This window comes from Polypterus senegalus, chromosome 2, assembly GCF_016835505.1.
Source record: "Polypterus senegalus isolate Bchr_013 chromosome 2, ASM1683550v1, whole genome shotgun sequence".
Taxonomy (NCBI): domain Eukaryota; kingdom Metazoa; phylum Chordata; class Cladistia; order Polypteriformes; family Polypteridae; genus Polypterus; species Polypterus senegalus.
In genome coordinates, this window is record NC_053155.1 from 50,070,024 (window position 1) to 50,176,385 (window position 106,362).

The 106,362-nt window shown below is 36.8% G+C and overlaps 3 protein-coding genes and 1 long non-coding RNA gene across 8 annotated transcripts; all 4 read left to right on the plus strand.

The window, feature by feature from the left end:
* The first annotated feature begins 3,520 nt into the window (after positions 1–3,520).
* Positions 3,521–23,048, plus strand: LOC120524208. The gene is made up of 5 exons (XM_039746078.1): positions 3,521–3,614; positions 5,615–5,905; positions 11,500–11,814; positions 15,646–15,748; positions 21,054–23,048. The coding sequence occupies exons 1-5, from the start codon at positions 3,557–3,559 to the stop codon at positions 21,106–21,108; spliced, it is 822 nt and encodes a 273-aa protein (XP_039602012.1). The 5' UTR covers positions 3,521–3,556; the 3' UTR covers positions 21,109–23,048.
* Positions 23,049–38,794: 15,746 nt separating this feature from the next.
* LOC120522890 lies at positions 38,795–69,852 on the plus strand. Of its 5 annotated transcripts, none has more exons than XM_039743649.1 (6): positions 38,795–38,920; positions 44,458–44,754; positions 52,018–52,323; positions 59,629–59,710; positions 68,131–68,176; positions 68,591–68,639. In XM_039743649.1, the coding sequence occupies exons 1-6, from the start codon at positions 38,863–38,865 to the stop codon at positions 68,621–68,623; spliced, it is 822 nt and encodes a 273-aa protein (XP_039599583.1). In that variant the 5' UTR covers positions 38,795–38,862; the 3' UTR covers positions 68,624–68,639. The 5 variants fall into 5 exon arrangements, with proteins under 5 accessions (XP_039599583.1, XP_039599586.1, XP_039599585.1 ...); XM_039743652.1 differs by having other exon boundaries at positions 44,692–44,754; XM_039743651.1 differs by having other exon boundaries at positions 38,795–38,916.
* Positions 69,853–71,043: 1,191 nt separating this feature from the next.
* On the plus strand, positions 71,044–83,962 carry LOC120524209. The gene is made up of 3 exons (XR_005632768.1): positions 71,044–71,206; positions 79,516–79,581; positions 82,971–83,962. It is a non-coding gene; the product is annotated as an uncharacterized LOC120524209 (long non-coding RNA).
* A 191-nt stretch (positions 83,963–84,153) lies between these two features.
* LOC120522891 (cell surface glycoprotein CD200 receptor 2-like) lies at positions 84,154–90,279 on the plus strand. The gene is made up of 3 exons (XM_039743655.1): positions 84,154–86,324; positions 88,098–88,379; positions 89,849–90,279. The coding sequence occupies exons 1-3, from the start codon at positions 86,012–86,014 to the stop codon at positions 89,920–89,922; spliced, it is 669 nt and encodes a 222-aa protein (XP_039599589.1). The 5' UTR covers positions 84,154–86,011; the 3' UTR covers positions 89,923–90,279.
* The last annotated feature ends 16,083 nt before the right edge of the window (positions 90,280–106,362 follow it).

Sequence of the window (106,362 nt, forward strand, 5' to 3'; positions counted from 1 at the left end):
GTGTTCCTAGTCACGTGGACAGAGAGGGCAAAACACTTCCGGGTCAAGGACTATAAGAGAACTGTGGGAACTCCCAGACGAGGAGCTGAGCTGGGTGGAAGGGTGGCAACGTGTCTGAGAGTGGTGGATTGTTTATTGTATTGATTATTGAATGAGTATTGTAGATAGGACACTGTTACTTATTAATAAAGTCAACATATGGACTTTTATCTGGTGTCTGGAGTCTTGGACAAGGGTTTAAGGGAGCGATAGCACCCCCTACCTGTCACAATGGCTACACGGTATTTCAAATGACTACATTTTTGGATAAAGTCTCAATTTGAGATTCTTGAAAGCTACTTAGGGAAAGGATTATTAGGCAGTCGGGGCCTTTTTGTTTTGTTCTAAGAGACCTGATGTAAAGTGTAGGACCATTTCCCTCAGCTTAATTTACCCATCCATATCTCAAATCTCTGTGTCCATTGGTACAAGCCTTTTAGCTTAGAACAACCAGAAGGAGGTTAAAGCTAATTTCACTACAATTTTACCTAGAGAAGTTAACCTCCTCAAAAATAAATTATGAGAAAGGGAACAGAGATTAAAAAAAGTAGAAATAGATGAGGTTGAGGAGGGATTTTAGTGGATGCTAAAAGTTAGGAAGTTAGTACACTAAGGTTCAAGAGGTGAGTACAGAGTTAAGCCTTTTTGTTTTACAGACCAGCCTTTGTTCTTTGGGGGGCCAAGGTTTTCTCATCTTCTGGATCAAGAACTTCTTGTCTCGTCTCATCATCCCTGAGGGGTCAAGATCTTCTTTTTCCATCCTTCCAAAATCAGGGTCTTCTCCTCTCTTTATCCTTCCAAGGTCAAGGTCTTTATATTTAATCATCGCAGCTGTGAAAATTACTTTTGTTTTGTGGAAGTTTTGGTATGTATTCAGGTGTCTGGAAACCAACCCTTAGAAGGGTTATATAAATAAATGATTTCATATTGTGTTATTAATTCTTTTTTGGACATGCTCTTTCTGTGTATTTTTTGGGTGTTGTTTGTTAAATATTGTATAATTTTGTATTATATTAACATTGTACATATTAGTTTTCTTTGTTACTGTCAAGATGCCCTGTCTCCTTTATGTAAAGTCCAAGGAAGCAGGGTTACCTGATTATGCCGCTTAGGTTCTGAACCTGTAATATAAATGGAGTAGCTATAAATGGAGATGGTTTTGACTCTTGATTTTTCATTTGTGATTCTTTTTTGGATATCCTGGTTTTGACCCTACTTCTTCTATAAGGGGATAAAATATGGATTTGCTGATTTATTTTTTTTAGGTTTTCCTTCAAAGAACACACACCACCAATCCAATCTCAATACACCCAGATAACCATAATTAATTTATGTAATAACACAGGTTGATACTACACTGACAATTTACAGCTTAAAAGCATGTGTATACATTTTATACATACATAAATTACATATACCTTATATATATATATATATAAAGTACAGGCCAAAAGTTTGGACACACCTCCTCATTCAATGTGTTTTCTTTATTTTCATGACCATTTACATTGGTAGATTCTCACTGAAGGCATCAAAACTATGAATGAACACATGTGGAGTTATGTACTTAACAAAAAAAGGTGAAAAAACTGAAAACATGTTTTATATTCTAGTTTCTTCAAAATAGCCACCCTTTGCTCTGATTACTGCTTTGCACACTCTTGGCATTCTCTCGATGAGCTTCAACAGGTAGTCACCTGAAATAAAACCATTTCTACGCTGCGGGTATTTTGCTAGTGCCCTATAAAACTCACACCTGTCATCTTGAAGTTCATTTGGAGGCTAGTCTTGGGCCACTTGAATGATGGACTTCCCACATCACATGACCCTCTCCAGCTTTCCTATTGCCCAAACTGTTCTACTGAGGATATCATATCATCTGATTTTCATCTAGCCCTGTTCCATCTGGACAAAAGAGACATTTATGCTAGAATGCTGTTCATAGCCTACAGTTTAATATTCAACAACTGAAAACATGTTTTATATTCTAGTTTCTTCAAAATAGCCACCCTTTGCTCTGATTACTGCTTTGCACACTCTTGGCATTCTCTCGATGAGCTTCAACAGGTAGCCACCTGAAATGGTTTTCACTTCACAGGTGTGTGGAATTTCTTGCTTTATCAATGGGGTTGGGACCAGCAGTTGTGTTGTGCAGAAGTCAGGTTAGTTGGACGATCATTTATTTTTCAAAAGGACAATGACCCCAAACACACCTCCAGACTGTGTAAGGGCTATTTGACCAAGAAGGAGAGTGATGGAGTGCTGTAAATGGTCATGAAAATAAAGAAAACACATTGAATGAGGTGGTGTGTCAAAACTTTTGGCCTGTACTGTATATTATATAAGATATATATATATAGATATATATATATATATATATATATATATATATATATATATATATATATATATATATATATATATATATATAGTCAGGTCCATAATGATTGGGACAGTGACATAATTTCCATAATTTTGATTCTGTACATCACCACAATGGATTTGAAATAAAGCATTCATGTGATTGTAGCATAGAGTTTCAGCTTTAAATTAAGGGGTTTACAAAAAATATCGTATGAGCTGTTAAGGAATGACAGACATTTTTCTGTATAGCCCTCCATTCCCAAGGGCTCAACGTTTGACTGACAATTCTGTTTCATCCATATTGTCATTATTTAATTAAAAATGTACTTGCTATAAATCTTTCCATGTACAAAATAAGTTATATAATATGGCAGTCAAAGAAATTTCAGTAAAAGAAAGCTACAAGATTAAAAGAAGTCACTCAATTAATATGATATATCACAGAAACTGCACTAAAACTGTCATGCCTACACATACCCACAATCACCCCTAACACGGAGCTAATTAGTAATTTAAAAGACCCTCTGCGTTATATAACCTGTTATTTATAAAAAAAAAACATAGATAACAAAGGCATAAGATCAGCAAACTTATTTTAAAACAACATTAAAGAAAAATTGCCAAATTCTAAAAAATACATGTCACACAAATGTTAGAAAACTGAGCATGTCTTCAGACAGAGGACTGCAGATGAAAGGAAGAAGTGCCCAAGCACAGTAGTTGACGCAGTGGTAGGAGTTTAACAGATTTTTACTTGAGTTTTTGGAAAAATTAAATGAACAGAAATTTATCATATGTTTTCTTTTGGTAGCAAAACTGAGTTTTGATGATCAAGTAACAATAGTTCTCCTTAAAATAACATTTGGTTAAGAGACATAAAGTTTTCATGTCTGTAGCGGTAAAATTGTTCATTCTATACTGCAAAATGAGGTCTCTAGTCAGGTTTCATCACTCAGGATGCATTAACCGCTTTTGAGTTCTGTCTTCAGTTAACAAGAATGGAAAACCACACCTTTTTAAATAACTATGATGCTGTTCAGAGAAATACCTAATACAATAACTTGACAATACCATAAAGTCTTCATTGTTGTTTCTTCATAGGAGTGATAGGATTAATTTAATTTTTTTATACCTATCCTACATAAAATCCATAATGCTACTCTTTCTTTATGTCACTGTCATTGTATGGAAAACATCACATCTAAAAAAAGGTATGTTAAACTAGCATAGTTAATGAAACAGTACAATTTGCTTCTACTTATTGTATATAGAACGTAAAAATGTTTAGTTTATAAGCAATTTTTGACACTCTCTAAACCGAAATTGAATTAATCAGATATATTTAATATAAGTAAACATTTTTGAAGGTGATATTACTATTAATTTGTAACAAGTTACAAATGTTACATCTATTGTAGAAAAGAAATACAATGTCATTTAAGTGTTTGTCTTGGACATATACAGCATTTTTGGATTTAATTAGCTATAGCATAAAATTAACATATTTTACTTGTATTATAAATAACAAAGTATATAACGGTGGATAACAGTTCAAGGCCTCTCATCAAATGTGTCATCTTTTAATATGACCATTTTGGGTCCTTCTCTCACTAATTTGTACATTGTATGCATCTGATCATGAATTACAACAATCTTATGTATTATATTATATTTGAGTTGTAAAGTCTCTAACCATATTTTTTTTTTTTTATTTCTTATCAGTGAACTGCAATCTAAGTCACTCCTTTCGCTGTTTCCTTTTCTATTAAACTAGCATCAAGTTAGGCAGTCAATCATACAGCATTCTGCAGAGGTTTATATCATTTAGCTTTCAGCACAAAAGAAAAATGTGCTTAAAACACTGAGATAAAATCAAAATATTTACATTAGTATGGTTTAGGTATAATTTTCTCTTTGTTATTAGCATTTGTTAGGTCAATCTGTGAGTATAACATTAATCAAATTTCTGGATTTTAGAGTTTTGATACATTTTTCTTCACCTGTTTCCTTTTTTTTTCTTTTTAAATAAATGCCCAAAATTCAGCTTCTTTGTATAGCTAGGCCCTGCTAATGGTGGGTGGCATATATCTTTGTGCTGATGTTTGTGCGTAGGTGGCAGAGGTTCATTGTTATGATTTTTGCAAATTGACCTCATATTACATAATAAATTGTACCTGATACCTTTTTTTTTCACTAAACACCAAACCTTCCTTTAGCTGTGATTTTTCTAAGAGTAACTTTCAGGTCCCCACACTTTTATTTTAAAGATAGTATTTCCTCATATACTTATGGATATAACTGAATACAACACACACAAACAAATTTATGAAAACCTCTGTCCCTTAACCAGTAAATGTACTGCATAAAAGGATCATAGCCTCTGAGATCCAAACTACAACTCAGAGCCCAGAATATGGACTGCGTGAGCCTGGACTGGGCTAGCACTGTGACTTCTGCTTTTGTACCCCACATTTCTGTAATTAATGAGCAGTAAATAACAAAGCTCTGTAAATACATGCTCAAAATCACTTTAGAAATGACCCTTTTTTGAATTGCAGATAGAGACACTCTAGGCAGATGCATGTCCAAATCCCTGACCAAACATGGCCTTCAATGAAGAATGTTAAAAGCTGTAAATGTTTTAAAAGTAGTAGAAAGTAATGTTCTGTTTCTCTGAAAAGTGTGAACTTTACTGCAATGCACAGATGCCATCTAATGCAATCCAATGCAACATACGTTCTGCCACTCTGATACAACCTCCAAGTTACATATTTTAGTGATATGAATTTTCAGTAATACTTGGTGTATTGTTGACATTATATATTGCATACTATATATATATATTTAGTTTTTTAAAAAAACATTTGTATGTTATAAAGACAAAATTTTATTATAAAATATTATTGGCACTCATATCATTTATGTTTAGTAGTAATTTATTAACATATAGTAATTAGATTTGAAAAAAGTAAGTTTCAAGCCTTCTTGTCAAAAATAGTTATCTTTATTGATACTGGTCACAAGCATAAGATAATATTTAACGTTTATTATTTTACATTTACTGAATTGTTAGTACAGTAACTTTACAGAAACGTTTCAAATGTTTTTTTATCACATAATAGAGGAGTTTGGACAGAAAATGTATCTCATTTTCATGATTAACACTCTTATTTCCTCTGTGTGTTTTAAATGTTTTTTTCCTGACTTTTAGAAACCATTCAAATGGAGTTTGGGAAGAACATTTCTCTGATTTGCTCAAACCACACATGGAGTGAACTAGTCTTTCAAAAATGGTCCATTTGGAAGTTAGGCATAGGGAAGTGTGATATTGAGGTACTCTATAATGGGACTATAAAAGACAACTGTACAAACAACCCAGTTTATGTAAACTCCACTAATCCACATCTTTCTATATCTAACTTTGAATCTAATTATGTTGGAAAATATTCCTGTGAATATACTTTCAATGGAGGAACAGATAAGAGAGACTACTATTTATGGGGTAAGTTAAATATTCTCATAGCTTGATCCCTTTTATGTATACATTTACAAAGGATTATGCATAAATTAATTTATGTTTACTAAAAAAATCACAGAATAAGTTAAGCTACCAGCCCTAAAACATTATGTTCCAACTTAAAAAAAGACATTTTCATAAAATTGTCATAGAGTGCTATAAATAACATTGGGTTTGGCAACTCACTATGCTTTTTTGAATTGTTTTTATGGTATTATGTATAGTATGGGAGAGTAATGCGTTACTGCTGTTGTCTAACAGCTCCAGGAGACCACTTGTGTAGAATTTACATGTTTTCCCAATTTCCACTTAGGTTTGTCTTTTACTGTTTCAGTTTTTAAGTGAAGGAATATGTAGAATTGGTGTACACTATAATGAGACTACGGTAAGCAACTGTAGAAACAACAAAACGTTTTGAAAATCAGTTGGTCCTCCTGTTGACAGCTGGAAAGTAGTGTCCATATGTAATTCATGGCTAAAGTTACTTTTTCACTTTCTATGTTTTCTAGTTCCACTAGTAAAGAAGTAAATTTTGAAGACCACAAATCTTTGCTTTTCAAGTCTGTTAGTTGTAGTTCAAACTGAGCTCTGTTGGAAATGGCAAAAAATGTATTTTATTGGCAAGAACAAAAGAGTGGACTTTTCATCTCTGAAAGCTTTGAGGTGACCAGTAAATGAATAATGCATTTTTGCAATAGCTGCCAGAAAGAACTTTTTATCAGTGACACTTTCAGTAGTTTCCAGATGTTTTTTAAAGCTTCAAAATTAAACAGATTTCCACGTTTCAAGTCTTCTGCAAACAAAGTAGTTTTCTTTGAAGAGGGTAACAAAGCCTTTATTTTTACCCATCATTACTGACTGCTCCATTTGTAGCGATAGATACCAATTTATTGATGCCAATTTTCCTAAAAGTTGAAATTTCCAAAATTGCTGCATAGATATCTTCACCTCGAGTTAGTCTCTTAAGAGGTATAAAAGCCAGTCAATCTTCATGTAGACCTTTATTGGAAACATACCATCCCATAATGCTAATTTGTGCAATTTCCTTCATGTCATGACTCGTCACATGCCAAAGAAAATACAGATGCCAATTTTATTTCATTAAGCTATTGATCTGTCATATTTTTACCCATTTTATTGATTCTGTTGTGAACAGAATTTCGTGGATAGTGGAGATTCTTTAATTTTTTAATAATATCTTTTTTTATTTTTGAAGTCAGAGTAGTGCTGTTAGGCCAAATTTAAAAAGCACTTTTTTATAAATTCTCCACCTGTGAAATGATTTCTATGCTTTGCAATATAACGAGAAACAGCAAAACTTGCTGATTGTTGCATATTTTGCTTTAATTCTATCATCCTCTTTTTTCTTCCTTTTTGGATGATTTTATGGTTTTTTTTCTAAATTCATCATTGCTTTGTTAAAAATTGATGTTCGAGATAGATTTTTTGTTATTGGGTAACTTTTCATTGCAAATTAGACATGTTCAAAGGCCCATAGAGTTTCAAATTTCAGTTTTAAATTTCTCGGATGCATAACAGCTCAAAGGTGATTACTATTACAATGTTGTTCAGTTCTGTAGTGATAGTCTTTATCTTCACCCCCACTTTCTTCAGCTCAGCAGTTGTCTGCTCCACCTTCCACTACACTACTTTAACTTTGCTGAGCGAGTAGTGTACTCTCCACTACAAACTCAGCTGGCTATAATATGTAAACAGGAGAAAATATAATGTTTACGAAGACCTGGGAAGGCATAATGATGATTAACCACAAAAAGTAAATGAAAGAATTAAACATTGAAGTGTACATCCTATCTCGAGTACTGAAAAAAATTCTGGAGAGCATATGATTTGACCTAAGACATAATTTCATTGAACGGAATGACTTTGAGGAAGATGTAGATGATGCAGTTAAGAGGTTAAACACAACAGAGGCGTGTAACAGACCGTCTGATTCACATATAGCTAAAGAAATATCTAAATGAAAAATAATGATATTAACCCATAAATAAATTATTTACCTTTAAGAAAGTATTATCAAATAATATGTTAAGACATGAAAATGTGAATGTGTCTATCGTTCTGGGAAGAGCCGCAGCCATGCAGTCAAAGAGCAGCTTGAGGCTCACAAGTCGTAGGCTGCTGACCCCTGGCCTAGATCAACGTGATGATGGATTAAAAAATGATACAAGCCAATTTCCTGTGCTTGACAAATAATGTAAACACAGGGTAAACAAAAACAATTGTTGGCATCTATCAAGGATTACACATATTGCTGATTGGAAACCAATGTCCCCAGATATGTTAATTTTCAAGCCAGGTAAATTGAAACACTTTCCAAATAAGCAGACAACTCTGTTATCAAAATATTGTATTGTATGCATGTTTAAGTAGTTCAAACATCAAAGCAGGTGACTCTTTTGCAAGACAGGCAAATATCTGTGTCCTGTAGATAGCCATCACAACAATCAATAACAGGATTATTCAGGAAAATGCCTTTCCACTTATCACCCAGTCCCAATAATGAGTGTCTATTGCCCCTTCATCTACTGGCTTTTACATTTAATATTTGCATGTTTCTTTGCCTAAGAGAAAAAAAGAAAGCCATCTAGTATATAAAAATGTTCCTTTCCAACACCCAAATGTTCCACTCTGATATGTGTACCCTAAACTGTGCAATTACTGCCACCATTATCCATTCAACACAGAAGCTAACTGTTGTTACTTTTCTCCTTCTTCACTTCATTCTACCTACATTTCACTATTTCTCAAGATATAAAGTATGTTATTTCACATTAGTGGTGCACTGCTCTGTTTAGATCTATATGATCTAATATATGATGGTTGATGTACTGACTGATCTTTATCTGAAGTATGAATCTGTTACAACTGTGCGGTAGATTAATGATACTCTAATGCATTGCAAGGTGGTTTAAAGAACTCAGTCCATTTGACAGCTGTTTTGTAACCATAGTGCTTTGTTACATCCAGGATTCAGACAAATAGTTAATTTAAAACGAGTGAAACATTTCTGAGAATAAAAAACAAATGTGAGTTTCAGTTACATTAGCTTGAGGGGGAAAATAAAAAAACAAATTTGAGTGTCAGTTGCATTAACTCAACGGGGACATGCTTGAAAAATAAAGTAATCCTATGAAAGTTCTGCAGAGACATATAAATATTATCTGTCCTGAACAAATTTCAGTTTAATACAAAATGACACTGTAAAACAAATTTAAGCTTTTTTTTTAGTTTATACATGAAACTATAAAAAAGCAACGTTTTACTTAGGTATGATGATACCATTTTGAATGTTTTTTTTTTCTTAAGAAGTACTTCATTGTATTATATGTACCATGTGATTTTAGTTTTAAGTTCACTCCTATCAGGAAATTCTTGACCTTATCTCTAATTTGTTGAACAACATCATAATGTTGTGCAGTAATGTGACAGAGCTCATAGAAAATTAATAGTTTATCTCCTAAACTTAATTTTCTCCATTAGGTGGTTTAAACCTACTGACCTTCAGCCAAGAATTTTAGGTGTTAAGTATATCTTTAAATATTCTACGTTTTCTTGTTCTAAAGTGATTCTGTAGGGATGTTTGAGAATGTCTGTTCTATTCTTCCATCCATTTATACAAACTGTTGCCCCCATGGACTTACTCAGTGATTAGTCAGTACGTAATTAGTAAGCTAGCTCAATAAGTCTTCTTGTCTTTACAGCGTTCTTTAGGTATTGTATGTCACATTGCATTTTTTGCCAACTTTTTTGGATTTAGTTAATATTTATATATTTTCCATTTTAATCTCACCTTCCTTTATTTATTTTTTCTGCATTGACAACATCAATTAGTACAAGAAAATCATTAAACTATGCAGTTTTTCTCTATAGTTATTAAAACTTTTTTAAGGATAACTTGGTGTTGTACTTATGAGGATCACAATATTTTTCTACACAACACTATATGTGAAACACTTTCTATTTATTGTACATTACAGAAAACTCTGTTAAAATAAGATAGAAAAAACATGGGTGTGATAGTCTGGGTCAGCTCCATGCTCCCTGGTTCCTTCCCGGAGTCTCTTGAAACCGATAGTCGTTAACCAAGATGAGCTGAGTGAATGAGGACACACACACAGTCAACATGGGGTGGGTGCAGAAGTGCTAAGTGCTTTTAGTAAAAATTCAAACAAACAAACAAAAAAAAACAGTGTCCACAAGTGCAGTGCAAGACCTTCCATAAATAAATAAATCCCTCTATTATATAAAAAAAATCCTGGGATGAGACAAGACTTTTTAGCCTGGGATGAGACGTGACTTTTTCAGAGAGATACTTTCAAGTCCCATGAGACAAGACTTTGTGCCAAGAGATTTAACCACGCCCTGAGCTGGAAATAAAAGACAAAGAGTAAATAACAAAATAGAAGGTCGTAAAGAATTCAAAAACGTTGGCACTATACACATGGAGAACAGGTTAGAGATAATGAAGATAATAAAATTCAAAAGTCTCAAAAATAATGATAGTAATGATCGCATTAGTGCAAAACAATGGAAACTATTACTCGGTGAGATAACAGAACAGCGAAAAGCTATTGAATATATTGTTTGGATTTAAACTTTAAGTCAGAGACTTGTAGATTGTCTAATCTGTGTTGCCATCAGGGAAAAGTAGTGTTTCTTTCCAATGAAGAGGCGTATCCGCAAGAATTAAAATATTTATTGTTTGGTGAAAGTGAAATCCACATACGCGAGCGGCAGAGACGTGGAGTGGCTTGGACATAGCACAGGCCAGGGTGTTGGCGAGTGAAGGGAGCAGAGGGTGAAGCCCCCTAGTGATCCAAAAAATCAAGGGTGTCAGATCAAGGTTAAAAACAAGTAATAAATATATTCCATAGAACAAGGTTAAAATCCTAGGCAGGTTATTTTTTCTAAAATAGTCATGAGCCCCATTGCCTCTCTCTAAAATCTGGCACCATCAGAACCTTGCAGCATGAGGAGACACCTTCTGACAGGTGCAGTCATCCTTTAAATCCCGGGTTCGGGATCCTACTGCTAGTCCATCATCGTCCATAGGACTCCCCTTTCAACTCCACACACGTCAACATCAGAAGGAAGATACTGCACACCAGGGCCTCTCCCTTTCTCCAGGTCCATACTCAATACCACGCCTGCCGCTTGTTTCCTTGGGGGCATACTGTTGACCACCTGCACCTACTTTGAGGTGTGAATGAGGCACCTGACTGATTGGCTCACATTTGCACATGAATACGTGATCAATCAAACACCCCAATCAACTCCAGAGTGGTGCCGGTATGTACACCTGCACCTTTTCTTAGCCTGCATGCCCTTGGACCCAAATTATTTGGTCAAAAATTGCTCTTCACTACGGACCTCTTATCACTTTGGGTTATTACATTTATTTTTTCCCCCCAGCTGTTTGTTATACATGCTTATGTTGCCTGCATTGATGATCATAGAAAATATGACAACTCTTCCTCCATAGTTTTACTCTTCATTTTAGTAAAAAATGTACATTCAATAAAATATTTTTATTAATTTATTTTTTGCTTTTTTATTAGGTGTTCATTATATAAACCATACATTTGGTGAAAACGTTTCTCTCACCTGCTTCCATCAAATGGCAAGCAATGATATGGTTACAAAAGTGATCACAAAGCTCAAATATGAAGAATGTGTTTATACTGTTGGAAAAAATCAAATACTCAATCAAACAATCAAAAGCACTTGTGAAGATCGAAAGGACTTTGTGATAGACATTAAAGATGGTTGGCTACACCTTGACATACCCGGTTTTCAACTCAAAGATGTAGGAAATTACACCTGTGAGACAAGATACAATGAAGAAATATTCAAACTCTGTTATGTTTTATCAGGCAAGTATAACAATAAAGAAAACTTTTAATTTCAGAAGTTTTAAAAAGCATGCATGGTTAATAAAACTTCATGTGAAACTTTTGATTTTTTAGATTGTTCAATGTGTAAGATATAGACAAGCTAATAGATATGAGGACAACAGAGAAAGAGTCTGCCCTCCATGGTAATCTACCACAGCCAAATAAACACCAAAGTAAGAAAATGCAGTAGAAGCTTTATTGCACTCCACTACAAGGAGGGATGATCAGTAGGGGAATACAAACTACAAATAAAAAACAATCAAAGTGACAAACTTATAACCTTTGTAGACCTGAATATATATTGTATGCCACTGTTCCTTTTCTATGAACTGGGGTAGATCACCCAGTTGCCTACCACAGAACCACCAAGCACTCTCTTTGCCACCTGCCTTACTCTCTTGACCATGATCTCTTTTTCTTGTGCCAATTGAGTCTTTACTGTGCCTAAAGACACAAGACAGCTTTTTAGCAGTTAATCAATACATTGCGAAAATATGTGAAATAAAATGCTTTCAATTTTTGGAAAGTTGTCAGAAAATCTTGAAACTGGCTGTAAAAAAATGTGAATATTGTCACTGGACACTCAGCTGATGTTTTGGTTTAACACTTCTTCATTTGCAATCAGCCATGTCTTCTTTTCTTTTTCTTAGCTTAATCTTATTTTAGCTTTTACCTTTTGAAAATTTATGTATATTCATTTTACTTCCCTTCATTGAGTCAAATTATTTCACACTTCTAGGACTAGAGCCTTGATGTGGTGGGAAGGCTATTGTGCTTCAATTATCCTTAGAGCTGCATTTTCCAAAAGTACAGTATGTGCTCTTGAAAAGGTTACCTTTGGTAAACACAGTAAGTCTAAAGGTAGGGGTCATACAAAGAGAATCCATAAATACATTCCATGAGAATTCCAATTAAAATCTAAAAGAACCTACCTTAAACAGGGATACTGGCACCCCTCATTAGAAGCCAGACAGGGATTGGTGGTGAACATAAATTGGCTGGACTTTAGCCAAAAATACGCTTTAAATCATCATATGGGTAAACTACCCATAAGAGAGTTAAATGAGGAAAAGGGAAAGACTCAGGTATAATGCCATTTAGCTGACAGGCAAAGGTGGTACATATCCCAGGCATAACAAACCCTAGCAATGTAAAGTTGAATGTGGATGTGGACCACAAGTTCTGTACTTAGGAAGGATCTTGAGGTTGAAAATGTTTGGCTAGGTATATTCAGACTCTCCAGTGTGCACAGTATGGTTTCTTGTACCAGTATTCTACAGCAGATTAACACTGGAGAGGAACACTTATTATTTGCAGGCATGCACCAAAATACTTTTTATAAAATTTAGCATTTTGATGACATTGTAGATCTGCTGGAAGGCTTTAATACTCATGTAGAATAATTATAGCAATGGGTGCCTGGGTGTCATTAAGAGCTACAACATGTCTGATCTGAGTGGTAAATTATTATTGTATGTCTGTGCTAATAACTGAAGATCCATAATGTGCACCATGTTCAGGTACAAGGTTGTTAGTTGTTAGTACAAGTTGTTGTTGGTATCCGGAGTATCTTAGGCATGGGGTCAATGACTTAACTTGTACAATATTATATACTGTATATTGTATTGTATCAACATCATGAGGCTATCCAGGTAAACAGAAGTGCTGAATTGGGATTATACAGCGCATTTGGAAAGTATTCACAGCGCATCACTTTTTCCACATTTTGTTATGTTACAGCCTTATTCCAAAATGGATTAAATTCTTTTTTTTTTTCAGAATTCTACACACAACACCCCATAATGACAACGTGAAAAAAGTTTACTTCAGGTTTTTGCAAATTTATTCAAAATAAAAAAACTGAGAAATCACATGTACATAAGTATTCACAGCCTTTGCTCAATACTTTGTCGATGCATTTTTGGCAGCAATTACAGCCTCAAGTCTTTCTGAATATGATGCCTCAAGCTTGGCACACCTATCCTTGGCCAGTTTCGCCCATTCCTCTTTGCAGCACCTCTCAAGCTCCATCAGGTTGGATGGGATGTGTCGCTGCACAGCCATTTTAAGATCTCTCCAGAGATGTTCAATCGGATTCAAGTCTGGGCTCTGGCTGGGCCACTCAAGGACATTCACAGAGTTGTCCTGAAGCCACTCCTTTGATATCTTGGCTGTGTGCTTAGGGTCGTTGTCCTGCTGAAAGATGAACCGTCACCCCAGTCTGAGGTCAAGAGCGCTCTGGAGCAGGTTTTCATCCAGGATGTCTCTGTACATTGCTGCAGTCATCTTTCCCTTTATCCTGACTAGTCTCCCAGTCCCTGCCACTAAAAAACATCCCCACAGCATGATGCTGCCACCACCATGCTTCACTGTAGGGATGGTATTGGCCTGGTGATGAGCGGTGCCTGGTTTCTTCTAAACGTGACACCTGGCATTCACACCAGAGTTCAATCTTTGTCTCATCAGTCCAGAGAATTTTGTTTCTCATGGTCTGTGAGTCCTTCAGGTGCCTTTTGGAAAACTCCGGGTGGGCTGCCATGTGCCTTTTACTAAGGAGTGGCTTCCATCTGGCCAGTCTACCATACAGGCCTGATTGGTGGATTGCTGCATAGATGGTTGTCCTTCTGGAAGGTTCTCCTCTCTCCACAGAGGACCTCTGGAGCTCTGACAGAGTGAGCACCGGGTTCTTAGTCACCTCCCTGACTAAGGCCCTTATCCCCCGATCGCTCAGTTTAGATGGCCGGCCATCTCTAGGAAGAGTCCTGGTGGTTTCAAACTTCTTCCACTTATGGATGATGGAGGCCACTGTGCTCATTGGGACCTTCAAAGCAGCAGACATTTTTCTGTAACCTTCCCCAGATTTGTGCCTCGAGACAATCCTGTCTCGGAGGTCTACAGACAATTCCTTTGACTTCATGCTTGGTTTGTGCTCTGACATGAACTGTCAACTGTGGGACCTTATATAGACAGGTGTGTGCCTTTCCAAATCATGTCTAATCAACTGAATTTACCAAAGGTGGACTCCAATTAAGCTGCAGAAACATCTCCAGGATGATCAGGGGAAACAGGATGCACCTGAGCTTAATTTTGAGCTTCATGGCAAAGGCTGTGAATACTTATGTACATGTGCTTTCTCAGTTTTTTTATTTTTAATACATTTGCAAAAACCTCAAGTAAACTTTTTTCATGTTGTCATTATGGGGTGTTGTGTGTAGAATTCTGAGGAAAAAATTGAATTTAATCCATTTTGGAATAAGACTGTAACATAACATAATGTGGAAAAAGTGATGCGCTGTGAATACTTTCCGGATGCACTATATCTTTTGGTTTACACGAAACTTCTGGTAAATCCCCAGGAGCAGGAAATGTTTTGATAGTGTGGGAAAATTGGACTGAACATGATTGAATGAATGAATGAATATATTGAAATAATTCATAAAAAATAATCTTAAAAAAATCACTTTTCAATTACATGAATATGTTTTATGAACCTTTTGCATGAATGGAAATAATTCATAAAAAATATCGTTAAAAATGTACTTTTTATTTTTCAATTACATTAATATGTTTTATGAACATTTTGATTGTTTTATATTTTCTGTAAATATTTTATATTTCTAATTTTGTGCATGTAATCTGATCATGCGTTATAAGAATATCACTGTATATAAACTGAGATGCATATTTTTAGATATCACATGATTTTGAAGAAATATTAAATGTTGACTATTGTTCTTTATGGGTATGCATGGTGCAGCCATAAAATCACATTCATATATTTTTTCATTGTTTCACCAATTTTTATTTTAGGGTATCCTGCTATTACCACGTTTCTCACAGCTGATACACTTAGATATTGTGTTGTTCCTGCTGCCATTGTCATTCTAATTCTAATTTCTTTAGCTGCTTACAGGTGAGACGTTCATCCCTTTGAATGAATTAGCTTTTACTATTTGTCATATTTCATGTTTTCCATTTTAAATGAATTATTATACATGAGGTGGGTCCAAATGTATTTTTTTCTTGTCCTAATGTTTGCTATCATCATGTGTCTTCTTCTCCTCTCCACACTGTTTCTATACCTAATATCTTACACTACAGGTACATATTTAGGAGGGTTGCTAGATTATTTTTTAATACTAAATAGACTTAAAAAAAACTACACATAAAAATTAAAAATGATAAAAGATTTAACAAAGGTTATACAGTGTGTTTTACACACACTCACACACACACTCTTGTCCTGACAAACAACTATTAACATAAAGTGCACACAGATTTACCTGTTTACATGCCTGCATAATGCTATTTATTCACCAAGAGCACTTGGACCTTCATTTCTTGGCTTTGGAAGCCAAGAATATTGTTTTGACATTTGCTTTTGTTAACACTGTGCTATATTAAAAATTACAAGTTATATTAGATATTTATTTTCAAAACCAACAAAGATAAGAAATGGTGTTTTTAATGTTATGGAGGCAAGCAATACTTTTTTCACATATAATGCGATGACTACATACCTGGGCAGGGCTTGGCTTTACTTTAACATCAATCAAGGAAAGCATATGCAATATGCATGTTTTAAAGGCTGTGGTGGGCTGGCGCCCTGCCTGGGGTTTGTTTCCTGCCTTGTGCCCTGTGTTGGCTGAGATTGGCTCCAGCAGACCCCGTGACCCTGTACAGTAGTTAGGATATAGCGGGTTGGATAATGGATGAATGGATGTTTTTCCAGGTTTGTTTTTGCCTTTTGCATTTCTCCAGCCCAGTTACTCTTCAGAAAAAGATTTATCAGCAGTGATAAAGTAGAGGCTGAAGTTCTTGTCTTATTGGACAGCATAGACTTTCATTTACATGTTATTTTTTGTCACAACCTGTAGATAAAGACTGAAATGTTGAGCTAATGACTTCAAGCAGTGTAAATTAGGATTTATCTGTCATAGCAGGGATGGTGCAATATGAGTATTGTGGGGTACAGCCCAGACACAGACAGGTAGACATGCTGGTTTCACCAAACACACATTTATTTACAAATATTAAGTACAAAGTACAATAAAGTGCACGAACCCAGTGCCTCAGCACCAATCACCCCTTTAAGTCCTGGCCACACAACAATGCCTTTTCAGTCTTTAGACCGCCTCCACTCCTCTCCTCCGAGCTCCATCCACTTCCACCCGACTCTCGCCATCAAATGGAGGGAGGCGGCCCCTTTTATACACCCCAGGATGGGCTCCAGGTGCTTCCTGAGGAGCCTCCACCGACACACCCCCGTGTGGCGGAAGTACTAGCTCTGTAGCCAGAAGCCCTCCGGGTGTCCCTGATCCTCTTCCCCCCAGCACTTCCTGGTGCGGTGGAAGTGCTGAGGTCCAGGGCTCCCAAGGCATTGGGGCGGCCCCTGGCGGTGACCACGGGCCCCTACAGAGTTGGGCTTTCAAGCCCTCTACCTGTGGCCCCAAACACAACCAGGGCGGTTGCCCCCTCGTGGTTGCACAAGCCTTCCTCCGGTCCTCCTGGGCGTCCTGGCTGGGTACCACCCACAGCCACGTGCCACAGTATCTTGTAAATACTGAGAGAATTTCGAAATCTTGCACTACATGATGTAAGAATTATTTCTTTACTTGGGAATCTTTCAAGAGAAGTTGGAGAAAAGTAAATCATCTAGGCTGTACTACATGTTGCCAGTCTGACTATGACTCGGATACTGTATACAGTAGATGAATAAATGAACTGGTATCTTCTGTATATGGAGAGATTAATAATGTCAATTATTATTTATCGCCAATGAATTATTTATTCAATGTTAAAGATCAAAACTTTTGTGACTTTAAAACTCTGCTTAACAGTCAATCTGTTGTTGGTGCTGGCTTAATAATTTCAGGGTCTTGGGGGTCAAAGCCTATCCCAGTGCAATCCTTAGCCAGACAAGAGCTGACTGTGGGTAGGACTCCAGTCAGCATCCATTCTTTAATCCATTTGTCTTTCCATTATCTGAAATTATTCAGCCATGACACAGACCTTAACAATGCAAATGTAGAAAGTATCACTATAAACCAAATGTATAATTGTCCTATAAAACTATTACCATCTATTTACTTTTTGTTAACACCAACAATCTCTAAATTAATCAATTTGTGTTATCTAAACCTACTTTTCTATTTCAAGAGCCATAAAATGTGAAAGCTCTTTAATTAGTGTACTCATAATGAATGACTTTGAACATAATGTGTATGTAGAATTGGAAAGAAACTGAAATGCCACACTAGAAAATCTATCCATCCATTATCCAACCCGCTGAATCTGAACACAGGGTCACGGGGGTCAGCTGGAGCCAATCCCAGCCAACACAGGGCAGTAACCAATCCCAGGCAGGGTGCCAACCCACTGCAGGACACACACAAACACATCCACACAATCGCCAATCCACCTAACCTGCATGTCTTTAGACTGTGGGAGGAAACCCACGCAGACATGGGGAGAACATACAAACTCCACGCAGGGAGGACCCAGGAAGCGAACCTGGGCCTCCTAACTGCGAGGCAGCAGCGCTACCCACTGCACAACCGTGCCGCCCCACTAGAAAATGGAAAAGTTTATTATGTAATTAATTTTTGTCATCTCTTTTTGAATCAATGGCATGCCTGGTATGACTGCAAATATGTAGTGTACTCCTCATTTAACTTTATTCTGTGGATTTGATTTTCTGTTTTCAAACCTAAATCATGTAAGCTGTACAAATTTTAAGAATACAATGGAGTGATAAAATATTAAAATTATGTATAAAGAAATTCCTCATAAATGGAAAAATACAAAAAATTAGATGAAGGAAAGAGAATGCTGACCATAATAGAGAAATGTCTATCCTTTATTCTTTTAATTGTTTTCAGATTATACCAGTTCAACAGAAGAGTTTACTTTGTAACTGAGTTTGCACTTTTTTATGTCTATAGTAGGAAATTAACATTTTTTTGCTCTTCAGGAGTAAATATAAATTTGAAATCCAAGTCTTAACTTTCTTGACTTGGAAACCTACCTTTGCAAATTAAATTCAAAAATCTAAATTTAGTGATTTTGGTCAACACACTTATTTCAAACATTTGTTATATTGTAACCATTTACCAGAAATAGCAGTATGCAAATGTACTTTGACAGGCTCTTTATTAACTTCAAAGGTCCACCTGTAGGATGTATTGGAAGTAAAACAAGTCAGATAATGGAGTTTTTAGTTAGATGTCTGTTATTCTGAGTACTGAAGATGTCACTTTCTGTTCTGATCCCAGTGAAGGCCTTTAACTGAAGTGGTAACACTAGCATTAATATTTCACTTCACAAGGGCTCTTTGCTCTTAACACAATACTGCATAACTATTTTAGGACTATTTTTGACTTAGTTTGTTACTTGATTTGGTGTCGTTTGCCGTGTATTCTGTAGCTTCTTAGCAAAAATCCTGACTCATTCTATAGCACCTTCTTAATATGTACAGTATAATGCGATAACTTCCACATTGAAGTGGGCCTGAGCTAAAATTCTCCACTTATGGGTATCTTTGCTACATCTTCATCTTGTTAAGATTGCATTGTTGGTACAAAACCTAATCTTGAGAGCACACAAGAACACCACATATATATATCACTTGGCAGGAAATGGGTTTTCAGAAAAACGTGGTATTTTCTTCTTATTGGAAGAATACTCTGTGGTTGGCTGGCACCCTGCACGGGATTTGTTCCTGCCTTGCACCCTGTGCTGGCTGGGATTAGCTCCAGCAGACCCCTGTGACCCTGTGTTAGGATATAATGGGTGGGACAATGACTGACTGGAAGAAAACCTGCTCTTTGAAATGAACTGGTATTTGGAGTTTCTCAGTATACTAGGAAAAGGGTTGGTTGTCAGTCACAATTAGTGACTCATTAAATCAACCTTAAAGTTGATCTTTAACCTGCTTATATTCTGTTCACAGTGGTTAATGATCCAGAGCCCTGAGGGCAAACCCTGTCCTAAGCACTGTGTGTGTGGAATTTGTAAATTCTCCCCATGTCTGTGTGGAGTTTCCACCAGGTACACCACTAACAACCCAAAAGACTTGCAGGTTTGGTTCAGCAGCAGATCCAAATTGGCCCCTTTGTGAATGTGTGCATGAGTGGGCCCTACAATGGATTGTTGTTCTCTCCTGGGCTGTTTCTTGTCTTGGTCCACTTCATCCATATCACTGAGCCCATCTCCATGACCAAGAGCTAGATTAAGCTAAATTGAGAATGTATGCTATTGTTTATAAATCAAGTTATCATCAAGTGTTGATGTTCAAAGAGTATTAGACATTTAAACTGAACTATAAAAATTAAAATAGAAATAGGGAAAACTTCAATGTAAACAGCAACCATAAAATTTCAAATTGAAAATAAGGAGTAATCATATGGAGATAAGTAAAAAATATTTTTCAAAAAATGAACCACCAGATTTTATTGACTAGTTTGATAAGACACATTTGGGTCCGTGGCAATATGCAGTTTTATAAATAGAAGCAGTGTGTTCAGGCTCAGAGGGATGTAGGTGAAAGCGTTAGCATGGCGGAGGGCAGTTGATGGGCAGTTGGCTGTCCAGGCATTCACGTGCGGATGGTCACATTTGGTGGCAGAGGTGGGCTGAGCCAGTGGCAATGGGGAATGATGATGAGTGGAAGATGAACAAGAGGATTTAGTGACTCATTTATACAAAGGACCCAGTTACCCAAGCCTAAATAATAATTATACTTTTAACTGATTATATATTATTTTTTTAATTGTTTTTTTAAATGTTCTTATTCTTTTAAATGTTCTACTTTTACAAGGGGGCTTGGGATTTGGTTTTAGTATTGAGTTTTTAGTGCCCTTATTGTGTTAGATTTTAGGTGCAGATGAGTGTGATAAGATGCATTTGGGTCCATGTTGACGATGTTATAATGAAAATTATGCGCTCAGGCTCAGAGAGTTGTAGGTGTCAAGCAGGAACATGGCAAAGTGGCTCTAGGGGGTTGATGGGCAGTTGGCTGGCCAGGCTTTCACATGTGGACCATCACAAGTAGATTCTGCTAACCCCATATACTGGAAGCTACCATGATTTGGCTTTAACTTCTACTTCAAAAGTTGAGTCCATTTCTCTTGCCTATGATCACTTCATCACTGCATCAAATTGTTTCAACACCACTTCTTAACTATTAATACTGTACTGTTTGTTTTTTTTTTTTTTAGATATGCAGATCATCTCCGACGTGCCAAACTTTCTCGCAGCTCCCAAAATTGCTAAAAATCTGGGTCTCATTCTGACTTACAATCTCACCAGTGAATTGCTGTATATGGCATAAAAAATAAGCCATATGAAGATTTTAATGATCAAAATTCACAAAACTGAACTTTGAATTAAACAATATATAAAATAAGAGCTTGAACTGCACAAACAAGCCAAAAAGTGAACCGTGTGAACTGACAATGATTAACCTGCCAGCTATAAGACAGCTCAGTAAAGAGCCAGCAATTAGAAAACCTGGTCCTTTTGACTTTATTTAAACTGAGTCTTCTTAAACTTTTAAACTCTGTACTCTAGATCACATTTTAAACATAATCTTGTGTATCTTTTTAAATGACTGATATTGACTGATTTTAAAATCTGTATTCTTTCTGACTTGAACTTTTTTTTTAGAATCTTAAAAGGAAAACAGATTGTTACAAATACTTTCTGTAATTTATTAGACCATGGGTAATTAATATCCGAAATGACAAATATCCTGACAATTTGGGACCGAATTTACAAATATCTTGTAACTAATCTTCATTAGATGAGAATTGAGGCCTTCAAGTTTGAGATGCATGCTGAACAGAGAAAGGAAGAGCAGAGCAGGAGAACAAAATAACCAAGGGCCTCATGTACAGGTATAACGTGGTGCATAGAATTCACACTAAATCATGGACAAAAGTGGAAATATGCATATGGACAAAAAATCCAGATGCATAAATCTGTGCATACAACAAGTTCCCTGCACTTCCCCTTTCCAAATGCAAATGAACATGAAATTTAACCCACATGCATATGCCTACAACCGCACCCCAAATCCTCTCAGAATTTTACATATTTTAATATACAATCAATACAAATATCACATTCCATTCAGTGTTTTGTTAAAAGACAAAGGTAAGGGCACGTGAAAAAAGAAGAATGTCAGCGAATGCGAAGTGTTGGCAAGGAAAAACATACTATTTGTTGGCTTACACAGTGGTATAAGCAACAAAAGCGTGGTGGAAACACTCAAATGTTCAAATTCAGAAAGTCAGATAGTGCCTGAAATAAAAAAGAAGTGTTCAGATATTACAGTCGACATGAAAATGCAAGTCGCAGCCCATACTGATGATACAATGGTGCTGCTGGGCTGAGCACGTCTTCATGCGCTGGCTGTGCACACACACCTCAGCCTTGGAAACCTCTGGGTGGCCATCTGACTATGTGCTGACGGATGCTGTTCTGGAGTCACAAAATGCATTAGTGGATGCTGTAAGAGATGTGGCCAATAAACTAAGGAGTATAAGGGCTGTAGTGTGTGATATTGACCACAAATTAAATGCATTGGTCAAAAAATAAATGCTACAGCTGATTACCTGTTTTTACATTCTGCTAATTACATTCAAAGGAAGTTGTAATGCTGTCCGATTTGGCTGATCATTTGGTGGGTCATGGTCAGATTCATCATACCGCATTCCTTCAGGTTATGGGCAAGCCAAAATTGTGTGTCACATTATGCAGCAATCACTTTCTGTGCACTATAGAGCAGCACATTAATAGAGTGGAAATGCTTTCTATTTACATAAGCTATTCATTCTCTGAAGGCGCTTTTATAGTGTAGTGTCGGCACTGAGCGCCACAACGGATCGATTCTCTGCTCTTTATCTTTAAAAGGACTGTTTGCCTTTTGCAGCACTAGTTGGAAAAGGCACCTGCAACTGTGCAGAGCTGCTATTTATATAAGTTCTCCAGCTATAGATGATGTAATGCCAGCTCATTCTTTTGGGAATTCATCCCTGGTTGATGTAACTTGTCCGGTGCCATTGCAATAGCAATGTACGTGCAGTGGACCACTCTGATTACATTTGAAAAACTGGATGTTGCTGTGAGTTGCACTTTCATGTTTCCCAGTTCAACCACAGTTTAAGGAAATTTTACATATCTGGATGACAAGTGGATAACACCATACTATACAGCTGGCATGGAGCGACTCAGTGATGACTGAGAAATACCCGATCAGTCAGCAAGTTCACATTGAAAAGCTCTTGTGGCTAAAAACCCGAGAGTGGACAGAACTTGCAAAGGAGCAGGTAAAGTACCATTCCTCAAAGTCTGCTTTTGTAAATCTGGTACCAGTTCAGCACACAGCTCCAAGAGGATAGCTCTTTAAAATCGAAATCAACTTAGAAGCTAGCCATCATTATCTATAAATACAAGCTCTTTTCTAATTCTTCCATTTGCGATGTCTTCTAACAACGCTAAAGCAGCCATGGTAGTTGGAATAGTTTTGCCATTCTATGTACCATTATATTGTTACAGAGTAGTTACAAGTGAATTAAATTTGTAAACGATATGAAATTAATTTCAGTGTATTTGATAAAGCCTGCATCATAGATGTGAATCTAAAAAAGAATAGCAGACTGCAGAAACAGTAGCCTGCTTTGATGCTGGGTGTTGCCAGTTTTCAAAACCGAGCACAAATTTACGTACTCAAGGGTGAAAATGTATGTGGCTTTAAGGCAAGTTTAGTTTTTTACATCTCGAAGTGAGCATGAAAACAGGCGTACGCAACATTTTTGTGTACACACCGTTTATACATGAGGCCCCAGGACAGCAAAGAAGGGAACAACAAAAAAGAAGAAACCAAAGGAATGGACATGACCTTGATGGAGTAAACAACAATCTGATGCAACTCTGTACCCAGACTTGAAAAGACTCATCTTCCATTCCCTGTATTTTCTGTATATGTATTTTTTATAAGACTCTTTTTCAACTTTTTATGTCTCTTTTCAAATATATTTCCTACTTTTATTACCATCTGTTTTACTGTGATTTTATTACTTTTACTTTATAATAATATTTGAGTTATTCTGTACTGTTTGATTCAGTCAAAGTACAGTATATTGATAAGAGCACCTAGTGTGGGTGATTGCCATATTCCTACAGGGGTTTGCAGCTCAGAAGTGACGTCTTCAAAAGAAAGCAGAGCGGTGAGTGGGCACCTGCTTAGGTGATTGGCACAGATGTAGCTCAGATGTAGCTTTGGTCTGCTTGTGTAGATGTACTATTATTTTCTTGAGGGAACTAAGGCTGTATGCATAAAGCACTATAAAGTAAATACCTAACACTCATATAAACATTACAGTTAACAATTACTATAACATAGGCAAACCAAAATAACAAATATAGGAAGCTCCATGATAATATTTTCAAGGTACAGTGTTAAGAGCAACTGGTGTGGGTCAATGCCATATTTCCACAGGGGTTAGCAGTTGAGGGGGGACTCCACCAATAATAAAAGCAGTGAGGTAAGTGGGTACTGCTTTGGTGATTGGCACAGGTGTTGCTTAACTGTTTGGTCTGCTTATGCTGAACTGGTAAGTCTCTTTGATTAAAACAACGTGGGGTGCTATAAAGAAGCTTTATTAAGGCAAAATTTCAAAAACAATACACTGCTAACACAGCTTTCTCATCTAAAACATCTACATGATCAATTTATATCTGAAAATATCCTCTGTTTAGATACTTGCTGTAAGTAGTGGCTGTCTTCACTTGGACTTTTGCAACCCACTTTTGCCATGGCTCCTTAATTACACCATCAGCCTACTAAAGCTTAATCTGAATGAAATAACCTGATCAAAAGTTCCATTTGGCTTGCCATACAACCTAATCACCTTTCACCTGCAACTAACTGCAGCCCGCTTTGGAGTCAGCAGGCCTGGTGATGGCTTATTGGACTGTCAGAATATCTGGCTGTCTCAGATATTTTTTGTGTGTTCGACTAGAAAACAGCAACCATAAAATCAATTTGAGTCAAAACATTATGTCCGACAAGCTTTTACAAAGTTAGTCAAATCTTAGGTATCAGTCAGGGCTTCATGGTCTGCCTTCAGTGGTTGTCTGATGATGCCTCTACAGAGGAACAACAGATCTACAGCTTTTTTTGGTATCATTGCATAAGAAGTTGAGGGATCTTTGTGTGAAAAGTTGTGGTAAGCTATGATCAGAGATACTGAAGTTTGTATGGATATTAAGCCTGCTATCTTCATACATATCATGTGAAATTTTGTAGTTTCCTGACTCTGTGCCTTAACTAATTACTTTCCCTTTTTCGCAATTTTTTTAATTGAAAGAGGTGGCTGCAGTGGCTCAAGACATTGCCCTTATCACCTCATTGGACCAAGTGCCCACTCCTCCAGTTAGAACCTAATTGATCTCTTCTGAGCACAAGGGTACACCTCCTTTTGTATTGTAAGACATGGACAAAAAGTAGCAATGAGCAATGTGATTTGTTAAGATGGGTTGGCTACTGTTTACTATCCCATAAGGAAATAAAATATGAAAAACCTCTGCCAGTCATTTGATGGAAACCAGGTCAAAAGAATCGTGGCTGTTTGGTATCATCTGCAAAATGTTCAGGAAGTTCATAAAACAAAAATTTTGTCTGTTTGAGCTGGGCAGCCAAGACTAAAAATACGTGTACCATGAACATAAGACAAAATAATGTGTTTTTATTTAATTTATAGTATAGTTATCAATTAAATTATAGATTATAATTGAACCTATTCTTTTTGGAATTTTCACTATATTAATATCTTTACATCGTCATTTGTTATCTTTATTGGTGTGAGACAGTACAATATTTAACTTAATGTTGAATGTAACTGGCTACCAGTGGATGCTAGGTTGAGCCCATCCATCCATTTTTAAAACCAATTAATCCATTTCATTATCATAGAACTGGAGGGTATTAAGCCAGAGCGCAACCCAATGTGGGGTGCCAGTTCATCACAAGGCACACTCACCCAGACACCCGCACTCTCTCAAATGGGGCTGAACTAAATTTACCAAGAAACCGTTTGTCTTTAGAATGTATAAGTAAAAAACTTTTAACACACATGGAAAGAATATGCAAATTCCTTGCAAACTTAAACAGCCAAGATTTGAATTGCAGGACTCTACACCAAAAATATATCACTAGTATTTGTAGGCACTTCACTGTCATGTATGACAGAATTTTCTGTAAATGGATTATTTAACAATATTTTAGCAAAATATGGACAATTTGAATAACCCAGCCACAGGGGATGCACAAACCAGTCTGTTTCTTTGTGTCAGTTCCAAGCCGGGATAAATGGGGAGGGTTACTTCAAGAAGGGCATCCGGTGCAAAATTTTGCCAAATCAATATGCGGACAACAATACAAATTTCTATACTGGATTGGTCGAGCCCCAGGTTAACAACAACCACCACCAGTACTGTTAGCCAATAGGGTGCTGCCGGAAATTGGGCTACTTTTGGCCGAAGAAGAAGAAGGAGAAGAAAAGGGGGGAGACGTGTCTGGAGGCAGGAGGAGAGGAGGAAGGTAAAAAGAGTGGGACTGTGGGTAGGAACTTTGAATGGTGGCAGTATGGCTGGCAAGGGGAGAGGGTTAGCACATATGATGGGGAAAAGGAAGGTTGATATATTGTGTGTGCAAGAGACTAAATGGAAGGGGAGTAAGTCCAGGTGGATGAGAGGTGGATTCAAATTGTTCTATCATGGTGTGGATAGCTCACAGGGGAGCTTTGTCCATCCTGCACACCAGACTCCAACTTGCCTGGACCAGGTTGAGCAACTTCTGTTATTTATGAGCCAGGAGTAGATCTGGGATAGGGCATAGCACACTGAAAGGTGAAATGGAATTCCATAAATGCAGGCACTTCTAATCCCAGCAGCTCCCCTTGTCAGCTCCCACGGAACGCAACAGGGCTGCTCCACTGAACTATAGGTCCCAGCATGCTCTTCTGGTGTCCACACAGGTAGCGTCACTCAGAGAGGCTGACACCTAGCATGTAGCACTTTTGGGTTGTCTTCCCTTGTCCTTCCAGCCCCCTGGCCTCCTGGCCAGGTATGAATCTTCAGTCCATTCTTGACGGGAAACCAATGTGCTCACCTGCAAATTGACAAGGGCAGGGAACATCTTGCCCTTCTTTGTGCCCACTTACTGCCTTGGCCTCCTGGCCAGATGAGGGTTTAGAGCCCATCCTAACAGGGACTCCAGCGCACGTGTGCCGTCCATCACACAATATCAAATTATAAATTACATTTTTTTAACCAATAATGTCTGTTTATACAAGCATGTGTGTGTTTTATTTTTATGTGCATTTATCATTTTTACTGTTTCTAATTTTATGTTTTTGGAAAGCAATTTGAGCTGCATTGAATCCATGTACCATATTATGATGTAAGGTACAATGACAATCAATTAAATACAATTTAAGTATGCTACATGAATCAATAAGTATTACCATATTAAACATGTAGTGCAATAAGATTCACAAGTTTACTTCGTATTAACAGGTTATACAAGTTCCACATCTGTAGCCAGTGCTGTCCAGTGTATGATGAATTAAATCCATCCATCCATTTTCCAACCCGTTGAATCCGAACACAGGGTCACAGGGGTCTGCTGGAGCCAATCCCAGCCAACACAGGGTGCAAGGCAGGAACCAATCCCGGGCAGGGTGCCAACCCACCGCAGGACATACACATCCACACCCTCACCTAACATTATGTTTAATTTTTAAAACTTGCGTTGCTATTACACAGACAAATTTTCAAATTTCATTTGTAATTTAGACCATAACTGTAATAAGCCATTATTCAGGGAACACTTTACAGTTTACCACCTTTAATACTGTATATCAAATAATAAACATTGTCACATCTTTCTAGATCGAGTCATCTAAAGCTTGGATTTGCAGGTGTAAAATGTAATGTTGTACAAACACAAAATGCAATGGTAAGGATTATGCTCAAGTCTGGATAAATGAACGAGAGATTATAAAGAAAGAAGCAGACCAAAAGCAAAAAGAGAAACTAGTAATGTTAATAGAAGACAGCTGGGAAAAGTGATACATGCAAGAAATTCAGCAGCAACTGAACTGAAGAAAACACAGTAGAGATAAAAAGAGCCAGAGGGGATTAAAAAGTAGCGTGACGGAATCAACTGTCTGTTGTTTCAGTGGTAGCAGGGGGCCCTTGAAATGTGTGTAACAGAAGGTATCTAAAAATAAAAACTAACTTTAGCATTCATCTGATTAGAAGAGTGGACATATACAGTAGTGCTTTGCCTGCATTAGCAAGAAATCTTCAGAATAACATCTTTAAGAAGAAGTTCTAAAACTAAGTCTAAGACTTTTTAATACACAGTCAGAGTATCTTAGTGGCTAAAGCTTTATTTTTACTATTAACCAAAAGGCTGCCAGTTCAACCATAGTCCTGATTATGTTAAACTGCCTGTTCTTCAAATTTAAAAAAGGTTTGTAAACAGTTATACAAGATAATACACTTGCCTGGAGATGTTATTTGCTATTGAAAGTACTGAATTAAAAAGAGATAAGTTGTTTGTCATTTATGGTTCAGTCTTTCTCATAAAATTAATGGTGCAAATCCTTGCATGGCCAGTTACTGATGCCTTTTAATACCTGTGCATCACCTGCATGCAGTTTAAGTTGCAGCCAGTCATTTACCATAAACTGAAGGAAGGCAAGTGAGAAACACAAACTTATTATCATTAAAAAATGTACATTTGCATTGATCAACAATTCTATTAGCACTTGCAGCTACAGCTTATCGAGGTTTTTTTTGGTGCAAGCTTTTGAGGGTAGTCTGATTCTTTCATTGTTTTAAACAAAAAGCTGTAAGCTTGTACAGGAAACATCATCAAAAACCACATAGAGGGCCCTTCTAAATATACACCACTGGGTCGTAAAAAAAAACATTCAGACAGCTACCCATGTTTATATAAAAGTAGGCAGATCTGTGGAAAGACTTACTTGGAAATCATATATAGAATTTTTTTTCAGGTACAGAGCAGGCAGTGTTTCCAATAAATAGCTTGTTATGGTTGGGTGCCTTCAGAAAGTATTCAAATTCCTTCACTTTTTTACATTTTGCTATGTTGCAGCCTTGTGCTAAAATTGTTTAAGTAATTTTTTCCCCTCATCAAACAACACTCAATACCCCTAAATGACAAAGCAAAAACAGAACTTTACAATTTAATAAAAACCTAAAATATCACATCGACACAAGTATTCAGACCTTTTACTAAGACTAAGGTGTGTCCTATTCTATTGATCATCATGAAGATATTTCTTCATATTGTTAAAAGCCCAGCTATACTCAATTCAATTGATTTTACATGATTAGGAAAGACACACACCTCTCTATAGAAGGCCACAGTTGACAATGTGAATCTGAGCACAAACCAAGCAATGAGGGTGAAGAAGCTGCCTTCATACCTAAGAGACAGGATTGTGTGAGCCACAGATCCGGGAAGGCTGTGAAAAATTTTCTGCAGCATTGATGGTCCTAGAGTTGGCTGTCTTGCCAAACTGAGTAATTAGGGAAAAATGACAAGGTAAAAGAGGTGACCAAGAATCAGATAGTTACTCTCGCTGACCTCGAAACCTGTGTGGAAATGGAAGAAACGTCCAGAAAAGCAACCACAACTTTAGCACTCTACTAATGTGGATTTTATGGCAGAGTGGCCAGATGATACCTGAAAGCCCACTTGGAATTTGCAAAATGACACCTGAGACTGAGAAACAAGATTCTATAATAAACAATACTTTAAGGTTAAACCGCTGTTTATTTGAAAAGTGTCACAATATCAATTTATGAGTTTAATTTACACCTACCATAGTGGTGTAATCTGGTGGTTCATCGCTGGTTACAGTTATTTACGGCCTGTACAGCTGGAAGTTTTACGTTAAAATTGGTTTACAGAAGTTTTACGTTAAAATTGGTTTACAACAACTTACAATAGATCTGTGTGGATGTCAGTGCTCCAGATTTCCCTGTTATTTAATTACTGAGCACTTTACTGAATGTGTAAGAATTAAAAGCATGTTTTCAGACAAGATATGCTTCTAACCACATTTACTTAGCTAGTTAAAAATTGACTCAAGTATCTCAATGAGAAAGATTTGGAAATTGGTCTTAACTAGAAACTGATGTCAAAACTTATGAACAGGAGTTGTTATATACCTTTCAGTTTTAGTAAAAATCCATTTGGAAATTTGAAGTTCTGGAAAACTAAGTAAAATGAATTATCTGACTGTGAATTTACCACTGAATTGTTTGAAATAAGTGTATAAATGTTCTGTATCTTGCATGATTAAATAAAGCACTAATGTAATAACTAATCAGATCAGTATCAGATGTTGAAGTGTTAAGATACAATGTTCTGGGTTTGGGTCTATTGCCAAATGTTGTCTATGTGGAATTTGCTTGTTCTCACCACACCTATGTAGGTTTTCTTCCAGGTACTCTTTTTTTCCCCTACATCATCAAAAATTGCTTACTCTAAATTGGCCATGCAGGAAGGTTCCTAAGTGGGTCCCTCGATAAAGTGGAGATCCGTTCAGGGTTGGTTTTTGCTTTGTGCCTGATCCTGCTGGGAAAGGCTCCAACTCTTTGCAACCCTTAAATAAATTAAGAGGGCCTGAGAATGTTATAAGGTCAGCAGAAAATACAAATCTTAAGGTCCCCCTTCGTAATGTAAGGATAGTAACCATTTTTTCTAGTTGTTTGACAGGTTTAGGTTTCATGGTCCTAGCTTCTTTTGTCTTTACCATGATACATCTCTTCTGTGTACACAGTCATTCAATAAATTTTTTGGCTAGGATCCTCCAACAAACACAATCATCAGACTATTTCTTACACTCAATGCCTTCTCTTTTGATAAAAATCCTTTTTCTCCAGGACAGTGACATTGCAACGGTAACTAGAATGGGACCTAGCTATGCCAGCACCTTCGGCAGCTGGATAGAAGAGCATTTTTTTCTTGTACCTAGGCTTTGTACCAAACCTGGACAACAGCTGTATTAATGATTGTGTTGGTGCAGCCTCTTGTTCTAGAAGCCAGCTACAGGAATTCATTAATGATTTTAGTTTCAATCCATCTGTCTGGTTTACAGTCAAAGCTTCTACCACATCTTCTCCCATTTTATAGACATCAGTCTTTCGATCAGCTTTCCAGGACTTAAGCCCTTGTTCTATTACTAGCCAACTAATTCATGCAATTACCTTCTCTTCAGCTCCTTCCATCCCTAGCATTCCAAAAAATGCTCTCTCTTATACCATTACTTAGTCTTTGGTGCCTCTACAGTCAAGCGAGTGACTTCTGTAATGAAGTCCTCCAAATAATGAGTATCTTCATTGGTTTGGAAAGTGTCCTTATGTTTCCTGAAGAGGCATTAGCTCTCTTGGAAATGTGTTCTTTTGAAATTGCGGCATATTAAGTAACTAAACAATATAGTAATATACCAGAAAAGGCGATATCCCTCCCATCGTGATTACGGCGGTGCAAGAAATACATGAGAAAAAATATACTTTAGCTTACATTTACTGAAAGGTTAACGCGGTTACAGACGGGAGGCATATGACAGACTTTATCCAGGTGGGAATCTGGATCAACACAGTCAGCCATTTCTCGTCCCCATGCTGGGAGGTTTTTCGGAACTTTGCCGACTCGTGCCTCAAAGGGTCTGGCTGTTGTCCAAGCCTTTTATACTGTTCTTCTTCAACTTGCTGGTCCTCTCTGTCTCCAAACAAGGGCAGAAAAGGGCTGAACTCCTCCTCCACAAAATACAAAAATATCATAGTGATTACATGCTGGTTCTCATTCTCCCAACAAGGAATGAAGATTTTGTGCTGACAGAGGACAGAAATACACTATTCTGTGTTTAAGATGACTATACAATCCTCCAGTTGTCTTTGGCTATCTAATCCAATGCTTGGCTAGCAATTCTAACTGCTGAGCCCCTGTGTGCCAAATTTAACATGCACATGTGAATAAATCCATACCAGTGAGCATAGAGACAGTGACATTAATATTAAAGGAAAATGTAGCATAACGCTCTGTAACACCATGTTAAATGTAACTGTTTGTCCATGTTTACGCTGGTTTTACATGAATGGTACAGAAGCTATAGTGGTACTACATCTCACATTTCCACAAATGATCTTGAAATGTCTACACTGTGATGGGGGATCAAGTACCTTTTGCTTTGTGGATATAACTTCAAGTATTGTTTTTGTCACAGATCCAGTGACAAAGGGTGGCTTGTTATGCTACATTTTCCTTTAATATTAATGTCACTGTCTCTGTGCTCACTGGTATGGATTTATTCACATGTGCATGTTAAATTTGGCACACAGGGGCTCAGCAGTTAGAATTGCTAGCCAAGCATTGGATTAGATAGCCAAAGACAACTGGAGGATTGTATAGTCAGCTTAAAAACAAAATAGTGTATTTCTGTCCTCTGTCAGCACAAAATCTTCTTTCCTTGTTGAGAGACTGAGAACCGGCATGTAATCACTATGATATTTCTGTATTTTGTGGAGGAGGAGTTCAGCCCTTTCCTGCCCTTGTTTGGAGACAGAGAGGACCAGCAAGTTGAAGAAGAACAGTATAAAAGGCTTGGACAACAGCCAGACCCTTTGAGGCACAAGTTGGCAAAGTTCCGAAAAACCTCCCAGCGTGGGGACGAGAAATGGCTGACTGTGTTGATCCAGATTCCTACCTGGATAAAGTCTGTCATATGCCTCCCGTCTGTAACCTCGTTAACCATCAGTAAATGTAAGCTAAAGTATATTTTTTCTCATGTGATTCTTGTACCACCGTAATCACGATGAGAGGGATATTGCCTTTTCTGGTATATTACTATATTGTTTAGTTACTTAATATGCCACAATTTTAAAAGAACACATTTCCAAGAGAGCTAATGCCTCTTCAGGAAACACCTTAATCAAAGCAGCAGAAGACCTTGTAACATCCTCTCTAAGAGGAACCCCAATAACGAAACCTGCTTTCCTCTGGTCCACCCATTCCACCCTAAAACTCTTATCTCTTCCAAAGGTCATTAAACAAAATTTTCACAGGAGCTTTTATTCCTAACCGTCCCTTGATATCCTCCTGTTGACCAACTAACCTATGCAAACCTCTCCTCCACAGGTCACTTCACAGTGGAGAGCAACATTCCCCACTAGGTTCTTTGAGGAGTAACAGGAGCCACTGTGTCACATGCAAATATATGTGGTAGAAATTCAATTCAAGAATCATCCTCTTACAGGAGAAATCAGTAATCAGGCAGGACAAAAGCTGTTCGTTGTATCTTTTAATTACACATCGGCAAAAAAAAAAAAGAAAACAAAGAATAGAGGTTTGTTTTATATTATATATATTTATTTTATGATTAGATTATTAGATTATTTATTTATAAAAGCACATTTAAAACAACAGAGGTTGCACCAAAGTGCTGTACAAAAAGCATTAAAATAAACACAATACAAACAAAATGCAAAAGCAAATTAATAAAACAACCAATTGTTACATCCACCACAATGAAAGAGAGAAGAAAACAAGTAGGTCTTAAGCCAACTTAAAAACCTTGATCAAGGATGTAGACCTGATGTGCAGAGGCAAGTCATTCCAAAGCCTAGGAGCAACAACTGTGAAAGCTCTGTCTCCCCTTGACTTCAGCCAAGATCTTGGCACTACAAGGAGCAGTCGTCCTGAAGACCTCAGTGCTCTTGGTGGCACATAGGGGTGAAGGAGGTCACACATATGCTTTGGAGCAAGACCATGCAAGGCTTTAAAAACAAACAACAAGATTTTAAAATCAATGCGACACCTCACCGGTAGCCAGTGGAGAGAGGCTAAAATGGTGGAGATGTGATCCCGTTTTCTCGACATAATCAAAAATCTAGCTGCCGCGTTCTGAACCAGCTAAAGGTGCGAGAGAGCAGATTTTGGCAGACCCACATATAAGGAATTACAATAATCTAGTTGAGATGTAATCAAGGCATGAATGACTGTTTCCAAGTCTTTCTATGATAGAAAGGATTTTAATTTAGATTTTTGCCTCAGTTGGTAAAAACTGGACTTTACTATCGTGGAGATTTGTTTTTCAAAATTTAGTGATGACTCAAAGATGATACCTAGGTTTCTGACATCATTATGTATCATTGCTGCCAAAGGTCCTAAGTGCATGCCAATTTCAACTGCAGATGTGGTAGGACCAAAAATAATGACTTCTGTTTTATTTTTTTTTTAATTGCAAGAAATTTTGTACCATCCAATATTTAATATCCTCAAAGCATTTCAACAGCTTTTTTACAGATGAAGTGATGTCAGAACTAACTTTGAGGTACAGCTGTATATCATCAGCATAACAATGATACGCAACATCATGTTTGTAAAAGATGGCCCTCAAGGGAAGCAGATAAAGGGAAAATAGAAGGGGAGCCAGGATAGAACCTTGGGGGGCGTCTTGTGTGAGAGGAGCTGGCTGAGAGAAATTCTCATCTATGTTAACAGACATAGATCTGCCTTTCAGGTAGGACATGAACCAATTCAGTGCACAGCCTTGAATGCCTACTTCATCCTCAAGCCGTTTTAACAGAACTCCATGGTCCACTGTGTCAAATGCCGCACTGATATCCAGCAAGACCAAGATTGCAGAAGAGCCAGAGTCCAAAGTTAATAGAATATCATTTGTTACCTTCAGCAGAGCCGATTCAGTACCATGAAGTTTTTTAAAACCTGACTGAAACACATCAAATATATTGTTATCCTCCAGATATGAAATTAAGTGAAAATAAACCATTTTCTCCATAATTTTGGACAGAACTTGGAGCTTAGAAATAGACATATAGTTTGAAAGAGCGGCAGGATCAAATGTGGGCTTCTTCAGCAAAGGCTGAACAATTGCATGTTTAAAGTTGTCTGGCATTATACAGGATTTTAGACAGTTGTTAATAATAGCAAACACAATTGGACTAAACACTCTGAAAGTATCTTTAAATAGGCGTGCATGTAAGATATCTACTGGATAATTGGAACGTTTCATATGCAGCATTATATCAGCTAGCTGAAAAGAAGAAATAGGTTGAAAGGAAGTAAACTGGTTGTGCACTGGCCTTAGAGTGACTGTTCTCTTCCCACAGTAATCAACACTTGGAAGAGTAATGCTGGAATGAATGGCTTGAATTTTATTTATAAAATAATTAGGATAAAGCTCACAGGTCTCAGATGTACTCTCAGAGAAGCCACTGACAGGTGGGTTTAAGAGAGTGTTTATGGTGCTAAACAGCACCCTAGGTCTCAAGGTAGCATTTGCAATTAAACACGAAAAAAATGTGATTTTCCTGATTTCACAGCCTCTTGATAGGACTTCCAACGAGTTCTAAGAATTTCATAAGAGACCTGCAGTTTGTCCTTTTTCCAGCTCCATTCAGCCTGCCTGCATTCCTGTCTGAGCACACGAGTGGCCTCATTTAGCCAGGGCTGAGCACTGGCTTTTTCCTTGGCTCTCGTTAACTTTAAGGGTGCAACCAAATCCAGAGTATCTGTACAAGTGAGATCAAGAAGCTTAACTATATCGGTAATATCCTGACACACAGAGAGGGCTTCTAACACCAAGGGTAAATGACTGTCAGAAAAAATATCACAGAATTTTCACGCTGTGTCAGCATTTACACAGTGCGAAAAGTGCCGTGGTTTAGTGAAATTCCCAGAATCAGAATAATATAATAATTATATTAAATATTTATTGAATTTACATACTGTGTCAATCAATGCATACCATATACCTTTCATTTGAGCCAAAACCCTTGACATTTCTGTGCACATAAGCAACTGGTTCTTGACAGGGCATCTGCTGATCTCTTAGTCATCTTTCAGTACATTTTGTTGTTTACTTGACCATTATCTGGTTTCCTGATATGCCCGCAAGGGTTTCTGACATTTACTAACCCTTTATGCTATGTCTTTAAGATGAAAGCTATGTTACCCTAAAATTATTCTTCCACATGTGTCACTAAAAATTCCTACTATCTGTTGTCTCTGACAAATTCAATATGAAACAACAGACCTATTGCCAGTCTAAACATCATATTTATTGCATTATTTGTAGGAATTGTCCAGCTATCTACATAGGTGAAACAGAAAGATGGTTAGCATTTCTGTCAGCACATATCAGCTGTTAAAACCAAAGACTTTACACAACCTATTGTAGAACACTCCTCATCCCTTGATCATAGCCACGTTAATTTCTTTGTGTGCATCCTTTCAGAAGATTTCATTGGACACTCCTTAATACTAGACTCCCTGAAGCCTATAAAAAACTCATAATCCTGGGCCACCTTAAATTCTTTCACACCTCTCCATTGGCATCTTTTGTTTTGCAAATGTGTCGAACAGCCCAAGCTGCAAGTAGTCTGCTATCCCATCCCCTCATCGCTGCAGCTCAAGTCAGACAAAAAGTTCTTCCAGCTCAAGTCTGTTTATCTGGGTGTGAGGTCCTGGAGTTGTATAGGGTAAATAATATATCATTATTTGGAATACATTCAATTCATAAGTCTGCAACGATCTGTGTAAATGTTGACAGGAAATGCGAGAAATGGAGAAAATGATGAACACATACCTAAAATAGAAACGTTTTTCATGTTATAGTACTAACAACAAAATTTTGACATGAAGTGTATAGTGTGTGAAGACTGAAGTCCAAATATCAAATAAACACTTTCACAAAAGATATGCGTATAACAAAAAAATTGGGTTAAGGTAAGACGCTGGCACAACCGCTTGGGTGAGAACTGCTGACTCATAATCAAGAGGTCCCTGGTTCGACTCTGGGTGCTTCCCAGAATTACCATTTTGAGTAGTGAGCTGCTCTTGTTGTTACTATGGTACAATAAAAAAATACATTTGATTTGAGTCTGTAATAGCCGGTGTAAATTTATGTTACTTGTAAAGGTTAGCATTTTTTTTTTTTATTCAGTTTTATTCTCTCAGTTACATTCACGCTCCCCCCGATTTGACACTGCTGTTTTCAAATAAAGACGTGCTATGACAGAGGTGAACTCAGATAAGTGTGAGTGTTCTACATCGGAGAAAGAGAACAGAAGCCCTCCCTCCAAGAAATGTCCACTCACACATAAGAACAACGCAGCTGCACCAGGCATAAAGATGGCACCATTTGAATGCAGCAAGAGGTCGGGAGTCATCCTGCCAATCAGTCTGCCCCACACGTGTCCTTTAACGAAACAGCAGGGCTTACAGAGCTCACCGAGGTATCGTGCAAAGTTCTGTTTATGATTGTGTTTTGTGATAAACATGTCACTTATAAAAAAGCCATATTGAATGTTGTTTACCTATATTTATTTACTTATCTTCCTACAACGTAAAGTCACAAGTAGACTGCAGAGCTTTCTGTGTTTGATTGATGCCCGATGAAAACTGAAGAAGCTAAGCTCATTCTCACATATTCCTCAAGGTCTTAATGGCCAACTAACTTTTTAATCTTTCCGTTCATCATGTATAATTGTACCCTTTTCTCACCTCTTCTCCTTTCGTCTGCATTGTCTTTGTTCCTTCTATATATGTTATCTGCTTTTCCTTTTTACTTGCCTGAATAAAGGCTTTACTGCCAAAATGTTGCACCTTTTACCTTCTTTTCCTTTCAGCAAGAAAATATTCCCTTTATCCCTGAAAATCCTAAATGACATAATTTGACAAAACAATCATTAAGTTCTTGTAAGATTTAAGCTGACAAAATGTTTACTCTGTTCAGAATTTCCATTCTCTATAAAGTGCTTTGCATTATCTCCTAATACTCACATACAGTATGTGTGGTCAGATCTTTCAGGATAGACTTTGGACTCTGCATCCCCATACTATATGTCATAGGATTGATTATTGATGGATGTATGGATCTCAGTCATATAAATGATTGGCCAACAGTTAACATATACTGCTAAACTAAAAGCACAATGATTGTATCATCTTGAATTAAATTATACAAAAATATTGCTGGCCACACAGATACAAAGTACTGCAAAGAGGCAAAAGCCAAACTTCTGAAACCTCCTAAAAATACTACTGCATTTAGGATGAGAATGAAATCATGAAGCTTCTATTTTAAGAAGTTAGAAAGAAAGTACTGTTTTAATCTAATAGTTATTTTCAGCACACCAAAATTTTACAAAACATTCTATCACAGATTCAGTTTAGTTGCTTATTTCTAGAGTTGTTGAAAAAAACTGCAGATGCTTTCATGATCTTGTTTGCCCAAAGCATTCTAATTATTATTAAATGTGGCCACCATTGTTTACACATAGATTGTTAATCCTCGAGTGCAAATTGTCTTTGTGCATGTCCTTTAGGGGTCAGAGTGCAGGATCAGCCATTGTACAGCACCCCAGGTATTTTCATATATTAATTGTTGTGTACAATACCTTATTACTTATCTGGTAATGCTAAGCGTACCTGTGAGCCATTATCTCTGACTCACGTTAAAATTTTAATTTGTCGAAGAATTGAAGCAAATGTTCTGTCAAGATTTGAAAATCATCTTTAAGAAAGCATCTAATGATTTAAAATACATGCAAAAGTAGATTAATATATAACATCTCTTTCAAACATGTTCATAAAAAATACAATAAATTCCAGTTATTTTATTGTGTCTATAATAATGAAAAAGTAATTTGTTTTGTTTCCAAAATAATGTTTCTAATTGTGGCTTCTTCACTGAAGGCGTCTGTCTTAAATTAAAAGCAATGAAATCTAAAAACCACAGTTTCCTTCCAGTACACATTGAGTCCTTTAAATAACTACTGCCGCTAAAATAACACACTGATAATAGTATAAAATCAGTAGTCTTTGAAAAAAAAAACACCAGTTTAACAGCTGAAACAAGATAATCTTTTATTCATTGTATAGAAATGAAGTGAAAAATGCTTTTGCTATTCTGTTTGAGTGGCCTTATATGGAAAACAGCACATCTAAAAGTAGGTAAGTTAAATGGACATTTTTAATAATAAAACAGTTCAAGTGTCTATGCAATTTAGACACCATGTATAATATCTAACAGTTTTTGTTTGTGAATTTTCAAGCAATAGCAGCTGATTTTTGTTGTTTGGATGAGATCAATCCCAATGTCATTGTAGAAATTACCTTAAATCTCAGGTAAAATATGATTGTGTACAAGTTTGGCATTTGTAGAGTTGTCCTTAAATCTTAGGCAAAATATCACTGTACACAAAATTAGCATTTGAATGCTCAAACTAGCAGCCATCCATGAGTCCTTTTTTTCTGAATCACTATAATACAGGATTGCAGGGACCTTTACCCTACACTTACAGCTATCAGCTTTCAATGAGACACCAGTCTTCAAATGATCGTCATTTACTGGTACACCCGGTCATTGAATAATATAACTCAGTCATCACTGAAAAATCTAGGAATCATATACTTTAGAGGGAGGTCTGATAACATGGTAGTTAGTATGGCTGCTTGACATCTTCAGAGTCCTAAGTTAGAATCCCAGACAAAGGCAAAGCCTGTGTGAAGTTTGTACATTTGTTTATGTTTTTATGTTTTTTTTCTTGGTGGTCTTCCTTCTCATCCAAATCTAGAAGATGTGTAGGGTAACTGGCAACTCTAAATTATGTAAGGAATTTTAGTGTATGTCAAATTATGCATTTTGACGAAATGTCACCTCATCCAGGGTTAGCTCTAGCCTTGAGCCCTGTGCTGCTGGAATAAGGCCGGGTCACCCTGCAACCCTGGACTGGAAAAAAAATGTATGAATGGATGGATGGACAAACATTTCTTAAGAAATGACTAAAAACGTGGCCACTTAATGCAGTATGCATATTAAGGAAATATATTGCCAGTGAGTGAAAGTAGTTCTGCCATTCTACCTAAAGGAAAATGGAAAACAAAGTAAAATGATAGATAGATAGATAGATAGATAGATAGATAGATAGATAGATAGATAGATAGATAGATAGATAGATAGATAGATAGATAGATAGATAGATAGATAGATAGATAGGATAGATCCATTATACTGTAACTTTCTCTATGCTTTTCCTCATCATGGTAATACTATGTACTGTGACCTTGGAGTGCCTAAGAGAATTAGCAGTTGTTAAGTTACTGAACTTCTGATAGAGATGTCCTTACTAAATGGAATTAAGATGAAGGAAGACAAAAGGCATTTTTGAAAATAAACTGCCATCCACATCTGTCTGCCAGAACTGTGATTCAGTCTAAAGAATCCTAGATAGAACTTTATTTGTACCAAGAGGGAAATTTGGCAATGTCTGTTTGGACTTATGATTGTCAAGGTGAAGGTTGGTGGTTGCAATGAATGTCTAAAAAGAACAGATTGAGTGGCCTATCCCTTTTCAATGGGAACTGTTCTGTAAGATAGTGAATGATAATTATTAACATGGTGGAACAGTGCTTGTACAGGAGGATGGCAAGTAAAATCTAGATGCACTTAACATTAGTGCAGGGTAATGGCTGAGGGATCTTGATAGAGCCAGGTTCTTCTCTGCAGCTCTGAAGACACAAAATTCTCAGATGCGTACTAGATCATAAACACATAACTATGAATGAAACAATTGTTGATTAGATGGAGAAATAATAATATATAGTGAGATATTTTAGTGGGGACTCTCTATAAGATATCCCCATTCCTGGATACTGAAGAGGCCTTGACAGGACAACCAGCATCCACAAATTAAAAAAAAAAATACATCAGTCTTGACAAAAGAGACTGCTATTAATATTTATATATATATATTTTTTTTCATTTTGGAATGTTAGCAAAAAATTATATTTGCCAGATATTTCTGCAGCATGCAGTGACAGCTAAATAGGCAAAAATGTACATGTTTTTACATTATTCTAGGGATTATCAGCATAATCATGATTGTTCATAATGTATGTATGGATTATGTGATTTAGGATAAGCATGTAGACATTGAACAGTGAAGTCCTACAAGCTGAGCTCAGTGGTACATCACTGGTAATAGGGACCATAGGGTACTTATCTATTGCAACAATTACTGTACTTGTCTTCTGTATGGAAAACACAGAAACCAGTCCTGAACAGTGCCAGTGATAGAGAGAATTCATTAAAAGCACTCAAGCCATACAGTGGAACAGACCATATTGAATGTAGCAGCGAAGTCCAAAATTAAATGCATGGCTGATTCTAGCACCAAACACATTTTTGTCACATTTATTATTATACTGTTAGTGCTAGTGGGGAGAAAACAAGTCAAGAATGAGATATGAATACTTAAGATGCACATTCACCCACAGTTGGTCTTCCACAAACATTGAGGGGGCTTCAGATGTTCTTTGTAACATTTTGTTGAGAAACAGCCAAACAATCTGATGCATACTGTAATCAGGATGAAGGTCTATTTTCTTTTAAGGTGTAATTGTCTGAAATTTTTAGCAAAAAAAAAGAAATAATAATAATACAAACAATACAGTAACAAAGCATTGATATGCAGCAATTTAAAGTATTAAAATAGTAATGTAAAGCATTTTAATAAATAATGTAGAAATTAGTGGGATGGTGTCAAAGTCATCTTACATCAACAAAATGGGGATTGAATGACTAGAAGGAGATCGAGCCTAATAAAACCTTATAGACATAAACTGAACAAGTAAGTGTTTATATTCTTTTGTTTGTATTTGTTGAAGATTTTCCTCCTTTTAAATGACAAACATTTTGAAATAATTCTTGATTAATATAATGAATAGAGTTATCATGGTCATGGAGACATTTATCAATAACAAAATAGCTGAAAATTAAATCTTAAAATTTGTATTTCTAGATGCAATTATTTTAGAAATCTGTCAAGTTAATTTTCTCTGTATGACTGCCAACATAGTATAATAATCTACAAACCTATATTTTGCTTACATATTGTACTTGACATAATGCAGTTTTGTAAAATCAAACAACTAAAGTGTACCAAGGAGTGGCGTGAGTAAATGTAACAATGCAGACTTCATTGGGAATCAACATCTGGAAGGTAAGATGTGGTACAGTATTTTGTAACCATCTTAGGAATTACATTTGTAACGTAATCCTGGAAGAATATTAAAAAATATCAAACCTCAAACTATTGTTTCATAAGATTGTTCTTTATTATTCCTTTTTAATAGAAAATGACATCTGTTCTTGTACCACTGTTTTCTTTTGAAAGTTAATTATGAAAGTAAAAACATCAGTATGTTGGCACCTAAGGTAATACATTTTTCTCATGTCTGATATAGAATATGATAATGTAAGGTGCAATTTAATGTTTTTCTTTCTAAAATGAATTTTGTTTATGATAATCTAGAGAGCGCACAAATTCTTTATATTTAAATTAATAATAATAATAATAATAATAATAATACATTTTATTTATATAGCCCCTTTCCCATGCTCAAGGCACTTACAGAATATAAGAAAGAACGGCAGGGTATACAGTATATAGCATAGTACAAACCAAATAAATAAATAAAGAAGATTAAGACAGTAAATTCAGAGAAAAAGCCTAACAGACAACAGAATTGATGGTCTAGCACACACACACAGGTTACATGAGCATCTTGACAGAGAGGTAAACTGAGAGAAAGGGAATGAAGTCAAGTAGAGCTAAAAGCCTTCCTGAACAGATGAGTTTCGAGTTGTTTTTTAAAAGAATTCATCGAGTCAGCTGACATGATTAATTTCGGTAGGTCATTCCAGAGTCTGGGCACTATACTGCTGAAGGCCCTGCTGTCACCCATGGAGTGTAGATTAGTGTGGGACACAACAAGATTACCAGAATCAGAGGACCTTAGTGGGCAGACAGGCACATAGTGATGGAGAAGGTCACTGATGTAGTTTGGCACAAGGTTATTTAACACTTTGTAGGTTATTAGTAGGATTTTATATTTGATTCTGTAAGACACAGGGAGTCAGTGAAGATGGAGCAGGATGGGTGTGATGTGCTCGTTGCTGCTGGTTTGAGTGAGGACTCTTACAGCTGAGTTTTGAATAAGCTGGAGCTGTGATATAAGATTAGAAGGGGCACCTGCCAACAGCGAGTTACAATAATCTATGCAGGATGTGATAAAAGCATGGACAAGTTTCTCAGCATTAGAGAAGGAGAGGAAGGAGCGAACACGGGATATGTTACGGAGGTGAAAGTAAGAAAGTTTCTTAATGTGATTTATTAGGGCAGAATAAGAGAGGGATGAATCAAAAATGACACCAAGATTCTTTGCAGTAGAGGCAGGTCTGATGAGATCACCGCCAAGATGGACTGGGAAAGAGCTCATTTTATTAAGTTGCATTTTAGTCCCAATTTGCAGGAGTTCAGTTTTGTTGCAATTTAATTTTAAAGAGTTCTGCTCCATCCAGGTTTTAATTTCACTAAGGCAGGTTGTGAGCTGAGAAAGCTCTGATGAAGTTCCACTTTTAACATTGAAGTAGAGTTGAGTATCATCTGCATAAAAATGATAGCCCAGTCCATAGCTACAAATAATATGGCCAAGGGGAAGCATATAATACAGAAGAGAAGAGGTCCGTGGACAGAGCCCTGAGGAACTCCTTGTGTGACTGGCGCCGAGCTGGATCTGCTGTTGCCAAGACTAACAAACTCTTGCCTATCAGTCAGATAGGACTTGAACCACTGGAGGGCAGTGCCAGAGATACCCAGCATGTTCTCCATTCTGGACAGTAGAATGTAATGTCTGACCTGAGTGTCAAATGCTGCACTGAGGTCTAACAGAATTAATATGCTGGTTTGTCCAGAGTCTGCTGCCATAAGCAAATCATTGGTTACCCGTAGCAGAGCAGTTTCACAGCTGTGTCACGCCCTGAAATCAGACTGAAAGGGCTCCATCAAGTTATTAGACGTTAAGTAATTGATGAGCTGGGAGGCTACAACACGCTCAAGAGCTTTTCACAGGAAAGGAAAGTGGGAAATAGGCCAGAAAATGTTAAGATTGTCAGCATCAAGACCAGACTTTTTTAACATTGGGGTTACAGAAGCGTTTTTAAAAGTGAGCGGCACAGAGCCAGTGTCAAGGGAAGAGTTTATTATTGTTGTAACAGTCGGGATTATGGCATGAAGGCAGCATTTAAGTAGTGTGCTGGGGATGGGGTCCAGTACACAAGTAGTCAGTCTCATCTTTCAAAGCAGGTCATTAACAAAATTACAGTTAGAGTCCAGTCATGGCCAGTCTTTGTGAAGAGTTTCAGCACTATTTCCATATTCATGTTAGATTTCTTCAGTTAACTGGTCTTAAATAAGTATGTACGGATGTATTAGTGAATGCATTCTTAGATGGGGTGGATTCCCATGCTGAATGGTTCCTGCCTCTGTCTCCATGCTGTTTTGGAATGGGTTCAGTTCCTCAAGACCATAGAGTAACCAACTTCAAAAAATGATGGATGAATGGAGTTTTTATTATGGATTGAGTACATTAGTATTATTAGCTAATAAAAATCTCAATTTCTTGATTTTTTTCCCCTTGTAACGCAGTCCAACAAGAAATGATAAATGACTTTGGCAAGCGTGTGACTCTGATTTGCACAAACCTTACTTGGCATCAACTTTTAATGGAAAAATGGACCATTTCAAATATGAATGAAGAAAAGTGTTACATTAATGTGACTCATAAAGGAAGAATGTCAAATAACTGTACTACCATAAGAATAAATACCTCAAAATTGACTCCATATCTTTATATACCTTCTTTCCAACCAAATGATGTAGGAAGTTATTCATGTGAAACACATTACAGTGGTGGAAAGGCTGCGATACAGTACTATTTATGGGGTAAGTTAAATTTCTAATTTTGTTCATATATCCAGAATTATATTCCATTAAATTCACTGTGATTTCTTTAAATTAGCATTGGTATATGTTGCATGTAAATGATGCAGCGGTAGTGATGTTGCCTTACAATTATGGAGAGCATAGTGCATTGGACTTCTGTAACTTGGGCCTCACGTATAAATGGTGCATATGCACAGAAATGTTGCATATGCCTGTTTTCCACACACACTTTGAGATGTATAAAAACTAAACTTGGCATAATGTCACACACATTTTCACGGCAGCCTCACACTGTGCGTATGCAAATTTCTGCTCGGTTTTGCAAATTGGTGGCACCCAGCATCAAAGCAGTGCTACTGTTTCTGTGTGACCTCCATCACAATCTAGGATGTGGGATTTATGAAATTAACTGAAATTTATTGCATATCGTTTACAAATTTAACTCGCTTGATTATAATAATTCTGTAACAATATAATGGTGCACGGAATGGACAAACTATTCCACCTACCATGACTGCTTTAGCATTGTTAGAAGACATTGCAAATGGAAGAATTAGAAGAGAGTGTATATTTATAGATGATGATAACTAGCTTATAAGTCAATTTTGATTTCCAAGAACTATCCTATTGGAGCTGTGTGCTGAACCAGTGCTGGCTTTACAAAGGCAGACTGAGGAATTGTGCTCTACCTGCTCCTTTACAAGTTCTGTTCACCCTTAGGTTTTTCTGCCTCAGGAGCTTTTCAATGTGAACTTGCTGACCAATCGGGTATTTCACAAACATTACTGTCATGCCATGCCAGCTGTTTAGGATGGTATTATCCGCTTGTCATCCAGATATTTCAGATTTCCTTACGCTGTGCTTGAACTGGCAAATATAAAAATGCAATTCTCAGCAATGTCTGGTTTTCCAATTGTAATTGGTGCAATCAGCTGTCCACTCTCAGGTTTTTAACCACAGGAGTTTTTCAATGTGAACTTGCTTACTGATTGGTGAGTCACACAATGCCAGCTATATGGAATAGTATTATCTATTTGTCCTCCAGATATATAAGATTTCCTTAAACTGTGGTAGAACAGGCAAACATCAAAGTTTCCCATATGTAACCAGAGCGGTCAACTGCATGCACATTTCAGTTGCAACAGTGCTGGACAAGTTACATCAGTCAGGGATGAATCACCAAAGAATAAGCTGACATTACATCATCTATAGCGGGACAGCCTACAAAAACGGCAACTCTGCACAGTTGCAGGTGCTTTTTCCAACTAGTGAGGCAAAAGGCAAGGATAGTGAGTCACCTCAAAGAACAGAGAATCGATCCGTTGTGGCACTCAGTGCTGATGCTACACTATAAAGGCGCCTTCAGAGAATGAATTTGCTTATGTAAATAGAATGCATTGCCACTCTGTTATTGTGCTGCTCTGTAGTCCACAGAGAGTGTATCACACTGTGCAAACAAGTGTGTTGCAATTACCCTCTTTTTCAGATGCTAAGGAAGATTTGTGTCTGTACCACAAATTATGTTATTTGTTCAGGGTTTTCTTGTAGTATTCATATGGTTGTATTTTATTCTGATTTATTGTTTCCTTTTACATTTCAATTCTTGCATAATCCTGTATTTATCTTTATATAGTATTTAAGCAGATATTTGTATTCAGTGTTATACATGCCCTCTTGTTCTTTCGAAATTTCTGTGAAGCCCTTTGAGCATGGGAAAGGTGCTATAAAATAAACTGCATTATTATTAGACTTCCTGGGAAAGCAAACATAAGTTTAGTGAGAAACACAAAAACACCTCAGCAAAGAACCAGAGTCAGTAGGCCAAGAGCCAACTCAGTTCACTGCAAAATGACACAATCATAATTTATATTCTTTGAAAATAATCAATAATGTTTGTGTATTATTTTATATAGAATAATTACACATGATAAGACTAAATGATTTACAGTATGTATCATGATATGAACTTTTACATTTTTAGGGCCTTTCACTGGCCTCAAAAAATAGGCGAGATATTGTTTTGGTGGCCAAAGATTTAATGGTCAGTGTTCTTGTTTCTTTAAGTTTATGGATAAATTAGAAAAATAAAAACAGCAACAATAACAGAAAATTATTTTTGTTTAACAGATCTATTGTTATGAATTAATTTATGTGTCTTTGCTTTGATTTATGTCTTTCATTTTGGATCAGGCACCATGAACTATTTTGGTTATTGACCCTCTTGCTATGTTTATCATACAACAATTTTGCTTCATGTCCTGGCTTTTGCCTATTTAACTCTAATCCTCCCAGTTATAAACTTGGCTTGTTAATGCTACTATGATCCATTCAGTAGTCCTATAGATGTGGGACTTTTCTACATTGACAACAAAGTCAGAAGGTTACATCCTTGTATTGAATTGAGAAAACTGAACAAAATCAGAGAAAAATACACTTACCCTATTCCCTGCATATGCTCCTTATTAAATCAAGTGTCAGGATCTGCCTTATTAATGAAATTACATTTGTAAAGAGCTTATAATTTAATTTGCATTAGAGAGGGAAATAAATGGAAAAATGTACTTAATGTTAGCAATTGTCATGACGAAAACCACAGATTTTCCTATGCACTGGCATATTTTTGTGAAATTTTGGAAATTTTTGTCCCTGTTTATATTAATATACTTATGTTTTCTAAACATCTCCATGACTCATGTTCTCCACATTAAAGCAGTACTGCAATGTTTAAGAAATTCTTGTTATTTGTTTTACTTTCAAATCACATGCATGGGATTATTGATGGGTTCTAGTAAGATCACAACTATTCTAAATTGGAAAGTACCAGGAAATTGTTAAGAAGGTGCAAACATTCGTCGGGTTTGCCAACTATTGTAGACACTTCATCAAAAACTTTAATATGATTTTCTCTGGATTACTTCCTTAACAGAAAAATCTCATAAACAATTCTCATAGACTAAAGAAGTTCAAGTAGCATTTCAGTAATTACTCATAATTGCCTCAGTACTGAGAAATTCAGATGCACCCCTGCAATTCAGTCTTGAAACAGAAGCATCAAATGTAGGGGCCTTAGTGTTCCTCTCTCAGGAATTTCCTTACACTAACACAATACATCCTTCTGCATTTTTTTTCCAAAAAGGGAACTACAGCTCAGTGGAATTATGATGTTGATGATCAAGAAATGTTCCGATTATTTTGTCATTGAAAGAAAGGAGATACTTTACCCTATTAAGATTTACCTTTCCCATAAAAACTTGATTTATTTAAAAAGAACAAAAATATTGAATACCAGACAAGCAAGATATACTCTGTCTTTTAGCCTCTTTGATTTCACAGTCATGTATTGGGGAGAATATAAAGATGAAGAGGCCTATCCTGTTTCAACACTCTGGTGGTATATTATTTTGTGTTTGCCTTTGAAGTGTGTCACAAGGCAAAACCTTCCAAGAGGCTCACTCTTGGGTTACTTCAGCCTATTTTACAAACTAGTCAACTTTGGGAGGCAAAAAAGACACATTTTGTGACGGGCCTGTCGAAATTTTAGGACAAGACAACAGTTTTAATTGTTTTTGATCAATTTTCCAAATGTGCTCATTTAATACCACTCAAATTTCAAGCAAAGAAAGATGGTGTAACAAGAGAAAGGGTAACCTAAACTGTGTACAGTTTCAGGAAATAAGGAACAGTCTTTGCAGTTTGAAAGAGATCTTGATTTGAGTGGTATTTGAGTGGTATTAAATATTACGTTATGATATTTTAATATAAACTGGTGTGAAAAAATATAAAAATAAAAGAGTTTCTCATCTTCCAAATTAGGGTAAAAAGTTAAACTTAGCTTTTGTATTAGATAAATGCTTTATTTATTTGAGACACTTATACATTGTAGTAATCTATTTGATGACAATGTCTTTATACTTCCTTCTTATGACGGCTTTACTCTTATCTACAAGATAAGCGCCTTACACCAATCTCACTTAAATTTCAAATTGCCTCTTTCCTCCATGGTATTAAAGTTGTGGTTGATTTTTTAACAGGCTTTCTGAGAGCTACAATGTCTGCCACACCCTTCGGTTTTGCATTAAAATTGCTGACCTTAGTATTTATATTGCTAGTTGTATTAGAGTAGATTCTAGAGTAAAACAAAATATTTATCTATACTAATAAAAGGCAAAGCCCTCACTGACTGACTGACTGACTGACTCATCACTAATTCTCCAACTTCCCATGTAGGTAGAAGGCTGAAATTTGGCAGGCTCATTCCTTACAGCTTACTTACAAAAGTTAAGCAGGTTACATTTCGAAATTCTACGCGTAACGGTCATAACTGAATCCTAGTTATGTACATATATACGGCCATAGCCTGCAGCTCGGTCGCCGTGTCAGGCGGAGTTGCATCACCCATCACCACACCTCCCATGTAGTTGGCTGCCTTTCTATATTGCGTCCCCCATCCTCACGCCTCTCACGTAATTGAGTGCCTGCCCATATATGGCCGTCCATCACCAGCAATTCAATAGACACACTGCGACTACGAGGCATTTGTCATGCCTAAGATGAATACGATTTTCGCGAGATACAAGTTTAGTGAGAAGACGCAAGATATAAACAAGATTTTTCATCACTTTGTAATGGAGTTAAAATTGCTGGTGAAAGACTGTGCTTATGCAAACGAAGATGAGATGGTCAGGGATAGAATAGTGTTTGGCACAAATTCAGCGAAAGTGCGTGAGAAACTTTTAAGTGCCGGGTCTGAGCTAACATTAAATAGAGCCGTGGACATCACAAGATCGAACGGGATATTCGTGAGATACAAGTTTAATGAGAAGACGCAGGGTACAAAAGAGACTTTTCATCAATTTCTAACAGAGTTAAAATTGATGGTGAAGGACTGTGCTTATGCAAATGAAGATGAGATGGTCAGGGATAGAATAGTATTTGGCACAAACTCAGCAGAAGTGCAACAGAAACTTTTAAGTGCCGGGTCTGAGCTAACATTAAATAAAGCTGTGGACATTGCAAGATCGCACGAGATAGCACAAGCAAAACTGAGAACCTTCGATACATGTACTCCGAGCGGCTCACGTGAACTGACTGTGAACGCGTAGGCAGACAACAAGCAAGAGCTCCAAAGAGCATTGAGCAAAAAACGCATTACACAATTGAAAAGGCAGTAAAAGAATATGAAGCGTTGACGCATACAAGCATATTCATAAATGAAGGTACTGCGGAAACAAAGCATACGGTGGAAAAAGTCAATGTCCAGCTAAAGGAAGACAGTGTAAAAAATGTGGTAAATTGCACCACTTCGCTAAAGTTTGCAGGACTGTGAAAGTTAAACCTGTGCATGCAGTGTGTGATGTCTCAGATAAAGAGGAAGACGAGCTGTTTATTGATGCAGTAAGAAAGGAACAACCCTCTAAATCTGAACAAGCCTTTGTAGACATATCAATAGGAAAGCGAGGTGTACAGCTTAAGTTTAAATTAAGTTCATAGACACGCTGCCGCTAAATATTAGCAGGCAAATCCACAACTTAATACCGGGAATGTCTGTTAAACATCTTAGATTCACGAGTACCAATTTGGGTAGTGATCACTTCGATGAATGAAACCTGTTATCTTTACAACGGTTGACAAACACGGAATATAACTTGAACACAACACATCCTCCAAATACGAACCTGATTGAAAGAAATAATGATAATCAAATCCTTGATGATAGCAACACTCATAAGAGTCACAAAACAATTACATTGAGAATCATGTTACGTTATTTTTAAAATGTTTCCTTTTCTTTTTCATAACTTCTTTAACACACTACTTCTCCGCTGCGAAGCGTGGGTATTTTACTAGTAATATTATAAAAGGTACAGGTAACTTTGACATGAAAAAATTACTCTTAAACATGAGCTTTTGCTTAGTGCTAGTAGGTTGCTGTCACACAAGTGCATCAGAGGACCTCCTCGCAGGCTCTGGCGAGGTATGTAATAACCCACCAAGACAAGGGGAGCTCTGGCGCAAACACCGTCATCTCCTTCTTTACTTAAACTGCCGAGAAGCTACTTGATGAAGGAAATTAGCCTTGCTCCTTCTGGTCCAGCTGTCATAAATCCCTGGGCACCCTGGAGGGAGGCATCATTACTGGCCACAGCAAGCTGCTGGAGAGAACTCAGCTAGAGCAACTACCACCACTATGCATTAATATGAATTCCCCGTCAAAGGGATTTTAATTATTTGTTTGATTTTTGTGTCTCTGGACAATTAAAGTGACAACCTGGTTGGTGCTACAAAATTTCTTGGCACTGTTACATTAAAGAAAATAGAGCGATGATTAGATATACCAATATCGCCTATCTGAGATAGACCACGGAAGATAACCAGGTCAATTGTGTGACTGCAAGACAGAAACCAATCCTGGATGAGGTGCCACTGCATCACAGGTAACACTTATGCACACACCCACATTTACACATACTCGCCAATGTACATGTTTTTAGGATGTAAGAATTAAGCCAGGGCAACTATAAAAGCAGTGATAGAAATTATTTGCACACTCTTCCTGCACAGGATTTGAACCCAGTCATTTGAAGCTGTGAGGCAGAAGCATCAACTGCTCTACCCTAACTAAAAATAGCCTTCACATTACAAATTTTTCAAATAATCTCACAAGTATGCTACAAGTTGGAAAACAAAGTCAGCACATCATCATCAAAAGTTATATTCTTCACATTAAAATTTGTCCAGCCATTTATTCATCAAACTAACTTCTTAACTGGATTTTTCCTGCTTAAAGTCACAGACTGGATCAGTTAACCATTTTAGGTGAACTGCTTATCATCTCATTTATATTATTTTTTATTATATAAGGTTAATAAATCAATATAATGAAAGAAAATGAAATTATATTATTGTTGTGAATTCCAGCATTATGAAACTAGATACTGTTCTTTTAAATTTGAAACTTTTTATACTATTATGTGTTTCTCAATGCTTCAGTAAAAATGATCATTAGCAGTTTGAAAAACAAATCCTTATTAAAATGGTTCTTAGGACTGTTCAATGTTCAAGTTCAATAAAGTGAAGCTACTACACTGTCTCCACAGATAAAATGATCCTAGCCACACCGGCTAAAGGACACCTTCCTTCGTTTTGATTGTTAGTTAGGCTGCTTTTGAGTACAATCCATACCACAAATGTTGCAATGTTAAATGAATTTTAAAAATCATTATCAATAGTATTAATGCCTTTATTTTGTTGTTGTTTCCACAGGCATTTACCATGTAAACAAAGAGTTTGGAAAAAATGTTTCTCTCAATTGCTCACATCATAAATCTGGTGAAATTATTTCTGAAAATTGGAACATAAGAACTAAGAATTACACAGAATGTGTTATTTCTAGGATAAGAAATCACACACTAAATAATACTTGCAATGAAACAAAAGAAATTGTTCTGTATTTTAAACAAGACCTGTCACATCTTCAAATAACCAATTTTCAAGACAAAAATGAAGGAAATTACACATGTGAAAGAAGACATCAAGCTGGACTGTACAAAGCTGTTTTCATTTTAAATGGTAAGGATCATAATAAAACACTCAGTCTGTATGTCTGAGTTTGTGTCTTAAAAATTAAAAAAGGCTTCCAGGAAATGTTATTGTGTTTACAATTAGACCAATATTAGGCACGGTAAAGTAGCCCATACTTGTGCATTTCCACCCAAGGGTATAAAAACAGTCTGGACATATGTGTATGTGCCCCATTGCCACAGTTCCTGGGCAACCATAGCCTTCCCTATGATCCTTGGTAGAAGAATGCAAGCCTTAAAATAGATGGGTGAATGCATTCTTTGTAACATCCATCCATCCATCCATTTTCCAACCCGCTGAATCTGACCACAGGGTCACGGGATCTGCTGGAGCCAATCCCAGCCAACACAGGGCACAAGGCAGGAACCAATCCAAGGCAGGGTGCCAACCCACTGCAGGTTACACACAAACACACACTAGGGCCAATTTAGAATCGCCAATCCACCTAGCCTGCATGTCTTTGGACTGTGGGAGGAAACCGGAGCGCCGGAGGAAACCCACGCAGACACGGGGAGAACATACAAACTCCACGCAGGGAGGACCTGGGAAGCGAACCTCTTTTTAACATTATAATATTTATATTTTATATGGCTTCTTTAGTCTTGAGAAATAGTGCCACTTCATCCCCTGCCTCTTGTAAATCTTCTCCACATTTTTGCTCGATTTTCCTTTTAGAGCTGCACTTTATGAAAGTGCAAAAACACGTTGTTAAGATTGACTTACAACACTGGTAGGCTCTCCCTTTTCAATAGCAGAACTTAGGTTTGGAAATGCCATTGCTGTGACATTCCAGAACAAGAAGATTGACAAGAAATTAGAAGTCTTTAGTACCCAGGAAAGGCATTGTTAGTAAGTGGTAAACCTTTACCTTCCAAACTTTTCTTTTTTCCTTTTTTTTTTTTTTTTGCATTTTATTGATCTTATAAAAATCAAATAACTATCCATATAAGCAAGTCAATTTTAATAAATCTAGGTTCGAAACAAATCAACCCCCACCCATGAGAAAGAGAGAGCTAGACCAGCAGAGTAAAACTTTAAACTAGTAAAAATAAGTAAATAGATACATTAATAAATGAATAAAAATAAATAGAATAAAAAAGAGGGGAGAGAATCCACTTCAATTTAAATGCTTATTCTAAAATGTCATTGATCAGATCCTACAAGGTTTTGAAAAGGTTTTGTAAAGATCCTCTAAGTGAGAATTTGATTTTTCCATTTTTAAATAGTATTTAACATCAGTTACCCACTGACTTAAAAGTGGTGAGTTAGGATTCTTCCAGTTGAGCAAGATACGTCTACATGCCAATAGTGTAGTAAAGGCAATTGCAGTTTGTTTGTCCTTCTCCACTTTAAGCCCATCTGAAAGTACACCAAACACAGATGTTAGTGGATTAGGAAGGATTGCGACAGCAAGGCTATCTGAAAGGCATTTAAAGATTTTTGTCCAGAATAATGTTAATTTGGTGCAGGTCCAAAACATGTGACCCAATGAGGCTGGAACTTGATTGCAATGTTCACCAGTCGGATCTTTCCTTGGAAACATTTTGGACAATTTTAAATGAGACAAATGAACTCGATATATAATTTTAAGTTGAATAATTGTGTACTTTGCGCATATGGAGCTCGAGTGATGAGTGAGAGATACTTTTTCAACTGTACTCTTGGATCTTTGAAAGGGATGGACTGTAAAATGAGTTTATATATTAGGGAGATACTGTCCAAGTCCTTAAGACTGATCAATATGTTTTCCACCATAGAGGTAGGTGGAAGGTGAGGAAAATTGGGCAGGTGTTGTTTAGTAAAGTTTCTATTTTGAAGGTAGTGAAAAAAATGTGCTGCTGGAAAGTTAAATTAAAATTTGTAGGATGCAAAGACATTGTCTATGTACAGATCTCTAAGTGATTTAATCCCAAATGTTTTTCAAACTGTGTATGCTTGAGAGGGTGGAAAACAGTGGTTCTCATGCAGAGGTGCCACAGATAAAGCTTCACTATCTTCAAATACTTCCTACATTGGTTCCATATTTTGAGTAAGTGGATTTGTTAGTATATTGGCAATGACTTGTACTTATTGGGGTACAAAGCAAGTAATAGAGTACTGCAGGATTTTATTTCTATTTCGGACCAAGCCTGTGTATGTTCATCTATTTGTGTCAATGTCCAGGTTTTTGTAGCTTGTATATTTGCCGCTCAGTAATAAAATTAAAAGTTAGGTAGAGCCATGCCACCTTCTGCCTTAGGTCTTTGTAGGGTTGCCCTTTGTGTACGTGGATGTTTTAAATTCCAAATAAATGAGGTTATGGTTGAATCTAATTTCTTAAAAATAATTTATTGATGTATATTGGAATGTTTTGAAATAGAAAAAGAACCTTAGGAAGGATATTCAACTTGACAATTGTGAAATTGTGAAAAGAGCACACTTTTATTGAAATTAATTCTGAGACCAGAAATCTTTTTAAATTCTGTTAGCGCTGTTAGGACTGCAGGCACAGTATATTGTGGGTTTGATATATACAGTCTGCGGTGGGCTGGCATCCTGCCCGGGGTTTGTTTACTGCCTTGCGCCCTGTGTTGGCTGGGATTGGCTCCAGCAGATCCCTGTGACCCTGTAGTTAGGATATAGCGGGTTGGATAATGGATGGATGGATGGATGGATATATACAGTACCATATCATCTGCATATAGAGAAATTTTCTGTTCAAGTCCTTCTCTGATAATTCCCTTTATCTCAATAGCATTTTGACAGTGAATTCTGAGTGGCTCAATGGTGATTGCAAAAAGCAGTGGTGACAAGGGGCATTCTTGTCTAGTACCACATTTTAGTTTGAAGTAGTCTGAATTAATGTTGTTAATACAAACTGAAGCTTCTGGACTGGTATACAGTAGTTTGATTCTTGTGCAAATGTTCGTGCCAAACCCAAATTTCTCCAATGCACTGAAAACATAGTTCCATTCAACCATATCAAATGCATTTTCTGCATCCAGCGATAATAATATCTCCAGGGTGTTAGACTTTGTGGGTGAATATATTACATTAAAGATGATTGGAAGCTAAGTCTCTGCCTTTAATAAACCCAGTTTGGTCGTGTAATATTACTGAAGGAAGCACTTTCTCAATTCTTCTAGCTAGGACCTTGTAGAGTATATTATCATCATTATTCAGAAGTGAAGTGGGTCCGTATGATGTACATTTTAATAAGTCCTTATTTTGCTTAGGAAAGATGGTAATTAATGCTTGGCGAAAAGTTTGAGGTAGAATTTTATTGTCTCTAATTTCTTTAAATGCTGCTAATGAAAGGGGAGCTAGCTTAATTGAGAATTTTTTACAAAATTCGGCAGGGTAGCAATCAGTGACTGCTGCTTTCCCACTTTGAAGTGAGTTTATAGCATCTAGTAATTCTAATAGTGCCAGAGGCTTATCCAATTCCTCTGCACTGAGAGTATCTATTTGTGGTATCTGTGATGCATCCAGAAATGCATTAGATTGTCTCTTGTTTTCTTTAACTCAGGAGAATATAAGGACTTATAGTAGTCTCTAAATGTGTGAATTATATTTTTATGGTCAATGATTTTTATCTCCGCCTATTTTGGTGATTGCTGGGATTGCATTGCAAACTTCCTGCTTGTGGATTTGTTGAGCTAAGATCTTATTAGCTTTCTCTCCATGTTCATAGCAATGATGTCTTGATTTCAAAATGAGTTGTTATGTTTCTTTAGTTGTCAAGAGGTTGAATTCTGAATGCAGAGCCTGTCTTTTCCTATGAAGTTTCTCATTTGGACACTTGGGCATATTCTTGATATATTCTAGTAATTTCACTGATTAGCTCTGATACCTTCTTGGTTTCCAATTTACTTCTGTGGGAAAGATATGAGATAATCTGTCATCTCAAGAAAGCCTTTAGGGTTTCCCAGGGTATTCCTGCGGAAACCTCTTAGGATGTAGCGGTCTCTAAAAAAATTGGTTTGCTTGAATATACTGTAAATCCTGTACAGTTCTCACCTGGTAATACAAGTGGGTTACAATGCCAGCTGTGAGATGAGTATGTGCGGCATAATAATTTTAGCTCCATGATCAAATGGGTATGGTTAGAGATAACAATAGCATCGTACTTACAAGATTTAATTGTAGGGAAGAAATTGTTATCTACAAAAAAAACAATTATTGAGTAGCAGTGATGCACTGGTGAGTAGAAGGAATATGTTCTTGAGTTTGGGTTTAGAAATCTCCAGAGGTTTGATAAGTTGTGATCAGTTACAAACTGTGTAATTGCCTTTGCAGTGTTAGATGTCATCACCCCTGTGACAGATTTATCTAGGTCTGGATTTAAAACACAATTAAAGTCCCCAACTATTATAATTTTATGAGTGTTCACATTGGGAATGTGTGTAAATACATTTTGGATGAAGTCACTTTAGAGTTAAATAAATTACCCATGACAATCACATATTTCTCTTCAGGATCAGACACTACATCTGATACTACAAATGAGACTGTTCTATGTATAAGAATTCCTACACCTCTAGTTTTCTTTGTAAAGTTGGAAAGGAGTATTTGGCCAGTCCAGTCTCAACTGATTCTTGCTTAATATATGGGTCTGCTGTAAAAATACTATTTTAGCGTTTAGACCTGTCAGGTGACAGAATACTTTCTTCCTCTTTAATACTTGATTCAGACCTTTGACATTCCAGCTCACAAAGTTAACTGTTTGGTCATGGAGACATTGCTTTTGAACTTTTGTTGTCATTTTGTTGTCTTAACTTAAGATAAGACAGCTTTGACCTTAATTTCCAATTTTCACAGGAGTTATTGCCATGAAGCCTATTGTTAAGTTGGCACTTATAAATAAAAGGAGTAAAAGGATAGATTAGAGATAGCTTGCTCTTTTTCTCTCCTCCCTAGTCCCCCTGTCCCCCTATTTCACCTCCCCACTTGAGGCTGGAGCACACTTCACAAAATCCTAGTCCTCTGACACACCTAGAGACAGAGCATGCCCAAAACAAAACAAGCCCCCCAGCAGTGGCGATTAAGGATTAAAATAGAGATATCTATTGAGAATACAGTTCAAATACTATAAGCATAAAGTGTAATCTTAAACAGTCTTGAGAGAGTACACCCAGGGAATGATGTTAAACAGTAGCCCTGGAATAAGCATAGAAAGCCCTAATACAATAAACCAAGGGTATGATGTTAAAAGGTCTTCTTAAAAAAAAAAAACAATTTACATATTTACATATACAGTACTGTACATATATATATACTGTGAAGGACAGCCGGGTCCCATGCCCGGCAGGGACGCCCCTGCTGCTTATGTTCTGGTGGAGCCGCCATGGACAGTCCAGTACCTCCCCCGGGGCGCTTGGTGGCAGCCTCCCTGGCCGACTGTGTTTTCCCAACCACCCGCAGGGCTCCATGGGAGATGGAGTCCTCCACAGCTTGGCTGGGGCCCGGCGTGGCCGCTAGGGGGAGCTGCCTGTTTCTCACAGCCCGGCTGGACGAGCCTTCAGCCCCACCCGGAAGTGCAATTAGGACCAGATGGTTATAAAAGGGCCCAGCCACCACCACTCGGGGAGCCAGAGTTGGGAGGAAGGAGATGAAGCTTGTCTGGGAGGAGTGGTGGAGAATTGTGGTTTGTGAGGTTTGTGCCTGGTGATTTTGGGACTGTGTTTGGGCTGTGTGGCACAGACATGTCACACAGCTGAAGAAAAATAAAAGGCATTGTACTTTTTATACGTGCCTCCGTGTCTTTCTGTGTCGGGCCAGGCGCCTATATAGCGCCTTTTCTACAATACACATATGATAAAGCATAAACAAAAAGTGGCTGAGAAGGGAAACGAATGTATAATTACAGTACCAGTATCATTGCAAGCGGATCCAACACTTTATTAGTTGAAAATAAAAAATAAAATTCATTAGTTGTAATCTTATATATGAATGTCTACGTGTGGAAGTGTGTCTGTCTCTCTGTCCAGCCCGGAAGTGCCAGGCGGCACAAAAGAACGAGGCTACAGCATAAAGCTCAAAGAGCCTGTTAACAAGTTAAAAAGTTGGAAGAAGAAAGACGTATGAGACTACAGCATGAAGCTGGAAGAAAATGACTCTGTTGCCAAAATGAAACCGCCAACGAAAGACAAACAGATGCAGAAATGTCAGGGAGCCACAGGTCACAATCACTCTCTAATCTGCAGATGCTGTAGGAAACCTCAGTTATTAGAGAAATCCTGGGCAAACACAAGTAGAACATGAAATCTCAAAATTATGTAAAATTAAAATGTACAAATAGAGCATAATTTCAATTTCATTTTTTAATACTTAATTCATAACTTACTGTTATGTACTTTTCCTCCTTTTTGACGGTATATTGACTTCCAAAAAATTTAAGAACCTCTTTTTTTTACATTTTGAATTACTAACTATATTTTAAATTGCTATTTGCTATTTTAATTTCTGTTTTAGATGCCATTCATATGGTTTCAGAAGTGCTAACAATACTTTTATTTCATGTATTCTTTATTCACATTCTACTGGTAATTTCTTTCTTTCTTTCTCTTTCTTTCTTTCTTTCTCACATAACTCATCCACTGTGAGATTTCTGCAATGGCTACCTTTCTGTGTCAGGCAATGGTTTTTAGAGGTGTCTTATTGTCCACCTCTTCATGGTTCTCAATGCATCTTGAAACCTCAGGCTCTGGAGTTATAGCCCATTGAGATCCACTTGCCTTTAGTGAAAAAGGATGTGTAATTTGGACAGCATTCATTAAATTCAAATTATTAGTTACTTTTAATATCTGAATAAGGAGTGAAATATAGAGCTCTGAGTCCAATATATAAGCAGTCTCTGAAGACCCCTTCCTCTCGATCCATCCAGGCTTTGAGGCCCCCAAAACACCCAGTTGGCCATCAGCAATCATTCCCCATACCCTGCCCCAACTACAACACCCCCACCCCTACTATTTGACATCTTGTGGTTCCCTTTTAACAGTTTCATTTTAAAGGAAAGTCCAAGAGGAGAACATTAACTGAAGGGTTAAATAGTTGATTGAAGTAAAGTCCCCAAGACATAAAGTTTCTTAAAAATATACTTTTATGTATTATTTACATTTTTACTAAAAAGAACAATTAAAGAAGAATTTTATGGATATTTGATTACTACAGGAAATCTCAATAATGTATCAGGATATATCGGGTTGAAAAATGACTGACTGTATGACTACACATAATACTCAGTTGTAGCTTCCCTGCAGATTATTAAATCTTACATTAACATAGCTTAAATATTTTAACTTTTTTTTATAGGGCCCTCTGGAAAATCCATATTGAAAATTCTAACAATTGCTGGTTTTCTTGCCATCATTGTAATTGGACTGGTTCTGCTCAGGTGAGAGTTACCGGGATTTTTTTTATTTTCAATTTTTTTTAAACTCAGATATGTTTAAAGAACTATTTATTCTAAGCAGTGTAAAAGTACACATTATGGTTGTTTATCTGTTTATCAAATATTATTCTAATAATTCCTAGATTACCTATTTTTCCTAAATGGTTCTTAGTTTGAACCTCATGTTTCCCCAATTAACCTGTACTTGGACTAATTGAGTTTTCAATAGCAGAAAATAAGAATGAAAACTGCATTACAAATAAGCATTTTTTTTCTCTGTATAACTTTTAATATCAGCAGCTATCAACTGCTAGATTTAACCAAATAAATAACAGGTATATTATAATATTTAACTTGGCAACAAGCTGAAGAAATACATAGTCATGTGAAGTATCAGTCAAACATTTTCATTTAGATAAAGTGAATATATAATAGCAAAAATCATGACACATTTACATTTTGTAGTCTATTACTGTATATAATTTATATAATCATAAAAGAGCAATACAATGACCTACAGTACAATCTAATTAAAAACAACAAGCTGATTAAATTAAGCTAAACTAAAATTGTAACAGAAAAGAAATTCAAATAATTTAGCAGAGCTACGTTTTGAGCATAGATAAACTAAGTAGAGCATCCCTTTTCTGTAAAGTGATAGAAGCCTCTCAACTTACAGGAATGTTCCTTTAGCTCAGCAGGCTGCTTTGCCACTTATGCATGAGATGTATCAGCAGCAAGACACTGCCATATTTAAATGTTGCTTGTGTATGTTGAAATAAAACCATATTTCAGTCAAAAAAAATAATGATATTTTTAAACACCCAAAGATTTCTTCTTTCAAATAAATCATAAGCTTTTGTGTGGTCTGATCTCATTCATTAGTAAAACATGCAATTTGCAAACATATATTCTGAGGCAAGCAGTGCATCCCAACTGAGTAAATCTACTTTTATCTAAGATCCCACCAAAGTCAAGAAATATACAGTGAAATACTCATTTTCATGGGATAGCTGAAGTTCAGACCTTTTGAATAATGTATAGTTTTCTGTGACTGGTCATTTGTATTACATGTCAGAAGCGGTGCGTAAAAGGCAGGAAATATATTGCGTATGCAACAGCTCATCTTTATGTACAAGCTTCTGTGAGAGTGCATGAGAATTGTTTATTTGATATGCAATAAAAAGTTGACACTAGAGAAACGTCTTCACCTTCAAAAAAGCAAAAACACACTGTTGATGAAGTCATAGAAAAGTAGCAGTGATACAGAATATGAAGATCTAAAAGTCAGTTTTGATTCTGTTGAGAACAGTGTGTTTGCTGAAGGATTCAATGTTACACTTGATTTCCAAGCACTGATATACTATAACTTTAAAGGGTCAATGTGTTTAGTTATGCAGTTCAAGATTTGCAAATGTCTGCTGCACATTCTCCCTGTTACATTTCTGAGCAGTGCCCTTCCAGTTTCACATTCTCAGCATACTCCTTGAAGTTTCATGTGAAGATCCAGCAAATTCTCTTAATAGAATATCTATGAAACACACCATGCAGACTTTCACGAGGGACCACGCTTAGAATGATAGTTCCTGAATAATGCCACACCATGCCATCCTGCTGCCCCTCCTAAACCCACACTTTGATCAGATGTCACTGTTCCACACCACTGTTTAATAGTTTGCTAGTTTTTGAAATGCATGCCAAAATATGCTACTTAGGTTGATTGGACACTGTGTAAATGGTCTGTGTATGTGTGAGCCCTGGGCAGCCATCAGAAATTTCTGGGCCCATACAAGGTAAAATTCTGAAATACTTCTGTCGAGTAAAAGCCATTGGCTGAAAGATTTGAAAGCCTGCCACCACGTCAAGGTAAACTCTTTCAGCAGCACACCAACTCACCTAATCTAACCTAATTTAACCTAATCTAAACAAATCTGTCTTAAGAAAACCTAACCAAATTCAATGCCATGTAGCAACAATCTCCACCACTTGTTTATTAAAGACAAATATGATGCACCAACATCTGCAGCATAACAAGAATACACACTTAACAGTGTAAATAGGTGGTATTTATTTTTTTGCATGTCTAATCTAAACCTAAGATTCTTGTTGACTCTAGTGGGCCTGTATGTCTCTATTTTCATTACACGGACCACAGGTACTAAACTTCATAATTTTGATAATTATATTAGATTTTACTATTTTGCTAATTAAAACTAGTATCATCATACTTTCCTCTTAAATATTTTGTATAAAAACCCTTAATAAAAAGAGTATCACATATAGAACTCAAGCTTTCCTTTGATGAGAAAAAAACCCACAAAAATATAGATTCTCTATTAAATGTTAATTTCAAAAGCTTCACATTTGATATATTGTGACTAAACCCAGAGATAAAACTCAGGCCCCGATTACATCTTGCCTAAAGCCTGAGTTGCCTCGAAAGCTTACATATTATAATCTTCTCAGTTAGCCAATAAAAGGTGTCATTCATAATGGCTAACACGGTACCACCCTAGTACTACAATATGGCCTTGCAAAGAGCAATATGCACAATTTTGCTCTGTGAAAAATTGTTATATATCTCATGAACTCATGAATTATCCAAAGATTTTACCAATTGCTATAAAAATAAAAATCATGGTTGTAAATACCCTTTACTCAACACTTACTTACATGCCAGATTAATGTGATTGGGGTTGTTGCTCACTATTAACATAAAACGAGTATGTACAGTAAATAATTTAAAAAAAGTGAATTGCTTTGCATAAGTTTGTATTTTGTAGCTACACAATTCCAGCAAAATGCTATATCAGACATCTTTAAAGTTACGGAGAGTGTCCACTTATCAGTATTACAGTAAATCTCAGGCAACACCAAAGAATTTAAGTGTCACAGATGTGAATTTCAAATGACCTGGTTACATCACTTGCATTAATATAATTCCAGATAAGCATCCAAAGGTGGAAATGTTCAACAAAATTTGCAGTTATGCTGCATGCTGGTTAGCTGACCATCAATCAATCAATCAATCAACATTTATTTATATAGCACATATTCATACAAAAAAAATGTAGCTCAAAGTGCTTTACAAAATGAATAGAAAAATAGAAGACACAATAAAAAAATAAACATAAGTCAACATTAATTAACATAGAATAAGAGTAAGGTCCGATGGCCAGGGTGGACAGAAAAACAAAAACTCCAAAGGCTGGAGAAAAAAAATAAAATCTGTAGGGGTTCCAGACCAAGAGACCGCCCAGTCCCCTCTGGGCAATCTACCTAACATAAGTCAAACAGTCCTCTTTGTATTTAGGGTTTTCATGGAAGGACCTGATGATGATGGTCACGTAGACTTCTGGCTTTCAGTCCATCAATGTTGGTGCATCATGATGCTTTGAGTAGGTGGTGGTGGCGCAGGCCGCCACCACAAAGAAACTGGAAAAAGATGCTGTAATGTTTGGCCTTGTGTCATAAATGACAAATTCAACAAACTGGAGCAGACAAACAAGTTCTCTCAATATACAGTCACAGAAAATAATGGAAACTTCAGAGAACCTAATGTAACAGTTTAGTCTTGATGATCACATCACAACAGTTTAAAAACTGTTAATTTAATTCCAGAACACCACCATATGGAAATCTCAGCCTTTGTTCTTGTAGGATGTATTGAATATTTTGTAGAACTTATCCAATGCTTTTGTCTTTGATCAGTCTGTTTAAGCTGTAGTGAGAATCAACCTAAATCAAGTTACTTACATCTAAACCTCAATATATATTATTGTCATGTTTTTGCAAAAGGATATTTACAAGCACAAAATTTATTTAAACAATAACTGATGATTTTTGTGGATGTAGAAGATGTATTTTACACATCATACAAATTAATGAAACCTATACACTGCTACTGATTTCCACAGGGCCATATTAAGAAGGGCCATATTAAGAATTTGTTAAATAATATAGCTTAAAGAAATCTTGCAGTGGATTGCTGCCCATGTAACTTGTGGTAAGTCTGCATAAAATGCACACTTACCACCTCAGCAAAGATGGCTGTTGTCATTAATCATACTCTTTAATTGCTCCCCTAAGTCAGCTAGACTTCTAGGAAGAGATGTCCAGCCAAACCCACCACCCAACCACAACCATTCTGCCCTCCCCCATGCCCCATCCGGAAACTTCTTCCTCCCACACCCCAATCACATCATAGAGAGGCCTTTGTGTTAATGCAGAAGCTGTGTAGAGATAACATGGGTAGGAGGAAGATCAGCTAGGTAGCAGATTGTCATCTGGCTTCAAACATTTGTCAGAGCATAGCAGAGGTCCATTACTGATAGGAGCCAGTGCTTCTAAACTGGTAATTAGCTGTTTAGTTTACAGCAACCCAGTACAGGGTTGCTTTAAGTTATACAATGTTACTTCTTCAGGCTCTTACACAGATGTGAATAGTGCTATATAATCTTAAAGAAGAATTTGTATTAGGCATAGGCCACTACATAAATACACTTTTAGTTGTATCACAGGATTGGGTGACAAGGTTATTATTTCAATATTTTATGTATTAATATTTGATAAAAAGTGTATGTTTATATGTTTGCATGGTTAAGGAGGCAGTCCAGAAGAGTTGTTATTTAATATACTGTAAGTATGATACTTTTGGTTGAGCAATCTGGTAAAATATGTAGATTAAAAGAACAGTATCATCTTCCATCCATCCATTATCCAGCCTGCTACATCCGAACTACAGGATCACAGGGGTCTGCTGGAGCCAATCCCAACCAACACAGGGCGCAACGCAGGAAACAAACCCCGGGCAGGGTGCCAGCCCACCGCAGGGCACACACACCAAGCACACACGCACACAATTTAGAATTGCCAATGCACCTAACCTGCATGTCTTTGGACTGTGGGAGGAAACCGGAGCACCTGGAGGAAAACCATGCAGACACGGGGAGAACATGCAGACTCCATGCAGGGAGGACCCGGGAAGCGAACCTGGGTCTCCTAAGTGCAAGGCAGCAGTGCTACCCATAGTGTCACCGTGCTGCCCAAAGTATGTTCTTTCAATAAATAATACTACCTCAGTAGTTATGTTAGAATGGTTCTGCACATCTAAATGTAAAAACAGCAAAGGTACACCAGTGAATTGTACTGACATATTTTTCTCCTTATCATGTCTTATAACAACTAAGTAAGAAAGAATCATTCAGTTAAATCTTTTGGTCTTTCTATACTATGAATAAACCCATTTCTACAAGTACACAAGTAAACAGCAGCTTTAGCAGCAACATCTTCAATAAGATACTGTATACTGCACTTAATGTAAAAAAGGAAAGTTATGGAGTGATACAGTGTGGCAGAAACACTCTAGTTCTAGTTCAGAAAGTCACTTAGTGGCCAAAATAAAAAAGAACTTGTCAGATATCAAAGTTTCCATGAAAAGGCGAGTTGCAGCCCATTGTCTGTTTATTCTGTTTCTGACAATATTATAAAAACTGACCCCGGTGCCAAGGACACATTTCCAGGTGGTAACAGTGCTGCTGTGCCCAGTACATCTTTGGGTGCTGGTTGCACACATACCTCTGCCACCAAAATTGCTAATGGATGCTGTTTGGGAGTCCCAAAATGCAATAGTGGATGCTGTAGCGGGATCTGTCACTCTCCTATACACAGACACAGCAGTCAGACAGGGTTGTGACCAGGTTAGTGGCCAAGTAATCCTGTTCCCTGCAATTACAATGTTCCTTGCATCACCCATCGAGATCTTTTCTGTTTGCTTTGGCGGAGAGACGCAGCAGAGCTGTGAGCCTAATGTTGCCCCAGCAACAGAAAAACAGTCTTCCACAGACGCGGTGATCGCACTTCAGGGCGCTCTTCGACGTGTTGTCCCATTGAAAGAGGTCCCAAGAGAGTTTAGAAACCTCACATTTTCTTGAATGAGTGCCGTATTATTAGGAATGTTTCTTGAATAAGCATCACTGAACCACATAAAAACTGCCTTTTCTGCATCTTCAAATGCAGCAGTTCACATATATTTGCAACTCGAGATTTTTCTTTTTTTTTGCATATAACAAAGACATATGCATTGCATTTCTCATTCCAACAGTATGGTAATTGATTTTTGCTTTGGACAATGACTTCTATGAATCAGGAGTTAAAGAATTTATATTTAAGTTTTACATTATTGATGTTATCCTACACCAAAACTCCTAAAAACTTTATGTATTGTGAACCTTGCCCCGGACACAGACAGGCAGACACGTTAATGTCACCCACAAACACACGTTTATTTACCATTTTCTTATTTACAGTTCCGCTCACTAATCCCCAATACCCCTCAGTCCAGGCCACTCCAATGCCTTCTCTTTCCTCTTCTCTTTTCCTCTCTATCTCTCTCTCTCTCTTTTCTTCTTACCACCTCCTCCCTTCTCCAGACATTGCCACTCTTCCACCCGACTCTTGTCAATGACTGGAGGGAGGCGGCCCCTTAAATAGGAACCTGGATGGGCAATCAGTCGTAGCCACACCCCAGTGTGGCGGAAGTGCCAGCTGCGCACCCGGAAGCCGTCCGGGTGTCCCCTGTCGTCTTCCCCCTAGCACTTCCTAGTGTGACGGAAGTGCTGGGCTCCAGGGATATTCAGGCACCGGGGCGCCGCCTGGCGGTGGCCACGGGTCCCTACAGGGCTGGGCTTCCAAGCCCTTTACCCGAGGCCCCCTACATAACCAGGACAAATGCCCCCTCACGGTCTAGAGGAGGCACAAGCCCTCCTTCGGTCCTCCTGGGCGTCCCGGCCGGGTCCCACACAGGATATTCCGGCACCGCGGTGGCCACGGGTCCCTACAGGGCTGGGCTTCCAAGCCCTGTACCCGAGGCCCCCAACATAACCAGGACAGACGGACCGGCCGGGGACCACAGTATTTAGATAGACAGATAAATAGAACTTTATTTATCCCAATTGAGAAATGTACCTTTCTACAGAAGCTCAATAAATAAATACTATAACAAACTACAACCTCCTTCAAATACACAGCAGAATTATTAAAAAGAAAGAAAACTTCACACATGGCTAAAGATAAAAACAGCAGTCATATTTACAGTAAAGCATTATAAAGACACCCTTTTACTAAAAGGCTAAACGTTCTCAATTTTAGCTTCTCTGGACATCATAGAGGTACAGAACATGTAAAGGATGTCCCAGCACACATTGAAGAAGAGCTGTCTCCTGGGAAAAAAGAATCTTTTTGCCTGTCCTTATACAGAATAGTTCCTCAGTTCAACCTGTGACTGATGTGGACCCCCAAGTACTAGTAGTGTATTCACACACTGAATAGTGATTACATTTTTGAGGCACTTTGGTGCTACCAAGTTCACTAACCAGTGTCCCTCGTTTTACTGAGGTTAAGTTGCAGACAATGTGTTCTGCACCAAGAAACAAAGTCACTCACCTTGTAATTACACACCATTAGTGGAGAATCATTTAAGAATTTCTGCAGGTGACATGACCCGGCATTACATGTATTAGGTGAAGTGTAAAGGAGACAGGACTGTTGCTTGTTTTGTTGCAGTGTTGTTCAGATCCACACCAGAGACACAATCTTAGAGCCTTACAATCTGCAGTCTGTCTGATAGGTAGTCCATTATTCAGGAAACCCTAGGCTCATCCACCTGCATGTACTGTATCTAAGCTTATCCCTTAATAGGAATGGCTTGTTGGCATTGATGGCACTGGAGAAATCAAAAAAACTAATTTTCACATTGTGTTCACCTGGGAATAAGCTTTATAGAGCAGATAGATATTTGCATCTTCCACTCCAGTCTAGGCAAACTAGAGTTGGCTCAAGTGGTATTTCAGAAGAGGGCTCCTATAGTATAAGACCAGCCTCATGAAGGTCTTTATGATGTGGGACATAAGGACCACTGGTCTGTAGTCATTGGTGAAGTATCTGACTTATTCAGAACTTGAACAATACAGGATGTTTTCTGAGGCATTGACACTTTCTCAAGCCTTAGAGACAGACTAATAAGGTACCAGAGAATACCACAACGTTGACCAGCTCAGGTCCTAAGAACTCAAGAACTGACTGCATCAGGTTCCATGGCCTTCACAGTTGTCTCCTCACTTGGTTATCAGTTATTGATAGTTCATACTGATGGTCAGAGGTGGACTCATCATTGGCCGTTCCGCTTGAAGTGGTAGTAGCTGTTGATGCAGTAGGAAAGGTGTGGGAAGACTGGTCATTGGAAGAAGATGGTTGTGAAAGAGGAGAAGCCCTATTAAAAATTTGTTCAGGGTGAGCCTTATTCATACTCCCTTCTATTACCTGAGCCCAAGTCCAGTAATTATACCAATAAAATCCAGCAACTCTTAAAGTATTAATAATAAACAACATGACTAATATCTTCTTTTTACTTTACTTCTCTACAGGATTTGCTTCCAGTCATTGTTTGTGATGATTTTGCACAAAAAACAGGTAGAGTGCAAATATGTTATGGTTTTACACACATTAAACACATATTTTAACTGTACAGTTTGAAATTGGGAGGTTCAGTGGCAAGTACTGCTGCTTCATCTCAAGCATGCTGATTTCAGTCTCTGGCCCAGTCATTGCTGGCTGGAATCTGCATATGTTACCTTTGGCTAGACTAGCATCCATTCCATCAGTATGTTAGTATACCTTGCAAATGAAAGGCATGCCCTCCAGAGTTAGATCTTACCTTCTGTAGGTTGTCTGGTTCCATGAAATGGAGATAATTACTAGAACATAAATTAATGGATAGTCAATTAAAAAACATGCTGTGGATTTAAACCACAAACAGGCTGGTTTAATTTCTGTCTAACTGCAAGTAACTAACCCTAACTGTGGCACAATTGTGCTTTTTTTTAGGCATCCCAAGACTTTGAACCGTGGTCTACATAAGGAAAGCAAGAAAAAAGAAAAAAAATAACAACAACAACAGACAAAAAAAAAACCTGTAGATTCTTCAGCAGCATGTTACAAGCAAAGAGTCACACTGACTGAAACCAGGAAGAGGTTGTGTGCAATGCTACTATAGAGCGTTATGAATGTCAAATTATTATTTAAGGTTTGATCAACAGACATTCAGAACCCAAGGTCTTCAGTAAAGACATTGTGGAGTATATTTAGTACATTTTTTATCTTTTGTTAAGTATATTTAATATTAAAGATTTTTTGTTTCCCCTCCCATTTAGAACATATAGTCCTTGGCTTCTTTGAGTTTCAGGGATAGCTCTACTCTGAGAGTTTAAGCCAGGCCTTTCTGCAGCTTTCCATCATATTCAAAGAAAGAAAGAACTTTGGTTTACTGCGCTGATATAAGTGGCTTAGAGCAGAAACTTGGCAGAGATTTAAATTGTGAAAACTGCAAATTATTTACAGACTCATTTGATAGAAGCCTAAAAGGAGTGACTCCATTGTTTTCTCAGTGAGTGGGATAACAGAGTCAAGAATTTATATTGGGTTCAGAAATAATGGCGAGCTAGAAAAAAACTACATATTGGTATGAAGAAAATATCATTAGACCTAGCTTGGTGGATCTAGATAAAGTACAGCTACCACCATTTCATATCAAGCTTACTTTAAAGAAGCAGTTTGTCAAAGCTCCATCAAAAGATACAGCCAGTTTTATATGTTTGTGCGGAGAATTTCTGGTTCATCTTAAACTAAATTAAAAGAGGGCATTTTTGCTTGACCTGATATTAGAAAACTGATTTTTGATGTAGAATTTGATCATGTGTTGAACAACCTGGAGCAAGAGGATTGGGTATCATTCAAAGAAGCAATTTTTAATGATTTTATGCAACAATAAAGATTTATGTTATAAAGAACTGTGAAATTGTGAAAAATGCATTAGTTAAATTTAAGGAATTGGGTTGCAATATGAGACTCAATGTTAATTTTTTGGATTAGTATTTCGAATTTTTCCCAGAAAAGTTTGAAACAGTGAGTAAAGATCAGGTTGAAAGATTCCTTCAGACTGTAAAGGAGATGGTAAGAAGGTACCAGAGACACTGGGATGTCAGCATGATGATGGACTACTGCTGGATGATTCATAGGGACATACCAGAAAAATTGACGAATGATGGGCCAACAAAGTTTAGGATCAAAAAAACTAAGAAGTGACAAAAACTAAGAACTTACTGTATAAATAAATCAATAAATATGTATTGTTTTCTTTGCATGTATGTTTACAAATTACAGATTGAGTACATATTTAATGTTAAATTGAATTAGAACAATATTGTATACGTAAATAAACTATGTTATTTGTTAAATTTTAATTTTTTTTTAATTTTGTACTTAAATGTGATGTGATGGAAACCTAATTATATTTTATAGTGTTCATGGATGCAAATAAAAATAACTATTTTTAATTAGTTTAATTTTGCAGTCTTGTGTAGTTTCTGTTGGTGAGTCACTGTTTGTGGGGGAAAGAATATAAACAATAATTAGGATGATGGAACTCGGCTCCTTAGGCAGATAACAATTCAATGTATGAGTTACAAATTTTAGATTTAATTGTAATATTTTCACCATTCCACATCACATAGCCCCCTTCCTGTATTTTTGAACTCTGTAGTGGTTCTGTTTCTGATTGTATGCAATGAAGTCCATCCAGCATTATAACAGCATCAGGATTATCAGGTTTAAGACTGCACTCCTTAATACAAAAATTCTATTACCTGAGCGCACCAAACCTCGCTATGATAGCTGTCAGTTTATCTAACTCATTTCAAAACAATCAAATGTTTCCGATTATGGTGGGCCAGTTTTGAATCTTTTACTCTTTACTTTTATTGTCACCCTGTGTCTTCACGCTCTCTTTAGACAAACAGTCCTTCAATAGACTCTCAGTAGAGCAGCGTTAGCAGCTAATTACAAGAATATTAGTTTCTCGGTGTCTCTTACATTTTCAGATGTTGCAGATGTAAGATAGCCTTCAAACCATCTATGCTCTCCCTGTGATCTCTCCCAAGTGCAGAGCTTATCTGAAAGGCAGTTAAGATGAGACATGGGTCAAATTTGTGGTGACAGCAGCAAATCATTTGTAAATTTAAAGTGTTTTCTGTGTAATTTCCAGTGGCTAATTTCATTGACAAGACAGATGTCTCATTAAATCTAGTCCTAACATTAATGGAAACAATAACTAGTAAAAATGCAAAAAAGTAGAGAGAACATTGAGCTTCAGCAATCTGCATCTAGTTTTTTTCCACTGTGGACAGTGTTGTTAATTGTGACTTCCTGAAACTCTCATCAGACATACTATACATTTAAAACCACAGTTTCCTCTTATGAGCTGGACTTTGGGCAGGCAACTACAAAAAGTAACACTTCTTACTTTTTTAAAGCTGTATTATTTTCTAGATGAAAGTAAGACACTTGTTTCACCCTGAAAGACAATAATGATTCTCACACCATGTAGGATGTTCTTTTATGTCTCTTTGACAGTCATCATTCCAGAAAAAGTTTCCTTAGTTGAAGGTAAGGGACAATCAGTTCTTTCAAAAATGATGTTCTTGTATTATTTGTTTAAAATGTTTTTTTTACATTATAAAGAAACATTTTATGTTTTATGTGAAGGCAATGTGTCGTTATTGAAAAAATGCAACATGCATTGTAAAATATGGTCTTTATTGATCAGTTGCAGTCTAAAGATAGATAAAGAGTTGCATTTATGTTTGTATTAATAGAGTGAGTAATTATATGACCTGCACAAAGTGGAAATACTAAAAATCAAAGTTTCGGTGTCTCAGTAGCACAGATGAGTGAAATTTTGAAATTGTTCAATTTAGTTTGGAAGTTTGACTTTTTTCATTTCAACTAGTCCCATAAATATAGCACTGCTACAATGGGATACAAGCGATAAATAGGATTAGCTGTCTAAAACGTACTCCTGCCCAAATAAATCAAAAGTGAGAAGTAGCATAAAATAAAGATTAACAGACGCTTATCACTGTTCCAATGATTGGTTTGTAGCAAACAGGTGTGCAGGTTAGCTGCCTTTATGATTGACGGCTGTCTCAGCCCCACTGGTTTTTAACATTTTTTTTATGTCTGTTTAGAAGGGAGGATAGAGATTTTGGTGGAATTGGGGGACAGAAGAGAAGATGGCATTTTTTCCAAAAGCAGAAAGTGGATGGTGTTGAGGAGGAATCATTTTGGCAGTGGTAGGAGGGAGGATGGAGTTTTGTTGAATGAAGGAGATTGAGAGTTTTGTCAGAGAAAGAAGGAAAGAATTTCATTGGTGGGAAGACAAAGCTTTGTCATAGTGAGGAGACTATGCAGAGGACACCATATGCTTGCCCATTATCCTGGCCTCCTACATCGACATCTGCTGCGGCAGTATAATGATCATTGCAGAGCAGGGTCGAAATGGAAGGGCAGACAGCATAACTTTGGTGAGCTTGCTTTAGCGCTGTGCTTCACATTGATGTAAAGTCAGTCCATAGCTCCCCATGTTTAGAATTTTTTCTTTTGCTTTAAGTAGAACATTTTTTACATGATGTTTTATTTTTTTGGATAATGTTTTGTTTCTTGTTTCTGGCACATATTTTGATTATCGTTTATGGATTTGCTCTCTCTGACATTTTTGTGTATAACATCCTGAATTCATAGTTTATCTGTTAAATTGACTTTAGACTTGCTACAAAAATATCTATCATAATGTCTGTTTTTTGGTTTGGTTTTACAGATTGATGTGTCATGCAACTCATTGTAGGAGAGCCGTTACGTTAGCACTGTGACATTCTTGCTCCTGCCACTTATAGAGCAGTAAGCCAGCACACACCAGACATACATGCTACTGTGCTACAGAACATCTTTTTTTCAAATCTAAGTTACACATGTCAATGATGCTCCTCTGCAAGCACTAGTTTCTCTTGCAAAATGTGTCTCACAATAATGAAAAGACCTTTTGGTTGCCTGCTAACTGTAGACGATCTCAAACCCTTCAGTCTTGTTATACAACTTTCCTAATTGTCTTTAAATATATCTGATTAAAATGTTCCAAGAGACCATTCATTAGAATGTAATTAGTAAACAGTGTAACAAAGGCGCTATATAGGTGCTGACCTGACACAGACTGACACTGGAGGCACATATAAAAGCAAATAAACTTTTATTTTACTTCACCTGTGGGGCACGTCTTCCCTGTGTCCCGCAGGCAGTACACAGTCACACTACTTTTTGCACTAACACTCCTCCTGGCAAGCGTTGCCCTCCTCCTCCCGACTCAGGCTCTCGGAGTGGTGGCTGCTGGCCCCTTTTATAGCTCACCCGGAAGCGCTTCAGGTGCTTCACCACCTGCCTCCGATTGCACCTCTGGATGTGGCTGAACTACGGCCCAGGCAGGCCCAAGAACCCCTGCAGCGCCTCCTGGTGTCCACCCCACATCCCAACAGGGCTGTGGAGAACTCCATCTCCCATGAGGCACCACCGTCACCCGGGGGGCTGCCACCAAGTGGTCCGTGGAAGGTACTGAACAGCCCATGCTTGCTCCCCTGGTAAATATAGAGAAGGGGCATCTCGGCCGGGCATGGGCCCGAGCTGTCCGTCACAACAGATATGCATAAATGTTTTATTTTTAGCATCTTAATTAATTCTATAAACATAATCTGCTGTGAGCTGGGTGCCTGATTAGTCCATATATCTGTTTTGATACAAGTGTGTGAAAACACATCCATCAATTCCTTTGCAATTAATTTTTTACAAAAGCAGTCTGAAATGGAAACGATTCAAGCAGTGTATAATGTATAATGCCACACTTCAGTAAAACTAGAACAAAAAGTAAATCAAATAAAATTAAAATACACCCATGAGTAAACTACTCAAGAAGAACTTTTAGAGTGTCTGATATTAATTGAACTTAAGTACAACTAATTAGGATTCTGCTCTATTTTCATATTCATCCATCAATCTGTTTCTGAAACCTGCTTATCTAGAGCAGGAGTGCTGGGAAGCTGAAGCCTCTCGCAGAAAACATTGGGCTCAAGGCTGGAAAAATCTGTAGGCAGGGTGCTTACCCATTATAGAATGAACACACACCCTCAGGCCACTTAATTATTGTCAATCCAACGGATTGGTCCTTGGACTGTGGGAGAAAAACCAGAGGGCCTGGAAGAAACCAGACCGGATAAGTGGAGCAGGTGTAAACTTTAAACTCCATACAGGGAGCACCCGAGACTTGAACCCCAGTATCCTTGTTGCGAGGCCTCAGTGTTATCACTACACTGCTGTACCTCCCCCTGGTTTACATATAGTCAAAACAAGGTTCTTACAACCTTAAAATAATTCAATCTGCCTTCTCCTTTCCTGTGTTTTATATTACAATCTTGAAAGTATGAGCCAAGTAACTACAACTTGAAGCAGTGACATTGAGGATGGGCGGCTATCATAATAAGTGCGTATTAATTCAGTGGGGTTGGCTCTAATAAGTGAGGCGTGCAGGTCTCCCCTGGTTTAAGAAGGAGCTAATCCATTTCTGAAAACCCCTCAAAAAGTCACTTTTTGTAACACAATACCTAAATACAATTCATTTAAAAGGAAAAGATTTTAAAGTGTTTTCTGAGCCTTGAAAATGACCCTCTTTTTTGTTCTAATAACAACAGACGTTTGGCCACATTTTTTGGTGATCCGATGAAATCTATTGCAGTTCTTACAAATGGTAAGTTGATAACACGATGGCAATGAGTGACACATGACTGGGTCTCACTGGTTTGTTAGTTGGTGTTTAGAATGTGTGCTTTAGGGTTGTGTAATTTGCGGGTCTGCTTTAAGTTGAGAACAGCAATCTGACACTATTCTGATGCCTTTCCATGCACAAGATAGTCAGGATGAAAAGAAAGAAAGAATCATTTCATTAATGTTATTGTTTGGATTAAAATAATCATGATGTTATGGACAATTTATACACCTCAGCTGTCTGGTTTCATTATACTATGGTTTGTTCCAATTGATCGATGTTTCAGCATCAAATGGTCATTGACCATTGTGTGTATGACTTTCACCTCTAGTCTACACGGTTAAACTAGAACAGGCAACTGCAAATGCTAAAAGCACTGCTCTACAACTGTAGTTATCTCATACAGGCTTTTTGGAAAGAGGTTGCTTGTATCTCCACCTGCCGTATTTTTGCCATGACCAGCTACCCCTTTCTTAACTGAGTGCTTTGGCCATTTTCTTTGTGGCAACCTGGTCAGTTTCTCAATTGCCATTACAGTAGCTTCTCTGCAAAGCATGCTATCGTCAATAAAGTGTCTTCCAGCATAGACTTCTGAGGTCATTGCTCTTAGGCTTCCTCAAGGTATGATCCTGGAAGTCCACGTCTTGCAGCTTTTTCCTAGCAGAGGTGTCATCATGGCTGTAGCAATCTAATCATAATCTTACCTGGAGTGCCTATAAAAAGTACTTCCCTTTTGGAGAATTACAGGTTATTGTTATAAAACATTGAATCACAGTGGATTTAATTTGGGGTTTTCTACACTGATTAGCAGAAAATGACTCTTAAATGTCAAAGTGACAATAGATCTCTGCAAAATGATCCAAACAGATTTCAGCTATAACTCACAGGTGCAGACAATTGGTTTTCAAAATCACATAATTAGTTAAATGGAGATCACCTGTGTGTAGTCAAAGTATTTTTAGTTGATTGTGGTATAAATGCACCTGATCTGGAAGTTCCAACACCAGGTAAGTCAGTAATGTGGCCAAACCTACACAACGATGACAAAAAGAACAAATCAGGCAACTTACTGAAAATTATAATTAAAAGCACAAGTCAGAGGCTAGAGACAACAAAATTTCCAATTAAATAAATATCCCTTGGTGTACAGTTAAATGGTTAAGAAATGGAAATGGTGCAAGAAGACCAGTGAAGGAGGCTACCAGGAGACTTATGATAACTCTGATAGTGTTACAAGCTCCAGTGGTTGCCTGAGTGCTTCACCAGTCTCAGCTTTATGAGATTGTGTCAACGAGAAAGCCACTATTGAAAAAAAAAAAAACAACAACACAAAAACACAAAAGGCAAATTGTAGAAAATATCAAATTCTGTTACAAATGCAATCCAAATGTATGTGTTTATTGTACAGTATAATATTAACAATAAGAGCAACTCACTACCCAAAACGGGAAATATACGAGGTAGTCAGGATTGAACCGCAGGACTCTTGATTACAAGTCAGCAATTCTTACCGCTGTGCCACGGAAACTGTTGTATCTTCTTTGAACCTTTTTTGAAAGTGTTTATTTGATCTTTGGACTTCAGGCTTCATACATTATACCGTATAGTTTATGCCTACATTTTGTCATTTATTACTGAAATACGTTTCTGTTTTAACAATGTGTTTATACAGATTATTGTAGAAACAGAACACATATGAAATGCATGTATTGCAAATAACGATCTATTATTTCCACTGTAAAACTCCAGCACTCCCAGATAATCAGTGCTGGAACTGGGAGAACTTTGTGCATGTTTTGCAGTGGTGGGGGGATGGAATAGTAGGCTGCTTGCTGCTTGTCTTGATCGGCACATTTACAAGACAAAAGACACTGATGGAGAGGTGCGAAGGGATTTAAGGTGGGCCAGATTTAGGAGTTTTTTCGTAGGCTTTTGTAATTCTAGTGTTAAGATTCTTGAAGAAATCTCACAAGAAGAGTTTCTCCCATTTGAAAAATTATTGTAAACTTATGCTACTGCTGTCCGGCTTCCTCTTTTTATATAGTACTAGCAAAATACCCGTGCTTCTCAGTGTGTTAAAGAAGTTATGAAAAAGAAAAGGAAACATTTTAAAAATAACGTAACATGATTGTCAATGTAATTGTTTTGTCACTGTTATGAGTTTTGCTGTCATATATATATATATATATACACACACACACATATAAACATATATACATATACTGTACATATATACATATAAACATATCTACATATACACATATGTACACATACACATATCTATATATATATATATACACAAATACACATCTACATATATATATATCTACATATATATATATATACACATACATACATACATACATACATATATATACTGTATATAGAAAAATCCCTGCGCTTCGCAGCGACAAAGAACTGCTTTTAAATTTTTATTAAGAAGAAAAGAAAACCTTTTTAAACTGAGGGAAAATATACCAATAACTATCTGTTAAGGATCTCTTTGTATACCACGTTGTCAGTTCAGCACTCTGGTTGTAATATGACCAAGCTGTGCACTGAGCTTACTTTTGAGAATGCAACGTATAGTTGTTCAGGAGAAAAGCAATGTTGCCTCCAATCAATGGCAACCTTTTGTAGGGTCTGTCCCTGAGATTTATTAATTGTCATCGCAAAGCAGAGCCTTACTGGAAATGTGAGGCATTTGAATTGAAATGGGAGATCAGAGGGTATAACAGTGATGCGAGAAATACATTCAGAGTGTGGCGCTCTGCTGTTTTTTTGTATAGCTGCCTTCACACAGCTTCTCTGCTGCTTTATAAATGAACGGTATATAAGGCTGTTTCTCCTTGCTTCGCGGTTCTGTACTATTTTATTGTTCGTTTATTACGATTGTTATAGTTATTGCGTAGCTATTTGAGACTTACTTTACTGTTCAGATACCCATTTCCTTTATTTAATCCGTGGCTTGTACGCTATTTTTGTTAGTTTATTACGATTATAGATATTTATTGATTCCCTTCTTTAGCTGACTGCCTGCTCATATAAGGCGCTCCGCTGGTTTTTTGTGAAGCAGCCTTTACACAGCTTCTCCGCTGTTTTATAAATGAACGACATATAAAGCCATCCTTTTTCCTTGCTTTGCCAAGGAAGCTGCCTTTTTATTTAATCCACGGGTTCTCCGCTGTTTTATTGTTCGTTTATTACGATTATTATAGTTCTCTTTATATATCACGTTGTCAGTTCAGCACTCTGGTTGTAATATGACAAAGCTGCGCGAGCTCACTCTTGAGAATGCAACGTATAGTTGTTCAGGAGAAAAGCAATCTTGCCTGAAATCAATGGCAACCTTTTGTAGGGTCTGTCCCTGAGACTTGTTACTTGTCATCACGCAGCAGAGCCTTACTGGAAATTGGAGGCATCTGAATTGAAATAGGAGATCAGAGGGTATAACGGGGATGCGAGGAATACATTGAGTGTGGAGAAACTCTAGAGACAGCGTGTGCATTAACTTGTGGATTTTTCTGTGAGTATTTGGTGGCAGCGTGACGAAGTTGCTTTCCGCAAGGCCGCGTTAGCTGTGGAGCTCAGCTCGGAGCATATTCTTTTCCTACCTTGTCAATTGTGTAATGCGTTTTTTGAACAGGTTTGATGCATGGAAGTGATCACTCGTACTGCGCTCAGTCAGTTCAGGTAAGCTGCTCTCTTGTGTGATGTTGCGATGTCCACGGCTTTATTTAATGTTAGCTAAGACCCGGCACTTAAAAGTTTCTCGCTACAGCAATTTTAACTCCATTACAAAGTGATCCAAAGTCTCGTTTATACCTTGTGTCTTCTCATTAAACGTGTATCTCGCGAATAAATCGCCGTTTTTCTTCAGCGCTCTTTGGGAGCTCTTCCTACTTTTCTACGTACTGCGCTCACAGTCAGTTCACTTGATTATGTGGGAGGCGTTATGATGTGACACGCAGGTTCGCCCCCCACAGCCATTGAGCTAAAGTCCATTACAGTATATGGAGAAAAATAGGTTCCAGTTATGACCCTTATGCGTAGAATTTCGAAATGAAACCTGCCCAACTTTTGTAAGTAAGCTGTAAGGAATAAGTCTGCCAAATTTCAGCCTTCTACCTACACGGGAAGTTGGAGAATTAGTGATGAGTGAGTGAGTGAGTGAGTGAGGGCTTTGCCTTTTATTAGTATAGATTCTTGAAACAGATGTCACCTGAAAGAGTGGACATTTCCCTAACTCTCCTTGGGACTTCCTGGGGCAATGGCATGCCATTTTTTTTAGTTGTCACTCACCTTTATATTACACCTTTCACTGTAATGATTCTTTTATGTGGAGAGAAAAAGACCATGTTTAATGCATTTGAAGTTGTGTTTTCTTTGCACCCTATGAGCTGCTCCACACAAGGAGCCAGAGCAGGCCAACACCAACAAACCTGAACACTACAGGGTACACCAAGTTACATAACATGCGACCACAGGATGGAAAGAATGTAATGAACCACAGATGCAAAATGAGAGATGAGCACATAAAGCCAATACAAGAGTAGCTTTATTGTGTGTTGAATTGAGTATTGTAATTCCTACTACTACTACTCTCTTAAGGTACTGTATAATCCATTTACTTTAGCAGGACCACTCAGAAATTTTCAGTGCATCTTATTGGTATAAAATGACACAAAAAGATGCCATCTCTTGCATAGAGCTTATCTTCCCATCTTGGTATGGATGTTTTGCAATGTATATTCAGAGCAAAGTTAGCTGCATTAGATTGGAATCTTTTAAAACATAAGATATGTTCTTCATATTATTAAAGTAAATATGTAAAATTAGTGAAAAGTTCAGATTTTCTGTTTTTGTTTTGTTTACATTTTGCAACCAGACATTTATGGATGATTGACTGGAAGCTAGGATACACACATATACACAGAAATTAACAGCATGCAAAATAAAACATTTTCTAGTTCTCTTTAAAAGTCATGTGCTTTTGATCTTTAAGTAGACTTTCTGTATAATTTGGAAGATGTACACATTTCCTGTGTGATTGGTGGTGCTTTATTTGCAAAGATGTATTTACATCTAACTGATTTTTTTCTTTCTGCAGAACCCCCATCTGCACAATTACCTGGACCAACAGCATATTCTTCAACAACCAAGGAGGAGTTCATAGGTAATTATTAACTCAAGCATCATGTATTGTTACAAAAATTCCTTTAAGAAAATATCAAATAGACAGTCAAATAAATTTGTATCTCTAGATATTTGTGAAAAAAATTAACTATCCTTTAATAAATATTGTATATACTTATTCTAAACCTAAAGTAACATTACATGGTTATTTTGAGGCACTGTTTCCAGAGAATTTTTTTTAATGTATTGCTGCTTAATTTGATTGTTTTTAAGCTAAATTAAGGAAATATAAAATTTATTTTTCTTTCATCATTTAACATCAGTTTGTTCCATAGCCTCTGGTTTATTAGAACATTAGAACACTCTAGACGAGAACAGTCCATTCAGCCCAACAAAGCTCGCCAGTCTGATCCACGTATTTCTTCCAAAAAAACATCAAGTCGAGGTTTGAAAGTCCCTAAAGTCTTACTGTCTACCACACTACTTGGTAGGTTATTCGAAGTGTCTATCGTTCTTTGTGTAAAGAAAAAATTCCAAATATTTGTGCAAATTTTACCCTTAACAAGTTTCAATCAATCAATCTACCAACATTTATTTATATAGCACATATTCATACAAAAAAAATGTAGCTCAAAGTGCTTTACAAAATGAATAGAAAAATAGAAGACACAATAAAAAATAAACATAAGTCAACATTAATTAACATAGAATAAGAGTAAGGTCCGATGGCCAGGGTGGACAGAAAAACAAAAAAAAAAACTCCAAAGGCTGGAGAAAAAAATAAAATCTGTAGGGATTCCAGACCAAGAGACCGAGTTTCCAACTATGTCCCCCTGTTCTTGATGAACACATTTTAAAATAACAGTCTCGAGCCACTGTACTAATTCACTTTATAATTTTAAACTCTTCAATCATGTCACCTTTTAATCTTCTTTTGCTTAAACTGTATAAGCTCAGCTCTTTTAATCTTTCCTCATAATTCAACCCCTGTAGACCTGGAATCAGCCTAGTCGCTCTTCTCTGGACCTTTTCTAGCGCTGCTGTGTCCTTTTTGTAGCCTGGAGACCAAAACTGCACACAGTACTCCAGATGAGGCCTCACCAGTGCATTATAAAGGTTGAGCAGAACCTCCTTGAATTTGTACTCCACACATCAGGGTGCTATATAACATTCTTATTATGATTAACAGCTTTTCCATTAAGATCTCTTTCTGTGTTAGTCATGCTGAACCCTGGGCCACTAGCCAGGTGACACATAATTCTCATCCTGATTGTTTTCAGTGATGGTGAGGAATCTGTTTTGCACATATGACAAGTTTATGAGCAGTTTGAGGTATTGTAGCAGTAAAATGTATGTGCTGAAGCAAGTGGGAAGAAAAGCACACCAAAGCTGCAATAAATGAATGGATTTAATGACAGACAGAGAGGGAGAAAGTAAGCTCCACGTGGCTGAAGAACACATTTGTATCATTACTGCTGACATGCTAAGGTTGATGATGTGCTAACAATGAAAGTTCCCTAAAATTGTCAAAGATGGATGGAACTTGGTTAGGGAAATCTTTACATCCCATTCTTTGGTGGTCAAAACTTTGTCCACTCCTTTAATCACTCTAGTTATGACAGGTATTCTTCTATATTAAGGGTAGATGTTTATGCTAAGTGGAAACACCTACAGTGACTTGTTGTATGTGAATGATGCAAATAAATAGCCACACCTACAGTAGTTTGGGACAGGGAAAATAACACATTAGAAAGACAGCCTTTTTGTTTAGAAAAACAAGCACAGTAACATGGCAGTGAAACACTTGAGGATATTTTCCCCCGATTTATCTCCTACTAGACCACCATACAGTGATTCTCACCTCTTAGGTGCTACTGAATTGGATCACTAGGTCAGTTATAATAAATATACTAATCCCAGTTTTTCTTAACTGTGACCCATTGCTTAGGGATGTAAAAATGAAAAATCTTATTATTGCACTATTAGAGTGATGAATCAGCGTGGTAGATTAAAACCTTGGTCCACACTTAGCTGGCAACTTTAGTTCTTTAGGGACTACACACTTCAACAATCCAATGTACTTAAAGATGAATGTTAATCTACAAGGTGTAAACATAGATTGAATGATGTAAGGACCTTTAGCATAATTTTCACTAGGATCCAGTACTTGCACTTGAACATGTTACTTGTGCTAGAACCAAACAGAATCAGTGCAGAGATGTGTGGTGTGTAGATAACTGCATCAATTGCTTGTTTTAGATAGAGTGGTATTTCCAACATTTTATTTAACATTAAAAAATAATAGTACCAAACTTTAAGTTAAAAAAAGTTAAGTTTCAATGGTAAAAGTTATACGTATTAAGAGCCTGTATGTATGTGAGGTTTGGTCAGTGTATTGGGTTTTTTTTTGGGGATTGGGAGGAGTATTGGTCATAAAGTTTTATTTATTATGAACATGTTCTTATTAAGTTTGCATATGCTGGGTTTATGTCCAAATGTCTGTTAATGGCATTTTAAGTTTGATAGCCAAGATTCAGCCAGCTCTTTGGCAATTTTAGTACTGGCGGTAAATCTTATTTGTACATTGTCCCAGTTGATATATATATATATATATATATTATTGTCAAGTGTACGCACTTTTGCATCCCCTTACAGGGATCAATCCCTCAGACACTGCACCATAACGGCTGGTTCACTTATTTGGCAGAGTGAAGATTGGAGTATTACATTCTTTTTTAAGTCTGTATCACAATTTGATTATTAGGTGGTTACCTACCAGGTAACACTTGCAGTTGGTCTCCCAGTCAGCAAACATCCACCACATCCTCTTAGTTGCATGATGCGGCTCATAGATATGTGATACAGTATCTGCCAAACAATACAAAGAGTACAAAACATGTATTTCACCTTTATTCACTCTACCAAATAAGCAAACCAGCCACCTTGATGCAGCATTAGAGATATCACCACAGGCACTGACATTCGAGATTTGATCCCCGTGGGGATGGAAAAGTGCATACACCTGATGTGCCCCAATAAGGGCGAAACACTTGTCATATACTCTTTATATTGTTGGGCAGATACTGTATCACATATCTTTGAGCTGCTTTTCACAACTGAGAGGACGTGGCAGATGTTTGCCGACTGGCTGACCAACCACAAGTGTTACCTGGTTGGCAACCACCTAATAATCAGATTGAGAATTTATATATATATTGTGGCCACTTGAGAACACTCCAGTTCCCCAAACCCAGTACAACAGACACAGGACATAAGTTAAAAGCACAAAAGAGCCTTTTTATTACATGGGAAACTCTTCACATCAGCGTTTTCCACCACCACCACAGCCACAAATACAAGAATGGTACAGCATACAATGACTCTTCTTTCTTTCTGTTTCTTGGTCTTTGCTTCCTCTGCTCCTCCCAGCAAGCTTCTTCCACCTTCCACCTGACTCTGGCTCAACTCTGTGAGGCGGGCAAGTTCTGTTATATTGGCCAATCCTAAACTGCTTCTGCTCTTCCAACCACATGGTCCGTAAGCACTTCCAGGTAAGGCAGAAATTCTATGCCATATGGCTCTTTGGTCTTTGCAGCGCCCCGGTCGGCACCCACAGTACCCAACAGAGATAAAGAACTCTAAGTACTATGGTGCCCTGTGGAAATCCAGGACTCTGCTGCAACGCAGGGGAGCTGCCATCTAGCATTTTGGGGGAGGCAGTGCCCTAAAGAAGCTGCCTTCCCCCATCCTTCCATCTCTTGGGTGTCCCAGTTGGATTGGGCTGCCAGCTGTCCCCTACGATATATAAATATAGTTACCACCACTGAGCTCCAAACCTCAGGCACAATATCACCCAATACCATCCCCGGTTCAATTAAAGATTTTATTTGCACAAATAGCTCACCAAGTGTGCACAAACAAAAAACCACAAATACAATCAAGTGAATCATTGTTTTCTCCTTCTGCTCCTCCTGTTGAGTGTCACCTGCTGCCTCACAACTCTGACTCCCCCAAAGTGAGGTAGTGGGCTCATTTTAAGCTGAACCTGGGAACACTTCAAGTGCAATTGTATGTGTTCTTGAAAGCATGTGGCAACCAGGGAGCTCCTACCCTGACAGAGCCCTTTAACAGCACCCAGGAGACCCAATAGGTATGTTCTCCCAGACTCCAACACCCACGCACCCCTGCAGGCGTCCAAACTGGGACACCTTAGAAGGATCTCTGCCGCCTGTCATAAGATGAATGGAACTTTGAAGCTATTTGTCAGAAACTGATATTGGTGTGTAGTTTGATTTTTCACATATCATAATGTGTATTGATTGATGGTCATTTTGCAAAAGGTTGTTAATTTCTGGAATGTTCTTAACTTCGCAGTCACCAAGTACACTGCAAAAAAATCTAAGCATGTAAAAAGAACTTGTATCATGACATTAAATCTTGTTTCCTTATTGTAAGAATTATTGATTTAACAAAATATTTATACTTACGATTATTTAACTTACTTTAAGAAATCTTGTCAAGTAAATTTTACTTACCCCATTGGAAGATGTTTTTGCTAAATAAAAGTAAAACAATTCCCATTTAAAGGTTTTTTGTCTGGTTTTTGCATATGCATATTTTGCAGTGTAAAATGTTTGTTAAATGCATTTTAAGCTTCCACCACATGTGTTTAGTTAGAAAGGTTGGGTACCTTTAGCTAGCAGTACAAGAGTTTTGAGACTGCTGAAGTATTTAAGGTAGCATGAAGGATTAGCTAGAAATGTCTAAGTTCAATATAAGGAAAGATCTGGGCAGTTTTTTTCAGGGTCTACTCTGGTGAAACTGGATAAAGGCATGTGAAGGGGCAATGAAACCCAGTACAGAATTCAAGCCCTTCAAATAATGAATACTGCATGTTGTCACAAAAATCAAAAAAAGGCACAGAAAGGTTTGGGGTAGTCACCTGTATATTATTCTCTGACGGTAAAATGGTTTAAAGGTTTGTACTGCTGTATACAGATTGGAGTCCAGAATAGAACTGATGGGATGGAGGAAAGGTGACATCTTTAAAGGCCAGTACTGTATATGAAGTGACATCAAAGGGACAGGAACCGGGAATGACATCATCAGGGCCACGTGGAATTTCCCATGAATGGTCTACAGAAAAGCAAGAAAAAGAGTCAGCACACTCCTCTAACTCCCAGTCTGGCTCGGAATAACTCTTATTCAAGCCCTTTAGCTGCCTCCAATATGCACAACTGTGACGAGGGTTTCCTGGGAAGGGCTGTTTTCACCTTTAAATATATTATGTACACTATTGCCCTACCATGTTTCTAGTTTGAGTGTGAAAGTATTTGTGAGAGAGTGGATTAGGCACAGCTAAAGATTAGAGGAACAAGGAATGTTTGTTTTAGGAACCACATGCAGTTTTTTTTTTTCTTAAATACAAATACTATACATGAATTCTCGTTGATGATGTTAAGAAGGATTTAATTAAGGTTGATCGTTAGTGTATTATCGAAATCCCAGTAAAAGTCAAGTTATGATGTAGGATATATGGCCACCTCATGTCTCAAAGATTATTGTACTGATATTTTACGCAATTCTCCCAGACAACCATTTATCAATTTCTGCAGCTACTATACTTACACCTACAAAACACATACTGCATGCAATCTATACTGGCTACAGAGTGTGTCAGTTATATTATTATTGGTACTTATAGTATGCTGATTAACATGTGTTCATATTATTTAAAATATTGTAATTCATTTTCTAGCAAAAATCACTTAATGCGGTTTTTCAATTTACTGGATATACTTTAGGTTTAAATTAACACATGGCATTTACTTATTATTTTTTTGGCAGCCAACATTTACATAAATATTGAGTTTCACAAATAGAGACACTTTGCATGTGATATGGGAGATAGAAACATATGATGGAAGATCTTGTCGTCTTGCAAAGAGTAAAAAACATCCTCCTGAAAACAGCTGCAAGTTTACAATACATATTACTTATTAATTAAAATGAAGTTAAAATGATTTGGTATTTTGCATTTAAATATCCCCTAAACATTATTTATTTATTTACAGTATTTCCACTTTTATATCTGGACATAGCACTCAGTAATTCTGAACACAATAAGCTCTATTTAAAACATAATAGACATGGAGAATGCAGTAGTCATTCTTTATTTATTGTTATACTGAAACATAAAACATTCATCAACAGGACTTCAATATTAAATGTTAATTCAATATAATATAATCATAAAATAATAAATATGTCATCAAATGTTAATGAAATAATAGTTTTTACTTTATATTTCAAAAAGTGTTTGGCCTGGCTGAAAATAAAGATAAGTGGGTAAGTGCAGTGTCTTAATGCGCTCTCAAAATCCTAGCAAATAAAAAAAATAACCGCAATTATGTATTGAAATATATACATAATTTTTGTTTTTATTTATTTAATTTCTAGCCATTTATCATATGGATGTTGAGGTGTGCAAATCAATTAATCTGACATGTGGTAATTTCACTAATAAAGACATTTTGCATGTGATATGGGAAATTGAACCATATGTTGGAAAATCTTGCCGTCTTGCAAAGAGCAAAATACACCCACCTGAAGACAGCTGTAAGGATAGAAGACAAGTTAAAAGTAAAATAGGAAGGAATAATACTGAAGAGCAGTTTTACCTGCATATCCCTGAAGTGGAATATAGGCATGAAGGAATTTACAAGTGTGAAGCTGTTTACAATGGGGGTGCCTGGAAAGAACATATTTATTTAAATGCCACAGGTAAGTCATAGTGTGATCAGACATGATTAATAAACAAATTCTGGACATAAATATTTTTAAATATAAATTACAAATGTGAAATCATTTACATGGGTAGTAACTGAAAAGCAAGTATTGATGAAAGACATCATTTAAGTGAAGATTTTTGATAACAGTGCCAATGAATTTGTAGGAGACAGACATTAAATAAATGAGTACATGCAGTCATATGAACAGCCCTTGTAAATCAAGTGTACTTATACTTCGACGTCCTGGCATTAGTTTAAAATGCACTTCCCCGTAATTTCCACTGATGCTCTCAAGTACATGATTCACCCTTAACCTGAAAGAATATTACTGGATCTACTTTATCAATTCCTTTGAGGATTTTGAAGATCTGGATTAGGTCCCCACACAGCCTCCTCTGCTCAAAACTAAACAGGTTTAATCCTCTGAGTCTGTCAGAGTAGGACATGTTCTTAAATCATGGGATGTAAATCTGTTGCTCTCCTCTACACAGCTTCAAGTGTCTTTCTTGTACCACAGTGACCAGAACTGCACACAATACTCCAGTTTGAGCATAACGTTCCTTGATTTAAATTATTTGCCTTTTTAATTTCTTCTCTGCATTGCTTAGTGGATGAAAATGTTGTGTCAGAAGGTTGCTTCCTGTATGACAGTGTCTCCCATCTTGTATTTATAACTTATGTTCCTTTTGCTCACATGTAGCACTTTTCTACATTAAACTGCTCTAGAAGTAGCAACCAAAAGCATCTCGGGAATAAAAGGTACAGTATGGCCTGCTCTGACAGGGTAAGAGAATTAAAACTGTTTAGTTCTGAGACTCAATCCACATATCGGAAATTCTCAATGGTTATATGAAAACAGATCCATGAGACTTCTTTTCATTAGATAGACAGATACTGTAGATAGATAGATAGATAGATAGATAGATAGATAGATAGATAGATAGATAGATAGATAGATAGATAGATAGATAGATAGATAGATAGATAGATAGATAGAGATAATGCACTCAATAATACTGGTAAAAATGAAGGGGATATGTTAGTGTAATCAAAAAGAAACTACCAGGTCAGGTAGTTTAAGGAGACATTTTTACAACTTTTAAAAATTATCTGGCAAGCTTAACCATCAGCCAAACAAACAAAGCAGATTGAGTAATATGCCTCCTGTAAATTTTCAAACATTTTATATTCTTATGTAAGCTCTGTGCTCCCTATATATTATAAGTCACTTATGCAATAACATTGGGAGGATAAAGCAACTAAAAAGAAAAAAAGAATGCCAGTCAAACGACATGTACACACTCACAACAAAGTTATTTAGAAAAACCAAAGTATTTTAATAACATTTTTAAGAGTTACAAAATAGTTTTAAATTGTACACAATATCTGTAAATCCATACTTTTTAATCAAATTAGAATATAGATAAAGAGTAGACTATGGGTATAAAGATTTCTCTGGAGATGTTAGCCTATGAGTTATGACAACATTCTGTATAAAAGTAAAAGTAACACAAAACAAATTGACATTTTGCTACTATTTCCTAACAAAAATGCTGATAACATTTTACTAAAAGTAAATTAGATTGAATAACCTCTGTACAAAACAATACTGTAAACTACTTTTGTAAAAGTTCCCAAATACATTTATAATCTATAACAAATAAATGATAAATAAATACATGATGTTATTATCATTATTCTGAATTAGATTTTTAAAAACATATTATTTTATAACATGATTAATGATTTTCTGATGTTTCCAAAGTTCCTCCAGATATATTTACAAGTATTAAACGCACATCTGATGCTAAACTCATGCTAGTTTGTCAAGCAGCCAATGCAAAACCAGCTGGAAATATTTTTTGGTCACCATGGAAAAATTCATCTCAAAAGCACACTACAAACTCCAATGGAACCATTACCGTGGAAAGCTGGGTCATTATACCAGCTAATGAAACACTAGAAAATGTTTTTTGTAATGTGCAGCATAAAGCTTGGAGTACAATACATTATGGACATTTTGAAAACCTACATGGCGAAGAGAACGGTTTGTAAAGTTTATTATCTTCTATTGTTACATCTGCATAAGGCAGTGTAATGCTTAGTTTTTCTGTCTGTGTAATGTCTGTATATTTCCTCTGTGTTTGGGTGTGTTTTCCTTTTAGGACACCAGTTTACTGTTCACATTTCCACAATGACAGGCATTTCAGATTGAACAGTGATTCCAAATGGGTCCCTGTGTGACTAAAGGTATAGTTGTGAGCTAAGCGCCCTATTCAGGTATGAGTCTTGCCCTGTGTTGCTGGAACAGGTGCCCTCTCCCCACCTTCATCACATCTTGGGATTTAAATAACTGGTTGGGGAATGTACTGCTGTGTTCTGCCTGTACAATGGCACAGTCATTAGGAGTAGAATAAACATCAATGGGACACTAGTTAGTGGTATGCATGAAGAATCCACACTAGTGAAAAGTCAAACCCATTCAGAACTAATGCAGCATATGCCCAGTACCCTGTTATGAAATTCTCTAGAAACCAATTAATTGACATGGGGAGTAAAAAAAAAAATCATCAAAGTCATTTGCATTATGTTAATAAAACTGTCTGATATACTAACTCGATCAAATCAGCACCATGCCACTCGGTGACTGATTAGCAAGACTGGAGGCATACGACACCTAGCATCCCAGTCGATAACTACACCCTAATCCTGTGCTACTCACTGATTCCAGGAATTTTTGAGTCCTCCCTCACAACATTGGGTGGTGTAGTGAAAGTAGAACCCAGCAAAGGGCACACTACAAAGGACATTTGAGAAGCTCATATCTCTAGGTAATTATACCAGTAATGCACTAAAATAGAGCAATTATAGCTCTCTGGGGATGCAGTAGGTCTTTTATCTAACATGCAATTTTTATAAAAGTCATAGGCTAACAGTACTCAATGGCCACTTTTATCTTGAATTCTGAAAAAACAGCACTGTCCCATCAGGCCATCTTCCCATTTCATGCTATCCTACTCCATTAGAAAAAATAAAAAGGTCCCAGTAAGATATATGGGTGAATAAATCTGCCCTTGAAATAATTATAAACTTAATAATTGAAATAATATAAACTTATTCTGCTGAGACAGGTTTTTGACCTTGTACATGGAAAAAGTAGATCTATAAAATGAATGAATAATTATTAAATATCTGCAGTATATACTGAATCTTAGAAAGTCATCCTGCAAAGTTACTTTGCTCCCTCTTCCATTATGAAAAATGATACATGATCATTGCCACTCATGCACTAGATTCAGAGACATTTTTGAGAGTTTTGCATAAATGGTGTCTATTATATTTGTACATTCCATTCAATGTTCGCATTCATTATCTTGTTTTTTGTCTATTGTTGCTATTGCAGTATGGTGGGAGACATGCCAAAACCAACTGAATTCAGCTACGTATTCATTAAAAGGGACACTGAACTTTGTGACAACTATTACAAGATATTGAAATATTTTTCTTTTATTTTAGGACTTCAAGAAATACGTTTATGGATGGCTATTCCTGTGATTTTATGCATTGTTTTTTTAGTCTATACTCATTAACTAACGATTCAGGAGAAAATATATACTGTATGAATATTCTGTCAGTCATACAGTAACTCTATCATCTGGATTTTGAATTGTTCAGCCAATCATTCTTTATTGTTATAATAGCCAACACACAAGGTATATATCAATTATACTTGTTTTTATATTGTCAGCTCGTGTTCCCATGATGCACTGTGGGAAAAAGTGGCACTGCTGCAGCACAGGGTGGCTGCAATTTGCCAGTCCAGGCGGATAATGTCCTGTGTATTCTATAACCCCTGGTCTGTCTAGGCCAGGATCCTGGCCATCCCTCACATTTGTTACTACCATTGTTTTTGCACTGTCTTTATTTGATTTTAATATGTAAAATGATATTACGCATGAATCTAATAAATATATTTTACTTGCATCATGCTAGCTTCCCAGAGTATTTGTTTAACCAGTAGGTAAGACTATTTCTTTAAGCAAATAAGAGGTCAACAAGTTGTTGATGATATTGTGAGCTTGTATTATATTTATCCAGTCCTGTGTTACACATGCTGTGATAAAACTAACAGTTATCAGCAAACTATTGTATACAAATTGTTTATAGGACAGGGGTTCCCAACTGGGGGTAATTTTACTCAGAAAATTTGAAGTGAATCAGAAAATTTTAAGTAGGCCTATTTTTTGAAGAAATTCTAATTTGCTTTCCTTCTACCATTTTGGACTTCAGTATTTATATGGCAATCAGTATTTTACACTTCATAATTGTCGTGTTGCCAATATGGTAGTGTAATTCAGAGGAGAATAACTGTTTTAATAAATGAATGATGAAGTAAAAGGAAAACATCAACATGACTGAATGGTTGTCAGTCATTCTCTCTATTTTCCTGCAGCTGGTGTACGTCGTCTCGTGTCTTTATTACAAATATGCATTTAGTTTAGAGATAGAAATGTTTCTGCATCGAGTTAACTTTCATTGTTACACTTCTCCATGACAATGTACAGTAATTCCTCGCTACATCGCACTTCAACTTTCGCGGCTTCACTCTATCACGGATTTTAAATGTAAGCATATCTAAATATATATCACAGATTTTTCGCTGGTTCGCGGATTTCTGCGGACAATGGGTCTTTTAATTTATTGTACAGGCTTCCTCAGTTTGTTTGCCTAGTTGATTTCATACAAGGGATGCTATTGCCGGATGGCTTAGAAGCTACCCAATCAGAGCATGTATTACGTATTAAATAAAACTCCTCTATGATATAAGATATGCTTTCCGCGCGGTGCTTAATTGTTTGCTTTTCTCTCTCTCTCTGACATTCTCTGCGCCTGATAGAGGGGGTGTGAGCAGAGGGGCTGTTCGCACAGAGACTGTTTTCTTAAAAGATACGGACGCTCCTCTAAAAAATGCCGCCTTATCGCGGTGCTTCGGCATACTTAAAAGCCCAAAAGCACGTATTGATTTTTTGATTGTTTGCTTTTCTGTCGCGTGCTCTCTCTCTCTGACATTCTCTGCTCCTGACACACATTCTTTGAAGAGGAAGATATGTTTGCATTCTTTTAATTGTGAGAAAGAACTGTCATCTCTGTCTTGTCATGGAGCACAGTTTAAACTTTTGACTAAAGGGTGTTATTTCATGTCTAGAGGGCTCTAATAATGTTAAAAGTGTGGGAGAGTTTATAAAGGCTTAAAATATATAAAAATAACCATACAAACATATGGTTTCTACTTCGCGGATTTTCATCTATCGTGGGGGAGTTCTGGAACACAACCCCCGCAATCGAGGAGGGATTACTGTATTTCACTTCAGTGCCCAGACCCTGAGCAGTTAAAATGAAACTGTTAAAAACAGTATCCTAAAATGTCTCTTTTGTCAATTGCTTTATTATGGTAGAAGTATAAGCTCAAGTTATTGAATAAAACAGGGGTGAGGGTAAATTTACTTTTGAAAGTCTTCCATGGGGAAAATGGGGCAAAAAACGTTTGGAATCCCTGATATAGAATTTACCAGCACGTTCAATTTAACTATTGCAAAAGACATAGATGGACTGATATCCTGCCTGTGATGGATGATACCCCTTTACCCAGCTGTGATGCCTTTATAATGGTTGGTTCAAGTGGATAGTTGTTTTGGATCAATTGTGTTTTCTTTTTTGGTTTGGAGGTTATTAAAAAGGAAGGTCAGAGGGAAACTGCTTCCTGGGTCTATGTGGTCCTCCAGTACATTGGGTGGCAGCATGGGAACTGTAGTCCTGTTAGACAGCCTTGCTAGGGGGCTGGAAGGGCATTATGAAGGGAGGAAGCTTCCCTTTTTGAGAGAAGATCAGCCTGACCTGGAAGTGCTTCCTTCCTCCAGTGGCACTGTTGCACTGGTAATACTCCTGAGTCCATGTTGAAAAGAATGGCTTTGTCTGCTACAAATGAGTCAGAGTCGGGAGATAAGCAGGAGAATAATTTTGCTTGTGGTCTTGTGGTGATAAGAAGAAGCCTTTGATAAGGTATTTTGTTAAATAAAAATAAGCATTTTGGACTTGAAACCTATGCCTGTGCAGTTGTGTCTAGGGTTTGGGGCTCTGCGATAGCCTCCATTGGTCACACTGGACAATAATTAGATGTTAGGAAGCAAACTGTTAAGCAGATGAATTGGTCATTTTTTTAAAGATGTGTTACCTGGAGTTTGGTAAACCATTTAAAATACATCGAAACATATGCTCAAGGAAAAAGGAGAAATATGGTGTACGTCTTGTCTCGTGTCTTTATTACAAATATGTATTTAGTTTAGAGATAGAAATGTTTCTGCATCGAGTTAACTTTCATTGTTACACTTCTCCATGACAATGTACAGTAATCCCTCGCTACATCGCGCTTCAACTTTCGCGGCTTCACTCTATCGCGGATTTTAAATGTAAGCATATCTAAATATATATCACAGATTTTTTGCTGGTTCTCGGATTTCTGTGGACAATGGGTCTTTTAATTTATGGTACAGGCTTCCTCAGTTTGTTTGCCTAGTTGATTTCATACAAGGGATGCTATTGGCGGATGGCTTAGAAGCTACCCAATCAGAGCATGTATTACGTATTAAAGAAAACCCCTCTATGATATAAGATATGCTTTCTGCGCGGTGCTCGATTGTTTGCTTTTCTCTCTCTGACATTCTCTGTGCCTGACGGAGGGGGTGTGAGCAGAGGGGCTGCTTGCACAGAGGCTGTGCACAGAGCAGGAGAATAATTTTGCTTGTGGTCTTGTGGTGATAAGAAGAAGCCTTTGATAAGGTATTTTGTTAAATAAAAATAAGCATTTTGGACTTGAAACCTATGCCTGTGCAGTTGTGTCTAGGGTTTGGGGCTCTGCGATAGCCTCCATTGGTCACACTGGACAATAATTGGATGTTAGGAAACAAACTGTTAAGCAGATGAATTGGTCATTTTTTTTAAAGATATGTTACCTGGAGTTTGGTAAACCATTTAAAATACATTGAAACATAGGCTCAAGGAAGAAGGAGAAAAATTGAGAAGAGAAGAAGTTTTAAAATAACAGTCAACAGGAAGGACTAGAAAATAGTACCAATGAAAGAGGTGTAGTAATAGGTTAGAAGTGTGCCACTGTAATCTGTGAAGTTTATTTCGAAGCCATTAATAAGTTCACGGGGTGAATCTGACAGAAAGGTGGGCATAAATAGGTAGAAGATGACTCAGTTGGTCATAATAGCCAGGGGCCCCTGTCTTCTATTCAAAGCACTCTCTGTGAACAATCCCAGAGACAGTTATTTTCAGGCAGAGACCATGAGTGATTAAAACAACAGAAAGTGTTATTTGGGTACAGTCCAGAAATAATATAGACAGCTCAGATTGTAGTTGCCCATACCTGGCAAGGTTAATAAAAATTCTATGAACATGCAAATATGTCAGTATTTATAATGATGAGGATCCATCACGAAGCCAGTAGCCAACCAATCCTAACCCCCAACCCTGCCAGACCGAACTCATATAGCTGTCAGCATTCTCCATTTAAGAACTGAATGACGAATGTACGTTCCACTGGCTTCTCTCCGGCCTGGATATGTAGAAATTATTATACATTGTATTTTTGGTGTGGGAAGCTACATTTTAAAGAAAGTTACATTCATATGTTTCTTTTTGTACCATATTGCTCTCATCTGATTATTTCCACCAAGGTTACCAAAGGGATGTGTATGGCTGGAGTCTGTTCTGCATCAATAAAAAACACAATCCCAGGGAGCAAGCACCCCCTTCTGGAGACAAGAGGATGCTGGAAAGAGCCACTTAGCAAGCAATCCTAACAGCATTGGAATTAAACTACATTTATGCTATTTATTAGGGCAACGGTTCTTTATTGCCAATTATTACATCCATTTCTAGCACATTTTTGTTCAATACTTGTTATTCATATTAAGACATCAATGGCATATAAGTTAATCTTTTCTTTGATCATCTTGCTCTTTCCTGAAAAGGGCCATTGGTGCCTGTTCCAATGAACAGAGTCACATGGATAAAAAGAATACAATTTTGTTTGGTTATTGGCTGACATATGACATCCTTGTCCAGTTATGATGAAATATGCTTTCAGAAATGCTTGTTTCAGTGCCACTATTTTATTTTCTTGTTAGTTAACTGACTGAACATATCTGTTTACCCTAAACAAATTGCATCAGCCTGTATTGTTGGCTCCTTTCATCAAAAGTCTTTTTCTAACCACAAGACTTCTGTTGGCTGAATGTTTTTAGGGTGGAAATTCAGTCTTGGTACATGCATGGCATGAAAAGGCTACATTAAAACCAAACATAGCATTGCTCTTCCTGATATAGAAATGCCAGCTTATTTGCTATCCACTACTGTGCTGTAAGTGCCAGTTAAGTGCTAAAATGTTTCAGAACATATGCCATAAGTGGGGCCACATGGTCATTTTTATATATACTGTACTCTACATAGGGTGAAACTGCCCAGGTTATGTGGATGGCTCTGGTACTAGTAGGTCTCTGAATAACATCTTCTCCAGACCTGGTTTCAGAGTTTTCTCTTTAGGCAAATGTCTCAGTTTTATTAGTGGAGAACTTAGTATGCAACAAATAGTAATCAATAACACTGAACAACAAAGATATTCCTTCCTGAACACTTTTCTTTGGATCTTATGGGTTTTGGACTGTTGATCAAAAAAGTCACCTTTACATTTTTGTTTGAAGCAGCAACCCTGACAACCTTTAAGAAGAATCTGCATGAGATATTGGAACAGCTTAGCTGTTAGCTTAACAAACCACTGGACTGAATGGAGTGATCTTGTTGTTTGTCAGATTTCTTATGTTCTTATATTTTGTGTTATTTTACATAACATGTTATTGCAGTTACCTATTTTTGTGATTTCCTCTCGTAATTTATGTCAACTAATACTGCATTTTGCCCACAAATTAAGCTATTTTCCTTAATGCAGGAACTACTTTAGGTTGTGCCCATGCTCCACAACAAAGTAAGTATGTAAGTTTGTTTTATTTGTAAAGCACATTTTTCAACAACCAAGGCTGACCAAAATGCTATACAGCAGTATATAAGTTAAGAAAACTATAACATAAAATAATGCAACACAAGTAGAAAATACAAACATGAATAAAAGAACATTAGCAAATCATCTGTAAGCCAAATAAAATGAACAGGTTTTCAATTTACATTTAAAATGTGTAATGGAAGAGGCTGATCTGATGACAAGTGCTAATGTGTTCCATAACTTGGATGCTATGCAAGAAAAATACACAATCATCCTTTTTTTTTTAAGATGTGACTGTGGAGCTATAAACAAGTGCTGATCAGATGATCACAGTGATCTGCGTGGACAATCAGTTATAATGAAAGCAGCTATATATGAAATCCATGAAGTGCATTAGCAGCAAGCAATAAAATCTTAAGATACATACAATAAGAAACAAGTGTCTCTTTATTAATGTGTCATGCTTAAGTCTGAAAACTGGCTTGTTACACAATTGCAAGGCCCAGCCTTCAATATTCAATTCAGTCCAATTTAGCTTATTTTTGTATAGCATGCGAATAACTCTAAATGTATGTGCAGGCCAGTAAGACAAATAAAACAGATGCAGAGCACTAAGACTCATAAAGACAGATTTGTTTAAACACACAGAAAACAAAATAGAAATAAATTGACAAAAACTGAGCCCAGAAATATCATCTATCAATTGCTTTTTGTGGCCAGTAGACAACAAAGGAGAGGATAACAAAAACTCCAGTCAGCTGCGTCCCAGGAGAAAATAAACCTCTGGGTGGTTCACGGTCAGTTGTAACAGATGAAGTCAAAGACAAAGTTAGACACAGAGACCTGGGCTTACTAGCTAAAACCCCTGGGCATTCTATAGTAGACTCTGTGGTGGCTGTCTAATCTCCCGATGACTCCAAGGCACTCAGCATCTGGCCATGAGAAAAATATTCTGTACCTGTTAGTTAAAGCATCAGAATGTTGATGAAACACATACAGTAAAATAACTACAGTTGGGACACCAATTATGATCTAAAGGTGGTAACACTGCTACTAGGTATGGTGCAGTTTGGATATGCCAAGTACTGTTTCATTTTTGAATAGGACTGCCATGCTAAAGAGGCTTGTTAGATTGAAAAGAACTGGCCACTCCATAAGTATTTAGTCTGATAGCCAAAAATGGTGGTACATAAACCACTTATCTACCCAACAATGATATTTTTGCCATGTTTTAATATTAAACTTTTCCTGATAAAATAATTAGCAAAAGCAATGAACAAGGATTTTGACATTTGAGACAGATGTTTTCACAAACTACTGTGGGCAACATTAAGGAAGACATTTTTGTTGGTCTACAAATGGGATACTTCGTTAACGATAAGCGGTTTGAAGATCTGCTAGGAGGTCTGAATCATGGAAGGCATTCAAGGATGATGTTGAGAGTTTTCTAGGCAGCTACAAAGCACCAAAGTATGTCCATCATGTTAACATCATACTTCAAAGCATGCAAAACCATAAAGTTTTGAGGTTTGTGTACGTGTTTAAGGATATCATTATACTTACAATTACACTGATGCAAAAATACAGTACATTTACCATGGCAGAGAAACTTGTATCACATTTAATTTAGACCCACAGTTCAGATCTGTTCATCAAGTGAGACCTGATGGAACATGAGGCTTATCTTAACATAGCTGACATGGGCAATCATGGGCACAAAAGAACTTCCAACATATCAAGGTCATGATTAAAGGGGATGTGAGGTAGGTGACAGCTTTTTCTATTAATTAAATAAATTAGGTCTTGTATGGTGACAGCATTTTATATTAAATAAATTAGGTATTGTATGGGGGAGTGGGGGACTAACTGGCAGATAAATTGATCAATGGAGTGGGGAAGCTGTTCATGTGATCAGACCATAGTGGCCAAATTGGAGATGACTTTTTAGATAAATTAAGTTTACCAATTCATTGTGTTCTGAATACACCTTTGACCAAGAACTGTAATTAAAACCATAATTCAAGCAGTATAAAGAAGTTACACTTTGTGACAGGTTGAGCGGCACCACTCCAAAGTGTTCTCAGCGGTGTGTTTGCTACGACAGAAGAATGGTACCATACTTTAGGCATATGGTGCAAATGCCTACTGCAGAGCAGGATCCCCTAAATGGAGACTCCAGAACAGATTTATGGTATGCTGGTGAGGGTTTCTATCACTCCCAACCTGATTTCTGCTGGAGAACAATTTGGAGAAATGAGTTAATCATTCTGTTAACAACAAGCTGACCAGAAAAGCTGAAATAATGAAATGAATTGAACAATAGCTGGATTGCACCTGTCCTCATAACAGATCAGGTCTCAATCCCTCCTAATTCAATGTACAGTATACTGTAGTTTGTGCATGGTTTCTGTTTTGGTTTAATTTGTGGCACTTTAGTGCATAAGAAAAGTAAATGAAAAAATAAATAGGGTATTTAATAAAATGTAAAAATATAACGCAATGTCCACATAAATAATAACACTGAAAAGCAAAATGATATGGTCACAAAGCAAACAGAAGAACAAGTTATTATAAAGTACTGATCTACAACTGAGTAATGAACATCAAAATGCCAAATGTGAGAGACTGTAAAAGCACTGTGAAACAACTGTTATAAAATATATATTGATCTATTATAAAGGTTCAGCTCAAATGTTTTCTTTAAATTTATTGCAGATTTAGCCTACTCTGTTTAAACTGCTGTTATAAATCTGTAATTACATTTATATCTTTCACTTGTGGTTATTTATGAAAATAAAATAGTGAAGTTTGATGGAAGAGCAGTAGAATCAGCCTCAAACACAGAAAACACATTATAGAATCAAAAAAATGATTTTTAATGAGCCAACCTATATTATAAAGAAAACATCTCATAATTTTTCTGAATTTGGTGCTTTAATATCTATTCCAAATTTAAATCAATGTTTTTTGTAAACATTTACAGTTACCTTTTGTTGTGTCTGAATTATCATCAATGTGAAATAACACTCCTTTAATTAGATTACCAATGGGATGAAAAATGTACTTCTGCACCAAGTGATACTTCACCTTGAGCCTAGACTTACTGTTCCTTCCTGACTTTGCAAAACATTTGAACTTTTTTTTTTTTACATTTTTATTTTTTATTCTATATTTTATTCTCCTTGGTTACTACTTTTATTTTAATCTGAATAGTAACATATATGCTACTACATCAGTTTTGATCTGTATTTGATACTTAATCTTAATTAAATTTAACATTTCAGTTTGCTTCTATTTGTCTTTTTTGTTAATATATTTTCTTTTCTGGATAAACGAATACAAAACAGGAAGCCTGAAGTCTAACTACACAGGTGAGAATGCCCGACTAAAAAGAAGGGTCACTCACACTTTTGCCTCCTTAAATTATCACACAGCACACCTCATATTTACTTGTGTTTCTAATACTTTCACACTCTCTCTGTCTCGTTCTGGAACATTTTCCTTACTTGCTCCAACTCACACCTTTAAATACTCACTACGGCTATAGGCTCAAAGTGGCTTTAAACCCTGGCTCAGGGCCATTTGTATGGTTAAAGTCAGCTCTACATTTGCATCAAGGAGAAAAGGCAAGAGCTTAGCTTAGTGAATTCATGTGTCCCTACACTTCTGGGGTATCTAACAGAATCATCCTTTCATATTTTGTCTTCTGGGTGCTCTTGTAAATGTGTAAACACTATTCTGGTTATTCAAAATAATAGCAAAACTATAAAAGAAGAGTTTCTTTTGTGCCTATCTTCTGTTCAAAGTATCGGGCGAGAATGTTTTTCTTTACCATCTACAGCTTTTCTAGTTATGAAACACAGACCAGAAAATTGCTATCTGCAAAAGAGATAATGGACCAAATATAATTTGAGTATTAACAATAGTTTGATGATAACTGTCAGCTTCACCAAAAGCAATACAGCATGTATGACACAGGACTAGACATTTTTTTTATATGTTATAGCAGCACAAACTGTATGTTTACAGCTGGCACTTCCATAATGTTTATAATGTGCCATAACATTTATACTGTCCAAAGCTTTTTTTAACTGGAACAATTTGGCTGTCCAACCGACATGGAAAGCAGCTTTTGAAAGGGTAATTGCTTGCTTCACAATTAATGTCTGTTGATTAAAAACAACACACCAGCCCTCCTCTCAATGAAACATGACTGTGGAAAGGCACCTGCTCCAGGTTAGCATTGTCTTGATCCCAAACTGCAAAAATAACTAAAAAAGGCATAGGCCGCAAAAAAACAAACTCAAAATGCCAGATCTGCTCTCTATACATGTATTTATGAACATTGGAGGTCAGAGTGGAGGGTTGGCAATTGTACAACATCCTTCGAGCATATTCGCAGGTTATGGGCTTTGCTCAAGGGCCCAATGGCAGTAATGGGATTTGAACTGTCTTCCAGATACCAGCTCAGATCCTTAGCCTCAAAGCCACTACTCTATATAGGTTAAACTATTAGCCAAACAAATGATCCTGATGTACTGAATGGTCTCCTCTAGTTTGTTACATTTTTTTTTACATTCTTATATCTGGTCCAACATGGTAGGCCTCAGCTCAGGCAGTCTAGCCCAAAACTCAAATGAAAGAGGTTTGGCCTGTATAGGCCAAAAAATGGGATCAGGCCTTTAAATATAAAAAAGTTCACAAACTGTCCACAATAAGCAAAGAGGGAAACTATAAAACATCTAGTCCCAAAAATAAACAGAATATTCCTTTAATATGGAAAGGGTTTATTTTAAAGAATTCAAAAACAAATCACAATGAGCAAGGCAAGAAAAGGGTGCAAAACAGTTTTCTTTCCTAAAAGGCAAACCCAACAACAGACAAATCAAACATCAATAAACCAATTAAAAAACCTTAAAAATGAAAGTGGGGACAAAAGCAGAGAAATGAAAACATCAACATTATTAACAAAAACGCAGGAATCTAAACAAAGAAATGCAAAAACAGCAACTCTATCAGTAACTCAACATAATGGAGATAAGACAGATAACAACAAAAAAAAATGACATATGTTCATATTCAAACATTTAAGAATTAATACGATATTAGTAAAATGTAACACAGACAAAACAAATCCAAAAACAGAATTAATAACATAGTATGAAAAATAGTTGAAAAGCAACACACAGAATAACTAAACAAAGAACGTCTATAAGGCAGAGAGAACAACCTGACTAAAACAATTATTATACACAATGTAACAATGATGTGATTAAATTAACATTCTTTTCTGAATAACAATATGAATCACAACCACAAATGAATAAAAAAACATATCTAATACTGTATGCTATAGGGCCGCATTTTTCATGGCAGAAACTTGGTAACTCTTATGCAGTAATCAAAATTAAAACAAAATTTAAAGCAATATGAAGATAAAATGAAAAATACATAATAATATTTTCAATTTATCTGTTTTAAAAATTATTTACTTTGTTTAATTGTCACAAGAATACACTGTCAAAGTTGACTATTGCAAAAAAATTGGTTAGCTGAAACTGTTACCATGTTGACATAAAAAAGTTAATAAATTAATATTCCTCCACAAAAATTTTATAGCCTTTGCTTGGGCATGATGACTGGCATATGCTTCTACAGGCCAAAATGTGCTAAACCATCCATCCATCCATCCATCCATTATCCAAGCCACTATATCCTAACTACAGGGTCACGGGGATCTGCTGGAGCCAATCCCAGCCAACACAGGGCACAAGGCAGGAAACAAACCCCAGGCGGGGCACCAGCCCACCGCAGGGCACACATACACATCAAGCACACACTAGGGACAATTTAGGATCACCAATGCACCTAACCTAAACAATTTAGATTAACTACATTTTGGGACAGAGAATATATATCAGCATCTACAAAGGCACTGTTTATAGAAATAGGAGAAACACCATTGAGCTTTTAAATAAATATATTAGACCTGTATGGAGGAATATTTCAGTCAAAAAGAAGTTCGAAAGCCATCATATTGTAATCTTTTTAGTTAGCCAATAAAAGGTGTCATTTTATGTGTTTTAAAAGTACAACAGATTGCAGATCTCTGTGGCGTATCAGAGAAGGTGATCTCAAGGTGAATGAGCCAGTGTGAGATACAATGAGCAGCACCCGTATCAGTTCAGACACTTTGACATGGAAAGCCCAAAGCAGCGCCAACCAATATTTTGAACTGAATGTTTGACCCTTGTTTTACAAGTCTGACGTCAGGTGCATATTGGCAGCTACTTTTTCGAGTAATTTTACAGCTCTGACCTGTGGCAAACATGATACAAAAAAGGAAAAACAAAATTATAAATGTTATCAAAATATGAAATATGAACTACTACTGCAGTACAATAAAGAAGTAATAATATTTAACACAGTTTGATTAGGACATTATAGATTAAATAAATATTTGTATTATTTTGGCAAACATAGTTGGGAACTTTCTATCATGTGGGAAAAAATAAAAAAGCAAAATAGAAAAAATTGCAGCATTGTATTATGAAAACTTTAACAAGGAACATCAGAAACTGATGATACATACTGAACTTTAAGCCAGAATGAAGCCTTTCAGTAAAATTATATACTATTACAAAGTTCTTTTATGACATTTACAAACAATGAAGGGAAATAATGTAAGATAAAAAGAACTGGTGAGAAGTGAAGAAAGGATACACACTATTTAGCTCAGCAGATGGCACCACTGTCTCACTTGAAATATCTGCTAATATTGTTAGGCTTCTTTTTCTTAAGATTAATTTTAGCTGTAAATGCCCTCATTGTCAAGGATACCAATTTGATCAGTGAGCAAGTGTGATTAGTCAGATTTGAAAGACGGATTGATAGATGGCTTTCATTATTCTTGTTATAAATCATAGCATTTTGACTCAATTCAGTTTTCATCTTTGCGTTTTGCTGTGGTAAATTAACATAATTTTGCTATACAAGTCTTCACAATTCTATGATTACAGGTAGACCTACTAGCTTGAATAACGACTCACAAACATTACAAAAGGCTTTCTTTTGTTCTAATTTAAATTTTAATCTTTATAAAATTCTTTTTGTTTCTGATTTTATTCTGATAAGGAACTTGCACTTGGTTAGCTGTTCTAAACATCATAGCAGGTGTTCTTAAACCTTCATTGCCAGAAGACATTTCCACGGATGTCAGTTTTCCGAGATGCAAAATTGTAAGGCTGCTTCATGTTAAACTAACTTAACAGAATCTAGAACTAGATTATGGGTAACCCAGAAATCAAGCATGTGTTTAGAGACCTAAGGGAAACTCAGGAAGGTGAGATGATGTATAGATCGAGCAAAGCAAACTAGGACCTTCTCAAAGGGTACATTTAGCCAAAGAGTAAAGATTCCTAACCCATGTCATTTTTCAAGTGACCAAAGAAAGAATAAAGGGGCTTAAAACTAGTGTTGTTTAGTTTTTAACTTCAACCACAAACTTAAGCCATGGACAGAGCTAAGGTAACACATGCAATTTCACTGTTAGATGATCAGCACCTGTAATGAGCAATACGCTGGATTTTTTTTTTTTATACAAGGCTTCAAGAAAACCTTTCATTTAAAGGTCAGGTTTAAAGTAGCAGTTAACATACTTCTGGAAATTAAGCACAGAAATTCAGACATCAGTAGTTTATGGTAACCTTCCTATAGCGGTTTATGTGAGTTGAGCTTCCCATGGTTTCAGATAACAAAATGATATGATGTGTGAGAATGGAGTGATGAGTCAGAAGCAGTATACTGAAAAGGTCAAACATCCCCAATTAACGAGTTGTATAGTCAGCTTTTTGCCCTAAGATTATAAATATTATCAAGATGTTTTTAGTAAACAGAGCTTACTCCCTATTGCCCCTATGATTATTCCATAGAATTATTTCCAGGTGCTCCTTTACCAAAACACAAGAATTGTGCATTGTCCAGACATGAGAGTTACATGATGGATGTCTATATTAAATTAAACCTTGTGAAAAGTTTTATTCAGCTATCTCGCTTTGAGCATGGGAAAGGTGTAATCTACGGTAAATGAAATGCATTAGAATAATAATAATAATAATATCTCAGAGTCCTTTGCAAACAGATTCTTTATCACTGAAAAGAAAAATGGAGGTATGCATCCAGGCATCGACTACAGAGAGCTGAACAACAACAACAACATTTATTTATATAGCACATTTTCATACAAGCAGTAGCTCAAAGTGCTTAAGATCACGGTAAAGAACAATCATTCACTCCTTTTAACTACTTTACTACTAAATCAGGACACAGATTCCATTGCGCTCACGAAACATAAAAAGTATCATCCTTTTCTTGCTCTGTAGTGAAAAGTACATTTGATTCTTTAAAATAAAAAATATCTACTTAATTTGACATTTAAAAAAAAATGGTTTAATGACAGTTGTTTTAACAACTAAAAAGATGTGACAAAATATAAAATGATAGGATGTGAGCAAGTGTGACTCATAGTATGCAAAGTATCTTCTAATCAAATGAAATAGTTTAGTTATTACATACTATTTTTTTAAATCTAGTTTCCGTTGCAGAGAGACACTGCTACCTCACTCATCCAACACTCTGATTTCAAATTTTAGTCCAGTCATAGTCTGTGAAAACTTTAAAAATTTTTACTTTGTGTAGTTATGTTTTCCTTTTCCTCCTCTCCTGATACGTGTATATTAAGCTAACTGGCAATTCTAATATGCATGCGGATCTACATAAATTAAGTAAAATATGGTGTCCTGTGGGGCACAATACTCAGACTATTTCTGTTTTCACTTTATATGCATCAACTGGGAACTATTAGAAAATGTAATGCTCATTTTCACTCGTATGCAGATGATACCCAGCTCTGTTTTTCCTTTAAACTGTATGATTTCCCCAAAAGTGTCTTTAGTTAGTTGTGTCAGTTAGTTAACACAGTGGATACATGAGAACTGTTATTCTGTCACTTTTTAACTCAGCTGGTCTAAATATTAATTTTATTGAATCAGCATGCAGCTTCGGAATCGTCATCAACACCAATATGTCCCAGTTTGTGTGTAATGTAAACACAGATTACAAAACCATCTAAAAACTATGTGTTCCAGCTTTAAAATAGTGGAGCACTAAGATGGCTTCTAAATGTGCAGGATACTGAGAAATTGATTAATGCATTTATTTTTTGTAGAATCAACTATAGCAATGCATTATTCTCAGGCTATTCAAACCAATCTATATGCTGCTTTGAAGTAATCAATAATGCTGCTGCATGAATACGTACAAGAACTAGAAAGTACAACCACATAACTGCTGTTCTTATGTAATTACACTGGCTTCTAGTTAAACCGTTCAAAATCCTTCTTCTTACAAAGACTGACCAAAGCCCTGCTTACAGTCTTGTATACTTACTTACAAACCAGAGCACATATTAATATCTCAAGATGCCTAGTGAACTTTCCATAGATTAACAAAACAACAGAGGGAGGTCAAGGCTTTAAAGCTGTAGAATGGTCTGCCAGCTTATATAAGAAATGCTCTTTCAGTCTCAGTGTTTATATCCAGGGTGAAGAATCACTACTTTAGAACAGCATACCCTGACTAGAGCTGCCAATTAGCTGTACCTAATGTCTCTTACTCATCTATACAAAAATATAAGCACTGCAATAATTATGAAGTGTTACTGATGCTCGTCTATTCTGTTTCTCTTCTCAATGCCTTCCTATGACATTTGGTTCAACTGCTGTACTAAGTAGCGGTTTTACTCCCAATGGAAAGGCACCTGAGATACTGAGGATCTTAGAATCTTTCCATCAATTGATTCCATCGTCAGATTAGACAACTTAGAACTAACTCTACTGTAGAATTACCAGTAGGGTGTGGAGGCCGGTTTGTCGAGGTCTTCTGGACTGGAATGTGTTTGACTTTGTCTTTGACACTTTAGGAGTTTATTTTCTTAAGGTTTTTGTTTTCCTGTGCTCCATAGTCTACTGACCATAGTTCAGAAATTAATAAAAAGATATTGCCAAGATCCATTTATGTTAATCAGTTCTAAACTACTTTGTTTTACTGTTTGCATAAATCTTTGTCATATGTACTCATTATGTAATTTATTGATTTTTAAGGTTTATATCTGCATTTTACATGAGAACTTGTTACAGAACTCTGTACCTATACTCAGTGACGTATACAAAAAGGCTGAATTAAATTACATTGAAAAAATTGATGTCTTCTTACTAAAGTTTTATTCTGAAATTCTTCAAGAGGTCCCAGAAAATATAATAAATCCTGAGAAGTTTTTAGCAATGACTCAAGTGACAAGCCCCAAAGAATCAATAAAGCTAGTTACTAGATCCAACTGATGTAATTCAACAGACCAACTGAGTCCTGCTAAAAACATTGTACTGCAAATTTTGGGGTGTTATTGTCATTTGAATGTCTAGAAGTACTTGTCTAACAATTGCAAAAGGTAAATGAAAAGTGAAAAAGGTCTGAATTAATGTAAGTCTTCCTAATTCGGGGAGTTCATAAGAAATGTAATGATTCACTTCATGAGGTAGAAGAACATAATTAACAAGAATAGTTATAACAGATATTTGAATTATTAGAATGTGTACTTCAGTTTAATTGTATACAAATGTGTAATTTTTTACCCTCTGATAGAGATCCACAGAAGGCAAGATATTTATGAAAAACATCATAAATAATATCATATTTTTAACTACTGACCTTAAAACAGTTTAAAACAGTATGCCAAATGCTTATGTTAGAAATGTGTCAAGGGTGTAATTTCCTGCACAAAATGTGACCCAAAAATAGGATAAAAATGTTGGCTTTTCAGGGCGAAAGAGACAAAAATAAGGAGGAAATCCTAACAAGCTTGACGTCTTGCATAACTAGAAATTATAACCAGTCAAATGATATATCATATATG

What these genes read in the sequence shown, in the direction of transcription:
- LOC120524208 (XM_039746078.1), top strand. Translation starts at nt 3,557, where the DNA reads ATGCTACTCTTTCTTTATGTCACTGTCATTGTATGGAAAACATCACAT. An exon ending in GAGAGACTACTATTTATGGG is followed by an intron (nt 5,906 to 11,499) that starts GTAAGTTAAATA and finishes CTTTTTTATTAG; the next exon opens with GTGTTCATTATATAAACCAT. An exon ending in ACTCTGTTATGTTTTATCAG is followed by an intron (nt 11,815 to 15,645) that starts GCAAGTATAACA and finishes TTTTTATTTTAG; the next exon opens with GGTATCCTGCTATTACCACG.
- LOC120522890 (XM_039743649.1), top strand. Translation starts at nt 38,863, where the DNA reads ATGCTTTTGCTATTCTGTTTGAGTGGCCTTATATGGAAAACAGCACAT. An exon ending in GATACAGTACTATTTATGGG is followed by an intron (nt 44,755 to 52,017) that starts GTAAGTTAAATT and finishes TTGTTTCCACAG; the next exon opens with GCATTTACCATGTAAACAAA. An exon ending in TGATTTTGCACAAAAAACAG is followed by an intron (nt 68,177 to 68,590) that starts GTAGAGTGCAAA and finishes GCTTTTTTTTAG; the next exon opens with GCATCCCAAGACTTTGAACC.
- LOC120522891 (XM_039743655.1), top strand. Translation starts at nt 86,012, where the DNA reads ATGGATGTTGAGGTGTGCAAATCAATTAATCTGACATGTGGTAATTTC. An exon ending in TATTTATTTAAATGCCACAG is followed by an intron (nt 86,325 to 88,097) that starts GTAAGTCATAGT and finishes ATGTTTCCAAAG; the next exon opens with TTCCTCCAGATATATTTACA. An exon ending in CCTACATGGCGAAGAGAACG is followed by an intron (nt 88,380 to 89,848) that starts GTTTGTAAAGTT and finishes CTTTTATTTTAG; the next exon opens with GACTTCAAGAAATACGTTTA.